This window comes from Centruroides vittatus, unplaced genomic scaffold (assembly GCF_030686945.1).
Source record: "Centruroides vittatus isolate TY-2023 unplaced genomic scaffold, ASM3068694v2 contig_1078, whole genome shotgun sequence".
NCBI classification, from domain to species: domain Eukaryota; kingdom Metazoa; phylum Arthropoda; class Arachnida; order Scorpiones; family Buthidae; genus Centruroides; species Centruroides vittatus.
In genome coordinates, this window is record NW_027120693.1 from 1,164,536 (window position 1) to 1,308,714 (window position 144,179).

Consider the following 144,179-nt stretch of genomic DNA (forward strand, 5'->3'; position numbering starts at 1 on the left):
AAACGCTACGAGGATGATCCATCAATTAAATCCGTGGATCGCCCGTGCATACATCAACCAATTAGGATAAACCAGACAAAATGTCTCCACATTCACGTATTGATGATGATATATGACTCATATTTCTCGTCTATAACAAATACAGTTATAACTATGAAGATGCTTTCGACTCGAACCCGTGTCTCGTCTCCAATAAAATATTCGAGAGGAACAAAGTTGCAAAGGGGAAAAATTGAAAAAATTGAATGGTTTCGAATATAAATATTCATAAAAAACATATATTAATGTCTAAAGTATTGTTCTTTTAGTGTTTAGAAGCTTTGATACGATTAGCAATCGCGCAAGTGGCCATTTTTTTTTTACCATGTCCACATCTAGATTCTGTAGTCTTTATGGGTTTAAGTTCATACATCAAGGCGACGTTTCTGTATAATAACGTGATTATTTCGTGGCTCCATGTCGTAATATTTCTGTCAACGTGTCCGAGATTTTACCCAATGACCTGTCGACGTATCTTATCGATCCACGTTGCTGCTTCTTCAAGGGAATATCCAGGTTTAGACCCCCGGGGCCTACCTCCTCCACAGAATAAAATGCCATTTATGATAATTATATTAGCGTAGAAAATGGAAAATGTCGTCACGTAAAAATAAGAGAAAAATAAATATTCAAGTTGGTTCAATGAAATTGTACACAAACACGTAAAAATCGAAGAAATTCGATAAGAAATCAATCAAAAATGGCGCTCGTTCAATAGGAAATCGTTCATTAATTGAAGAAAGTATATAAATAAATTTATTTTTAAAAAAATACAATAAAACGTAAATAAAAATTAAAGAAAATAAACTATTCGATCGTTATAAACGGGAAAAATATAGTCTTGTAAAGCGTCAATGGATCTAAACCCTATTGTAAGTTGGCAAATTCACTATTTTGTATTTCCCATCTTAACTCGTTCGTACGTCTCATTACTATATAGTCCTATAATATTTATTTGAATGTATAGTTATTTATTATTTATATGAGTATGGCGTTAAATCGAGCATGGCATTAAACCCGGGTAACTTAAACGCCATATTCAATTTAGTGCCAATTTTATTGGCGAACGATTGGCAACGCTAAATCGACGTTTAATTGTAAATTTATTTTTATAATATATGGCATAACTCTTAGATTTGTATAATTATTCATAAAAATAATTGGAGAAACATAGGCGGTTCTCTGTAGAATGTAGAAGACATAACGCAAAACAGATTCGAAAAATATATTGTTTAAAAGTGACGATCAAATTTGACTCCACCTATTATTACTTTTTATCCAATTGTCGTTCAAACAAGCATATCTTTAACCAATAGTCGTTGAGTTTAGGGAAATTTAAAATAATAATTAGTATTTTTTTTCTCATATTTGGCAAAAGACCGCTAATGTTCGTAACTGTTTTTAACTGCATTTTCTCCATGTTTAAAGTTGGTTTATCTTGTAAATTATGTTTTAGGTGCTTATATTATATTATTTTTCTAGAAAAATAGACATTAAAAAGTATATATTTGAACATATTGTGTTTCTCTACACCAGAGGATGAAGATAAATGCGGTATTTTCTATTGAGACAGTATGACGGGTAGGCTTTGTATTCACGCGAAAACCTATTTTACATTTATGTTAAATCCTCTATGAGTAAGCCTGTTATACAGTGCTTAACATAAATATACTCGTGCTGTGTATTTATCAAGCAATCAATATACTAAATTACAGTCTCACCTTTTAAACGTACGTCCTGAAAAATATGCCTCGAGCTACACCGAAATAAATTTCAATTTTCATAAAGTTGTAGCCATTTTATCATAATCAATCAATTTTGATAAATTTTACAAATATTCCAAGTATTTTTCGATCGAAAATTATTCTAAACGTCCGTAATTAACGAAATAAAACATTTAATTTGAGTTCTGTAGAATGACAGTTGAATCTATAGTCACCACTGTGCAGACAGGGAGGATGTGTTGAGGTTCTGGCTCCCCCGATATAAGGGATTAATAGAATAAGACAATGTAACACTTGGACGATCTAACAAGGAAAGAGGGCCTCCCGAGAGGAGTTTTAATGGTGAACTGGCTCCTATTTAGGTGTTAGACAAGTGAAGAAAGCCCAAAAAACTTCACGCGGCCAGCTAGTTGGTGAGGCACGAACCCGCGACCAATTACGACTGTTCTGTGGTTTTAGCCACTCGGCCACTGGTGGGATCAGACCCCCCAACACATAGTGAGGGGTCATAGTGGAGATTCCATTAGGGGTCTTCGTCGTAGATCATAATTTAGGTGGTTATAATCCCGATGAATCGTCTCGACTGAATCCATATTGAAGCACCCGAAAGGCTCAAACAGTTACGATTACGGTCTTTCACAGAGGTTAATTAAAGGTTAAAGGTTAATTAAAAGTTAATCTAAAATATTTTATAATAGAAATGAAATTAAAACGAGGCGTAAACAACTGTTTAAGAAATAGTATACCCGCTATTTAGATCGATTATAACAAGATATATTTTACAAAAGAAACAACTCAGGTTGTCGTGAACCTTATAACCTTGACCTAAATTTTATACAAAGGGGGGAGATAGTATTTTATTCCTTTAAATAAGTGAGACAATACAAAAAATGTATTGTGAAAAACGAATTTTTTTGAACTTTCTGAGTTTAGAAATAATAATATTATTGTAGTGACTTAAAGTTTACTTCTTACTATATCTTATGGCCATGTTATTGTACGTCACAAAGAATTGTTTGCACTTTCATTTATGTTGGTGAGATATCGATAGTAAATCGTGATCCGGATTATCTTCCTCCTCCGCTTCTTTTAATATAATTTCTCATCAAGCGCGATGTCACACACTTTCTCTTCACCTTTCCTCCAATGAAGAAAGGAAAACAAGATTTCTCATCGATCATTTTTATTCAATCTATCAATTTTCTAACATTTTGCTTTCAATTTTCTCAAATTTTTACAATTTTTACAGCATTTTCTGTCTTTTTTTTATTGTGGCTAAACTCACGGACACGTGCCAATATTTTGTTGTTTTATTAAAATATTAATAAAATTAATGAAAATTAATTAAATTTTAATAAAATTATTGCTTTTTATTATCTAAATATTATATATTTTTTAAAATAAAGTCTCAGTTTTTAACCGTTCAAACCAGAAAGGATGGCGATAAACTTGTTAATGAGCATCCTATTTAAATAGGGAATATCTCCATAAAAATTGCGAATTTTAAAAAATATTTTACCAAAATCTTCGCGAATGTTTCTTATTTTTAATTAATACGTGTTTTATTATATATAACTAAAAAAATTATTTATTTATAGCTTTAAATTTCCGAGATATATCCAATTTTTGTATACGGGTAACTGTTTAATTCGCACCTCGACACTCTTAATTTATATAATATACAATAAATTATTGTTTATATAACTTGTATACCTGTTAAAATATGTTTTTTTAATAAAATAAAACTTTATAAAAATGAAAATTAGGTGTATAATTTATGTAATTTTGTATATAATAAAGAAACAAGTTAAAGTATTTTACAGAATTTTAATGATGCATCAGCTGAAAAAATGCCGAAAATTTTAATGATATATACGTTATGAATGACGTTAATGCTTAAAAAAACACTTTAAAGACTGTCTAGGATCGATTTTAGTGATAAATTTAGTAGAATTATCTACTAAATTTGTGCGAAAATGTCGCGTAACCTTAGAATTATCAAGAAGATAATTCCGAGTTGGTCGCTTAAATGGCTTCGGGAGGATAAGATTTCGACTTTGGTTATATTTAAACAACGATTTAATTAGAAATTTATCGAAAGTTTCAACAAATAATTCTATTTTTAGAACCATTTTTTTTTTTAAATTTTGTTTTTCAGATGCAACAGTTACTAAAGAATCGATGAAGAGACATTGAAGTCAATACAAGAGCGCTGAAGAAGATCGATAATTCCGCTTTTCTTTTTTTAGATGTTATTTTAATAAAATAAAAAAATAGTTCTGTAGACAAAAATTAATATTTTATAAGTGACATTTTAATCAAAATTCTGTATAACTGTACAAAACAACCCTTCGATTAAATGCCATCGTTTTATGATTTACAATTAAAAATACATGATACCCCCGTTTTACGACGTAAGCTCAATAACCCCCGCTGTTACGATTAGCATTAATATTCTTTTATAATTGTATACAATAGCGTATTTAAGTGCTGTATGTTTTTGCCATCCATCTTTGATTTTTATATCTAGAACGTAATTTCAATTTATCACATTGAGTCTTTGAGAAATTTGGTATTCGCTTTACGACGTCTCGCTAAACGGGCAGACGTAAGGGCGGGGATTTGTTTTTATTTACGATTTTTTTCTACACCCGATACATTTACACGTTAAATAAGAGTATTTATTTAATAATTTACACGCATTAAAAAATAATTTTTAAACGAATGGCTCGCTTTACGGCGGCAATTTAAGCACAATTTTCCGTCGTAAAACCGGGGTTTACTTTTATTTACAAATTTTTATATGTTAAATATATAAAAATTTAATTGAAAAGTCATTTTTTGTAATGTTTTAATTACGTTTTTACAATTTAACTTTGTGTTTTTCCTTCGTACACATCATTTTCTTGCTGTATTTTTAGTTCAATTCAATTAATTGAAAATATAGTTTTATATATATATATAAATAAAACTATAACTGATATTTTTCAAAATGTTTCTTTTATTTTATTATATTATTTTATTGATTAATGGGCATTTTCCATTATTTTAAAAACCAGTTGATATCAACTGTCAAGTATGATGGGTGAAAGGCAGTTGAAATCATTTGTTTCTTCCTTATCAAAGCTATTTTTTTAATTTGATTGTTTTCTGGAGATTGTTTATGTTTGTATACAAATAAACAAGAGTTTTTATTTAAATACACAGACACACATTAAAAAATAAAAAGAAAAATCGACGATTTCCGCCTTTTCTGGGGATTCCAAAATTGAAGTTACAATCCACACCTCCAATATTTATAAAGTTGATTTATTATTTAAAAATTTATTATTATTTATGTTTTTATACAGTTTCGCACATTTAAAACCGATTTTATACCGTAATTTTGTATCCGTATACAAAACAATCCGACGGATTTTTTTTTAATTGGGCTATATTACGGCTAATTAATAATCAGATACAAAGCAATTTGGCTAGATGTAAGCGGTTAAGCCGCCATCTTACGATAAATTTAATAATTAGAAATAAATTAATTTTAAATTTAAATTATATAGTCACTTGAAAATGCTAAATTTACACACAAACTACAACGAGTATAGTTTAGGGCCTCACGCTACTTTAGAAGCGGAGGCCAGACTCTGATAAACTACACTGTAAGCTACAAGAGTTTAGATTAGAGCCTGGCCTCCATAATTAAATTTAAAATTTATTATTAGAAGGGGAATGGCCTCTTATAGCTTAAGCCACAAGTCTAAATCCATCTACGAATAAAATTATTTAATATTAAATTAAATAAGAAGTGATAATTCCAAGAGTCTTATACAACCTGCGCCACACGTTTAACATATTTTGAACACAAGATTTATGTGAAAACACTAGGGGATGAAATTACACAATCCGATTTATCGTCAAGTAATTTTTTTTTACGGTTAAAATACGTTTTCGGATGTAAAGCGTGACGGACAGACATGTGAGTTTAGTTAATTTAAAAGAGATTTATAAGAGATCTCCGAGGAACAACCCTAAACAAAGGTTAATTATTTAAAGTATATAAATTAAATTAAACTTTATAGTAAACAAACATTATTCCTAATCAAATTTGTAGATTTATTTACGGAATTTGTGTTTACATTTTATTTAGAGTTACGTAAGTTTAGGAAATTGTTCTTCTTTTTCTAGAAACAGAAATTTATTATAAATTCGAAGGCAATTTATCATTTAAAGAACGTCAACTCTTAATTAAAATACACCACCTTTTTTGGGAGATAACTCCTCGTAACGGTGGAGATTTTACAAAAATTAACAAGCCCTATGCAAATTAGTACACTCGGGCCCTTTCTTTGTAAGGTTTTAGTAGTATTAAACGTTAAATTTTAGCTAATTTAGGGCCCTCTAAAGCTACAAAACCTAGGTAGGTGCCTCATTAGCTTAGAGATATAAAAAAGGAGCTTTCTCTTGATACAATCAAGATATAATTAGCCCATATCTTGTGGCTTTATAACTATACCTACAATGCATAATTATTTCGATATTTTTACTGCTTTAAGTAAAAAAAAAAAAAATTGGCATTAAGGATTCAAAATGCAGCGTTTGAACACGCTGCATTTTGAATCCTTAATGCCAATTGGGCATCACAGGAACCTCACGAGAATTTAAATAATGGTTTTATACCCATTATTTAAATCCTCGCGATAAAAGGACTTTAATTAAATGTTTGTAGAGATAATTAACACACAAATTACCGTTTAAAATGATTTTAAAAGTGTTAATTTTACTGGGTTTTACGACTCTAAACAAAGAAGAAACTGGTATTACAGACTGCGGGGGTGCTTGTACTTCAGGAGCACTTAAATATATCCTATATTTGGATGAATTTATCGAGTGTAGTGGATTTTTAGAAGCATTGTAGAAGGATCCAAATTAGAGCAATGCCCCAATTCTCCACATCCGTTCGACAAGAATACGCCAAAGAACCACTACAAGAAGGATGAATAACTTTTTGTAGGAACGAGCTTTATAAATGACAAAATCGCCCGAAGGAAGGACAATTTTTTCCCACAGACACGTTGCTGACTGCAATTCTTAGTCAGCAAGCAGTTTACAAAAAGAAAAAAAAAAGTGACTTTTTCCAACGTTTGTTAACAGCAAACATCGAAACTCCAGCAAATTGGATGCAGAGGATCGACGTTGAAATTCCGTTTTATCATCAAATGAAAGAAATTCGCGCGTTAAAAAAGAAAAAAAAAATATGCAAAGTAGATACAAAAATTGATTGAAATCATTAAATTTTATTTATTTATTTTTAAAATTAATTCCTTTTTTTTGTACAGAAAGTTTTCGGGATTGCCTCGAGATAAACCCATGGATATAATAATAATAAAAAAAAAGAAGTAGAAAGTAAAGCTACGGGATCTTCGAGAAAAATTTAAGGAAAAAATAAATAAATAAATAAAGTTTAGTTACTTGTTATCTGGACTCGACTTTTATTTATTACTTTTAATGAATCATTAAAAGTGAATTAGTTTAGATCATTCGAAAAGGATTTGTTTAAACTGTTTAACATTTTGATAAATGAAGGGCAGAAGGCTTAATGAGAAATTAAAACTTGTACTTTTAAAATGTATTTTGTTAATTTCTTGGTAAATAATTATAAAATAATTTAAAATTTAACTTAATTATAATTATATTTATTAATATATTACCTTTAAAATATAAAATCGTAAAATGACCGAGTGGATAAAAGTACTGGATGACCACGTGGAGTTTTCTGCCTTTGCGTATCTAACATTTAGAGGTCAGCTTCTCGTAGAAAGTCCTTCAGAGAGGCATCCCCTTGGTATATCATTGCCTTTATGACACCTAAATAGAGACCATTTCCCTGTAGAGAAGCATCTCCTTGGTATATCATTGCCTTTATGACACCTAAATAGAGACCATTTCCCTGTAGAAAAGCATCTCCTTAAATTATTCGCGTGTCGCGTTGCTTTATCTCATTAAACACAACCGATAGTTTGTCATGTGTTTGCGCCTAATTAAAGGAATAACCACGTGGACTTTTCCGAGTTTTCTTCACCTGTCTAACACCTAAATAGAGCCAGTTTCTCACAGAAAATCGCCCTTGGTAGATCGTCTATATGTTACGTTGCCGTATCCCATGGAACAAAACCAAAATCTAAAATCGTATATAAAAAAATGTATATAAGGAAACAAGATTTAGGTAAGGAAACAATTGTGTTTAATGTAAACTTCAATCCGGACCCAGGTTCTTAATGAAATTAACGAAATTAAAATATTTACACAAGAACGTTATATCTTGGTTTCGACACAAATCATCAAAATGGTGTCCATCTCGATTATATCTTTCAAGAATCTCGTAATGTAAGACAATACATTAAAATAATAAATAAACAAAAATACGTTTGAAATGAAGTAATTCGTATTATTTACTTTTAATTCTTATTATTAAAGGAAATATTAAAAATAGGAAATGTAACCTATGAGGAAAGGAAAGGGCAATATCCTGCTAACAAATGACTAATAATATCCTATAAAATGCTTTACGTTAAGAATAAAACAATATAAAATGAGCAATTATTTATTGTGACATCGTCATAATGCCAAGCTGCAATTTTTAATCATAGTTTTTAATGTATTTAATTTAAAATATATGCCATTCACCTCCAATTAGTAGTGATTTGCCCCTGTACATCATGCTTTTCCGTTAACAATAGAGTCGTGCCGGTCACCTTTCAGAAAAAGTTTTTAAATCGAAATAACATGACTCCCAATTTGCATCGCAAGTTCTTATATAGTTAATCGAGGCCCCCTATTCCCAAGGTTTACATATTTGATTTCGACGTTTATCTATCTAACCCCCTTCTCGAGATTAAAGAAAGACAGACGGATAGCGGAAAGACGACAGTGGGAATTTATAGGTCTACAATTTTTTCAAATTGCAGCTCAATAAGAAATGAGAAAAAATATTGCATACATTGATTAAATAGCCAGAGACATCAGCATATTAAAGCTATGTAGCCTTAATATTCCTGTTATAAAAGTTAATATTATGATGGATCGGGGTTTGAACCCAATCTAAACACTTAGCCTATTATTTACACTAGTAGTAAGATTTAAAGCGTCGTTTCTCATATCTCTCACATATATTAGTCGACCCCATTGCGGGTCGAACCCTCCCACAGAGAAATTAGTAAGATTTTTTGTGTCACAAAAGCTATAAAGGCCAGGTGATAACTTAAAGAATCAATAATGCAACAATACTAAAATACAAATAGTAATAGATATAGACTATATTATATAAATAATTAACATATAATGATTTAATAACTCTCACAATATTTATGGTTTTTAAAGAGTTCAGGTTTTTGGCTTATTATACTAGACACTAAAATGCTACAGTCTTTTTATATTAAGCACGGCCCTTTCAGTCAAGATTTTGTTTTTATGCTTCAAGCATAATTACGGTACTGACATATTGATCAATCTTCATTCTTCAAAAGATATCGACGAGTCAATCGACTATCCAATTCTTTGTCTAGTAAAAATGACTTTTCACTATACCGCTCGAACGTTCAATTTTCTACACCCGATTTGATTTGGTGCAATTTATTGTAGATCTATTTCATTTTTAATTTGTAACAAACATTTGCTTTTCTTTTTCTTCTCGAAGAATTAACTTTTGTTTAGCTAGGGAAAGGATTAAAAACTTGTGCAGTAACCAAGTTTATAATCTTTCTTGTATGTAAACTACCCTTCGAACATTTTAATCCCCAATTAATCTACATATCAGTAAAGAAATGGTTCTTTGCCGAAGTTGTAATGAAAATTTTAGTTATGCTTGTGGCTCTAGGAAGGTTTTTTATTAGCAAGCCCGTTATGGAATTCGGCCAGGCTCACAATGGGGCTGTCCGGGTGATGAGGAACTGGCCTTACATAGTCAGACGGATCGCCTACCGAAAAATTACTGGGGTTTTTCGATCCGTTCGGATTCGATCTCGAGTCCCTCCGACCGATAGCCTGCCATCTTAACTACTCGGCCATCCTGCCATATGTTATATAATTTTATGCTTGCTGTATTTTTATGAAATATTCGTAAAGATTATTTGTACAAAAAAGGACATGCATACGAAGATTTAGATGTTTATCCTCTACCATTTGAGAAAAATAAAAAGTTAAATGAAATCAAAATATTGATTTTATATTAAATTAGACATACTTTAACTTACATTGAACAAAAGAGTCGGAACGACTTCACTTCGGTCCATAGTTTGAAATTCTAATATGTGCCTCTTCTTCCAACACTACCACCACAAAGAACAAAACTTGCATCACCAAAAGAGCCTTTAGCCCTTCACTGAAAAATAATCATCTTATCCGTGATTTATTAAAGCAATTGTTTTGATCATGGATCGTTAGGTTTTTTGCTTGACACGTTCGGGCTCTTGTTGGCCCCGAGGCATGGTTTGGCACTACCATTTTGCGCCATTATTGTACCGTTTCTAAAGCTCTCAACTTGCCGTTTCGTAATTAAAGAATATGATAGAATATACAATTTATTAACAAAAATAATTATTCACTTGGACATAGGGAGAAAAATTGTAATTTCGAAACTTGACAATATTTTTGTTCGTCCTTTTACAAGCTTTAGTCATTTATAAATTTAACTACAAAGTATTTTGCCAATCTCCCAAATCCAATTAAAATTGCAAACATTTAATTTTGATTAAATTAAATAATATGTAAAACAAAATTTAAAGAGTGACCACCAACTAACAGAGTTCAGTGGATAAACACCACTGAACACTTAGTTGGTCACGGGTTTGCACCTTACTAATGGGCAGGCCGTGTTGAATTTTCTGGGTTTTCTTTACGTGCCTAACATCTAAACTCTAAACAGGGGTTAATTTTCAATAAAAAGTCTTCTGGAAAAGCCCCTCTCATGACTTCTGCACTTCTCATGACTCCAAACATTCAATCACTGCTTTGTCTAACATAAACAAGGACAATGTCTTCTATTACGTGGCTATTTTCAGATGAAACAAAAGATAAAGAAAGAAATATGTTGAAAGTGCCAACAATTCCAAATTTTTTAGCTTATCACACAGTTCCATACTTTGGAACTTTCCTATAAAACTTCTATCGATTCGACAAGAGAAAACTGTGATATCTTAGAAGAAAAAATAGAATTTAAACTAAGCATAAGCGCACCAGTACCCTTATTTTTCATACTAGAATAAAATAGAATTGGAAGGTTTACCACAGATAAATAGTGAAAAATTGGAAACTTGAACAAATATATTTCGAAGGAATTCATTTATCAATTCAATGTTAGAATGATTCGATACCAAGGTGAAAAGAGAGTTTTGTAAAGAGAAACTCACAAATTCCCATCCAATTCGATATTGTAAATGTAAGAAGATCGATCGATCTCGATCTGCGAAACCCAAGTGCGTTATACCCATAGGAGATAGAGTAGAGATACGAAATGAATCGGGCAGAAAATCGAAAATCGACCCGATCTACGGGTATAAGTTACAGAAAATCATTTCTTGCCTATTAATTAATTAAATCAAATAAATTTAGTCCAAAGTTTTGCTTGAAATGATGAAGTACTTGAATAAAATTGAAGAAAAATGGAAACACCCAGCTGCGAAACGGATCGTAAAGCATTTTTAATTAGAAAAAAACAATCATTCTGAACTAATTTGAAGACATGTATTTTGATTCACTTGCATTTTTGTATTCAAAATTTTAAATAATTATATAAGACAGTTAGCAAATTTTAATTTCTTTAATTTCGGAAAAGTTTTAAGATGAATCATACAAATTAATTATTAAACCGCCCTAGAATTTATTAAATTTATATTTGTTTTTTTGTAATGGCGATAAAGAATTAAACCATAGAAAAAAGTTAACATATAACGAGCAATTATTTATTGTGACATGGCCACAATGCCGGATTGCAATTTTCAATCATAGTTTTTATAATTTAAAATATATACTCGTCATCCCAAATTAGTAATGTCTTCCCCCTGTACATCATACTTTTCCTTTTCACCTATCTAACTTCTTTCAGAGGGAAATTTTGTAATTAAAATAACATGACTTTCAGTTTGCATCATAAGTTCGGATATAGTTAATCGGGGCTTTCTGCTCCCAATATTTCCATATCCGGTCTTATTTTTTTATATATCTAACTCCATTCTCGAGATTAAGAAAAGACAGACGGATGACAATCGGAATTTGTCTACATTTTTTTCAAATTGCAGCCCAACGATATAGCAAAGATCAAACTGATATTGTGTATCTCCAAATTTACAATTACTATGGTTAAGATTAATAAACATATTTTTATTTTTGGCAGTAAGAGAGCCTATTTTTGTGCCCATTGCGAGTTTGGTCAGGCCCGCAATGGGGTGAGATGGATGACGATGTACGGGGCCCATCTTATCGAGACCGATCGCTCATGAATATTCTTCGAGAGTTGCTTTCCCGGATACGATGACGGATGACCCAGAGAAGTAAACCGACATTTTAATTACTTGGTCCATCCAGCCGGCATTGGAAACGATTTAAATTACGAAGAAAACTGAAAGTTTGTAAAATTCTCAAATTACCGCACTTCACCAAAAACAAGTAAAAATTTTTTTTAACACAAAATATTTTTATTATAACTTTTTAATAATGAGAAAGAATTTTATATATTAAAAAAATTAAAACAACATTAATATTTACAATTAATAATAAAAATAAAAAATAAAAAACGTAAATTTAATACAGAATAGGCTTAATTCACTGCCGACGGAACGTAAACAAAATACACCGCCCTCTATCCGCGTTCTGGAGAAACCGAGCAATAATTTTTATAAATTTATTTTTTTATTTTTATTTTTTATCGGAGCCGTTCTGGTTAACGTCGGAACAATTATCAAGGTTTATGATTTTTTTACTTCTTTCTCCGGTCTAAAACGTAAAAGTAACTTAAAATTAAAGCGAGGATTAAATACGAAGATGTGAAGGAAAGTGAAATTTTTAATTAACCAGGTTAGTGTGTCGCTGGTAGCGTTTATCGGATCGTCTGGATGCTACGGAATTCTTCCAGAGTGCAAGTCCAACTTTTATTATTATTATTATTTTTTTTATAAGAAAAATATATATGTATATATTAAATGTATTTATAAAGCTTGGCTGTGAGGAATCTGGTATCGTCAATGGCGCAGTTAAGTGTCGAGACGAAGGTCGATGCTAAATTATCCTTCAAAATCCTATTACGAGTACGTAATGAGTCGATTATACTTTTATACGAGTAAGCTCGAGCTTTAATGCATGCTTTTACTTAAAAATATGCTATAAATGGACGTTTATGCATTTTAAACTTGCACAGCTTTCGATTATATTTTGAATAAAAGCCAATTTTAACTTATTTTCGTATCGTCAACATCATTTTTTTTTTAGCTTCGTGTGGGTGCTGCAATTTGCATAAATTACAATGGATGTGACTACAATTACAGTGTTGTTTGTATGCATTTATTCCGGATTGTTTCTTGGATTAAATGCGTATAAATTAATACGTTTGTTAATATCATTGCATTTTTTCTAGGATCTTGCGGGTGCCACTGAACCGGACGGTCGGGATCCGGTCGGAGTCGTAGTCCGGCAAGAAAGCCGGAGGAACCGCACCTCCGCCTGCAACCCTTGGCCGGATACGGCCTACTTTTGGGGGTCGTGTCATTCTGTCCTGCCAAGATCATGGCATTTAACTATTTAGCCGGCTTCGAGCGACCCGCTTGGTCGTCGGCAGAGTTATGCTCGATGTTATGTAGTTTTAGGGAGCGTGGGGATCGTCCCACCTGAGCACTAAGGTGCCGGCTATAGCTTGCACCAAAGTGCATGTCTATGTGTGGAGTGATGCGGAGTGTGGAAAATAGTATACTGGTATCTGGTAAAACCCGACCTTTGGAGGAGAATGTCTTGTTGGGGATTGCATTTAAAGTTGCAGTTTCGTCAACTTTTTTTGTCTATAACTCAGGGGTGACGAATTCGTTCGGAGTTTGTGTCTTACCGTTTTGCAGCCTTCTCTTGTTTTTGCTATATTTGCTAGATTTTGTTTGGGAATTATCGATGTCTGCTTACCTTATCTTTGTTATCTGTTTGTGGAATTAATGCAGTTTGAGTTATCTGTCTTATGCTGTTGAGTTATCTATGCTGTTTCAGAGAGAATAAGTTTTATGGTAAATGAGTAACAATGCTAAGAACTTCTAATCGGTGCCTGATTGTTCTCTTGGCATGTGAGGCATGTGCCTAGTAGCCCAAAGTTTGAAAAAAAAAGGCAATTTTACTGTTGCAATTATATCGCAACTTTATAGATTCCTGGGCTTTCTAAGTACTTCAAGATACGGAAAGATACTAAGTAAGGTACTGAAGACTTTCTAAATACTATTTAATGATACAGAATCTGTATTGCATACTTGAAATGTATATCATAATTTATAGATAATTCTGTAGCTACAATTAAACATTAGTTTACAGTGTGGTAAAATTATGCAAAGGGATTCCCTATCTTCTGAGCTAGGAGTCCTGGAAGACATTAATCCACCACTGCTACTAATGCATTTATTATTAAGTATATTAATATAATATATATATAATGCATATACTGTATACACTATTTCAAGTATAATGAATCCACAATATGTTGCTCCTCTGTGCATAATGATTTAAAAATAACCAAAATATTTTATAGATCAGGTACATTTTATTAAAAACTACAGGTTGAAATGTGTTTTTTTGACCTATATCGGGTGGCAAACCTATGGCATGCGTGCCCAAAGTGGCACGTCGGAGAAATCTGGCACGTAATGTATCATATGATTTCTGTCTTTTTCAATCATCCTTTCTGTTTATCACCTGACCATCCTTTTTTCAATCAGATTTTTTACATTTATTCGAATTAAAGCGTATTCTTTTAATTTCTTTAAATATCATTATTCGAAAGCTAAGACTTTGGCACGTGTTAACATCTTTAAAGCTAAGTATGCTTACAATATGGCACGCGGACTCAAAAAGGTTCGCCATCCCTGACCTATATAAAACCCATTATCAGGCTTTTTATTTGATAACATTATTGTTAAGTTGTTATTGAATAATTAACCAAATTCATTTTAAGTGTGATATTTTTGTGCAATAGTTACATATGATATCAATAATAAACAACTGATTTATTTCAAAGCACTAGTGAGTTTTCAGTGTGTGCTGTTATATTAAAACCACATTGATTATTAATTGCTGATCAGCAGGAATGATAAGTTTTTATATTTTTTTACTCTTCTGGGTATGAATTACTTCACTTATCATGGATGACTTTCATTTTTATATAATAGTGACTAACAGTTTATGAAAATTTGTGGTTAGTGCAATGCTTTAGATGCAATAGAAGAAAATTAACAGGGATTTAGTACTTTTGTCCTGATAAATAAAAATTTTTATTTTATGTACAAAACATAAATATATAAAAACAAATTTCAGGAAATAGACTTTTAGGTTAAATTAAATTACTTGATAGAAGAAATTTTTGTAAATCAATGATTTGTTTATTGATAAATATAGTATTTCTGAGCCATTTGTGGGGATGAATAAGCTATTTTAGAACAAGATTCATGCGTTTATTCATTATAGAACATTGAGGAAGATAAAATACCAATGAAATATAAAAAAATATTATGTTGCATTTTTCATGATTTAGAATTTAATTGGTACTATAGAATGTGAATATTTTATAAATGTTTGATTTATTATAATTATTATTATTATTTTTTTTTTGATTATAATCAGTGTTGAACAGTTTTGATATTTATTTCATTATACAGTACTAGCATGTTATGTAAGTTGTGATATGATAATGATTGTGTAATCTTAACAATTAGTTATTTTTCTGTTTTCATTACAATAAATAGTCTGCATATCACTTAACGAAGTAAAATATAATAACAGCATTATAGATTATATAATTATTAGTATTAATACTAGATAACAAGGAAGTAAAGTGCTAAAATTTCAATTATTTTAATCTGTTACGGAACTACTCCCTAAAATACAATCCAAGTCAAACTACTTTTTTTTTTTTTTTTGAGTTGAGTGAAAGCTTTTTTAGGAAGCAAGCATCATCAGGAGCAACAAGAGAAATAAAGATTAAGAGATAATGCTAAACAAAACTGTAATGTCATTCTTATTGGGACAAGTGTAAATAAATAAAGCGAGGAGGCAGACTACTTCATGACACAAGTGGGAAGTTAACAAGTGCAAGAAACATTATAATAAATATGTCAGCATAAAATGTGACACAGGAGTCGTGCCTGAAAGTGTTTGAGTTTTATACTGTATAAAGTTTGTACTCAGAGAAAAATAGCGGAATTGGATTGTAATCTGTATTTCATTGTGTTTTTAAAAGTTTTATTAATTGTATTTATGAGTATTAAGAGCTTTATACTAAAAAAAAATAATAAAAAAATTTTAGTTTTATTAATAACCCTATAATTTATTTGAAATTTCATTGCAGTATAAAACAAATGTGAAAAGTTGGTTCTCTTTGCATTACATATTATATATTGTATTTGTTTACAGTGAGAGTTCTTGTAGATAGCAGGTCATGTAAACCTCAAGGCCTTAAACAAGAATAATAAGAGTTACATGTATATAGAAAAGTATCTTACTTATTTGGTCAATGTATAAAAGTTTTGCTTGCGTGTTTTGTCTTAGAGAGGGAACATTATAAAACCATTTTGTTGTCTTTGAATTATAAGCAGGCTTCATTTTATGGGTGTGCAAAGTTTAATGCAAGTGATATTATCATTAACCTACATTGTAAATATCTTCAGTTATGTTGGTTTAGTTAATATATAATTGCATTTTCATTCGAGTTATTTTCGGGCACAGAATTTTAACTTGTATTTTAAAGTATTCAGAACTCAAAATTTTGTTATGTAAGTACAATCTTTGATTAAACATTTATAAATTTATAGTAAATCTATTATAGAAATCCTTACAATAGTATCTTCAATAAAAGGCAAAATTCTGATACCTATTAATGAAAGTAATGACATAAATTTAATTATAATGTTTTAATTATTTTGGATTGTATAAGATACTGTTTCTGTCTCTAAAAACTCATTGTGATACTAACGGTCAAAATATAGATAAATAATGTAGTAGACTTGCTTTATAGTTATACTTGATTTAGTAATTTGCCATGATACAACAACCAATAATGTCACGGCCATTCTCCGTAAGCTTTTTTTTAAGGGGTAAAATGTTAGGAAGTGGTGTTTGCAGTTTCTTTTCATGATAGATCATGAAAAGTGGCATTCAAAAACAACTTTTCATTGTAAGATTTGTTACAATTTTCCCTTAGAAAAACACAATTATCAAAATTTTCATAATGATGTTTTACTGTCAATACTACAACCCTGTAAATGATCAGAATCTCATTAGTTACTTTTTGTAACACTGAATTGACAAACTTGGCAGAGAAAACAGACCATATCCTCTTGTTAAAATACATTGTAACATTTTTCAAAATCAAAATAACATTTATTATATACTGTGTAAATAAATGTAATTTCACGAATGAATTAAATGGAAAAAAGTACAGTATGTAAATAAATAAATAGGATGATAAATTGCTGCAGTTTCTACCAAAACACGATGATAGATTCTATAATAATGAAGCTGATGTGCATTTATAGAACCTAGTAACTAATTTAATCATTTGTTTTTTTCATTTTTCTGATTCAACTGTATTTTAATTATTAGAAATGAAGGATGTCATTTCATAAGGAGTTTTATAATATTATGAGAGCAATTTTGACTAAATTGTGGTAAATGATAGAACACTAAAGTGCCTTTAGTACTAGAATATTAGAATTTTTGACACTGGAAATAGAGTAAACAATAAAAAGAGATTTTCTTTAACTCTTGATTAATGTGGTTAATTAATCCCTCGATCCTCCCACGTATATCAAAATTGCATTAATCAAAATATGGTATTTATGTTAAGTAAAGACAACCTGGTAAAACCACATAAATTAAAACTTCTGCCGCATATATAAAGGGATTGCCGCAATTAATTTTACACGTTAATCAAATCCTGCTTAAGCAAGGGATACCTGTATTTTTGTTTTGAGAATTTTTGAAAAATTTTAATACTTGCAATAATTCTCTTATTGAAATTTTTAATGTTGAGGTTCAAGAAATGTCTGATAATAAAGATTCTCTTTAAATGAATTTTTATAATTTGTTACAACTTCTTATTAAAATATATTTCTAATGAAAATCAATTAATGTTAATTCAATTTCCCTCCTATAACATAAAAAGCATTCATTATTTTCAACATTGAAATCACCTTATCCTCTTGCAGGTGTGCATCCTCACCTATCTCAAAAACATCTGCTATAGTCCATGCTGCAAAAGAGTAGACACGAGTCATCCTGAGCAGAAAGGGTCTATGTGAAATGAAAGGAACAGAGGAAGGTATGTGATTAACATGTGAGTAATGTAAGAATTAAATGTAAGTAATAAAATTTGGAAAAAAATAAGTGTTTATATAAAGATGATATAAAAACATTTTAGAAATATGAAAAACAAAACAGCTGAAAGATCAGATCCGTGTCTCAACTCCCAAGGTGGTAGTGACATGTTTCCTTCTATTCCTTCATCTGACATAGACACTTCCAGCTCAGGCTGACTCATGTCTACTCTTTTACTGTGCACACCATAACTGTCTTTATTTCATTAACCAATTTCAATTTTATTATCTAGATTGGAAGGGGTTCAAGTAGATGCTTAAAAGCAAAAATTATTCTCCATAGACATAATGTTAAAGAAAATTACTTGTTATTGTTTTTACTCTATTTTTATCAAGTCAAACTGTAATATTCTACAACTATATACAGCTACCATTAACGATGATTTAGTCAAAATCATCATCATGATGATATAAAAATCCATATGAAATGATGTGCTTTATCTTTACATAGTGATATTCTTCTTGACTAATTAATTTTAAGGCTTATTTTAAATAATATAATTCCGAAAGGTAGTTTTTATAATAATAATTTGATGATATGTCCATTTTTAACAGCTCCCCTAAAGGTCAATATAAAGAGTGTCTACTGTATTTTATGCTTGAGAACTCAGTAGCTAATGTTATTTGAAAATTTAATGAAAAATGGGTATTTATACAGAAAAAATTTAATACATCACATATTGTTTTCAATAAGTTATTACATATTACTATAATTATTTAAGAACAAATTGATGAATTTTTCAAAACAATATATTATCTGTATTCAGTAGACAAAGTTCTGCAAGTATATGAAATTTAGTATTTTATTTGCATAATTTTGTATTCGTAAACAATGTTGCAAGGTCATTTGATCTGTTAGCAAGGTAACAAAAACACCTTATACCAGAGTTTGTTTACAAAAAGTCTTATTAAACTGACACTTGCTAATACTGGATTTACAATTTCATACAATTAGGAAATTTTAATTACAAAAATCATAATGAAGTTAATTGATATTAGATTCTTTTCTCTTAATTCAACTTAATGAGAGAGAGTGGTTGTTGACTGATAATTAAATAATTAAAATTCTCAGTAATTGCAATAAAAAGTAACAAAATATTGTAAATTAGTTGCAGCTGATTAGCATGATTAGTTAGAGCATATATGAGCTTTGCAGTATGCATGCTGACATAACTTATTTACGTAAAATTTTATAACTTAGTTTGTTTACAAAAAGTAGTAAATTACTATTATTTGATTATTATTAAATTCTCAGATATTTTATATTAAAATAATTGCTATTTAAGTCAAAATTTTGTTAGCTTGCAAAATGAACTCCTCATTTAATATCATCTTAACTATGTAAATTAATTACTGAGGTGGAATTGTTAAGAATCATTAAAATACAATGAATCAATCTTGGAACGTAACAAAAGTAAAACATGATGTAAGTAAATTAAATGAACTATAAAATTTATTAATACTAATTTAGAGTTTTATAAATTATTTAAATTTATATATTTTAATTAAAGAATTACTCTACAAGTAATATAACTTCAGAAATGATGTTTCAACAAATTAAGTAAATATTAAGGCACTAGAAAAAGCATTTTAGTACTTTGAATCTTTCAAACTCATCTTTGTGAGGCTAACAAAAATATATTAAATTGAATGTAATTACTGTGGAAGTGGGCAAGCATAATGAATTAGTTACTATAGTTACAAGAAGAAAATGTCTTAATGTACAAAATATTAAATACAGTATTACTCAGTTAAGTTTTATAAGAAACTAATTTAAAAAAGTTAAAACAGAAATGATGATGTAGCTTTTCTTTCATTATTGATTATTTAACAGAGCTTATTTAACAGTGTTCCACTACATTACAGTGGATTAATTATTTAGATATTTGTCTAACAGATGAAACAGACTACATTAGGCTTGCTTTCTCTATTTGTTATCCAAAAAAAAGTACATTTAATGGTTCTCATGAACAAAACAGCATATTTACAAATACCATACTAAAATTCATTGAAGATTTACAGTATTATCCACAAATTTATAGCACTTTTCAGAACTTGTAAACACTGTTGCCAGATGACTATGTAAGAAAATTGTAAAATTTATGTTCAACTTTGAGTTTTTTTTATCATCCTACAGTCTGAATCTGTGTGTGTTATCACCATTTTGACCTCAGAAGTTTGCAGGTCACTGCTTTGAAAGTGATGACAATGTGAAGACAGCAATTCAATCGTGGCCTCACAAGTAACTGGACGCATTCTATGAGAGAGGTATCCAAAAACTTGTGCCACAATTGGAGAAATGTTTGGCCTGTCTTGGAAAATAGGGTAGTAACTGAGGTTTCAATTGTATATTTTAAATTCTGAAGTAACAGTTAGAGATTTTGAGAAAAATGGAGTTGGCAAAGACTTTTCAATTATTTCTCGTCTTGTACATTATGGTTATGATCTTGTAACTATAGCATCCAGTTCATTCTACTCGTCCACACAACATCAATGCTCCATGCAATGTTGTTATTTAATCCAATGCATTTTTGTTAAAATCTGTAAGGACAAGTTGAAAAGACTCAAAAGCATTAAGATAACTCCGTATTTACCTTTTTTGATGCTTATTTTTAAGATTAATATAGATATATACAATAATCCAAAAATCACTTAACTGAAATATATTTCTAAAATTATTTTAAGAATGTTAAAACTTGTTTGGAATAGCTACAAATTATTGTTGGGCTGCAATTTGAAAAAAATTGTAGACTTATAAATTCCCACTGTTGTTTGTCTATGACCTCTAGAATAGTGTTAGATAGATGAAGTCAACACCAGGTATGAAAAGTTTAGGGGCAGGAAGTTCCAATTAACTATATATGACTTCTGTTGGACATTGGAAGTTACGTTATTTCAGTTCAAAAACTTCCCCCGAAAGGAGTTAATAGACGATTGCCATGAGTCTATTGCTAACAAGAGCAGTATGATGTACAGGGAGATGCTACTAATTTGAGGTGGGGAGCATAATATTTTAAATTAAAAAAATTAAAAAATATGATTAAAAATTGCAGCCCGGCATTATGACGATGTCACAATTAATAATTGATCACTCGTAATTCAGTTTTTTCTAATGGGCCAGTTTTAACTGTTTTTAAAAATCTCAGTTAACCGACTTAGACCATCATGTGTATGTATGTTTACCTGAATTTTTTCTCCTGCTCAGAGAGAACTACGAAGTCATCTTGTATATTTAATAAATTTGCTGAAATTAATTTACTTAAAGCAATTTAAAAAAGTTTATGCACTACAAAAATTATAATGCGTGTTTTTTCTATTTTTCTTCATACGTTGTAAACAAATTCTCTCTGTTTAAAGGTTTTACGGAATAATCGCATCTTATCGAAACCTTGTTTTAGTACAAACATCGTATCAAAGTATAATTCTATGTTATATCTATTATGATAGTATATAAATAGATAACTCCACGATAAAACAGATTTTATATAATTTTTAAACTTTAGTGATAAACATGTATGTATATAATTAGTCACATAACATCATGTACTCTTAGATATTCTCTTACAGGTGATTAAAAATATGTATTTGAATATTCTAGTTTTATATAGACATTTTTAGTTTTAGAATAAACTTTTTAGATATTTTATATATAGTATAATTTTCTTTAATTTTGTTTTAGAATAAAAATTAGCTGTATAAGAAAATTAATTTTATGTATACTTTAGACATGTTGGACTTTCTCAACCTGTCAGAAGTTGTGAGGATGAAATATATTACTTAAGTGATGGTTCAAGTATAATATTAAGTGAGCATTTGAGAGAGAAAGGGATGATGGCTAATCTTATTATTACTACGTATAAGGATTGAATCAATGATTTGTACCCTTCATTAGTTTGGCCAGGCTCACAATAGGGGATGCCCGAGCAGTGAGGAACAAGATCCAACATATCTGAATCAAACTGCTCACGAAAATTTGAGTACATGTCACCAAACCCTGAGAAGTATACTGACTTCTTTACCACCTTGTCTTCATTTATAGTTGAGAATAAATGTCGGTTTTCCGATCTATACGATCTATTTTTGTTTCTTACTTGATTATCAAAATTGCAAATATTGATTTCCTTATAATATAACAATGGATCTAGTGTATTTCTTTATTGTAATAAGCATAGAAAGATCTTGAATATCAATAATTTAGAAGTGTCAATGCAATGATTACAATTACATGGAAAAAGAGAAGGTATAAAAAATGATATAAATTATGCTTATATAATACTTGAATGTCTCCTGGTTATATAAATTTTGACAACTTAAATCTGAAAAATCTCAAAAAATTAAACTATAATTAAAATTAACACTTATTCTGCTTTCTTGCTGGATTTTGTGATTCAAGTATGTTTGTTTGTTGATTAGATATTTGTTTTCTATTTGTTGATAGATGTGTCCACTTCTTTAACTACATATACGTTGTTTATAATGTGCATTTTTATTTAAAAATCTCATAAAATTGAAATGTTTTTCTTGTTTTATATATCGGCTAACTCTTTGGGAATATTTTTATTTTTAAAGAAAACAAAAATTCAAGGTTTTCAAATTTATAATAGATTGAGCAATGGAATTTAATTCAAATATATTCCACAATCAACTGGGATTATAATCATTTGAATTTTTATTGTTTTAAATATTAATATGTTTCTAAAAATCTGTGAATAAAACATTAAAAACTTTTAAATTTTGTAAATTTTATAAACTTATAAATGTTAAAGTTCTCACTTTCAAGCCGACACACACACATACTGTTTAGAATATATTTAGCCAAACAATATTTATTCAGCTACCATGCAGTCGGAAAACTTTGTCTGTGTCACTATAGTCTGTTTTATTTAAGTAAAAAGCAGACATAAATAAACAAAGATGCAAACAAGCTGGAAGGACACGTCCTTGTATATCAACACGAATGTACTCCAATGCCAAACGATGAAGTAGCTTTTTAGAAAGGTATCAACAGATAAATCTGTAATTGCTATTAAATGAATGTTTATATTCTGTGTATTTCATTAATGAAACAACAGATTATAGTTAATTAAAATAATTAAACTTTTAAGACGTTGAAAACATTATTTTATTTAAATAATGTGCAATGTTGAAAAAGCAGCTGAAAAATATTATCGTTAGCCCATCTTTAGATTATTGTTATTGGATTTTATTAATTAAATTCTTAAACTCATGGAAGGTAATCTTAATGTATGTAATCTAATTAAAATTTGACCAATTTTCCTCATTTGTTTTTGCATTTTATTACTGTTTTTTGATCATAAAATAAATTAGAACTGCTAAATATTATAAAATCATTCTTTCGTTGAAAAATATATAAATTTATTGTGTAATAATTCAAATCATAAGCTACATTGAACTTATTCTTGCTATAGATATTTTATTTTTTGTGTTTTATGCTTTCATTTTCATTTCACTTGGATTTATCCCAAGAATTCACTAGTTTTGGCATTCTAAATATTCAGATTAACATCATAAATGACCTCGAGGAGCGAGTCGAGCTGACGTAAATGATCTAAAAATGTTTTGGTTAATATTAAATTCTAGTAATTTATTGTGTAACCTGTGCGAGACTATGTAACTTGAAAATTAAAATTAAATTTATTGTTTATAATGCATTTAAAATCTCCTTATGGTGCCATTGTGAATAAATAATATAAAGTTTAATCTTGTCATGAAAAAAATAAATTTATAATACATTTTTGCAATATTTTGAACAACATACAAGAATAGGAACCAATAAAAAGTCATTTTGTTTACTTTTTCTTGATGTAATATATAAGTGGAATGTTTAAAGAGTAGATTAATGTTCAGAAAAGTTTCCAAAAATTAAAGTTTCTGGTTTATATTTTTGTTTTATGTTGAGCATTTATCCATGGAAGTAAGTTTTGTTTATTTGAATTTATTTTTTAAAGTTAGTACAGTTCTTATCAGTTTATTATATGTAAAATACATATAATTAATTTTAATAAGTCATCATTGTCATTATCATCAACCATGCTTATCTACTGCAGGATATAGATTTCTCCAGTACTTTTTTTTGGTCAGTCGTACTTGTTGTTTTTCAAGTTTACTTTGTGAAAGCATCCTGCCATCATCATCATTCTTTCGGCCTCTTTCAAATGATCCAGGTTGAAAGTGTAGCCATGGGATCATATTTAAGCACTGCAGCTAACCGTTTCTAATTGTAGTGACTGTGCAAACGATGTTTTCTATAATTTCAATTAGTAATTCAACAGTCAGTTAACTGGATCAAAAACATTTTTGTTTTCACTAAATTGTACCATCCCTACTTTCCATGTCAAATTACTTAAAAATTCACATCTCAAATTTGGAGTAATTTGAGATGTGAATTTTATTTATTTATAAATGAATAACTTAATTATCTTCCATTTTAATCAAAAGAAAATTTGAGTTTTTCCTCTCTTGCTGGATCTGTAGATGAAACCATTGAACACTGGTAGTTGGTTTTGGGTTTGCACCCCTACCCTCATGCTGGTCATTTGGAGTTTTCCATAGTTCTTCGTGTCTCTAACATTCAAATAGAGCTACTTTATGATAGAAATCCCTTCTGGGAGGCATATCACTCGTGTTGTGTTGCCTTATCCCATCAATCCAATCTAATTCAGTTCTTGCTAGGTGTAGGCACAGCAAAAAAATCATGATGTGTGAATAAGAGTTTATACATACATAGCAATCTTTAATGTATATGGCAAAAAACTGTGGGGCTGCAGAAATATAAAATTTGCCATGTACAGCATTTTGCTGTGACTATCATGTGAAAGGTTTTATAGAAGTCAAATCACACATCAACACCATAAAAATCCTACAAAATAACATTTAATAAATAAATGTTTTCAACCATCTTAACTGGCAATCTTCAGGTTAATTTGAACTCAAATATTCAAATAAAATTAGAACAACTCTTTAAATATAAAAAAAAAATACGGAAATGATTGATTATAGGTTCACGTACAATACATTTAACTAAATGTAAGCTATCAGATTTTGAGTTTTTTAATCAGTTTATAATAATGAGGGCTTTCTGCATTACACCAACATGCTTGACACCATAAGTGAACCTAATTTCATCAGGAAGAGTGCTACAATACAGTTATACCACAAAATTAATAAACTGTGTAATTAGTGCATTTGAAACACCCAGTGCAAATCGAGGGCAGAGAGTGATTAAAAAGAGAGTAACACTAGGATGTAATCCAGTCTTATGTAAATAGGTTGCAGACCAGAACAATCTGAGCCCAGTCTACCATACTGTGTTCATCCTTTCACACAAAGACAGAGTTCTCAGGATTCTTTCAATTGTTGACACTATCGTCATTACTAATCATACATCGGCATTACCATGGGAAACCTCCGCAATAGAGTTAAGGAGCAATAAATATGTGACGAACAAAAGTCCAAGCAACATTGTACTGTTGGCATTCAGTAATGGAAGTCTTCGGACAACACTAGGATTATACCTAAACAATCCGAACAGCATAAAACACATTGAAATCGTCAAAGTTTACAAGGCTAATAGACTCCTTGGGTTCTCGATGTCGACTCACTATCTACGTCGTGGAAATTATTGTACGAATATAGCTTTAAATATTTTGTTGCGTATTGTTTTTTAATGTTAACAACCAATATGTGCTATTGTTTTATTTTGTTTTACCTTTTAAAGTTAAATTTTTATTATTATTATTATGTGTTTTAAAGTTAAATTTAATTTGTGTGTGTTCTATGTAGTTTTAAATTTAATTTTTTTGTTGTGTTCAATTACATCATATGTTCGACAGCTGACAAAGATCCGTTAACCGGGTCGAAAATGTTTGTTTTTCTTTAAATTGTATCTGCTGGAGTAATTTAAGGTGTTAATTTTGTTTATTTATAATAATATAAGTTTATATACATATAAAAATCTCACAATACAACACAATTGAAAGTCATTTAAAAGAAACGACCTCAAATTTTATTTCTCTAAATGCATAAATCAGAACTTTGAATTTTTTTTCACAAACTGTGCCAAAGTTACATTTGTGCCAAATGTAAAGTTTTTAGCTAGTTCGAAAGTAAGAACTAATTTAGGTATGCTAATAAAAGAAATTTTGTAGAGGGAATTAATTACACAAATATTTTTAATATCTGAAAACTTTCTAATATATGTTTGAGTGTGAACTTACACTGATGAAATGTTAATGATAAAAATCAGCCAAGTAATTGTCCTCCCCTTTTTTATTTTTTTCAAAGATGAGTTTTGTCTTTTTTATTGTGTTGTCCTATTTCAGATTTTCTTTATTTGTGATGTAAATTTATTATAATGAACTATCAAGGCAAACCAAATATGGCATGTTTTTTTGTGTGTTTATAATTTGATTCTTTGTTTGTCTAAAATTCATTGAGTACTGACTATAATTTTTTTTATTATACTTAAACTTATATTTACATTTTATTATGTATTATAAAATGATTTAATTTTCTTGTAGTAAGCTATATTTAACATAAGCAAAATTCTGTTATTGAAGTCCGACTTACTAAAACCAGTTATGTGATACTTTCAGACCTTTTCAGTTCATTTTTTAGAGGGTAAAATTCTTGAAAAAATAAAATATGAACAGAATTAAATATGATTAAACTTGAATATTTTTTTGTTTATTTTTTTCTTTTTGTGAATTCTATCTACAGACTATGGACTGAAGAAACCCTAAAGTAGAACTGATGTTTGCTGTTTGCTGTTCTTTGACTCTAATATGGCAGATGTTTCTGTATTAAAGTTTTGGTGTGTTGATGAATATTCTATTATTAAAGTGTAGTTGCCAGTTTTCATCATCATGTCCTGAATATAGTCAGATAATAATCTAATGACAAGACTTGGGCCAGTCTGGTATAGGAGTCACATTATTGAAATTATATTTTATATAACTTATATGTATTCCTGTATATTTAATTACACGAATTAAATATATGAGAGCCATAGTAGGGGGTCTAGAAGAGCTGCACGTAGCTTGTGTGCCACAGTTTGGGCCACTGTGGTTATATACTATCCAAATGTAAGCAAGTTACATATCATTGGCCTAGTTCACAAACCTCTTATCTCCAAATTGTATGTATTTGAGATTATTGTACTAGTATAATAAAGATGATGTGACACATCATCTTTACAGTTGCAAATCTCATGTTTCTGGTGCATATATTTTATAGAGGTAAAAAATTCATTGCCACAAATGTAGTACTTCTCTCAAAAACCAGTTTCTGATGTCTCCTGTAAAGTAGGTATTTTGGTTGATACAAGGTTTGTGAACTAGGCTGACAATATCTGTGCACTGCTGAGGTTTATACCTGCATATACTCTACTGTGCATAACATGTATATTACTTTGAATATATTTAGTTAATATACTGCTACTATGCTACAATAGTAATGTTTATATATATATAATTTCTAATTTGTTACTTCATAAATAAGAATGCAACAGATTAGATACATAAAGAATGGCTTGTTTGCAAATCAATAGGTTTTAAACTTAATTAAAAAATTTTTTATATAACTTGTTTCAGTTAGATGAAATATCTAAAAATTCTGATTATTTTGCTAACAAACTTGAAAAATGTATAAAAGTTTACATAAAGAAAGTATTTATTATGTAAATTAGCTTGATATATACAATATATTTATAGTTTCTAACTTGTAAAACAGGTCTTACCTTCATAAATATGCATCTAGATTTAATGGAACCTCTAACCTACGTTAATGTCATTCAGCCTATCATTAAACAGTAGAGTAAAATTGCTTAATAGTGCATCAGAACTAAAGTTTTGAAATGTTTAGATTTAAAATAAAACTTATTTTGAATAATAATTGTTTTAGTTTGAAAGTTGATGTATTCACAGATTGATTTTTATTTCAAAAGAATATTCGATTAAAGTGATAAGTCTGTTAAAAATACTATTGACTTTGGCATTTCAAACGTCAAAAAGAATCTAATTTATTCTAACCAGTTTAACCTTGAACGATACTACTATTTTTGAATTACTTGATACTCCTTCAATGAAGGAAGTGCAATTTTCTCTTTCAGTTATCATATACAGTAAATTAAACTACGCTATTGTATATTATATAAGAGATCTTTACAATGATTATTAATTGTGTAGAGATAGTGTAGAACAAGGTTAAATTAGTTACTAGCAGAAGAACAGTTAATATTTTAAAATTTAAAACGAGACCTAGTAGCATCATTGTGATTATTTAATATAAGATGAACAAGATATGGTGGTTCTGAAGGAGTTAAAGGTTTTGTTGACTTGGCAACTATGTTCTTTTCATGTAACATTCCTGGAGATGAACGTTATGTACTTAAAAGTGATAGAATGCCAATAGTAAAGCACATTATTGTGACACTTTTCAAAGCTTTAGCTCCATCTTTGGATATAAGATGATTGAATTTAAGCACATCTCTATAAAACATTGTATTGAAAGTGGCATGCATACATTCTGTCTGAAAATGAAGTTAAAGGTGACATTAACATTTGTAAATGTTATTAACACCTGTAAATTCTTTTCTTAGCTTGCATTGTCTTTAATATTTCATAATAAATTGGACTTGTACAGTTTAAAGAGAGATTTTTTGTTATCTTATTTTGACTTTTTAAACTACATAATTATGTCAAATTACCGTAAACATAGCTGGACTTTATATTACATTTAAATATTTAAAGTGGAACGTTTTGGTTGAAAATTTAAGTTAAGAATGAAGAACTTTATGATCTTTTTATGTGAAATTACCTTAAAAGTGCATCCAATAATTTATTTTTATATCGCAGAAAGATTTCTACAAACTTCTCTCTCTTGACTCGCATATAAGTTTGGAAAATTGCAGTAATTGCACTCTTTTATAATTTTTAATAGTGCGTTAAATTGTGTTATTATATAAATCTTTTATAATCTTTAATAAAAGAGTTGCATTTGTATAATTCTTGTTGCTATTTCTGAAGAGTTTGTTTATTTTTTTGATCATTAAAGTATACGAAGCTCGGACATACTTTCATAACATTATTATTGCATAGCAGAGGTTTCGAGTGCCATTTTCGGAAGTAAAACATTTCCAAAAGATTAAATAAATGATAAACTTCTTTAAGTATGACTGAATTTTATTTATGTTTTTGATTGTTAATTTACAGAGTGGCTTAAAAGAATTATTCAGTCATTAAACAATTTTATTAATTTATAATATAAGATACTTTTGTGTTTAATTTGTGTTATATCAAATTGTTTATTACTTGAAAATATTGCGTTTTTTTTTAAATTTCATCTTACAATCTAGATCAGGGACATGCAACTAGAACATTACAGAAGAAAATTGCCAATTAATGTATTGCAATTGAGAGAGTTGCATGCGATTGATATTAAAATTTAGGTGTCAGAAGCATTTCCTTATAATAGATTATGGTCTTTTATTGGAAATGAAAAGTTTTCCAGTGTACCAAGTTCTGCATATCACAGCATTTGGCATTGTCATTCAGTTAGCGTATTGAAGTTTAGCTTATTTTTATGATAAGATTGTTTATTAATATCGTATTTAATAATAGAATTTGTTTTATTTTAAATATAAAGTAGATGAAAGGCCAGTTAACTGAGATACATATAAAAAATTCTAAGAACAACTAAAACTGATTTTAAATATCTGTATGTTTGTATTGCTGATTCAAATTTGAATACGTGAATAATAACAACATAACCCCTAATATAATTCCAAACAAATTTTAACCACTCTTAAAAAAAAATGTATATCTTGGTTAACTGACAATGACATTGAAGAATCAAATATTTATTACTATATTGATATTGATATTTATATTTTTGTGATTGTTTTTCTTTTTAAATTTAAGTTTTTCAATTAATTTATGAACAATCTTTTCAGATATAAATGATTCCGGAAGTGATATAAAGTAATTTCATATAAATCATGTAATTATGAGTGATGCCGACGTAAAATCTGTTTCCAGCCATCATTCTCATTCTCGTTCCAAAATGGATGTGGTGTGCCTGCTTGATTTGGTGAGTTAACGTTTCTGTTAATGACTTGGAACGTAGATAAAATAATTTATTGTTCTTTTGCAAACAAGTCAAACACTTAAGAAACATTTGTAATATTAAATTAAAATGAAGTTCATTTTCTGACCATTCCTCATATTCAAATAGTCAAGTCTAAAGACACTCCTTAAAATAAAGAAGCTGATAGGAAGTGAGTAGATAAACTTTTATGAGACCGATCAAAAAGGAATAATCCTTTAAACTGGCAGGTTTATTTCAAAAACAAATATTTTTGATAAGTTCAAACAGCTGTCTTCAGATTTAAAAACAAAGTTCTCCACCCTTTTGTGCCTGTTTTGAGAAAATATAAAGTGATATAAAAATGAGTTTTTGGGCATCTGTATTTCTTCATTTTTCAGATAAATTAAACTAAAAAATAGTATAGACAATTAATGTAATATTATTTAATGTTTTATTTTTATTATTTGTTATAAAGCACCTTGTGCATATGTGGTGAATGCCCATGCGCACACAAATACATTCACACTCACTCAAGCTGCTTTACATGATTCAAATATTTTTGCCATGGAAGCTATCCTGTATTCGACAATACAGTGCTTCCACTGGGAATATGCATATACGAATTTATATTCGAATATATAATAGCAATCTTATCATTGTTTTTCACTGTAGTATAGAAATTTGTAATAAGGTACATAATGCAGTTATAAAATATTAATTTAAATTAATTCGAAGTATGTTAAAATATGATAATAATCATACAATGTGTATTTATATTTTAGAAAATACAAGGAAAGCAGCGCTTCCACAGCTTTCATGATGGCACACCACTGTTGTATAGAATTGTTTTCAAACCTAACGATAATTATTTAAGATAGTTGAAATAAATCTGCTGGTTTAAAGGTTTACTTACTTTTTAGTTGTTATTTAATCAGTCTTTTATTCCTATTTTATGAGACCAAATCTCATTATCAGATTGTTCATCAAAAAGAACAATTTTTAAAAGTTGAACAAATCCAAAAATTAAAAATGACTTTAAAGGATTATATCTTAAAATTGTAATTTTTGAAGCTTTTAGAAGTAACTTGTACAACTTGCAGGACTCATCTTGTTGTCATTCTTTATTTTAAGGAGTGTGTTTAATTTTAAAATTATCAGAAAAATTTAGATATCTCCATTCATATAGTTATATAATGTAACTAAATCTGATAGAACTAGATGGGATCTTTTCCTCCCAAAATCAAGATAATTAATGTAATATTATCTTAATGAAACAATTTATTAAATAATTAAATAATGAATTATTTAAATGAAACAATTTATTTGACTATTAAATTTTCAAAAAACAAAGATACATCTACATGTAGGGTCAAATTTATATGATTATAAATAAATTTAGTCTAAGTAGTACTGAATTATTCTGTACTCTGGTAATCAGTTTTACATTTTTCATAAAACATTTTTGAGATTTATAGTTTCTTATTTGGTTTCTTTGTATAAAGAATAGAAAATGACAATATATTAGTTTGAGAGTATTCATTTTAACAGTTTTATTCTTTTAAAATTAGTACAAAATCATCAAATTTATAATTAAGGAAAGAATTTTAATTTATTTAACCACTTATGTAAAATTTTACCAATGAAAACAGTAATAGTTGTTGGCAAATTAAAGTTAGCAAGACAAATGTGTGTTATGTTCTTAATTAATAATAAGATATTATGATTTTTTTAAGGTAATTACTGAAAATTTGAAACAACGTCAAGCGGCATATGAAGAAATTCAGAAAGTGTGCCATGCAATTGGAGCTTCATTACAGCATATTCAATATCAAAAATTGGAATTCTGTGAAGGAAATGTGTTAGATTTATTCTATAATGCTGATGTACTGATTGTTGATATTTCAATTACGGTATGTTAAAAAGTTTTAAATTGGGTTTTTTAAAACAATTTTTTATTTAGATAGAAAATAAATTAAATATTAACACAATATTCTGTAAACCTTTTTAGTATGTAGCATTGTATTAATAGTTGATAAAAATACACATATTTTCTGATATATGTATACAAAATCTTGTTTTAAGTTTAGCACATTAGTAAAGGACATTATTTACATATATCTAATTCATACTGCCTTTTTCAGAGCAAAGGCTTTTAAGAAAAGTCACTTTTGTACTAAATGTTTCATCAAAAGTTAAAAAGAGCAATAAAATTGAATGACGATATCAGATTACTAATAACAGATTATATTTGTAGCATACAAATACTAAGAAATAAAATCAAGCTGCATTCTTGTGGCTGTTCCTACTCTGAACAAAGCATAGTTTGAATTTGATTCTTCAAATTTAGATTATACTTCTGAATTGTTTTGATTTCCTTTAAGCATTTCAAAGCTTGAGTTTGAGAAGCAAATAAAGAAAGTTGTATGTGAAAGACTAAATAAGTCTTTTGCGACTTATTTAGTCATAAGATATTAATAATTTATTTTTTTATTGAATATCATAATAAATATATAGTATTTTTAATATATGAGTTGGGAAAGAAAGTCACTTAATACCCCTGCCACAGAATACAGAATGCACCCAAAGAATGTACATTGAGCACGATATGTAACATGCATAACTCTAACTGTTCGAGGTAAGTCAATAAAATCTTCCAACAATCAATTCTGTGTGAAATTTTGACTCTAAATGACTTCACATATGACCCCCTTTCCATTTACAGTTTTGGAGTTGCATTCAATACGGCCACCATATTGATGGTGGTCATGTGTGTAACACACACAAATCTGTTTCTACCTTGGTCTAATGTGTTCCTGACATGAACGAATTAACTTTGGGTACAGTACATTCTATATTCTGTAGCAGGAGTGTTAAGTGACTCTTTCCCATCCTATACGTTAATAGTAATAAAACACTTTAAACTGAAATAGATTTTTCATTTTTAAGTGTTTTATAACTAAAATTTGCTTTGATTTTAGTTACATTTTTACTGTTATCAAGGTATTAAAAATGGCTGACTGTAATTTATATAGTAAAAATTATATTGAAGAATACAAATTTTTTTTATGTAAGACTGAAATAATATATTGTGAAGACAAAAAGTTTTTTGTCTTCACAGTGTTCTTCAATATATTTTTTACTATTGGTATATTTATTATGATATTTTTAATTACATTAAATGAAAGTGTGCTCGGCTTTTTCAAGTAGTTTTTTCAACTGTTAAGGAAATTTAAACCTTATCTACTTTTTCACTCCAGCACTAATTTTTGCTAACATTTTTGGGTTTTATTATAACCCTTCGTCAGACTTAATTTGAATATATCAAATTTAATTCATTCTAGTTTTTTTAAGACTATACTGATGACGTTTTGGATTAATTTGAATCATAGTTGTTGTAACTGTCCAACTAAACACTCTCAAAGCTGAAACAGTTGATTAAAAACACTGCATATCACTTATAATTGCTCCAGCACATTAAAATTTAATGAAATACAAATGCTAAAACAATTTTTGTTTCAATTAAATTTTAATTTGCTGGAGTAGGTATGAGTGGTATGCAATGATTTTAATTTTTCAGTTATAGTTGTCTATGCTGTTACATAATGTATTCTTCAATTAAGTATTTAAAATGTTAAAAATTTATCTATGATTTTTTTTATAATTATATCATATCATTAGATACAATTATATATTGTTGCTTAGAGGAAAGGTGACAACAATAATGAGTTGTTGATGAACACAAATAGATATTTATTAGTCTGCAGAACGTACTAATCTGCAGCATGCAGTACAAGAAAAACTGAACTTCTCTGATAATTTGCGGTTTTATAGCGCGAAGGAGCATTCTTGAAATATGCAAATGATCGTAAATTAATGTATGCAGGCACTTGAACTTTGAAAATGTGAACATAAGAAAGCTGATTCACCATAGAGCAGGTTTGAATCAGAGACCTTCTGATTCATAGACAGAGGTAATAATCACTGCGCCACGGAACTTGACAGTTGGAAACAAGGGAATTGTGGCAATATTAATGTGAGGATAGCCGGAGGTAGAGAGTCTGGGTTAGACTTTCTACTACTTAATTGGCAGTGGGATGGTAAATCCTGTCCAAAGGGTCATAAGACGGCGATTTTATGTGGATGTTAAAGCAATAGAAGAAAAAAAGCGGAGACAAAATGATTGTAAAATCAACATCTCCTGTCAGGATTCTCAACACCAGTTAAACTATTTTTCTGCAGTTTAACTCACAAAAAGTTTAAATAGGTCTAGGAGGACTAATCAATGAGTGGAGAGGATACATAGGTGGAGCGATAAGATTGTATATTGGAGCTGAACTTAGTAACAAGACCATATTTAAACAATAAACAAGATTTAATAAAAGGAAAGGAAAATACAACAATACAATACTGCGAGGATATTATTCCTAATCTACTCTAGTCACGAGAGAGATTTTACAATACTTAAATTATACTATGTCGTCTCATGTAGTATTCGTCGGCTTCTCGGTAGTCGGAGAAATACGGGAGGTGGAGGAAGAATATGGGATGTACTTCTCTTGTATCCATGCACTAAATTATATAGGTCAAAGGAGAGTTGTTATGGCAGCAGACCATCTTCTATGGCACCTTGAGGATGCCTGGAGTTATATGGCAATTACGTCTTGTCGTCAACTGCCTCTTATGGCATTTCAGGGTCTTCCGAGAATCGCTGGCATCTATGTGACAATATCAATTATTATGAACTGCCCAGAATGGTGGAAAAATCTCTCTTTTTAGCCCCTTTTCTGACCAATATCATCACAGGGCTTCACAGGATGCATGATGAGCACAAAGAGGGCAAACAGACATATGGCCATCCAAATTATAGATAAGGCCATGTATAGATAAGGAAAGGAAGTTGATTTCCCTTTTCTCCAAAAACAATGAATGTAACTTCCTTTCTTGCGAATAATAATTAGAGAAATATATTATCTTATACTGTAATAATTAACCTAATAAATCCTGATTCTCACATAAATCTTTATATATTTCTGATTTCAACTGAAATTAACTATGTGCTGTCTATTAATTATGTGTACAGTTTAAGGGGAGGATGGAGTTGTTAAAAGTATATCATTATACACAATAGACAGGAAAGAGATCAAAACATTATCTATATGGACTTTTTTATTGGCGTTAGTGGCATACAGATTTCTTTCATGTAAGCCTACTTACAAATCATGTGAATAAACTATCAGAAAATAGCAGCAGAACATTTTGAAGTCATTTCTTCAATATTGAGACCCATGAACCCATTGTATAAGTAATTAAAGCAGAGGAGATCTTCCAAAAAGTACTTCATTGTACACAATAGGGATGTAAAATGGTTTAAAAACTGTGTACGTAATTAATGAATAACCCCCCTAGTAATTATTTACCTTACATTTAATACATTTAATACCTTACCTTACATTAAATAATAGAATTATATTATAATTAGTTATTAAATAATTAATAATGATGATTCAATAGCTGTATGTAGTGCAGTTCAATTAAATTCACACTTATTAAATTTGGGTTTATTAAATAAATTAATAGTTGGAAAATTAAAATTTTAAAGTGAAATTACTACAATGGTTTATAAATTAATTTCCATTCAATAAGTTTCAATTTAAAAAATTCTTCTTATAGGATCAGAAAAGTTCCTTAATCTATCACTTGGGAGTTCGAGAGAGTTTTAATATGACACAAAATATTTTGCTTTATAACGATATTGATTCAACTTCATCTCTTTCTCTTAAAGTAAGTATTTCTTCTTATAATTTTCAAAAAAATTATACATATAAATTTAAAATTAACTTGATGAAATTGTGAAAAGTTAAAGGATGCAAATATAAACATCCAATAACCCGCTTTTTAGTTTAATGTGAAACGATTGGTGTATGGTTTTATCTGAATTAATATTTGTGGAAGTAAAGATCGGGATGGAGGTTTGGGTAGTGTAACTGGCAACATGTTTGCATGGCATGTGGGAGTTATGTATTCAAGTCCCTCTTTGGGCTGATTATTTTTTCCAAAACCTTGTAAATTAATTATTAAATATTAATTTAATTATAATTATTAAATTTATCAAGTGATGGTGTCTAATGCCTACCTCTAGGCCATATTACTTGACTTTTAAGTAATAATTAGTAGCATTATTATAGCTCAATGTAATCTGGCATTTTATCTTCATTTACAACCTCTTCTAAAGGAATTTAACTCAGCATAAATTGAGGGCTGCTTGTATTTATTATTTTAATCTGAGGTCATTTTATCATATCTTAAACAACACTAAATAATATAAATTGAATACAGTTATTTTTAAAAATTAAACATCTAAGGATAGAAAAACAAATTAATGAAAATTTTAAACTAAGTTTTTTCTATAAATTTAATATAAACATAATGGATATTAATAATTTTTCACAATTAATTGTAATTTCATACTTCTTTTACTATCACCACCATAATGATGGTGATAGTAAAAGAAGTATGAAAGTTTTGGATCAATTACAAAATATTGATGATGAAGCAAAAAAAGATAATTGTAATTTTTCAAGATTTGTTAAAATTGTATATTTTAAAAGCATTATATTTAAAAATTTAAAACATTTAAAAAAAAATTACAATATCTTTTGATGAGCTTATTAAATACTTAAGTAAAATTGTTATATTTAATAATAATTTGAATGAACTGCTTATTCTTTCCAAGAAAATTATTTTTATAATACTTTAATAAATCATTGTTAATTTTGTTTAGCAAAATAAGGTGTCAGCCTACTCCCACGAGGATTACCTATCATAATTTATAATGGGCAGCGTGTAGATAGTATTGTTTCTCTTTTTGAAGGATGGAGAACAATACTGGTCAACTTTCATTGTAGTCAGATCTGCCTGCATTAAGCACAATTATAGCTATCATTTAGACTAAGATGTGTTTGTATTAATTAATCAATTGGACTGTTTATTTTGAAAGAGGTGCAAGTCCATTTATTGTTGTTTTGAGAAAATTAAAGGTTAGCATATTAGTCAGTTTTAAAATATAAATTAATTATGTCAAGTCTGGCAATGTTTCTTCTAATTTAGCAATACGTAATTTGATTATATAAATTTCTTTTAGGCGAATTTAACTAAAATAACATATATTTACGGGCTGTAAATGGATTTACACCGTTTTTGTAATTAGTCAATTGTAAAAATCATTTAATTTCAATTATGAAAAATTAAATATCACTTGAAATACATTGTGTTTTATTCTGATTTTGTTTATAAATAATAACAAGAAATAAAATAGTGTTGTTTATTTTCAACATTAAAGATATTTACTTATTGTTAATGTGTTTTATGATAAGTTTATCATTATTATGAGTTTATTTAGGCTCATTACATGGATTTTTTTTTCATTTCATCTATTTCCATTCTATCAAACTGTGCTTTTGTTGGTAAAATGCAGATGTAATTTATGGACAGCCCATAAGTGCTTAATTAGACTGCAGAAAATGGACTTACACCACTTTCATAATCAATGGTTATGCAATGTCATTTACTGACAAATTTTTAGTTAATCAAAGCATATGGTTATTATAAAATACTAAGTGTGAATTGTTTATAAATAAAAAGTTTACACTAAATTATATGTAAATCATGCAATTTCTCAATATTTTCAAAAATGGACTTAACCACTTTCAAAATAAATGGTTCAATTAATCATTAAATTTGTTTGAGAAAATTATTAATATATATTTTTCATTTTACAGTTGTCATGTCAGAACTATAAACTAATAACATATAAATTGAATGATCTTGGCGTGTGCGTAGAAACTGATCCAGCTGGATTACGATTGGTTCCGGATGATGTACTCGAATCGAAACATTTGAGTTGCAAATTGAAGAAATTATTACAAGAAGTTGAACTACAGTCTAAGTAAGTTATCTGTTTTATTTGCTTCTGTAAGTATATAGTTTCAAATAACATTACATTAAATTGTTTTGTAATAATTGAAATTTTGTAAATAGTGTTGGGACAATGATGAGTCCTTTAACTTAGAACTGAACTTTATTTTAATCTGAGACTATGTGTATTTGTTGATACATCCATAATTTGGCACCAACAGAACAACGGGTTTCTTCCTGGCTCCTGCAGCCTTCATGGGGTATTGCCAGTCCATATACAGTTTACAACATCGATACTCGCTTTAGTTTCGCATTTCCAACAAATAGAAATTCACACACACACACACACACACACACACTAACAAATGCTAAAAAATATAAAACGAATATTTTACTTTCTTGTGAGATTTATATGTAATTATATATTAAACTCTATAAATGAATAGAAAATTAGAAAATAGTGTGATTAACATGAGCTAATATCTAGCATATTTGATAATTATGAAAATTTTTGAGTATAGAAGCTAAATATATCAAGTGGTTACATCATTGCTCACTGCTAAGATGAGAGAACATATTTTGGAATAAGTAATTACAGATTGATATAAACATTTCAGTTTAGAATTTTTGTTTAATATTTAATTTATATTATGAAATTATTAAATTGAAATAAATTTTTAAAAAAATTAAAAATTTAGTAATATAAAATAATTTTTAATTGCAGAAAATAACTGGCAGTTATCATTTCATACCTGTTTTTTTTCACTTTTTAAGGAATGACTAATTAGAATATTTCCTAAATAGAAATAAATCAATAAGTTATTAAATGATTCCTTAATTATTATTAAAAGAATCTTGTATTAAAATTTAGACTTTTACAAATTCTGAAATTGTTAAAAGTATATTGCAAACTGTAATAATGAATTTATAAGTGATTATTTGAATAAAAAGTTGTTTACTTTCTTTTGTCAACAATTTGATTTCATATCATTTGCATTTTGTTAAGCTGCATCTATGTTTACATAAAGTTACATCATATTGAAATTTATATCTTATCTAGCTGTACCTTATCATATATCAGACCATTCCATCAATTTAAAAGTATAATTCACTTACTTGTGTTAAAAACATATAAATATATATAAGAATATTAATGTTACAGTTCGTTTTATTTTATATATTTACAAGAGAAACCTTCCAATTCACACATGAAATTAATGATAATTCAGAGGATGCTGCATTTATTTGTTTCTGAGAAGAATGAATCTTATTTTTGATTTTCTTAGAAGAAAATACATTCAGTAAATCTTGAAAACGTCATTAATTTCCTATATGGGTTGGAAGGTTTCCCTTGTTGGGATTATACTTTATTAAAAAGTATATATATAACATAATAAATTTTTATCTTATTTATTTTAGAGCTCACATGAAAGAAAAGTTTATTTCTGATTTAAGATCTATAAAGAAAAATTTCACTGGAGAAGAATTAGCTCAGGTAAATATGATTGACTTTTTTTACTTTTTAACTTTTCTAAAATTTAAGTTTGTTAATTGTAAAAACTGTGAGTGTTTACTTGTAATGTCTTTTAAAAATTATAAGCTTGCATATAATGTCACAGAAAACACAAATGAATTTTTTATTTTCTATGATGATGTGTATAATTTTAATGGTTACTTAATTCAGTGAAGGCTAACTGTTGACCCAACATAATATAAAAATGAATGAGATTACATTAATTGTAATGTTATAATTAATTAAAGTAAAATTAAGAAGAAAGAAATAATGTGTGATGTCAAAATATGTAGAAATATTTATGAAAATTGATAAAGAAAACAATATAACTTTAACAATTGATAACAGTTTGGAAAAACACAAACATTTTTGATCCAGTTAATGGGCCATTTTCAGACATAACATAATGGAATAATTAGTACAGGATAGGAAATATAAGTGAATAACTGTGGGGAGATGGACTAATTTTTCACATCATGGTATACATCTTGTTGAGTAAGAGGACCTCTTGCTTTATCTCATCCACATTGTCTGCAAATGAGTGTTGGACAGAAGGAGATACAATTAACTGTCTGAAAATTTCATGAAAATGCAATAATTAGGTTCACTTTGGATAAATAAATATTAAAATTTGAAAGTAACAGGGTCAGGGAACCATGAAAACTTTTACTTTCAGAGAATTTGAGTTAAGAAAATTCACATTGGAGACATTAAATTTCTATGTTATTCCATTCAGACCTACTGAGTCCTTCATTTCTTTGAGTTAAATAAATATTCAAGTTCAAGACATTTGAGTTAGAGAAGTTTTACTGTATTTAAATATTGTATTGCATAAACTCAATAAAAACATATATATCTGCAGGAATTACAGAAAATGAGAAAACGACTTGATGATCCCAATATTATCTCTGGAGAAGTTGTAACAAATATGTTGCTGTTATACAGAGATATACAGGTAAAACTTTTTTTTTTTAAGTTAATGTAAACACAATTTATATTTAAAAATATATATTTGAATAAAAAATAAAAATTTGAGATACAAAATTGCATAGTCTGTTGTTTTTATAATTATCTATTTTTGTTATCCTTTAACAATATTCATGTTAAACTGGAGATATTTATTAGTTACAGAGATTAAAAATCAGATATGTATGGAACTATAGTACTTATACAAACAAATAACTAAAAGTAATGTTTTAATGAAGTTTAAACTATATTACATATTATAGTATTGTACTTTTTGGGACGGAAGCCCATTTTTAGAGTTAAGAACGTTTGGATAATAATGTTCTGAAAATATTTGGATGAGATGTTCTGAAAATATGAAGAATGAAATAAATTATAGTGAGTTTATGATACTGTAAAAATCATTTAAAATCTGAAATTATTTTTCAGGACTATGATGCAATGGTTACCCTTGTTGATGAACTGCAAACAATTCCAAATATAAAGTTTACTTTCACATTGCATATACAATTTCATTATGCATTTGCTCTTAACAGGTAAGAAAACCAATATTTCTTTCAAAATTTTTACTAAAAATAATTGTTTAATGGATTATGTAAATGTTTGAATTTCTTTGAAAATTTGATGACCACAAAATTCAGTGTTGAATTGTGGAAAACTTCAAACTTGAAAATACAGCTACAAGTATTTTTGTTCATACAACTGTCACGTTAATAAATATATAAATCAAACCAAATATATAATTGTTAATACAGGTTAATTATCTATGGTTATGTGGCTTTAATTAATATAAATCTGGAAATAGATGAAGATCTGGGTGATGTAACTGATATTGCATCTGCATAGTAAGCAGAAGACATGGGTTTGAGCCTTGGTTGATCATTTCTTTCAGATTATTCTCAATTATTTAAATAATTTAAATTTAATTTCTAATTATTAAAATATGGATAAAAGATGGCAGTCTAATTATATCGCTTTAGACAAATTATATAATTAATTAAATTAATAACCCAAATGTAACTCCATAAATCCAAATTTGATTTAATTAGACTGGATGAGTTCTTATGTATAAATTATTTTATTATGTACTTCACATAGACAATATCTTTAATAAAAGAAGTGTTTTGGTCAATCATTTGATAATTCTCAGCTTATAACAATTGAGGATGGTCAGATGATTTAAAACATTTATTTTTTTTAATTAAAACTGTTGGCTTTCTTAACTAAGCAGTTGTTTGATTTGTTTGTTTATAAACTCTGGTAATTTTTAACAATATACTTTAAGTAACAAGCATCATCTTGATCAAACAAAGTTGCATATGATTATAAAGTTGGGATTTTAAACTGTAGTTAATTCATTTGATCAATATGCATTTTTTATTTTGTGTAGAGAAACAGAAATATTTTTTACAATTAATTACTCACTAAATGTTAATTCTAATTGTATGTAAAATGAGAATGTTTGAGTAAATCTTAGTCCAAAATCACTTTCTTTTAATGTTTTACTTTTCATATTAAACAAATAACACCTAAATGTGAATTCCAGCATTTAATGAACAAATAAACTTTAATGTTCAAATGTTTTCGGCCATCTTTCAGAGGCCCTCATCAGGAAAGAATGCACAAAACAGAAAAACCAGTTCTATCCTTTTTATATTGTTTAAATCTTGCAAATTTGTGTAATATTAATACAGAGGGGTGTTGACAGAAGCAGTATAAAAAATATGAAAAAGTAAAAACCAGTTAATACAAGTACTTTTAATATTTGCTTACTTTTAATTAAGTTTTATGGTAAAAATTTTCTTTTGATAATTGTAGGAGGAAAAAAGAAGGTGATCAAGAAAAAGCTTTAGATGTTATTAATAAAGTATTGACCAAAAAAGAAAATCATCTTCCTGATATCTTATGCCTTTGCGGTCGTATTTATAAAGATAAATTTGTAGATTCAGATTATTCAGATAAAGAAAGCTTGGAAAATGCAATATATTGGTGAGTTAAATATTTTGCTATATATACCTTAATTTTAATTGTCATATTTTATTTATTATTGTGTATGTTTTTCAATTTTATCCAGGTACCGTAAAGGATTCGAAGTCAAACCGAATGAATATGCGGGAGTAAATTTAGCTACATTATTGGTTGTTGCCGGAAATGATCTCTCTAATTCTGTAGAACTGCAACAGATTGGAATGATGTTGAATCATTTGATCGGTCGTAAAGGTAGCTTATCATCTTTACAAGATTACTGGGATGTAGCTACGTTTTTTGAAATCAGTGTATTAGCTGAAGAGTACGTGAAAGCAATTCAAGCTGCAGAGTGCATGTTTAAATTGAAACCACCAAATTGGTAAAATGCTTATTACTAACAAATTTTATTTATTTATCAACAAAATTTTTTTTTTCAGAAAATGTAATTTTCTCTCTTCTATTAGAAGAAAATTTATAAAGATGTACAGTACTTATGTACTTACTTTATAGCAAAATGAACACATTTTATGATTCTGGACAAATACAGGAGTGAAGACATGTTCTTAGGTGAATGAGGTTCAAGAGAAACTAAAACAGTTTCGGGGAAATTGCAATAGAAAATTAATAATATGGCAATATTTACAAAACATCTCAGCTAAGCCTAGGCATTATTTGGGGAAATAGATTTGTTAACGTGCAAAAATCTTGCATTTTAAAAGTGAAATTGAAACATTGTTTACTTTGTTTCTGATCAGTTCAGCCACTTCTTACATAGCAGCCTACTTACATTGATTATGAATTTTCAGTAAGAATGAGTGAGTTTTGGTTGAGTCATGGTGTTGAATTTTATAAAAAAAACTGAGACTAAAACAGAGCTTTAAAAAGAACAAAAAAAAAAAATCTGCTTTTATTTCAAAATGCTGACACTATTTAATGGGTGCAATTTTATGTTGGCTTGAATTAAAATAAAAATTTGAATGAAATTATTTTAAAATAAATTATACCTAAGACACTTCAAGCACTTTCGTGTTGTGCATCTTAATTCATTCAATGATCCAAATAGAGGTAATCTCATAAAACATGGGAGTTTAGCTTCCTGTAAAATCTCATGTAGTCCAAAACTGTGTTATATGGACTAAATACCTGTATTTATCAGGGAATAGCTAACTTTTTGAAATGTTATCCTCTTTTGTCAAATTTAGAGAAATAATAGCAGTTCTAATTAACTGTCCAATCTTCATGGTCTGGATTGTTATTTCATTTAAATTAAATTTTTGGCAACACATAATATCAATACTTTCCACCTTTTTTTGAGGCAATCCAAAATTGTATCTTTTGATTCTAGAAAAAATTCTCTTTTGAGTGTGATTTTTGACTTTCATTAGCATAATTTAAGACTAGAATTTAGTTTATAAAAAGAAATTATTCCAGTATGATTCATAAGAACAAAGTTTAGTATGTAATTCTGCATATAATAAAAACAACTTTCTAAAAAGAATAACTTTTAAAAGTCCCAAACAGTTTGAAACCATGAAATCACATTTCATGGTTCCAACAAGCAGAAGTTCAGAACCCAGAATTTAACATGGAAATGTCTCAAACAAAATAAAGTGCTGAAATTTTCTTATATATATATATATATATATAAATCTACACTGTGATTTGCTAGCCATTATATATATGTAATTGCTAATAAATCAGCAGTCAGCAGCGTGGATTCACATTTCATTCAGCATTCAGCAGTCATTCAGCGTGGATTTTGATATTTCCATTTCAAAATAATAGCAAAATTGTTCTTGCATGTAAATTCAGAAACACTGAGTGCCAGTTCAGAAATAGTACTAGCATGAAACCACGTTGTAGAAGTTTGTATTATATGAGTGTTGCCATTATATGTTAAATTTTAAATTTGAAATAGTTTAATATCCAACTTATTATCATTTATAGGCCTATGTTAAAATGTAACTTTCCTATAATTGAACAATAATAATATACAAATGTCTTCACAGTTTTTTTTTTTAACTTTTAACAATACAAGTATATTTGTAATCTTTTATGATTATTATTGTTGAATTATCTGTATAAACAGTAAAATTGATTCTGATGTGTGGAATAAATGTAATCCAATAAGATTTTTATTAACTGAATTCTTTTCTAGAAACTTAATTAATATAATTTGCATCCATTTTGACTTTTTTTTCAAATAATTTAAATCTATATCTACATTAACAATACATAAGACATCATTTTATGGGAGTGTAAGTAAACCTGTCCTGTTTACATTTGTCATCTTAAACTTATACATCTTCCTTGCCAGTTTGTTATAATTGCCAATTGAATAAGTCATTTTTTAAACAAAATAAAAGCTTAATTTTATAAACATTGATAAATTGAAAGAAAATTAAATAGGTACAAAAATTTGAAACAAATACATTTTTTTTTTAAGAATAATAATCACAATGAAAAGTGTAAAATGTAAATATTAACTGCCTTACAGTGTTATGATGATGAAAGAAAGAAAAAATTACTTATAAATATTACTTTGGAGTTATTTCTTGAACATTTTTGATGATTGAACTTAATGAAAGTGCTTGAAAAATAAATCTATCTAATACTTTTGTCACTGAAACAAAAATGAAATATATTGTTTAATATTTCTTTTATCTCGTAATTTGACTAAGCATTGCTTTGTGAAATTGGAATAATTTGATCAGATTTTGTATCTTGAAGCAAAATTCTATGAATAAAATAAATAGTATTTTATTTTGTTTCCAAATTAACAGCCAGACTTTTACTATGATTGTAAATTACTTTAAAACAAAATAACAAAACTTTCAATTATTAAAATTAATTTTATTAAAAAATATTTATAATTTAATATTTGTTAAAATGAAATTGTAATACTGATTATGAAAAATTAAAAAGTTGGCTGTTGGTTATGAAGTTAAATATTCAATACAATCTCTCTCCCACTCACACTATAATTTTAGAAATCATCATGTAATTCTGATCAAAATTCCTCATTCCTTTTTAAAATACACTGCATTAAATTTATAAATATTCAAATTTTATTTTACTTTTTTTAATACTTAATTGAATTATTTAATGTTTAAATTTATTTCTGTTATAGGTATTTGAAATCAACTATTGGCAATCTTCAGCTAATCAATTTATTCAGGAAAAAGACTGATGCAGCAAAATTGAAGCCTGAAGAACAGGTAATAGTCGAACGATTTAAGTTTTGAATTTGATTTATTATATTTTTCTTTTATTTAAATGTTATATTTTTTAATAACTGAATGACATGCAATTTATCTCTGTAGTATCCAGCTAAGATTATTAAACTACACTAATATACTTCAGTAACATTTTTTTATTTATGAATCTGTAATTTAAAAATTGATTTAAAAAATTGTTTTTTAAAATTTGAATGCAAATTGCAATTATCTTAATATTTTTTTAAGTATTGGTGGTTACAATTACATTTTTTGTTTACTCCGTAGGTAAAAACAAAATGTAATTGTAACTCTGTAGTCGGATCTAATGAATGGACGACAGTAAAATTTGAAAGCTGTCTTCTTGAGAATATTTAAAGAGCAATTTTTCAAACAAAATTTTCTTAATTTGAATGATAGGAAAAAAATAACAGTATTTCTTCCTTCTATAAATACACTATAGACATGATTGACTTCTAGTTTATTTTATTAAAAAATATTCTTATTTCAGTTGGTAAGTATTAAGAAACTTCACTGAATAATTAGATATTATAATCATATTGGCTGTATTTTCTTGGTAGTAAAACTCTGTTATCAGAATGTAACAATGTAGTAGCAACTATTCTTAGTATATCAGTACTTTGGAGAATTACTACTGTTGTAATAATTACTCTGAATTATTGTGGTAAGATATGTTACTTTCATATTATATACTGCTTTTTTAAATCTCTATTACTGAAATTTGGTTTTTTCCCTCTCTTTATAAGATGCTTTTTGCATTTTATAGAGAATAAATATTTAAATTTCATTGTGATCTTATTAGGTCTCATTTCAGTTGTGGTTAAACAATTACGGCCATTCAGTAATTTTTATGTATTTTTATTGGTAATCTCTTTAATTTTGTAAAATCCATAATTATGGTATAGAAAATTTAATTTCTGAATTTCAGAGTATTGTTTTCACTCTTAGTTTAGTATAATATAGTCGTGAACAAAACCAAGTAATCAGATTTGCTATTAATTATTCAATTGAAAGAATCTCTTTAGTTAATTTTTACTTGTAATGCTCTTCAAACAATAAAATAATAATGAGGAGAAAATTAACAATTATACGAATAAAACTGCAATTGCAGTATAAGCATAAATGATTATCACAAGAACAAAAGAAATGCATATGATAATATGTGATTCACTGGCAGTAAAAGCACCAATGGGAATATACAAAATAATATTTACATATGTGCACTACAATTTTCTAAATATCATACAATAGGGTTGTGTTGGAAAAAGTGAAATACTGAATAATCCAAATTTTATTATTATGTTTGTTAAAAGTTGTATACTTTTATATAGAGATAAATTAGGGTACTTTAAATCCCCCAGTAGATGCCAAGTCTTCTATAAACACCAGCTTATTTAGTTTAAGTTGCTAAATAGACACCGGGTTTCCAATAGACACTGGGATTGTTAAATCATATGCACAGCTCAAGAAAATTAAGAGTTGATTGAAATGGGAACCAAGAGGAATATGTAACATATGTATATGCAAAATAACACTCTAGAGAAACAGCAGTGTAGAAATGCAAGCAAATTCATGAATGGAGGAATAAGCATGACACACTTCAAGCTATCGAGAATAACAATGAAGCAAGGAGGATGGCTCAAGAAGATTGACAAAGAATTAAAAGAAAAGGTTCTGCAGTGGATCTATGAGCAGTGTGAGAAAAATAATCATGTCTCCAATGGACAAGGCAAGATAAATCTTCACACAGGTAGATGAAAGTGATAAAATGCAGCGTTCACAGCTAGAAAGAGGATGGCTAGAAAAATTCATAAAACTCGAATACAGTAATATAGTAACGTTCTGTTTTTGGTAGTAATGTTGTTGTGTAGTAGTGTGCTTTTCTATTATATGAAAAGGAAAAGTTTTTGTTTTCATTATTTGGGAGAGAGAATTAGTGGAGGAACATGGAGGTGGTGGTGGAAAGGAGACTAAACCATGTTTCTTTTTTTAGATCACTAATTTGGATACAAAATTCTGTGAGAATGGAATAGATGGCAAGTCTTCAACAAAGGCTGGGTCTTTTATATATGCTTGGGGCTAAGTATATTCAGGCCAATACATGCCTGGGCATCTATTAGAGGATTTATGGTACATTTGTGGAGTCAAACGAGTTAAATGAGAACTATGTCATCATTATTCTAATTTATTCTTATGTTATTTTTACACCAGACATTTTGACCAATTCAGTTATAACAAAATGGTTATTTCTAAAATCAAAGTTGTGAATATTGCTAGTGCAGTCTTATACAAAATATTTTTTCAGATTGCTTCACATGGTTAGTTATTTGCCATGTAGCTTTTAACTCATAATTTATACATTTGAGTGAATTTAGAAACATCAGTATTACCAGATGCCATTTTTTTCATAGTGTAAACTAACTTATTCCTTTGTGAATTTTATTAGAGTTTCATTTGAAATGTCATCAGTTTAGAGCATGTGCATTGAGCTGAATTAGTATTTTATGACTGACTTATTAGTTATTCATTTTACTAGTTTGACTTTACAAACATACCCTCAGGGTCGATTTACACAGGACAGTGACGTGCCGGCACAGTGCAGTAAGCGTCGATAAATATCACACATAGCCAATCAGAATTTTATGTACGACACTTGTATAATTGACAGAATACAGATCGCGTGTCTTAGGTGAAACCCTGATTTGCTCTGTGTGATATTTATCGATGTTTATGCACCAAACGGTCACTGTGCCGGCACGTCACTGTTGTGTGTAAATCGACCCTTAATGTGTAATAAAAATAAAGCTTGCTATCAATCTTAAACTTTCAAATATCACAATTTTGTTAAAGTACTTAATTTTAGTACTTAAAGTACTATGCTTTTTGCTGTAATTGCAAAATAAATGGCATTTAGCAATTATGGTTATAAAATAACTAGAATTTTCTCTTTTGCTCTTTAATTCATACAATTAAAAATTATTTTATTCTAATTCTATTTTAAAAATCATAATCATAATTTTATAATTATCTGAGAAGGTTTTTATAAAGTGTTCTGTTATAACTTCACATTTTTTGTTTAAAAAATTTGTTCTTCCTCCAATTTGTGTTGCATAAATATGAAAAATTATATGGTATGAAGTTATTTGTAATGAATATGCAAAAATTATTATTATTGTGTTTTTGTGAAAGACAAAATAAGTTAAACAAACACTCAACATTATTAAATATATGAAAATATTTGAAATCTTTTCAGCGGCAGAAGAAATAAATTGAATTATTCATATAAGAAATAAATCTTAAAAGAAATTTAAAATGATAATAAATTTCAACACGATTTTTTAATCATTACTTCATATATAATATTTTTTTCAATTGAATAATTTAAAATTATATTTTAAAATATTATAGTTATTCAAGTTATAAATATACTTGTAATGATTTTATATTGTAAAACAAAATGTGAAAGTAAGCAGAATGAATAAACAAAAACACTACTGAAAATGGCCAAAGTTTAGGCCAAAAACATTTAATTTTAAATAAGTTATTTGATAACCTCAAAAAAGTAGTGGCTTTGTTTATTAATTAAGTTATACTGCCAAATTTTGTTTGATTTTTCTGAAAGTAAGCATTAAATAAATATTTTTCAGGTTTTCAATTTTTGGGTAGATTATTTTCAAGATGCAACACTTGATGATGTATCAGACATAATTAGGTTTCCAGTAAGTATTAAACAAAATTATGCTATTATAATATATTAGTTCACAAAACATTTGTGCTTTTCTATTGTAATTCACTAATATAATGAAAAAAATTATGAATATGTGAAAGGAAAACCTGTTGAATTTCAGCAGGTTTTCTTCAAATGAAAAGCTTCTTTGTGTGTTCTGTTTTCACACACATGGATGTGACAGTGTCTTTTCTTTATATTATTGTTATAATTTTTATTATTGAACATAAAGACAAAAACTACCGTATTAGCCCGAATATAACGCGACCCCGAATTTAACGCGACTCCGAAATTTTCATAAAGATATTTAGAAAAAAAATAATAATACTCATAAAAGAATTCAAAGAAAGTAAAATTCAATCAGATAAGCATTTATTTAGGTAATTATAGCTAATAATACAGGCAAAATTCATGTCAATAAAATTAAGTAATGTAAAACAAAATTAATATTACGTAAGTAACAACAAAAAACGGAAATGTTTATTCAGAATCAGAACTGTTTTCAGAATGAGAACTCATTGATGTCACATCGGTATCATCAGTATTTTTATTCTTGTTTTCAGTCTCCCACAAAATGTCATCTTCCGTCCCATTTAAATCATCGGAAATGCAGCATTTCTTGAAACCTTTAACTATCGATTCAGGTTCGATCTTCTGCCAGGCAGTGGCAATCCATTCTCCTAAAAGAGAGACTGAGGTTTTTTTATTTTTCCTGAAGGTGTCAATGGATGATTGCCTGATAATAGCCAATTGTTGTATTCTTTTTGAAAATTCTCTTTAAATGGTTTATTAACCACCACATTCAAGACTTGAAACTGAGAAGTTATACCACCCGGTATTATTACAAGATTGGAATCCAATGCCTCAATTTTTTCCTTAACACTTGTCGTAAGGTGGCCTCGAAATGCATCAAGGACTAGCATGGAGCGGGAGTTTCTCAGAGAACCTGGCCGTTTCCCCCATATCACATTCAACCAGTCTAATACCAACTCCTCTGTCATCTAACCTTTTTCTTGGACCCGAAAAACAATTCCTGGACACAGCTTTTCTTTGGGCATTGTTTTACGTTTCAATATAATGTAAGGTCGAAGCTTTTGTCCGTCAGTAGTAACAGCAAGCATAACAGTAATTCTGGAGTTTTCATAACCAGCTGACTTCAATAAGACCGTTTTTTCACCTTTCTTACTTACCGTAAGGTTGGAAGGCATGTCAAAATAGACTGGTGTTTGGTCTGCATTTCCCATATTTTCAAGACTGTAGTTGTGTTTTTTGCGTAATGATATAACATGGCGCTGATAAGCCAACAATTTTTCATTAAAGTTGTCAGGAAGTTTTTGCGTGAGAGTTGTCCGCCGTTGTAGTGATAAACCGTTCCTTTTCATCATTCTTCTACACCAACTCATACTTGCCTTAAAGTCCTTTCTAGGAATGTTTAAATTAGCAGCCTCTTCTAACGCTTTAAATCTTATGACTTCACGGGATATTGGGCACCCTTCATTTCGCTTTTATATTACAAATTTTAACACTCGCTGCTCAACTTCATTAAACCTTCCTTTTTTAGGTCCACTAAAAGATTTTCTTGAAGAATTTGCATTCTTATATTTTCTTAAATCTTTTCTCCATAGACGGATGTTTACTTCTGGAACTTCGTATTTCCTCGAAGCTCTCAAGTTGTTCGTTCTTTGTCTCATTTGCAACCATAATTTTAAAATTCATATCGTAGGTTCTCCTGGTACCTTTATTTATTTGACTCTTTGAAGAGCCTTTTTCTCAACACTACCTTTATTACTCACACTCATTTTTTATGGGCAATAAAGAAAATAGTAAAGTAACCGTCTCTAGTCACTAGAGCAAAAAACAAATGAAACAAAACAATTGCGTGCGATGTTAACGAGTGGAGACATAGCCTTACTATAGTAGCGCTATGCAAACAAAAGCGCAGGCCTACTAACTAGATCACATGGTTGTTTTCAAGTGGTTGGTAAAGCTAGGAATTGGTTGGACGTTCAGTCGTGTTTCAACCTCTGTAGGAAAATGTCCTTGTTTATATTACATTCCATTACTTAAACCCCGAATTTAGCACGAGTCGACTTTTTAGCGGAAAATAAATGGTCAAAAAATATCGCGTTATATTTGGGCTAATACGGTAATAAAGTTCAGAATTATACAAAATGAACCACAACCATAACTTTACACTTCACTATATTGAAATATGAAGATCAAACTACAGTTTAAACAATCTTCTCTCATATGGCCATCTGCCATTTCTCCCGTGTCCCAATCTATAATAATCCGTATAATGAAGCTGTTATTTAACTTGTCTACATTTAATGTTTTAATATAATTACATATGATTTGTAAGCATAGTTATAAATTCAGTTGTTATCTTAGAAAGCTGTATTAGGGATGCTAACGAATGGCTCGACGTAGACACGCGAGTGTCCACAGAAAATTTTCCAGGGGAACAAAGCTTGGAGGCATATAGTTAAATCAATAAATTTCTATTTAATTAATTTGTTTGTTTTATCCACAGATAGATTATAGATTACAGTATTACATCAGTGCAAAAAGACTGTCCCACGGTCAAGTGTACAAGGTTACACATCTCAATCACTTTTATGATTATGATTTGTGGAATTTTTTACTTGATCTTAGGGAAGGCAAGTAAAAAAAGTATCTTAAGTTGTCCTGTTTACCTCATTTTCCCATGCATAGATATGAGAAACATATCTGTACAGCAAATTCATTATATATGCACAAAGCTTTGATCTATGATGATGCTATGCTGCAAAGAAGTTGTTGCTGCTTGTTTGACAAGTATTTTTTCCGATTTTTGTTGAACATTGTTGAATTTGTTGCTTATTTTTCACATTTTGGACTATTGAGTGAATTAAGTGATATTGTAAATTATAACACAAATGTTGTTTACTACTATATCTTATTGATCTAATTAAGGATGTTTAAACTTGAACCTAATATTTGAGATATTCAAATGTTGTCAAAGTATATTTGAATGAACTTCAATTGAATTCCATTCATTGAATATTCAAAACATTTGAATATTGTCCTTCTATTTCAGTAGATTTGTTTCAAATTTAAACATATTTAAAACAGATTGGCAAATTTGTGAATAATAATAGAATTTGTAGGTAGCCAGCTCAACCTTCCTTGTTCTCTGCATGAGGACCAACAGTTTCACCCATGCTCTTTTGCTTAATTTAATTTCCTGGTTTCTTTGCTCGCTTCACTCAATCTCACTCCAGGGGGCAACCGAGTGTCCTCATTCTTATTGCTCAACTCGGCTTCACTTCCTTCACTCGTCCCTTGTGAAGGACACCCAAACTCTTTTCCTTTCCTTCCTTTGCTCAACCCACTTGCTTGCACTATCTGTGGAATGTGGTGCAATTCCCCATTGATTCAGTTCATTTGCCCCAGGGCTTCACTCAATTGTTTTCAATATAGAGTATTCATAACAAGATTTATTACGCCTAAAGGTTATGGATTTGGAGGAAGACTTTGAATCGTTTTGTTCTTGTTTGATAAAGTCTTGGTAGCTTAATCATGTCAAGGTCATCAATATTCTTATGTATTTAATAATTTTTCTTTGTTTTTTTAAAATAGTGTAATTATGATAAGTATTTTTCAGTTTACTGTAATTTGTTTCACATTGTAATTAAAAATTATGGACAGAACTATATGTTAATTTTAATTAATATCGATCACAAAATTTATAAAAATGATGATAAAAATGCATTAAAATAAAGATTATTGCATGACACATCTATTTAAAAAAAAATAAAGTTTTGACAAATAGTATTTAATTTTTTTTATTAAGTACTAGAAATTCTTAAGAGGTCATGTACTATTGAAAATAGCAGGAATAAAAAATTCTTGTTTGAGCCATTAAAAGGATTAAGGTAGTTAATTTCAAAGATGGATGTACATTGTCAGCAGTTTGGAAGTGGGTATTAGAAAATGAATGTGCAGAAGCAGGAACTGTAGTGGAGAATTGAGTAGCATCCGACATTGAGAATGAGGGGAGGGATTAATTTGGCATGTTAAAAAAAGAAAATTTTTTTGGTTAAAGAAAAACAGCCTGGAAGATGGTGTTAATTTCAGATTTTAATATCAGATCAGAGTTTGTTCATTCCACTGATTTTGGAATTCAATGGAATTTAGAATCAGGAATTTAAAATTTCAGGATTTTTAGGTTTATTTCTTCTGACGGACAGTTTTGTTCGTTTTCCTCTAATGATGAGATAGGAGGCTCAAAAGTATTTGGGATGCTGAGTAGGGTTTTCTGTTTATTTTTTCATTTAAATTGGTATTTAAGGTATTAACAGAATATGCTAAAAGAATTATCATTATCTTTCAGATTTGTTAAAAATAAAAATAGAATAAAATAAGTATATTTTTAAAAATAAGTGAGATATGTTCTTGAACTTAAGATATGAACAAAAATAGATTATATATGAGTTTTTTTATTTATTTATAAATTAATATTACAAATTTAATGATAAATGATATGTATTAATCAATGGTATTATTTCTTCATTAATTTAGATTTTGATATCGGAACCTACAGAAATTTATATGCCAAGCTACGTTACGGTAAATATGGGAGCCGACGTGAAGTCGATACAAATTTATAATATTTGTATCGAAACACTTAAAGGAAAATGTCATAATCTTCATGAATGGATTTTCCAAGCTTCTTCTATTAAAAGTGTCAGGTAAAAGATATTATCATCATTATGATTTTATTAATTACAAAATTTAAATTTCAAGATGAAGATTGTCTTGAAACTTAGTCTTAAATATTTAAGCTTTTGGAGGAAAGCCATTAGATTTATTTATAATAATCTATTTTAAACTAAAAAACTTTAAATGTTTTAAATGCATAAATACTTTTCATCAGACACAAGCAAGTTTTTAACATCTTGTTATTGTATCATTGAATTTGTGAAATTATTAAATTCAAAGGAGAAATATTTGTAATTTTGATTATTCTGTTTTGCTGATGTAATAATCTCATTGATTAAATTAAATATTGCAAATTTAAAATTAAGGTATATTTAAAGTATTATGTAAAGAATAACTTAGACATAACTTATGTTATTTTAATAAATTTTATGTATATTTAATAGTGTTTTGTTTTATCACTTTCCTTATTATCCCCTGCATATTTGACTGTAAGAAATACTATATTTAAAATGTCATGTTATTTTTTGTTTTGCTATCATGTAATATTATATGATTAGGAATGTGTATCCAGGAACTATTTATAAATTTATGAAGTTAAATTTAAAGGAAATTTGACAATTTACTGTACAATTTGCTTAGTGATTGTTTTTCAGAAACTAGAAATGGTCTACTACAGGCCTGGCAAGCTTATAGTGGGGATTGATTAACTTTCACGAGTCAAAAGCACTGATGATCTATTCCATATTTTTGTTCTGTGAAAACTTAATAATCCACCCTAATGAAATTATTCAGCAGAACCATAGTTTAATTACTGTGCAATACATAACTCTATTTCAAGTTAACTCTGTTTATTAAAGACACCAAGGTATAAATTAAATGACATCATTTATTTTTTACTACAACAAAATAATAACAAATCTTTCTGCCACAGAAATTATAAGTTTTGCTTCTCTTTGGCACATTCATTTTGCACTAACTGAATTGTTTATGGTATAATAAAACATTTTCTAAAATAACAACATGCCTGGCTAGCAATGATCACCAACACAAAGGATGCTTTTTCTTGTTTATTTCATAGATCACAGTGTTACCAACCCGTAAAGAATAGTTAAAAGATTTCTCTGTGAAAAGTCTGGATTTAATTTTCTCATTCGGCTGCAATTTGAATTAAATTGTAGACCTATGAATTCCCACTGTTGTCCATTATCTGTGTTTCCCTAATCTCAAGAACAGAGTTAGATAGATGAAAGACGAGACCAGATATGGAAATCTTAGGGGCAGGAGGCCCTGGTTAACTATATACATACTTCTGATGCAAACTCGCAAGTCACATTATTTCAATTAAAAACTTTTCCACAAAAGGTGTTAGATAGATGACTGGCACAATTCTATTGTTAAAGGAAAAGTATGGTGTACAGGGGCAAGCCACTACTAATTTGAGGTGGGGAGCATATATTTTAAGTTAAATAAATGAAAAATATGATTAAAAATTGCAGACTGGCATTGTGACAATGTCTCAATTGCTCGTTAAAATTACAAATGTGTTTTCATGTTTTAATTAACCATATTATCTGCAATTGACCAAAAATCATGTAAACTTGACTGGTCAATTACAATTGACTTGTTGGCCATGCTTGGTTTATTGTGTATTTTTATGTACAGGGTAGTTATAATTAAAGTTGCCCTACTCAGACCTGTATAGAGCCCATTCTCTTTGTTGTATTTTGATGAAACTTGGTATATATGTTATATGGACCATGGGGAAATGGAAAATGCAAAAAAAATAATTAGTTCAAATTTCTACCACTACTACTATCACTGCAATTTCGAAAAAATGGTGCCTGAAGAACAAGAAACACGAAATGGAAACGTGCAAAAGGTTTTTATTTACAACATTTGTTCAATGCGCAATCCATTTGCATTAATCACATGTTCAAAGTGCCTTACAGCGTGTTTGATAGTAGCCCGATAGGTTTCTTGAGAAATTGCAGCAATATGGCATGTTATGTTTGCTTTCGATTCAAGCAGAGTTCATATGCCTCCTCTATAGACACGATCTTTCAGATATCTCTCCAACTATACGGACTCTGCCTGAATTAAAAGCAAGCATAATACACCATATTGCTGCAATTTCTCAAGAAACCTATCGAGCTACTGTCAAACATGCTGTAAGGTGCTTTGAACATGTGATTGATGCAAGTGTGGATTGCACATTGAACAAATGTGAATAAAAACCTTTTGTGTGTTTCAGCTTTGTGTTTCTTGTTCTTCATGTGCCATTTTTTTACCTAGTGGTAGAAATTTGAACTAATTATGTTTTTGCATTTTCCTTTACCCCATGGTCCATATAACATGTATTTTGATGAAACTTGGTATATATCAAAGAGAATGGGCTCTATACAGGTCTCAGTAGGGCAACTTTAATTCTAACCACCCTGTAGAACAAAAATTGACATTGCAAAAGATTGTATTCTTTTTTTTGTGTTTTTGAATACGAGTTGAAAATAGCTAAATTTTTAGCTGAAGAAATGTCACAAATCATCTTACAGAAATAACTATTTTAAGAATTTTTATCTTAAAAATATATATACATAAAAAATAGGTCTGACATCATGTTTTGAATTACTTATTTTATCAAAAATTGAAGTAAGTAATACTGTTTTCATATTTATCACTTGAAAGTTGTTTACATGAATTGAATTCATTTTATTTTAATATAGTCTAAACAGATGTTAATATATATTTTTTCAATATATACATTATCACAGTTTAATTTTGTTTTATTAATTTTTAAAAAGTACATAAATAAACTCAACTGCAACAAATATATTCCGAATAATATATGTAAGGTATAAAATAAATTTTATGTAACAAAGATCTTATTATTATTAATTTAATATTGAAAGTATGAGTATATTCATTAATATACTCTTTAAACTAGGAATTCACAAATGCAGCCACCTTAAATCTTTTGTACATCCACTGAGTCAATTCTGCATGATTGTTTAATCCAGATAGCCAAGTTTATAATTTTTCACTCGGTAACTATTATTAAATCCTAAATGCAAAGGATTGCTGATGCTATTGCAAGAGATCCTTATTATGTTTTGTACAGTTGTGACCAAAAATTATTATTTTTTTGTAGCTTTGTGGATGGCTATGCAAAGTTGTGTTCTGAGAACCCTGCTCTAAACTGCGCTTGTATGTGTATCAAACAGGTGTATACTTTTTATGTATTAGTTACAGTTATATTTATTTGTAATTTCTATTTTCTTAAAAGTGAATATCTCTGGAAAGTTCATTGAATTGCTTTTCATGTAGTGACATTGTGGTCAGTCCTTAAATTAATATGAGAACAAAAGTAAATAATAGTAATTTTAAATTATTCTTCATAAATTATTTTAAGTTACAATGTTTTTTAAAAAAGAAGTCTATATCTTAATTTTTTTTTCAGTTTATACAAAAGAGATGAAAGATGTTTGTTTCTTTATGTTCATCAAAATTCGGATGATTTTCAAATGTTCTTTCCTTCCGAGCTGTTGAGAAATAAATTTCACAAACTTTTATTAGAAATGACGGCTGACCAAGAAGGAATGGTTACAGATTTAGATACGGATATTACCAATGGTCCTATACAGGTAAAATTAAAAATTTTACTCATTAATTGTTCACTTGAAAATTACATTTTTTTATTGATTCATTAGATAAAAATTTGTTTTAAATTTAGCTAATATATGAATAATGAATGAAATGTACATAACTTGTAACTAACATTATATGAATATTAGTTTTGCAATTGAATACAGAAACTGTTAGATAAGTCTAGATTATAGACTCTAGAATTTGTATAATTTTATATAGAGCTTTACACAGTTGCTCATTTTTTAATACATTACATTGGTCTTGGGTGGTCTATATTTAAATAAACCTTATGGTTTACCCACAGTTTTGGAATTGACATCTAAATAAATAAATAATGTACTAAATTTTCATTGTTTTATGAGTTTCTGATACAGATTGAAGTATTGAGTTGATTTAAATCTATATATCAGGCATGGGCAAATGTAGCTCACTTTGAGTTACGTGCGACTCTTGCTGAAAGTGTTAATTTCTGTTTTTTATTAATATTTTTACAATTTTATTTTTATAATTTTGTGAAAATATGTTTATTAAAAAAATTCAATATTTGTTTTATATTATATTTATATTATATAATAAAATCGCGCACTTTACCATACTATCCACCACGACAGTACAGAATTGCGGCTCCCGTGCATTTTGCAAAACCTACATTGCGGCTCCCACTGAACTCTTGCTTGCCCACCCCTGCTATATATGTTATAAAATTTGTAATTTTATAAAAAAAAATGTCTTGATAAATTTGAAATTAAAACATTTTTTCAGAATATAGTATCACAGACATTTTAGTTAATTAATACAGTACAATCTCAATAATCTGACTGTTTGCTAGTTTGACATGTCCAGTAATCTGACACTATTGGACTCTCAAGTGTTACTGGTATCTTTGCCAAGTTTCTATTACCTCAATTTTCAATTCCCACTAAACATTGCATGATATTGTCCTGGAGATTGGGCCACAATATTAAAGATTGTTAGGCATGTCATCTTAAACTGCTTGAAAAAGGTACAGTATTTATAACAAAATACAGTACAAGCAAAAATCATTTCCTTGAAATTTTTTACAAAAAGTATTGTACTTTACACTTAATTTTCCAGAGTCATTTTAATTTCCTATTAAATTTAATGGAAATCCACCAACTTGGTAATGTCAATTATTGGCAATGGCAGCATTTTTGGATATTTTAATCAATGTTCAACTTGTATTTTCTGCATCATGATTCATAGTGAATGAATGTTCTTGGACTCTACTCAAATTTGTTTGTGCCATTGAATTCACCTTGCTTCCAATAATCTGGAATCTTTTTAATTCAACCCTGTTTCAACCCCATATATGTTGGATTATCAATATTGTACTGTATATGCCAAAGCATTAAACATTTGCTTATATAATTTATGTAACTAATTTGTAACTAATACATATATAATTTATTTGTCTATCCTATTTTTGAACTGTAGCAAGAATATGAATACACTGATTAATGTAGTACAGCAGTTCCAAGACTGTTGAGAGTTATGGACTACTTTAAAAATCAAAACATGCATGCGACACAACTATGTATGAACATGTATTAATGCATAAGGCTAGTAGCGTAGCGAGGGGGGGTGCAAGGGGGGGTATCATGCACCGGGCACCATTCACAGAGGGGTGCCCAAATGGTCTCCAAGACAAACTAAACGTGTTTCTGGAAGGGAGAGGAGGCGCCAATAAAGTGTCGGGCGCAAGTTATGTTCACTACGCTACTGCATAAGGCCATAGTGTTCTAGCTATTTTCTGTTAACTGAGAGCATAAGTGATTCATACATGAAAAGTGTAAACACATTAGTGGTGGGGCTGAAGGCATACTGAGGGAAACAACTTGTGGACAAACTAACTATATTAACAATATTTTTCTAAATATATATATACATTCATTCTAACTATTAGGTATTTAATTTTGAAGGTATTTCTTGAATTTCTCTTAATGTGAGTTTTTTTAATGGGATTACTCAGAAAAAATGTATTCATGCATAATAATTTTTCAATAAAATGTTATTCAATAACATATTTTATAAATTCAGATTTTTTATTTAAAATTTTTAGCTTTTAATGTTAATATATTTAATAATAATTAATTTTTAATTGTAAGTATTAGTTTAAAAGAAATGTTAAATTTAATTTCAGTTTGAATATGAGGTAGATGAACAAAATAAGAAGATTTTGTTAGGAAAGGGAACTTACGGTTCCGTTTATGCAGCTCGTGATCTTAATACTCAAATAAAAGTTGCCGTGAAGGAAATTTTAGAGAAAAATATTGGGTGAGTAATATTTTGTACAAAGATTTTAAACTAAACAATTTCTAATCAAAATTGAATAAAGTTGGTGATTGTCTAATATCACATTCAGAGCTACAAAATTTCTTTCACTAAAACTTAAACAAATATAAGATTCAAGTTACATTTAATTGAGATTGAAGAAGTTTTCCAAACTAAAAGAATTTTTAAAAAACGTAGTGAAATTTAAAATAAATCCATATAAAAAGTAATCTTTCTTATTCACTTTGTCCAAGAAACAGTACAATAATGATGGTACGAAGATTGTGGAGTTGGATTTTGGCTAAAATTGGCATAGGTAAAAATGTACAGACTCCAAGAAAACAGTATTTTCTTAATATGTTATAACACTTTAGTGTCATAGTATTGTCTTAGTGTCAAATGTAGAGTTTTTTTTTTTTTAATATTACTATTATAATGAGATGTTGAATTTTCATTATTGTAATGTCACTTATTATTATATTAATAACAACATTATCAAATAATATTATTTTTATGTAAGTAGAATGAAGATGTATAACATTAAAAACCATATGATTAACTGGTCATACATTATAGTTGTTTTGAATTATTCTTGAACCGTTAAAAAATTAAAGTAAAAAATTTTATTTAATTATAGAGTTGTGCAGCCATTACACGAAGAAATAAAGCTTCATTCTCAACTTAGGCATCGAAACATTGTTCAATATTTAGGGTCAGTTAGTGAAGATGGTTACTTTAAGATCTTCATGGAACAAGTTCCAGGAGGTAATAAAATTTTAGTTAATTATATATTCTTTTTATGGTCATATTTGTTTATTATTGAAAATATTATATGCACAGAGTATAAACTTTTCATAACATATTTTTAATTATAACATCATACACAACTATATAAAACAGAAAAATTAATAAACAGAACTTTAATAATCAAAAACTAACGTTTTTGATCATTTTTAATGTTCTTTATTAGATTAACATTGTTTACGACAAAAATGGACTGTATACAAGCACACACAATAATTGCACTATTAAAACAACTTTATTACTTACAACAATCCAAAACACTGCGATAATACTGCCCGGACTCCTCTCGAATCCGTTCCACAGCCAAGATGGCGTCCACGCTCCCAGGAACAACCAAAAAATGCATGAAACAAAAAAGCACCCTCTCACAACATTAAAGTTTTCCAAAATAAATAATAAAAAATAATTTAAACAAACATTCTAATGTCAAATATTTTTAAAATATATAATGGGAATAGAACAAATACATAAAAGCTCATGTATTCCAAGTCATAGGACATTTTATCATCCTTGATAGGTATCGTGAGAATTCTTAACATGTCCATGTTCACTGGGTGTTTGTCATTATGAAATAGTTTGTAGACTGTGGTGTTTCTCTGTAAAATATCCGTCTATCAGTAGAACTCCCTATTTCCTTACAAATATTATGTAGGGAATGGTGTAACTACTCATTTGGTAACCACCAATGGTGTCATTATCTCTATAGTGTTGTGAATAGGGGTGTCCTGATGGTTGTTAATCAAAGATTGAATGATTTTAGAGTTATAGTTTCTGATTAACAATCATTGTGATTATCCTGTTCTAATAGAGCCTTTACTGCATATGCCTTGGATGTCTCAGTCAAGATAACTGAATGAAGTGAAAATTACTAAACCTGTTTTGGTCCTTATAATTAATTGAATACACATCTGTAGATTTATAAATCTCAATATGCTCAATATTGAGATATATAAATCCACACACAAAGAGAATTTGATTAATTACAAGGTCCAAGGCATGATATCGAATGGCATTCCTGGTTTGACATTCTAATTAAGCAGCATGAATATGTATTTATGTGCCATGTTAGATTAATTTAAACCAATCATAATGATGTGGTAATCTTTAAAATTTTAAATTTAAATCTTGTTTGGCTTTTATGTATTTGTTCTATTTCCATTATATATCTTAAAAACATTTGATATTAAAATGTTAACTCAATGAAGGTCATTATTGAAGTTAATTTTTGTTGCTTTATGTGGTTGAATATAGTGTTATGTTACTGAAGCAATTTCTCCCTGTAGTAAATTTCAGCTGTGTGTTCAGTAAAAGACACATATTCCATTGTTTTTATTTGTAAATTAGATCATCACACTAAAATTGTCTTTCTAAAAGTGTCATAAAATTTTTTTTTTATTGAATGTTTATAAAATTTTATTTTTTAAAACTAAACATATTAAATTAAATGAGATAATTCAAAACAATTTGATGAATTTGTGTAAGCTCTTAGTTTTCAGAGAATTGAAAAAGTTAATGAAATCACAAGAAAATGAACAAATGTTTAATTTTGGTAGTTAAAAGCACATTGTTTTGTATCTATTTTCAATCTGTTTGTAAGTAATAAAATAAATCATAAATAAAAAGAGTTTATCCATTATTTTCCTATAAAAAAAAATTATTTGTTTTAACAAAGTTTTATAGTGTTTCAATTTTAAGTAATCATTGCTAAAACAAAACTTTGGTCAAGAACATAACATAATTAATTGAAAATAGCTTTCCATAGATGTTATTTTAAAATTAGAATAAAAAAGAGCCAACAGATGAAAACTAATTTCTAATCACATAAACTAACTATTGTATAAAACAATTACAAATTCTGTTAACCTTAACTCAAGTACATACTTTATTATTATTTTGAGTAATGTGCTGACGAAACTTGAAGTGATGCAAATGGAGGGATTTGTAACTGTCTAAATTACAAACAGAAAACTCACATGTTTATGTAAGAAAATTTATATTGAAATGATGTGATTAATATAACAACAGCAGATTGTTATAGGTATGCAAATATATATATATATATTATTACATTTTATGAAAGTTTTATATATATACTTTGTTCATAATAAATTTTTTTGAGAAAGAGATACATTGTTGCTTGTTATTTAGAGAGAGAAAAATATTCACCATGCAATTAAAATTTCAAAATTTAATCATGTGATGTATTTGCCACGATATTAGTTTTTTTAAATTTTTGACCGTATATTGAGTTGTTTCAGCTAATAGACTTTTAAGATGGCTTTTCAAAGGTTGGTAGTTTGAATCAACTAATCAATCACCTGTTATTCTTTTTGTGATTAAGAAATTTAATTATCATACACATGTATATAATATACTATGTGGAAAATTTATAGACATTAATTTAATAATCAAGATAAAAATTAATTTAGAAGTCATAAGCAATTGTTAATTAATCTTGTTATATATCAGAGTACCGTATTTTACGGACTATAAGACGCACCTTAATTTTTAAGCAATTTTTAAAAAAAATGCCTATAAGACGCAGCTGAATTTTGGAGGCAATTTTTCGAAGAAAAAAGTGCGTCTTATAGTCCGTAAAATATGGTATATATTTTTAAAATATGTAATAAATTATAAGGTTTGTGATTTCTAAAAGTAATAATTTATGTATGTTTACAGGTAGTTTATCCCAATTATTACGTTCAAAGTGGGGGCCATTAAAAGATAACGAAGCTACAATTGCATTCTACACAAAACAGATACTTGAAGGATTAAAATACTTAGTTAGTAAAATGTTTTATTTTTATTTAATAATTTAATGTATTCTGATAATTTTTTAATTTTTTGAGATTTTCCGTGGATAAACAGGAATTTCAATAACATACTTAATATCATATTTTATCTGATTGATATAGCTTGTCATTGTTGAAAGACTAATATTTAATGATTTTGTTTTGATGGAATCAAAATAGCTTTTAGTAAAATTCATCGTTCTTGAGAGCATAAAAACAAAAATTATGATATAAATAAATTTTTGTTTTTTTGAAATATGAAGTTTGTTAATTAGAACTTAATGTCAAAAATTTACTTAACTATTAGATGAATGGTAGATATGTTCAAACTTCTGTATTGCAACACTAATTTTGTATATAGTGAAAAATGGAATGTTGTATATAAATTGTTGGCCATTATGAAACTGGTATTTTACAATAATTTATATTATTCATTGCTTTACAAATAGGTATGATTCATATTTCTCTAGAGATTGGATTCTTGATGATGAATTTTGCTGAAGTTTTATTGTGAAATAAGATCTAGCAAAATCTTGTGTGTTTAAATTAAAAAGTATGAAAATGAAATGAAAATGTTGAATAGAATTTTTGGTGCATCTCTTATATTATTCAAATAAATGGAATTAAAAATCTACATCTCTGAAGGATGGACTGTGTTAACAATTTAGAAATTATGTGTAAACTCTTGTTTATAAGATAATATAGGTTCTCTAAAGTAAGTAATTAAACAATAAAAATGAAAGATATTAAATTTGAAAGTTGTGTTGTCATATTTAAACAAGTTTTCATCAGTAGGAAATTGGAGATCAGTTTTAGTAAAGAGATTGCTGACTTGCTTGATTTTACTAAAGTTATTTTATTTTAATGATTTTAATTACTAATATTGTGTGATCAAATGAAAGTATAACTTGTGAGAAATAGTGCAAAGAATTTAGTGATGCTGTGAGTCGAACATTGTGACATTGGGAGTTGGCAGTGCGTCAAGTTCACCTATTTGTATTATGATATTCATGTGTATCTAACAGAAATGGAAAATTTTCTGTTGTTGAAATGTTATGAATCTATTTTGCAATATTTTAATAATAATAATTTTATTTTTATGTTTATTATGAATCAGTTTAAGATTTTCCAAACATTTTTTGATATGGTTTATTAAAAAAATATTTACATTTTTTTTAGCATGATCAAAAAATAGTTCATCGAGATATTAAAGGTGATAATGTTTTAGTGAATACATATAGTGGAATTGTGAAAATATCAGATTTTGGAACATCAAAACGACTCGTAGGGGTTAACCGGGCAACCGAAACCTTTACAGGTAACTTAAACTATATTTAAGTCTATAATTTTATATTGCAAAATAAATAAATAAAAGAATTTTTACAGTTCTGTAGAACTTACTTATTAATTGGTGTTAAAGATTCATCAAAAAATCTACAAAATGCTGTTTGTGTTAACAGTTAGCTAGCTTATGATTGATTATTTGAAAAATTTTTATTTAACAAGCTTTAAAATGATCAAAAACATTTTAATATCAGTCTTTTAATGTTTGTCTTTTATTAAAATCTCATGTAATAAAACTGCAATGATCTTACTGATTAACTCAATCATTTACTAACACAAAATGTTATAGTAGAAGCAGAATTATAATAGTTGACGAAAGACATTATAGTATACCAGAAGAACTCAAAATCTCAAAAAAACAAAATAATTTGTTCTTTGAGACATCAACGTTTGCCTTCCTACATGACAAAATAACATCCATATGATTGATTTTTAAACACCATTTATTTATTTAAAAAGTTGTAATAACTTTTTAAACACAAAATCGGTCAAAGTCTGCTTAATCCGTTCAAAATGAAATCGGCCAATGGGAAAGTTGTTTGACTGGTTTTTCTATACAATTTCCCTTTGTAGCCTGAGATGTAAAAATTTAGTTTTGAAGAACATGGAAAACAAAATATTTCAGAACTTAAACTGGAAAGAGTTAAAACAATAAATTTGCTCTTCATTGCTTTAAATGATTTTTTTCTTTTTTTCTCAATATTAGTTTTTATTAAAACTTATCTATATATATAATCGAAACGAGTTGATAATAATAATAATAAGTGCAGAGCCCAAACGGTTAGGAGTTGAAAGTTGAAATTTGTTACACAGTTAGGGTACGTCACGAGAACGCACACTAAGAAGGGATTTTTCGAAGTTCCTCCCCGCAGGGGAGAGGGACAGGATTAAGGCTTAACACTTCCATCAACAATGGAAATGTTAGGTAATAATGGAAGTGTTACATAACTATAAGGTTTACTATAACGTAATAATCTTAATTTTCGCTAAAACTGTTAGGAGTTGAAAGTTGAAATTTGGTACACGGTACCAAATTTAAGTACCAAAGTGTTAAGAACAATGGAAGTGTCAACAATGGAAGTGTTAAGTAGCAATGGAAAAGAAGAGAAAGCGATGTGCAAGATTTACGGGCGCTGGAGGAAAAAAAGAAGAAAAGAGAGTAATATGTTAGAACATATTCGATTTTCAAATTTAAACAGATTAGTTCGGTTTTTCTCGACCTTTCTTCTTTAGAACATTCGATGAAAATTGAACGATATAATCAGAGCACATTGTGAAAATCGAACAACATTAGAACATTCGATTTTTAAATTCGACCTGTCTTTAGAAACATTTAGTTTGTTGATGAAATTACTCTTTTTCTTTTTTGACTATAACGTAATAATCTTAATCTTCGCTATTGTTACTTTTGCCCGAGCAACGCCGGGCCTACCTGCTAGTATTACATAGATAAGTGAAATAATATATAAAGTTAATATTGTTTACAAAGAATTGTTTTAAATTATAGAAATGTAGAGGTGGTTTCAGAGTAACTCAAAACTGCCAAAGACAGTCATGTAGATTCACTAACAATAATATAAACTATTAACATTTCAAAAGCAAAAATTATGGAATAACTATTCAAAGCTAAAAACATATTAATGTCAACTAGTTTTTGATCTCATTATTTAATTCATTGGTAAATTCATTTAGTTTTTAGGTAGATTACTCAAATTTGAGAACTAACAATGAACTTACCAATGAATGGAATAATGAAATTAGTTAATTATGTTTAAACTTTTAATGTTTCATTTAGAAAAAGTTAATTTTCTGAATTATAAACATGCAATATTATAATATTTTAGAAACATAGTATCTTAAAAAAGTCATAATTTATATGCAAATAGCTCTAAAGTGTTCTTAAAAAACCAGAAATATTTTACAGTTAATTGAAATGAAATCTTGGGTTGAGTTTGATAAATATAGGATTTCTAAAAGTCCATTTTATTAGGGAATATTATTTTAACAATGCTGATACAATATACCCTATTTTTAATTTGTAGATATTGAGATATGAGTCCCTATACATTGCAAGAGTATCTGCAAATTAAAACTAATATTTAATATTGATGTTGATAACATTATTATTATATTTTAGAAGTGGGTTTTTAAGACATATTCTTATACTTAAAAAAATACAAGCAAATTTTACCGAATGAAAAATGATTTTTGCTTACATTCTATGATTTACAAACGTCGGAAAAAAAATTTCTATTATTAATTAATTGACATTCATTCATTTGATTGATTTTTTGATGATAATGTGATAATGAAAATTTTTTAGGTTTTATTTTATGATCTTTATGTATTTGTTTCATTTTCTACATTTTAATTTTAGGTACCTTACAATACATGGCACCTGAAGTAATAGATAAAGGATTTAGAGGCTATGGAGCACCTGTAAGTATTATTTTATACCAAAATTATGAATTAAATTATTTAGCTAAGCCTTTAATAAATTATCTGAGAACATGATGCTATGTTACTGGTACAAATTACATTGAAATTTTGTTAGTTTGTAAATTACAGCTTTGCATTTAATATCTTTTTATATATATTTATTGTAATTAGATACATTTTAAAAACAAGATGATAAAGAAATTCTAGTAATATTTCAACTTTTCAGAAATCCATATAATAGATGTTAATGGAATCAGAAAACTAATTGCTTCTATTTACAATAACTTCGTAAACACTTTGACTGATTAAATTAATCTTCAGAGGAATATATTAATAAAAAGTAAATAAAAATAAACACTAAAATACAAAACCACAGATTTCAAACATTATTATACATCTGAAAGTTTTGAATATATACACTCGACTCCGCATAAGTTGACACCCCAAGGGGAAGTGGAAATGTGTCGAGTTATCCGATGTGACGACTAAAGCGAAGTTGGAAAAAAAACTACAAAACTACAATTAATAAAATGCAGTAGTGTGTTATACAGTAGTATAGGCTTACAATACATTGTGTCCTCCATTTACAATTACTCTGTAGATGAAAAAGTGAAAAATTCATTTAGTGTTGTTTGTTTTGAGCGCTTAACCGTCTCGACTTTCTTTTTCAACGATCACGAACGCCTTTGAAAACATCATCTTCGCAATTGTCAATTGTTGGCAAGTAACATCTAAGGATTCTTAATGCCTCTGGCATGAGAAAATGAAAAATTGGATTCTGTGTGACGTTGATGTAGATTGTATATTTTCTTTTTGTTTATCTGTTATTATTTTATACATAAAAATATATAAAATGTTAAGGCATTTTTATTAATATGTATATATATATTAATAATAATAATACATTATTAAATATATTAATTATATATTAATAAATAAATCGACTCCCCCTCCTGAAAAAAAAAAGAGTTTTCACCACACGTGCGGAGTGAATTCATTTTTTCAGGAGGGGGTGACGACTTATTGGAGTGTGGGACAGCAAAAGTATGTCGACTTATCCGGTGGTGATGAGTTAAACTGTGTCGAGTAAACCGGAGTTTTTTAACATTAATGCCTATGTAAGTCGGCCGGGACCACAGAAAAGTGACTACTTAACAGATAGTGTCGAGTTATCCGGGTGTCGACTTATGCAGACTCAACTGTATTTTTATTTTTAGCATGTTTTAAAAAGATGAGACAAACTTCTAAATTTAGGAAAACAAAACCAAATTTTTTATTTAGAAGCATTTTTGTTTTTTTAAAAGAACATCATCAGCAGAAAATTGTGAAGAGCTTTAGAATAAATACATTCAAACCTTTTTAAAGATTTGGAGAAGTTGTCTTTGTTCAAGGTCGTATAATTTGGGTAGCCATGAATCTGCACATAACACTATACCATTATAATTAAGTTTTTTTTTTGTTTATTTCCTGTATTTATTTATTTTGATTTCACATTATTTTTATTAATTTTTGTATAATTATAATTTTTTTGTAATTTTAAATTTAAAGAAGTTCAAATGTAGCGATATTCTTTTCAATATATTTTTTTCTAATGCACTTTGTAATTTTCCAGTTGACAATGATCTTTTAAAAGAACAAAAATGTTTCTGAATAAAATATTTGATTTTGGCTTCCTGAGTTTAGCATTTTTGAACATGGTGCCAAGTGCAATGTAATTTCTGTTGATTAGTATATTTCTCTAAAGATAAACTTTATCAATCCGAAAATACTTAGGAAGTTGTTATTTACAGAAATGATTTTCTATTTTATTTTTCTGTTTCTTTTTATTTGTGATGACTGTAATAAAATAACTTTTTATGAAAGTGGCAATGGTCAATTATTCTTAAAAAAAATCTTGAAAAAATATCTCAAATGCTTTTAAAAAAATAATGTCAAGGACTTTGATTGCTGCTTTTTTATTTAGAGAGACATCACGAAACCACTTTTGTTGTAGGCCGTTACAGAAGCCAAAGTATTGCACTCATTGTTACAGATTCTGTCTATCATAATTCAACATATAAAAATTTATAGTGTAGATTGTAAGATTATAAAAATAAAGTGACAGTAATCAATTTTCTTTTAAAATCTGTAATAAAAGGTTTGTTCTAAAAATCTATAATAATAGAAGTTAAGTTTCTGAGAATGATAAATGATTGTGAATTGCTTTATATTATTTTAGGAGTTTTTAAGAAATTTATTGACACATGATTTTTTTATCAATGAAATAAAAGGAGATAAAAGTTTTTTACCTGAATGCAAAGTTTAGAAATTTTTGGAATATTAAATCTTAAATGTACGTACTATAACATAGTAGAAATTTATTTCTGTTATTTGGAAAGAGAAATTTATACCATTTAATACTTATATAAATTATATTATATAGAAATAAATACACAAACACAAATATTTTAAAAAGAAATAAAAAAAAAAATGTTTAACATGAGTGTGTGTTTTACAATTTCAATTATTATTAGAAATATATTGCATTGTTTTTTAAATATTTTTAATGCCTAAATGCTATTTCTGTTTATAAGTGTATAAGTTTTCAAAATTGTATTTTGCAGGCAGACATATGGTCTTTGGGTTGTACTATTGTTGAAATGGCTACGGGTAAACCTCCATTTGTAGAAGTAAGAAATTTTTTATTTTCTAAATGGAAAGAAATTTCTTCTTTTATTAAAGAATTAATTATGATTAACTTTGATATTATATAAATAACTTTAATTGTAGTGTACACATAACTTTGAAAGATTATTTATATTTTATTAAGTTGAAAATATAAATTTTTTCAGATGCGAGATTATAGATAGATAATTTCCATTCAGCATAGTGAGAGATAACTGTAATTTTTATATAATATATTCAATGGACTTTTGATATAATAACCACTGCATATAGTGAACAGTTCTATTTGTCTTGTTTGCTGTATGTAAAGAAAAAATACAAATGGTTGAAAGTTTACTGTGTATGAATATAAACCTGAAAGGAAGTTGTTCGTTTTTCTTCTTAGTTGAATACCTTGGACCAAACTGCATTAAGTAAGAAAAGGAATTTCACTCAAAATAATTGAGTAGTGTTAATTAATAGCATGCTCAGTTTTCATCATGTAATGGTCTAGCAGATTTAGTAATAAAGTTTTGAATCTTCTGTTTGCTTTTCTTTAAGTTATTTTCTGGTCCATACATTAGCACAACTTGTTGTCTTAACTAACCTGGTTTTTGCATCGGAATCCACAGTCCTAACTAACCAAACAATCTGAATGTTGAGATGTACGTTGACTCTTTGACAGTAAACATCAGAAATGATAAACTGTAATATATCGAGAAGTTGTATTTATTTGACATAGACATTTTTGAAGCCAAGAGTCTTCATATTTAGATACTTTTATAGTTCAAATTTAAATAAAATATTTTTATTCACAGTTTATTATCTATATGTGAAATTCTAGAACTTATTTTACTTTTTTTTAATAAGTTTGTCTGTACACATATCAAAATCTTGTTTAATCAAATCCAGATTTTGCTATACATTAATATTAAATATTATGAATTCTTTAGTCTTAAATTTATCTTTCACTACTCAAAGGTTTATGAAATGTAACTTGATCAAAACTGTGTTATACATTTAATTTGAATATATAGATATGCCTTAATTAACATGATTAATTAATCTTACAATGTTTTTCATTATTCAAAATTATGTAAATCAATTATAATAATTAATGGGTAAAAATATAACTGATCCGTCATCATTTGTTACTGAGGCTCAAAAGTTTTAATGTATAATTTAATGTATGATTGCAATTAATCAAAACTACAGTAATCAAGGATATCTGTACAATGCTTTATATAACAAATTGAAGACTTTTCAGCCATAGCTTTTTCCATAGAACAGAAAAGGTTAAAGTGTAAATTTTTGAAAATATTAAATTACCTGTTTATGAATTATGTATTTAAAAATATTGTACATTTGATTAATAATTACTCCATTATAAATAATAGACATATTTAATGTTAAAGGTTTTTAAAAGCTTTTTTATAGTTAAAGCTCTTTATATATGAATATAAGAATATTTTATTTTTATGTTTGTGTTCATAAAAAGAGAATCCTTGCTTTTTATAACCTGATTACTTTTTGGGAAAATCATTATAAAGTGAACCAGCCTATTTCTTATAAACTTATCATAAATTTAGATAACATTCCTGGAAATATTGTTTGAATTATATTATATCACACTGAAATTATAAAATTTGTGGAATTTCATAATTGTAATTTAGGATACCCCAGCTTACTTAACAATGGTTTTTGAAAAATTGTTAAGTGAATCATTGTACTTTAAAATTAAATTTATTGTGGGTCATTGTTATTAAGTCAAAGTTTTGTTTGCAGAAATACAGTTTAAACTGTGTGATATTAGCGAGGTTGAGGCCGAAGTTTTAAACGTGAAATGTGTACGTCAGACATTCAGCGCTGCTTTCCTGTAAAACTAGAAGTTTGACAATGGTGTTTGGAAAGTCAGTGGAATCATGCTCGACATTCCAAATGCTATTGTCAAACTTCTAGGCTTACAGGAAAGCGGTGCTGAACATCCAACATACGCATTTTCACATTTAAAACTTCGGCCTCAACCTTGTTATTATACCATGGTGGTCAGCAATGGACATTGCAATGGAAAATTAATGCTAGTTTTAAAAGCAGGGAATCATGAAGTAAATGATTGTAAAGTGAGAAGTGTATTGTATATTCTTTCAGTATTCATAATAACAATTTTTCAGCTCGGCTCTGCGGAAGCTGCCATGTTTAAAGTCGGTTACTTCAAGCAACATCCAGAAATCCCTGAGAGCATGTCTGACAAGGCAAAGCAGTTCATTCTCCGGTAAAGTTTTATAATTTAATTTAGCCTTAAGGTGCGTTGCAAAAGTTTAGATCCACTCCATTCAGTTAAGCAAACACATCTAAAAAAACCAATATATACATTTATTGTGTAGGTAGCAGAAACATGTAAAATAATACATCATCATTAAACTAGCATTTTATTAGATGACTCTAAATGTATAAATACATAAAGTGAGATAATTCATGTGTTGCAAAAGTTTAGTTCCACCGTTTAAAATTACATATTATCGTCCCAGAAACCCCCGATTTGCACCCCAATGTCAAAAATATGATGATGCATGCTGTCTAAAAGTCACTGGAGCACATCTTGACTTCTCATCCCATACAGAGATAATAGCTGTCTGCAGTTCTGTGACAGTTGAAAACTGACATTTGTTGCCATACATCTTTCTAGCAAGGATTCCCCATAGGTTCTCCATGGGGTTAAGGTTAGGGAAATTAGCATGCCACTCCATTACATGTACACCATTGTCTAAGAACCACTCCCATGTAGTGATGCGTTCTCCTGTTGGAGTGTCCAGAATGGTCCTCCAACCCTCTCTCCAAATGCCATGAGGTGAATTTAAAACTTAAATTGTAATTAATTAATTAGCCATTATATAAATTTTGATGAAGGTCAATTTCTATGGTATAATAATGATGAGGTTCTTAAATTTGATCTTCAGATCTTGTCCTTTAAACAGAAATTTAAGAATAATGATGTTCCTTAGATTTACTTGAGTTTCTTAATTTAAATTTGAAGTGGAGAATATTTAATTTAAGATAATCAACATAAATATACAAGTTTACAATACAGGAACTTAAATATGTTCGTGTTTATATAGATGAGACCTAAGATGTCTCAAATATTGATTCATATCACTTCTTACATATTACTACTACAGTCAATTATTTACTCTTATTTAGTTTTATTCGAACGAAAAGTTTATATTAAAAATTCTTAATAAAATCAAATTTGACAATAGATTATAATTATAATTCACAAATCTTTTCACATAAAATAAAATGTGCTTACCAGAGAATTAATTTGATCCTAAAATCATACATAAGAAAGTTGAACAACCATGCCTTATTAGTTTCCTGCAGCAATGTAAGACAATTTTTCATTTGCCTATCATTTTTATAGGAATTAAACTTTTTGACAAATTAATTGAATATAATTTATTTTATCTAAATTTAAATAAATAAAAGATATCATACTTGTTTCTTGTAAGACATTTGATTTATGAATCTTATTGATTAATAAATATCTAATCGATACGTGTTATCGATTAGATATTTATAATTATATTGATTTATTTTGATGAAATGATTGATTAATTTAATTTAAATCTTAATAATATAATTCGTTAATTTAACTCGTACAGGTGTTTTGAACCAGATCCCGACAAGAGAGCGACTGCAGCGGAATTATTAGAAGAACCATTTTTAGTAGAGTAAGATATTTTGATTTTATTTAAACGTTAATAACTTTTTAATAAGATGTTTACAAATAATCTTTATAATATAAATTTTATACTATTATAAAAATATCAGTAAAGATGTTAATTTTTCACCAACATATTACAATTGGTTATGATAAGATAAGTTAATGAAATCAAACGTAGATTGATAACCTGTTTATACATTGACAAATATTTATTCCTAATTAAAGTGACTTTTTAATATTACCAAATTATAATTATATTGTTAATGAAACCCTTCACTTTACATAAAAAGTTAAATGATGTAATGAAAGTATTATTTGAGTTTTGTTCATTTTCCAAAAGTATTATCAATCAAATGACTGATGATTTGCCTTTCCAAGGTAAATCATGAGTCATTTGATCGATTCATGATGATTCAATTAACAGATTTTACCAGAAGAGTTTCTAAAATTATAATTGGGGGTGAAAGGTTTAAAAATTATGATTTTTGAAGATTTTCTAGTAAAAATTTGTCAATTTAATTGATTTAATCATTGCGAATTGATCATATGACTGATGATTGAATTAATTGATTCATTGTAGTTAAAGACAAGTTTTTCTAATTATCTGTATAACATGGAGTTGTCTTTAGTTTAACACAAACATATTTAATACAGTGAATATAATATTCTGAAGTCTGATAAAAGCTTAATTTAGTTCTGATTAAATTTATTTATTTTGTATTTTATGAATAATCTATTGTTTTCACGGATAAACATTCTTATTAATAACTTCAAATTAGTAAATGGAACTGAATGCTTTATATTAAAGTCTTATAAAAATGCAAGTTACATATTTTCTATAAAAATTCACTTCTGTTTTGCTAGAGAAGATGTGGATAATATAAAATTAATATAAATATTGTGAAAATAATTCTTAAAATGTTCATATTAATGGTACAAAAGTGCAATTATAATTAGAGTAATTAAGGTTTAATTGCATAATTGCAACTTTTTCTTTTTTTAGGACTTTTCTTATCAGAAAATTTCTTAATATTAATCAACTAGTTATATAGAATCATAGAAAAAATCAAATTAATTGATCTGATTATAAAATTTTCTAAAATATAACAAATATAAAGGATTTATATAGTATGATTGAAACATAATGTTAACTGAATGGAACATTATTTATATTTATTATTTATAAACAACTTATAATACAAAAAAGTTCTGTACAGTGTACATGATCATAATAAATATATGATTTTCTGCAGTAATGCAATCTTTAACTTTATTTTGCATTGCATTGTGCTTGTATGTTGAGTGATTTTGGGTTTGTCGTTTGCCACGAGTTCCGCAAGAGCTCAAGGCCGGCATGAAGCTGAAGTTGCTAATGTTACAGATGCTTCAATGCTAAACAAAGTGGGTTTTTCTTGTATATTATTCCTTTAGATATGCCAAAGAAATATTTGAATTAAATGACACTTGTTACTAATTTTTTGGTATTGTGACTAGAATCACCTTGTAATCAAAGATATAAATAACTGAAAATAGAAGGAATTAAAGTTTGGTTTTTAAAGATATTCCTTTTGTAGAAACAGATAGATTTGTATTTATTTTGAAAGAGAAATTTATATTGTGAAATTAATAATAAATTTATTTTGTAATTAATTTCTTGATGTAGAATTTGCTGCAAATGTGTAATTTTCTGATATGATCCTCAATTTTTTTTGTTTTTGCAGTGTGGGAAGGAAAAAGAAAGCTCATCGTCCTCTAGGACCGGATTTTCCAAGAAGCATTTCAGGTACATAAACCAAACTGTTTATCGATGATTGTAATTAGTTTGTTATGAATTTATCTCCAATTTCAGTACCTGCAGAAAGAAATTTCCGACTGGAGAAACCCGATCGGGTCGGGAGATTTGCCAGTACGGGAGACGAAGGGTAAAACCTCCTACTTTCAATTTTATTATTAATTCATTGCTTTAATTTTATGAGAATATTGTGCACTGAATTATTTCTAAATTTATTAATTAAAATAAAATTTAAACATATTTAGGTATTGACATAAAAATTATAAATATCGCATCAAATGTGTACAAAGAATTAAATCTTTAATGTTTCGAATGTAATCTATTTACATTGCTTGAATTAATTAAAGCAAAATCAGAAAAAATTGGAAGTCTCGTAAATTATGTTAACTAAAAGAACAAGTACATTCTTTAAATGCACATAAATACCTTATTCTGTCTAAAATATGCAAAAGAATATGAAATTGAATTGTCTTTTCAATAGTTTGTTTATAATATCTTTAAAAATGGGTTGTTGTTTAGTGGCCAAGATAATATGATATCAGCTGAACACTCTTGGGACCTGAATTTAAGTCAAATTCATAACTACATTTGTGAGTAGTTTGACTCAGATGTGTTGGGATCTTGTTTCTGGAGCTGCTGTCCCCACTGTGGTCTGGCTGCACCTGTGATACATATGAGAAAAAGTCCTTTTAGTGTTCATAAAGTGGAAAGTTTTTAAAAAAATGCACTTGGATTGTAAATTGTCTATGAAAATCAGTGCAATGTCTGATCTTTTATGAACTGTCCTGACCACAAAAATTGCTCTCTTCTGATTTAGTTTACTTTACATAACTATATTTTAAATTATTTTCTGTTTGAGCTGGACTTATGCAAATGCATTAGGTGAAATTTCTTCAAATTATTTTGCTATCTGAATTAGAAATAATTATATTTATTAAAAATATATTTTGCAGTTTTTCTATTCATTTATTTTACAAGCCACGAAACTTAAAATTTTACTTATACATAATTTGTACATTGCCGAATGCTATCATTACGTGGTATTCTTGTTACACTAATTTTAAAACCAATATTCTTGCGACTAAAATAGAATTAATTTGATTTGTTAGCATTTATTACTGCCATTTTCATTAGATAAAGTTTTTCATTGTATCAGAATTATTAAAATTTATCTACCAATTCATAAATTTGAGTTTAAATTATCCTTTAAAAACAATAAAAAAATTTTCAGAATTTGTTAAAATTTGCTAATAAATTAGATTAAAATTACATTTAATTGTTTAATTTCGGTACCATTTAGTATCAAATTTTAGTAATGTTAATTAGAAGAGAATATTTCTGTAATTTTATGGAATTTTTTTCTGTGTTTTGCCGAACGATTTAAAAGAAAGATAATGTCCAAACACACAACTTGAGGTAAATTGTTTAAAGCTACTATTACTGTACACAAAAAGACTTCATAGATTAAAAATTAAAAAAAATATTTACTTTAATGGAGTCTAAAGAACAAAATAAGACATGAAAACACAAGTTCTAACACTTTTGGATTTAATCAGGAATGCTTAAAGATTCTTAGAATGTACTAAGATAACAGTGTTTTATAATCCATTAAATGGCATTTATTTTGAAGAAATTATGAAATTCGCGATCACAAATTTATTTATTCAGTTATTGCTTAAATTGATGAGCATAAATCTGTAAGAATTAGCATGTGTGTTTTTGTGTTCTGTTTTGTTTTCTAAATCCATTAAAGCAAGTGCTTTTTTTGCTTTATGAATTTTGTGTCTTTACAAAATTTTTCTTACTACAATTTTTACAGGGTCGGGCACTAAAATTTTTATAATTTCTTACAAAAAGAATTTCATTATTTTTGCAAAAAAATTTAGAGAACAAACTGATTATTTTTCTTACAAGTAATTGGACATCAAATTAAGAACATATAATAAACACTGAATAAATGAACGGATGCAAAAACATTTACAAATGAAGTCCACATATTTTTACTGAGATGGAATCAGATAATTATGCTAAAATATATACTTCTAATCTTAATACTTTTATTACATTAGTTACCGTTGTTCTGGAGATATTTTTTTATCTTTTTATTGTCATTTACAAAAAGATTTGGTTTAATTTCATTAGTGTTTTTACCACAAAGTTAAAGACTTGTGAAAATTTTGTCAATACAATGAGCTGTCTTACTATCAACCATTTGGCCAACATCGAGCTATTTCTGTCGAGATTGTTTCAAATTTGATCGACACCTTTCTAATTTATTGTAAGTAGTTTGGATGAAAATATCTTTTCTATCCCTCGCTCATTCTGATTGCTCCGTGGTAATTTTAAATTTGGCACAAGGAATAACCATTCTGTTGAGTTTGACATACATATTTTGATATTATAAAATGTTTTTAGCCTATATTGGTAAAGTGTTTGGCTTCTAACAGCAAATTATACAAGAAATTATGATTTATTTATTTTTTTGTCTGCGACAGACATTCCGGTTGACATTCCGAAACTTAAAGATTTAATGATGATAAAAGTTCCAACAAATTTTGAATTGTATTTTGAATAATAATTAATCATTTTATAACACTATTTTATTTAATTTAAGTTTGGCTAATAATAATTTCATGATGTAATGCTTGGAATGTTGTCGAATGTTTCTGTTGTTGTTGTGTTTGTTTGCGGATGCATGCAGCTTTATTGTTAAAATGCTTGCCGCCGGCCCAATTTTGAAACCTAATCTGTTATTTCTCTTCCTTTTATTAAGCTCATCACTGTTCATGTGTAAGACGAGTCCGTCCGATTCTCTCCCACGAACCCCGACTTCGTTCTCTTTCAGGTAGGGGGCGCCAAAGTTAAAATTTTCTTACTTTCGATTACATTATATATTAAACCATTCATCGACGATTGTAAACTTTTCCGCGACGACGGGCGCTCCTACCGACTCGATAAACGTTGCCTGTTTAAACATCAGTCTCGAGTAACCGAAACAAATATGATTACTAACTTGTCGAAGTGTGTTGAATTTAAATTCTATGTGCATGACAAATAACTAATTTAAGTAAGTTGAATAACCCATTAATAATCATGAAACTGTTTAAAAAAAGGTGAGAAGTAACAATTAATTTAAATTCTATGTGCATAACAAAAAACTTATTATTTTGCAGAGTTAATTGAATTTTAATGAATATAAAATGAAGCTTTTTATCCAATAATACTTTGCCATTAACAAAAGATAAAATTCTTAGTCTGTAATTAAAGTATAATGTAATTTTAAATGACTATCTTTTTAAGAGAAAACAAACGAGTAAAATCTTAAATGAAAGTTGAATGAGTTACATGAGAAATACTGACAAGTCATATATAGCAATTTCTTCATTCTAAGATGTGCTCCTACTTAAGAATGTAAAAATGGGTAGAATTGAGAAAATTTAGCAATTCTAAATAAATAAATATTTAAAGCAATAGATTTCTATACAAACAAACATTTTTGACTGCCTTAAATATTTGTCTTTGTATCCAAATCTAAAGTTTTAACTTGTAAATATTATATACCAGAATGTATGAAATTTAAAAATTAGCAAATATAACACAGAAAAAATAGTTTTTTAGATCAATCTAGGCCAGAAATGTAACCAAAATTGTTTATTAAAGTTGAATATTACAATTAATTTTAGTTATAACTGCATCTTCAAGATATCTTTGAATAGATTAACAAATAATTGGATTTGGATATTTATTATTCTCCTTCTATCTTGAGGAAACCGTGTTTTGTATTTTCGTTTCTTTTCTTTTCTTTCGAAGACACAATGTAGTGACGTAAACTTAAACACTGGGCGAATTTTTCATCCTTTTTATTCGGTTGGAACGCTTTTTTATTACATAACGCGTTTCGGGCCGATGCCCCTCTTCAGCCAACTAAACATTAAAAAGTGAGAGATGACTATATACAAATATTTAAAATAAATATCGTGACAGTATACATAATTAGTTTTTTAGAGGTTGTTACCTTCTAAATCCTGGTAAGAGCTTGTATACCGTTAAAAGCTGGTCCGTACCTCATTCGGTAGTTTAGACGGATGTAATAGTCCAAGGGTACGAATCTTGATAAAAATTCCATAAAAAAGGAAGGTTTAGTATCAGTCAGTCTAGACAACACACCGGAAGACGAATCTCAGGTATGGTTTCACGAATATGATTTGTGAAAGAATAACCCCGTATACTTCTACAGACTGATACTAAACCTTCCTTTTTTATGGAATTTTTATCAAGATTCGTACCCTTGGACTATTACATCCGTCTAAACTACCGAATGAGGTACGGACCAGCTTTTAACGGTATACAAGCTCTTACCAGGATTTAGAAGGTAACAACCTCTAAAAACTAATTATGTATACTGTCACGATATTTATTTTAAATATTTGTATATAGTCATCTCTCACTTTTTAATGTTTAGTTGGCTGAAGAGGGGCATCGGCCCGAAACGCGTTATGTAATAAAAAAGCGTTCCAACCGAATAAAAAGGATGAAAAATTCGCCCAGTGTTTAAGTTTACGTCACTACATTGTGTCTTCGAAAGAAAAGAAAAGAAAAGAGATTTATTATTCTGTTTAGTGACCGATTACTTTGTTGTTACCGTATTTACTTGAATGTAACATGCTGTCGAATCTAAGATGTGGCTTAATTTCTGTGCGCTTATCCACAGATTTTATTTTTAATAGAGAACTTGAGACAAATTTATGTTCACAGAATTGCTTGGTATTTATTGCAAGTAAAGTAAGTTATAAATCATTTCCTGTCGTATTGAAATTGGAAACCTCTTTGCTTGTCATGTTAGGCTCATCTGAATCAACATTAATGTTGTTTTAGTCACATTCCCAAATATTAGTTTGAGTTTTAGTAAACTAAAACTATGCTAATCAGTGCCTAGATTTGATGTTCAATTCTACCCAATGCCGTTTAAATCACTGGAAATGAAACATTTCTCGAAAGAGTGCTGCATGACTTTTTCTGGGACTTCCGTCCAAGTACTTACAATATTACTATGCCAATAGATTAACAAGACTGAGCTAAGTTCATCTCTTAAATATTTTATATTACAAATATTAGTCTAACAAAATTATTAAAATGATGCCATAGAATTAGTGACAAAAGTAAGACATACAATACTAAAGGTGACTAATTATGATGTATTGCATTGAATCTAAGACACACCCTATTTTCAAAGACACTAAAACCTGAATAAAAGTATATCATACATTTGAGTAAATATGATACTTTTAAGGTCTTCAGAATAACTAAGCACTCGACTTCAGAACTTATTTTGGTTACAGTATTTATGGTGTATACCAGTGGTGCTCAAACCCGGGCCAAATCCAATCCATGAACATATTTGACACACCACTTATAAATGATAGAAATAGGCCTACTTTTCATGTGTGTGGAATATACAAATTATGTGGCTTTCCTACTTATGAAATAGGTGTAATTTAGCCTGCCAATCTAAATGTTTAGGTACAAAAGTCATAAGTAGGTGAACCATATATTTATAGTATATAATATACCTATATAGTATACCTACAGTATATATCAGACATGGGCAAATGCGGCTCTTGCTGAAAGTGTTAATTTCTGTTTTTTATTATTATTTTTACAATTTTATATTTATAATTTTGTGAAAATATGTTTATTAAAAAAATTCAATATTTGTTTTTATATTATATAATAAAATTGCGCGCCTTACCATACTATCCACCACAACAGTACACCTGCATAACACCACAACAGCGGCTCCCATGCATTTTGCAAAACCTACATTTCGGCTCCCACGAACTCTTGCTTGCCCACCCCTAGTATATATCAAGTACAATTTTTCGAGAATTCAATTAATGTGTTAGAATGATGTGTGTGTGATATACAGGGTGGGCCAGCGAAAACGAAACGGCAGAGTGTTCGTGTTCATCCAAGCAAAGTGCTCGGACAGGTCGATTTTACTCTCGAGGGGACATCTTTTGCAATAAAGTTTTTGCGATTCTGAATACAACAGACAACAAAAAAATTTTAAAAACTCATTTATTTTGTATTAACTAAACAAACATTTATTTCGAAAAAATGTTTGTTAGTTAATATTCAGAATCGCAAAAACTTTATTGCAAAAGATGTCCCCTCGAGAGTAAAATCGACCTGTCCGAGCGCTTTGCTTGGACGAACACGAACACTCTGCCGTTTCGTTTTTGCTGGCCCACCCTGTATATACAAAGAAGTTATCATATACATCTTTAAAACTACAATAAGAAAGTTCTATCCAGTATAAAAACAAATTTTTTTATTATTGTTTTTATAGACAAAAATTAATAAAAAATATACTTAAAAGCACGCATGATAACATGAACAACCCAGGATATCTTCAATTAAGCTGGGTATAATTCGATTTTAATTGAAGATATCCTGGGTTGTTCACGTTATCATGTGTGCTTTTATGCAAATGAACTTTATGATTACCCAAAACACCACCAGAGGACCTGAACCAGTAAAATATTGTGCTAAAGGACAAGGTAGATGTGATCAAAAATTGTAACCATTGTTTTTAGTTTTAAAGGATGCCGAATCCTCAAATAAAAGGTCGGCGTTTCGATCAATTTTAACTTTGCGTGAAGATTTTTTATAATTTACCATTTGATCTAATGAAGTTTATTCAAGCCAATACACTGTTACTTCTGTGGTGGAGTAAAAACGGATGTAAGATAGACTCGAAAATTTTATATTTTTGTAAATAGTCATAATTCAATTTTAATTCAAAAATATACTGTTTTTAATTTTCAAATTATCCAATATATTAAAAATGTAGAATAATAGCATACCTTAAATACCAGTAACTTTACTATTAAAATACAGAGAAATGTTTTCAGATGTTTGACCCCAACCTTCATCAAATCCTTTGATATTCAAATGCTAACCGAACCAACGTTTTGATCTTTGGAGTTAATGTCTCTTTGTTGAATTTTTATAAAAGTTTGAACAAACTTAAATTCTATACATTCTAAAGAATCTATGCCACAATTTATGCTTAATGCAGCATGATAATAGGAAACATAAATTACGATAAAGATTGATTTATGTACAAGAATAAAAATGGAATTAATGTTGTAACTGAAATGCAATTTGAAAATATGTTTACAGAATAGCAAAATGATACCATTTTCTACCAGTAGCAACAAAAACTGCATCGAACGTTAATATTGCAAACACTTAAATTTGAAATTAATTATTTTCTGAATGCATTTTTTCACTTTTAATATCATAGATCCTAGTCCATTTCAGTTTTAAAGTAGATTACGACTTCGTGAAATTCCTATACCGTGTGTCGTCTGTAAATAAATTTATTGTCTGTAACTTCAACTCTAATCAAGTTAAATTATAGAGTAAACTATTTCAATATAAAATTATAAGCTTAAATTGAAATTTGTTTGCTTTCTATATTTTTCTTCTAGTATTTCTTAGTTCTGGATTCTACATGTATTAAAAAGCCAAAATTGAAAGGAAAACTATTGTAATTGAGGAAGTGTAGCACTTTCAAGCAAAAGAAAACCAGTAAAATCTTTGCCAGAAAATTAACGACAATAATACATTTTTTAAATTAAATAATTAAACAGTCATTTAAAACTTGCATCAAACATAAACAGTGATGATTAAAAAATATGTTTAATCTAGCAAATTGGCATTAATTTCTTAACAAATAGATGCATTGGTTATTGCAGACAAATGCCGACGCCCTATGTTAATAAGTTTAACGATTAAACTTATTAACACAGGGTATATTTATACATTTAATAATAATATAGAATTGTACGGAAATTAACTAACTTCAGTCCAAATCTTGACATTTTTTGAGAGGTTACATAATCAGATATTGATGAAACAAAATTTTTGATTTGTTTTTATCAAAAGGGCCATGATTGGATGATGCAAACTTTTCTACATGATGCATTTTGATAAAGCGGCAATGAATTCATTATGAATATTAGCAAATCCTTCAATATCTGTAAATTATTAAATACAGTAGAGCGCCGATAAGTGGAATGTCGGTAAGTGGAATGGCCGGAAAGTGGAACGATTTTCAGTCGGACTGTGTCGTGCTGAATCGAATGTTTTTGATACTAAATTTACTTCTAAAGTATAATTTTCATGTTTTTTATATTCTTTAATATATTTATTTTGTTTGTACAAAATGAAGAAATAATTTTTAACGATACGATAGCCTCGATGATTATTATAAAAATTTTCGTTAGGCTTAAAATCGACGAAAATTCAACACGAAGCGACACGCAACGGAGAAAAATTCAACAGGAAGCGATACGCAACGGAGAAAAATTTGAACATCGGACAGGTGTATTTTTTCGTACAAAGTCGGAAACTGGAACAAATCATTAACTGGAAGGACCCCAGTCCCCAATTGGTTCCACTTATCGACGCTCTACTGTACACGATTTTGCATTGCGTACAATTGTTACTAGTAAATCTCGTGACTCAAATTCTCAAACTCGTGCATTGATCTCCTTATCGTGTAAAATTCTTGCCAATTGAGTTATTGTGGTTTAATATTGTTCGTGATTTAGTGGCAGTTTCGGAAGCAAACAATGATTCTAAATTGAGGTTTGACCGTAGTTTTTGATGGCTTAATGATGCAATGTTAGAATTTAGTGCCAAATTATGTGACAAATTGAATTATAGTGCAAAAATAGCCCATAACCTCTGTTCACTTAATCATTGTTTATAATCATAAAAAGTTTGTGGTAAACCAGAATGTGATTTTAAGTAGCCAAATCTACAAAAGCCAGAAATTATTTTTTGTTCTAGAATTAAGCTAATTATTAATTAATTAAATTATAGAATTTGACCCAAAGGTAGAAGACTAAGCTGCAATATCATGCTAATGTAAATAATTGGAAATTAATTTTGAATTTTAATTAAATAATATAGAAAATTCTGAAAGATTAGTCAAACTCTAATTCTCAACTTTTGATTGTTGCGCAGACGTGACACCAATTAAGTCACCCGGACCTCCGTCCACTCTTTAGTTTCAGATTATACTAAGTTAATCATTTAAAACCGTATTTGCTAATTGTCACTGAACCAACTGGGAATGTCTTGCTTGCATGACCTTAAATCGTTATCGGCTAACACTTAGCCAATCCGTGCTATAAGAGTCTCATAAATCATAGTGTAAATTTTTAATAGTCAAAGGTCAAGATAGTATTTAAAAGTACCTTAATTAACCATCTACCTTTAGGTTAAATTCTGCTGTTAAATTCTATAAATATAAACATTCAATTCAATTACTAGTCAAATTACTTTATAATCAATTATTAAAATTAGCCTTAAAATAGTCTGGTAAGCAGATTGATTGTCTTTAGTTAAGTTCTAGCTGGAAAGTAATTTGGAGTTTAGATGTATTCGGCAATTAAAGAAGTAAGCTTGGTTGCATATTACGTTTCTAGATCAAGATTTTGAGAATTTTTTTTTTTGGCAGAATCTCGTATTGCATTTTTATAGAAGTTAAGAAATCGAGTTTAATAATATGCGAACCTTACCACTCCGATCGCACTCTTTTGTGATTAATAATTATATGAAATAGTTGGATGTTATGCAGAATGTTAACTCTATTCTAGTCCTGATTCTTATGATTTTTTATTGATTGTTTAGGTATTATGTATAAAGTATTTTACACTTGAAACAGTCAAATCTGTTGGCAATTTACAAAATCGAGACTGCTTATACATATACCATATTGGATTTGTGTTTTACACACTAAGCAATCTTTGAACATGAAAAGAAAGCATTATTTGGCTTTTAATGTCAATGCATGTTGTAATATTTGTGTACTTGGATGTCAAGAATAATGTGTGTTTATAAAATACAGTGTCTTCCAAAAAGAATGCCATATTATACATAAATGTGCAATTTAATTGGGATTTTGACTTTATTTTTACCTTTATAAAATTACAGAAATTGAAAAATTTAAGGCGTAATAAAAAAGAAACACTTTTAGCCATTACGCCTTACTGTGTAACTTCTCAAGATAGTTTGTATTGTGTATATTTTCTGAAGTGCTTCATACTTAAAATGTCACATCATCATCATTTAAAAGATAAGTCTACAAGTCAATAAGTCTGTGTAAAAAAAAACTCTAAAGACAGCTGTTTTGTAATAGAAATGTGCAAAATGAGCAATAGTTTTAAGTTCAGAGTACTTTCAGATTTTGGTTATGTCCAAAGTCTGAAAGTAAGCGAACATCCCAGAGATTAAACAGTCAAGGATTTTGCATATATCCGAGAAAGCGGAGCGGTGGATGACCACGAGAGTCGAAGTCAGTTTCAGTTATGATTTTGCTCATAGTAGAATGCATTAGCAGAGTATTAGTTCAAAATTACGATAAAGAATTTGCGAATCCTTTTGAGGTTATACTTGATTTTGGGCAAGTTGGTTTGAATAATGGTTCTATGGCAATCTATATCTTTTTTATTCAAATAAACTTGTCCACGATCAATGTAAGCTGAAGAGTTCTAGCAAAGTTTTTAACTATAATTTCTGACAGATGCTCCACTAAACAATTTTACGTTGAGTTTATATTGTTGAGTGCAATTTGCGGTACGTATTTTTAAGATTATGCTTACCATTTAAGACATTTGAAAATGTAACAAAGAAAAACCTTGAATGATTTTAAGCACTTCAAAAATATAAAAAATCATTATTAGGAAGGCAGCATCATTGTAGATACAGTCATCAGACAGCTGGCTCTCCTGACAGTCAGTTCATTTAATATTCAAAAGCTCTCAAAGGACAGATTATTACTTTGTGTGTTTTTATACTTTTTAACTCCGTTAATGTATATTTTTTGTCTTAAGTAAACTTTCCTTCTTTATACACAACTGTATAATATGTATAAAATTCTTCCTGTTTAATCGTATCAACATATATTCGCTAAGGGCCCTTTTGTGAAAACATCTTCATACTGAATACTGGTATTTATTTGATTCTAAGCCACACTTCAATTTCTCAAATGGGTTTTCACGAAGAAATAAAAAATACTGGTAGTGAGATTTATTTACAAAGTTTCAAAAAATGAGAAGTAACAAGGAGTGATGAATTAATTTAAAAAAAAAAATCTTAATATATACTTTAAATATGTAGTTAATTGCTCTCACTATTACTATCATATTGGGAAGATGATTCATTGGTCACATAATCACAGCTGACTTTGGAACTGGTGTCGGCATCATCATTTTCCTAAACTAAGTTGTCTTGTGTGCCATTCACTGCACTTGTAATGCAGAATTTTTTAAAGGAATAAATTATTTTATTTCACTGGAAACTTCCCCCTGTGACGTGTACTTGTCCACCATTTTTGAAGCACTTGCCGCCTTTCTTTTCCACAAAGCAGTTAAAGCATGATTTTGCGATAGTAACCAATTTTTATATTCTTTTCTTATGTAATCCGTAAAAGACTTGTTGTTGCAAATGTCGAGTGGCTGAAGTCGGCTCGCAATATTATTCTATGGCAGATTGATAGATCGTTTCCGAAAAAGGATTTGGACTAAAAACTACTGGTCGGATGACGATGAAATTAGGTCGGGGGATAGTAGACTTGGAATAGAATAGATTTACTTTAAAAAATTGTCTTTTTAAGTAAAATTTAGTAAGCAGCACCTGATTTTTGGGGACATTAAAAAAGGCAAGAAAAGTGTGGCTTAGGATCCAATAAATATGATATATTTTTAGTCTGTATGTTTACTTTATCTAAATATACATGTTATTTAATATTTTTAATGCTAATGTAATTTTTGTCAACCTTACACAGTTCCGAAGGTTCTGACTGTACAATCAACGGAAGCATGAGGAGATCCAGCTCCGGGATGCTCAGTCCTCCCGTCGATGGGCCGCAGACGGAGCAGGACCAGGGTGGTTTCTACATGTTGAAAAAGGACTCTCAACGTAGAATTACGCTCATAAAAGTCTTGACAGACCACGTGGAAAGGGTAAATGCATTTGTTGTTTTGCATGTCAGTTAAACAAATGGTCTTTGTTATTTTAATATTTTGTCTGTTACACAAACAGGATTGTGATAAAATAAATTAGGTCTAAAAATAGTTGATTTATACATTGTCTTAAGCCCAAGTTTAATAAATTAACTGCTAGTTCTACCATTTAATCAATGCCAGATGGCAACTTAACTAGCTGGATTGATTAAATTAGGCAAAATTTGATAATTTAATCAATCAATAATTAACTAATAGATTCTTTTTGTGTTCTAGTTTGTTAGACACACTTAGTTTTAAAGACTGATTGTGGCTCACATTTAAGCCGGTTAAATTGTAAAACATTACACCAGACCTAAATGTTTTTATGAAAACTTGTAAAGCTATACCGTATTTTACGGACTATAAGACGCACCTGAACTTTCGAGGCAATTTTTCGAAGAAAAAAGTGCGTCTTATAGTTCGTAAAATACGGTAATATAATGATATTTAAATTCGAAACTGTATATACATTAGGAGACAAAAATAGAATTGGGGGTATGATTGATGTAATTGCATATGCAAGTCAAAGGTTATTGACTTCGGTCTTGTTCTGGATCAATTTGTTTTTCTTCCAGACAATTGTAAATTATTTTTAAATTTCTTTATAAGATAGTTAATGTGCCAATTTCATATCTTTTAATTGGATTTAGTCTATAAATAGTTTATAAAAAATAATGTGGATGTTTGACTTAACTGTAGTCCAAATTACGCATTATTATGCAAAATTGTTTTAGTAATCTTGAAACCGTGTCAGTAATTGTTTTGGTCTCTTAAACAATATATAGTGCAAACACACGAACACTTGGCAATCTTCACCTTAAGTTTATTCAATTTAGTTGATACATGTACCTGTTTTCTTGTACAGGTTTCGGACTTTTGTAAGGCCCCTCCTCAGCCAACTTGCACTTTGTTTATGTATCTGTTGTCTTCATTTTTGGTCGTATGCATCTTCTCTCGACGAATGTTGCCATTTCTGTTTTATGACTTGTCAACTAAATCGAATAAACTTAATGTGAAAATTGCGAAGTGTTCGTGCGTTTGCACTATATAGTGTTTAAGAGACCATGTAAAATTGTGTCAAAAGTTAGACGGTGCACAAATATTTTGACATTTTCTTGTATTTTGACACTTAAGTGTTAAATTAAAGGATTTATAATGCTTTATTACCAGTATATTATAAAATTTTTTAAACTAAAAATGTGATATTTTAAGTTAACACACAAAATATGGGCCACAATTTATGTTTTTTCCAAATAAAAATTAAATCATAGGCATTCAAAACATTCCTCACTATTTTGCAAGCTGTTAGTTTATAAGATATAACGTAATGAATATTACAAGTATTATTTTATATGTAATTGTAATAGTAATTAGACGGCAAATGCAGTTTTTTAATATAGAAATCATTATTACAATATTTCAGATTTGCGATATTTGGATGAAATCATTAGTTTCGCACATCCCAAACGTATCTCTGACAGTAGTAAGTGAAAATTTGTATATTTATTAGTTTAATACATTCGTAATATCGGTTCTGAGTGGTGATTATTTTGTTGAAGCAAACTGATCAACTTATGTGTATGTTTATCTTTAAATTGCGTATTTAACTTAATAAGAAATCGATTTTTAATTACTTTAATATATAAATTAGGCTTTGTTGCAACTTAATTAAAAGAATCCAAGAAATAAAAAAACATCATAAACACAATTTTGCAATGTTTAATTTAGTAAAAGTAAATTAAATAACCAGTTATTTTTGATTTTCTGCCTTACATTAATATATATATTTATACACATTAATGTAAAATGTAATAATATATGTATTTCATTCTTTACATTTTGCATGAATAAAAAAAAATTTTCTGTATCTCCTGATTTTGTATTTATGAATACTTTTGTAGTTCAAACTCTACAGTAAACTCCATAAGTTATTTTTATTTTATTATTTCCGATCTCTCCAGAATTATTCTGTCTCGAGATGTAATTGTTTTTCTTCCATCAAATTTGTCTAATAATATCACGATACTTATGCGTAATGACAATTTAATCACAGGTATTTTTGTTGTTAACGCTGAAGACTGTTATGAGAAAAATAAACTGTGGGTCTGCAGTATCTTTAATTTATCTCTGTCTTGGGAAATTTTTGTTTTTAAAGTGCATTTTAGAACCAAGGAAATTAAGAATGAAACAAAAGAAAAATGTTTAATCTACATAAAGAAGTTGAAAGTTACATTCAGAAGCAAGTAATCTATTGTAAAACAAACGTTTTTAATCACATCAAGTGATCATTTTTAGGTTTTTAAATGATAAATTTGACACGGATCACTTTGCGATTGAAGATGTTTGCTTTAACAATAAATTATTTGCTTATTTAAATATAATTTTTTGCTTTGAATTATTCCTAAATTGGTTAACAACATGACACATCAACCATTATAATATTTTGAGACAAGAAATATGAATTGGCTCTGATCAGATTCGATTGAAGTATTTTTTCCTAAGGTCAAGCTACCGATCGAGATACCGCAGTCGGGCCTTTGGGGAATCAGATCCGACTGCATCTTTAAAATACTTATTGAATAATTTTTACACATTCTTTTAGTATGTACAGAAGAGTTGAAAGAGTTTAAAAAATTTATGTCGAGATAATGCTTATTAATATTATATTTAACGTATTATTTAACATGTTTATTTTATTTATATGAAAATTATTTGATAGAAGAGACTTGTAATGAATTTCTTTAAATATTGAATACAGGACAATCTTCACGTATTAATTAATGGACTAAGAGATTTTATTCCGGAACAGAATAAAGCATCGATACAACAAGCCATTAGTAAGTTGTTTTATGTATACTATGTAATCTATTTTAAAATTTATGAAAATATAAGATATTAATGATATCTTTAATTCATAAAATATTTACTTTTTATTTATTCTGAAGCTTCATTAGTATTTTCACTTTTTTAAAATACAAATCAACTATTGGAATTTAATTTGACTTCACAAAAATAATTCTTTGCATTTTTTGTTATTGCTTTTAGTTTTAAATTATTCTTATGAAGTTAGCTACATCTATAGTTAAAAAAATCACAGTAAAAACAGTAAAGGAGTCAGTTTTTAATGTAATAAAGTTATTTTTGGGATCCATAAATTCCATCATTGGATAGAATTTGGATTTTTAATGGTTTAACATTTGAATTAGAAGAACATTTCGTTCTTCTTATGTATGTGGATAACAACAGCTGCGCAATTTTTAAGTTTGAATGTAAAAATTTGAACTGAAATGTGTTTTAGAAAGAAAATAATAATGTAAAGGTAATATTAACAAGAATATAAAATAAACAAGATGAAAATGACACACTTATAAACAGGAACTGTATGATCAAATAACCAACACCTAGATACATTTGTAACCCACCGTTTTCGGAAACAAAAAGAGGTTACATAATAATGGGGTAAGTACCAGGCCTGGACTTTATTTAAACCAATAATTTCCACAAACCACAACCAGTCCTGAACAATAAAAATAAACTTTAATTCTATTAACAACCAAAATGATAATGGGGTAATTGACCCGAACAAAAGTTATCTAATTGTAAAGTAATAACCACGTCAATAAGCAGAATCTTGTACGTCTTTCTAATAATACAGAAAACGTTTTATCTCTTACTCAAACTATAAACAGTGTATAGCCAAACGATACAATCTCCTCGATCTTATCACCCACAACGTTTACCACCCTGGTCACCTGAAGCTCTCTCTCCTCTTGGTCCTGGCTGTTCCGCTTTTAATTGTTCATCCAGTGTAGCTCCGCACTGTCTAATTTACATAGGATGATGTTCCAGGATCGGGCACCGATGCAAACTAAGTTAAAAATTTTCGTTTTTTGTTCTTTTGGTCATTGGTGCTTGGGAGTTTGTCCGTAACAACAAAAAAAAAGGAACCAAGAAAAAGAAAAGAATAAAATAAAAATAATGCCCCAAAACAAAAATTAACGATCGGACATTGACTCCTCTACACCCCTCCCCTCTTAAAAAAAAGAAATACTGGATATTTCTTTTATAGGGCTTGAAAAATATTATATACCAGTAAGGGTGCCCGTCCTGGTACCGTAATATTGGTAATAAAGCTGTGGTTGTAGATATTTGTCGATGAGGAGGAGATTTACAGTTTCCTAACATCGATGATTGACAATAAATTGTAACCATTATCGGTGCTATTGTTTTCTTTATTCATTTCTTAGACCTCCGTTTGGCAGTCTGTCGGTAGTCTATTTTCTTTCGGGGTCGAAGTCGTCGGGGTGCTGGTGACGTCTGATCAAGAGGAACTGGTGATACGGTTGGAAACAAGTTGTATTTCTTAAGGTTTGATATATGATGTCGTCCATGTTTGGCTCCTGTAGCGGGGTCCTGTAGTTCGTAGACTAATGGCGATATCACCTTGGAAATTTCATAAGGTCCAGACCATTTCGGGGCAAATTTTGCACTAAAACGTTTGGGAGAACAAGAAATTGGATGAGTTTTTAATAATACAGGTGTACCCACCTTATATGAGAGTGGCTGCCGTCTTAGATTATACGTTCTTTCTTGTTGGCGTTGAGCCTTTCTTATGTTTCTCTGTGCTTGTTCTAGAATCTTTTGAAGTTCGTCATATTTTTCTTCTACACTTTGAGGTTGGTTAGGCAGATTTATGAGACGATCCCAAGGAAGTGTTATGTCTCTGCCGAGGTGTAATTTCGAGGGTGTAAATTTCGTAGAATCTTGTACACTGGTACGTACAGCAAGGGCTAACTTCTGGAGGTGTAGATCCCAATCCCTATGGTTTTTCTTTACGTATGCTGCGATCATTCTGCCTAAGGTTCTATTCACTCGCTCCGTGAAGTTTGACTGTGGGTGATAAGGGGTAGTTAATATGTGGTTTATAGCTAGTTTCTCACATACCTCACTCATAAGTCTTGAGATGAATTGGGGTCCGTTGTCGGATACTAGATTTTTCGGCATGCCGTATCGGCAACAAAATTCATTAACAAAACAATTTACAACAGTAGGTGCTGTAATGTCTTTTAGTGGGAATAATTCCACCCATTTGCTAAAGTAATCAACTATTACGAGCATATAGGCATTACCTCTTTTAGATCTAGGATACGGTCCTACTATGTCAATACCTACTTTCTCCCCTGGTTCTGACGTTTTCGTACTTTGCAGGAACCCTGCAGGTTTTTGTTGTATCCATTTAGTAGTTTGGCAGGTGTGGCAGCTGGATACATATCGTTTAATCTCCTTATTCATACCGGGCCAATAACATCTTTGCCCGATTTTTTTGACCGTTTTTCTCGATCCGAGGTGCCCTGCCGTCGGATGATCGTGTAATTCATTTAATACTGCTGGCCTGAGTGCCTTTGGAATTACGGGTCGCGGGCATCCTCTGTCGTTTTTCCTACGATGGTAATGTAATAAATCATCAATAATTTCATAGTGTCGTGACTTACCAATTAATTCGGATGCCATTTTTGGATCTGAGGGTAAATCCCCCTCCTGTAAGTATTTATACAACTCCTTCCATTCGGCGTCGTTTCGCTGTGCCTGGATTATTTCCTCTCTATTAGTGATACTTACGATGGTTAGTAACTTCGTAGAAAGATCCGTTTCCTTTACGTTGTCCACTTCGAGTGGTAAGCGAGATAAAGCATCCGGAAGCTGGTTATCTTTGCCACCCCTGTGTCTAATAGAAAAGTTAAATTCTTGTAGGCGTAATGCCCACCTCATTAGCCTACCTGAAAGGTTTTTCGAACTCTGTAGCCATCGCAGAGCTGCGTGATCGGTAACTACCGTGAAGTCCGTCCCATCAAGGTATTCGCGGAACTTTTCCACAGCCCACACGATGGCGAGGCATTCCAATTCAGTCGTTGTATAATTTCTCTCAGCTTTCTGAAGGGTTCGGCTTGCATAGGCTATGGGGCGGTCTTGACAGAGGACAGCTCCAAGTCCTACGGTGCTGGCATCGGTGTAGAGTACAAATGGGACGTTGGGTTCAGGTAGCTGCAAAACAGGAGCAGTTATAAGGTGCTTTTTTAATAGTTGAAAGGATTTCTCACAGTCAGGACTCCAATTCCATTTGATACGTTTTCGTCGCAGACAGTACAGTGGTTCGGCTATAGTTGCATAATGCGGAATAAAGCGGCTGTACCAACTACACATACCTAAAAACGTGCTTAGCTGCTTCGTGTTGTTAGGTTGTGGAAATTTTCTGACTGCTTCTACCTTACCTTGGTCGGTGGACAAACCTTTTTCAGTTACATGGAACCCTAAGTAATGTACATCGGGTCGGCAAAAATGACTTTTGGTTAGTTTGATGGTCAGGCCTGCCTCTGACAGTCGCCGCAAAACGTTCTCAAGGTGTTGAAGGTGATCTGAAAAGTTAGAAGAGTAGATAATTATGTCATCTAAATATACCTCGCAATAGCGGGACCTTATTCCATTCAGGACTCTATTCATCAGGCGTTGAAAGGTTGCCGGTGCATTTTTTAATCCGAATGGCATTACTAAAAACTCGTAGAGTCCTTCGCTAGTAATGAAGCTTGTCTTGGCTCTATCGCTCTCTTTTACCGGGACTTGCCAGTACCCTGACGACAAATCCAGTGTAGTAATGTATTTGGCCTTTTTTAGCGAATTCAATAAATCGGAAATGATAGGTAAAGGAAATCTATCTGTTACTGTTATACTATTTAACTTACGATAATCTACACACAGTCTCCAGTCTCCCGTCTTCTTCTTCACCATCACTACAGGAGAGGCCCATGGGGCATTGGAAGGTCTGATTATCCCTTCTTTTAGCATTTCTGCTATTTGCCTTTGCATTTCTTTTTGCTTTACAGGCGAATACCTATACGGTCTGCTCGAAACTGGTGGGGCATCCCCCGTCTCGATGGCATGTTCTACGTAGTTGGTGAGTCCAGGATGGTCACTAAAAATATGTAAGAATTTATTCAAAACAGTTTTTAGTTTTGTTAACTTTTCTCCTTTCAATGGCGTCTGCAATTCCTTTAGGTTGCATCTAATACCTACCCCTGTCTCGGGGATAGCAATTTCCATTTCTAAGTCACCAAAATCCAACAATACCTTATATTTTTGTAGGAAGTCTCTTCCGAGCAGGCATGGAAGTAAAAGTCCGTCAATCACAACGAGTTCATGGGACAATAAGGTGCCATTTAATCGAAGGTTGGCCACAAATCTACCCTTTGTTTTATAGTACCTGCCCTTTATGGCTAATTTAATGTCAGGGCCTGGGCGAAGAATTATCCCCGGGGATTTTCGAATAATTTGGCGCCATATGTCCACACTTATTAACGAATGGTCTGCACCAGTGTCAATTCTAGCATTAGTCATTATATCGTTAATAATCAATGTTAGTTCTGGTAAGTTTGTTTTAGTTTTTAGTATTAGCCCCAGATGAGAGGATTTTTCATACCTCGAGGACCAAGCCCCCCTTCTTGGCCTCGGTATTAGTTTAACTTCCGGGTTCCCCTCTTACCTTGGTCCCGTATAGGGTCAGACGTTTTCGGAACTGTTTGGTATCCGGCTCGCTTATTTTGGGGGCAGTTCCTTGAATAATGCCCAGTAATTCCACAAGTATAACATCGTACCGGAACTCTATGGGTCGTCTGATGCTTTCTTTCCGCACTAAGAGGTTGAGTTAGTGCGCGTTCAGGTAAACTTTCTCTCGAATCATCGGTTCGTTCCGCAGATCGGCGACTGGTCGGCTTTCTCCGAAATTCGTACTCCTTGGCAGTTCGCACTAAGTCATTAATAGAATAACAATGTCTAATTTCTAGATACTCACGTAAATTTAAAGGCATTTGAGTCGTTATGCATTGGACGATTTCTTCGTCCCTGGCGTAGGGTTTCCACGCACGGTACAGCTGAACAGTGTCCCAAATGTACTGTTCGACACCAGACATACCATCATACGTTTGGCTGAATAATTTCTTTGCTAGTGCGACTTCGTCTGTAAGAGGAGAATACAATTCTTTAAGTAAAGGGGAAAAGAGAGGCCAGCTATTACCTACTCTTTTCCGTCCATCGTTTCTCCACCATTTAGCTGGAGAACCCTCTAATAAGAAGGCGGCTGTATCAACCCAACGATTAGTTGAGACTTGATTAACGAAAAAATATTGTTCCATATCTTGGATAAAGTCGGCCGCCGGATACTCAGATGTCCCGTTAAATGTTCTAGATGGCGTAGGTTGAGCATTGACAATCACCACAGAGGTATTTGGTGTCACTGGTGGGAGGGGAGTAGATGTATCTGTTGGCGGCCTATTGGGTATGCTTCCCCCCGGACTGGTTTGGCTCACTTCCCTGGGATCGGGTCGGCTCTCGGCTGGCGGCTCCACCGGCTTAAAAGATAAGGCAGAAGCGATACTTGCCATGCTTTGCGTCAGTGCAGCGACTTGCTGCGATAACGTTGTCAGCTGGTTTTGTAAAGTCCTGAACTCTGCACGAGTAATGGAATCTTCCTCAGACATTATTTTCTCGTCCACACAAAACAATTACACTAGCGGTTCGATCTGAAATAAACTCAAAAAAACTTTCTTATGACCAATAAAGGTCCCTGTTCAGGCGCCAGTTATGTAACCCACCGTTTTCGGAAACAAAAAGAGGTTACATAATAATGGGGTAAGTACCAGGCCTGGACTTTATTTAAACCAATAATTTCCACAAACCACAACCAGTCCTGAACAATAAAAATAAACTTTAATTCTATTAACAACCAAAATGATAATGGGGTAATTGACCCGAACAAAAGTTATCTAATTGTAAAGTAATAACCACGTCAATAAGCAGAATCTTGTACGTCTTTCTAATAATACAGAAAACGTTTTATCTCTTACTCAAACTATAAACAGTGTATAGCCAAACGATACAATCTCCTCGATCTTATCACCCACAACGTTTACCACCCTGGTCACCTGAAGCTCTCTCTCCTCTTGGTCCTGGCTGTTCCGCTTTTAATTGTTCATCCAGTGTAGCTCCGCACTGTCTAATTTACATAGGATGATGTTCCAGGATCGGGCACCGATGCAAACTAAGTTAAAAATTTTCGTTTTTTGTTCTTTTGGTCATTGGTGCTTGGGAGTTTGTCCGTAACAACAAAAAAAAAGGAACCAAGAAAAAGAAAAGAATAAAATAAAAATAATGCCCCAAAACAAAAATTAACGATCGGACATTGACTCCTTTACACATTTCCAGCAAACAATAAACAAAAAATTTACTGCTCAAATGTTTTTGGCCATTGTTTAGAGGCCCTCATTAGAAATGATTTCTAATAAGGGCCTCAATGTGGATGGAAAATGTATAAGTGGAATTTTTTTGTCTTTTGCAAAAAAGTTTTATATTTACCTGAAGAGGTGTGTCAAAAAAGAAATTGCACCCGAAATACATAGTAAAAGTAATTACTAACGTTTGAAAACCTTAGTATTTTTATATCTGATCAAATGCAATTACAGATGGATAAAAACAATTGTTATCTATTTAGTTTTTAACCTTTAACATTTAAAAATTATTAAAAAGGTTTAAAAAAAATTTTTTTAAATAAGTATATTGAACAAGGTTAACATATACTTTTATTTATAAGAAAAAATGAAATATAATATATAATTTAAGATGTAATTTTGTTAAAATCTGTGCAAAAGTTCTGCTTAGTAATATAAACAGACTGAATCTCAGACATTTAACTCTTTCATACCTTTTAGTATATAAAGAGCAATTTAATTTACACTTGTGGACATTTTTGGCCAACAAAGATTTTGTGATTTTGCGCAATGGCTTTTCTGCCAGTTTTGGTTTGGGTAACAGCAAAATAATTTTTAGTTTTGTTTAATTTATGGTTTAAATAATTTTTTGTGCATTGTAACAACATTCACGGTAAAAAGTAAAACTTTACTAACTTACTCTTAAAGAAAAAAAATTATAAAATCTCTTATCTTATTGTGAACGGAACTTCCTTTATAGCATGTGACTTTATTGTATGACTTTTGGACATTTGACTTACTTATTTAGTTTCAGCAATATATAACATCCAAAATTTTGGGACTATTTAATGAGTTAACCAATAAATATCAGTGAATGTATAAATTTTCTAATAAATAGAAGACTGAAATAAAAATTTGTGTGTGTTGATCAATATAATTAGTATCAAACTTGGCTACAAAGATTGAATTTGATTTAATTTAATTTTATCGTACAGATCATTTGAAAGACATTTTGGAATTTGATAAAAACACAATTCATCAGATTCAACTCTCTCTCTATCTGTTTAACGAAGCAGTGAGTATTTGGTAACATTTTAAAATTTTGTTGATTTGTAACAAACTTCATGTTTGGTCATTTTATCTTTCAGGTTAATAATGTACTCAGAGATCAAAGCATAAAACCTCATTGGATATTTGCTTTAGACAGTTTAATAAGGACGGCAGTTAAGACGGCAATTATTGTTCTCTCGCCCGGTGAGTTGTTGTTTTGTATAGTTATAGTTTTAGATTAAGGAAGTAAATGTGGCTTAACACTTATTATATAATAGTATAAATTGGTGTTTTTCAACTGCTGGTCTGTGGAATAATATTTGATCATACTGATGCAGTTGATTACAGATGACATTTAAATAGTAATCTAGATAAGCGTATATAAGTGTAATAAATAAGCATATGTTACAGTCACTAGTAATTACTGATCCATGTAAAATTATCTATAATTTTACTGGTTGCAATGAGAGAGAGGTTGAGAAACACTGATATAGATTTACAAAATTTAAGGAAATTCTTAAAAAAGACAATACAAAAATGTGTCTTCTCACTTGTTATCTCACACACACATGAGGAAACTGTTATTTTCCTCATGTGCATGTCAGAGGACAAGTGAGAAGACACATTTTTGTATTGTCTTATTTAAAAATTCTTTGTCCTGGCAATCTATATCAGTTGATAAACTGATATAACATGTTTTTCTGAAAGATCAAACTATAAGAGATTAGTAGAAAACTATAGATTTTTGCATGAATTTCATGACAAAATAATCATATCATATCATAATATAAATAAATAAATAAATAATATATCATATCATAAATTTTGGAGTTGATTTGGTTGTGTCGGGTGGATTAGAGAGAGAAATAGGTTTGAGAAAGTCAAACTGTGACACCAAAAATTTATTGATTAATTTCTGGAACATTCATGACAAAATAATGTAAAATGATGAATTATTTGAACTGATAGCTGAAGCTGTAGTCCTTTGTCTGTTTTTGTTCTATTTTTCTGAGAGGATGTGTAAAATATGCATTTCTCTATTACTTTAATTTACCTAATGCTGCAAAAGTTTTATTGATATCCTCACTTACACAATCCAGAAATGGAAAATGTTATGAATAGGCAGTTCGAAATTAAATTTTTTTTATCAGGAAAAAATTATAAAACTAATATCTATTAATAGATGAAGATAAATAAATTAATCAATAAATTGGAATAATGGTTTGAAATAAATTTCTAACTTTTGGTTGAATTTTTACACTGGAAAGAATGTTTTTGCAAAGTCTATTGCTTTATACTTTGTTAGACGTTTTTGCTAAAGAAAAAAAAATATTAAATCATGATTCTTAATTCTTTCCATATTCCCATGCATACAAGAGCATGCTCTTATAAATGGAGAAAAATGCCTAAAAAAAACTGTTTTTAAAAAAAGCTCTATATTTTGGCTTTTTATTTTTTATAATGATTACCACAGAGATGTCACTGAATAGTTACTATATCAATACATTTATGTTGACACAGCAGTGCTGCAATCAAAGCCAAAACAGTCTAGAATACACGAGCATGGTTTTTTTGCGAGGTATGCACTTACAAGTGAAGCAGGACACATTTCAAAAACACGAAAACAAATGATTTTCACATAAGAGCACTCTATTTTCACTCTTATTTGCATGGAAATATAGTAAAAATTCATTTTATTGCAACATATTATTCAATAGATGCATTTTTTCTGTAGAATTAGGTCAGGATTTTGACGATCACGAACATGACGATCCGGAACACGAGGAAGGTTCTACTTCAGGAGTTTCCTCTACTATTAATTCTGTAAGATCTCAGCATGGAGCTCAAGCATTTAATTGTTCCAGATATGTACAACTGCAACAGCAATTAAGCATTCTTGAAGAAGAAAATATGAAGTATGTATATAAGTTTATGTGAAAATAAATTTTTAAGTTTGTGAGGGTGTGTGCTCTCACACATACTCATTCATACACTAACTCTTACAGTTGAACCTTCATATAGTAAACTCCTAAATGAATCCTCCTCATAAACAACAAATAGAAAACCTTTGGGATAAATCATCTCACAAAACTGCTACATGTCATTACTTTGTGACTTTCAAACTCTCAAGCACAGACTTGTATATAGACCATCTTATTATATATAATTTTTCAGTTTAATCTCATACTTGATGACGTGTCAATTTTACAGACAAACAAATGATGGCATTACACTCAAACCTGTTTTTGTGTGGTATACCAATTTGATTGAAATTCATATACTGTACAAAAAAAATTGCACAAATAAAAAATCGCACAAAAACAGGCTTTGAGTGTAAATTAAAGCATGACTGTGTTGTGTATGTATTTATAAATATATATAAAAACATAGAAAATATACTTTACAATATTAAATTCACAGAAGCAATCACAAAATCTTTGTGTCTTCTTTTAACGTCCTTTTAATTATAATTATATTTTTTATAGAAAATATAGCTAAAATTGTATTTAAGTAAGATATTTTGATTCGAAATTTGTTAGAAATAATAGTTCTCTTTCAACAATAAAAATGAATATGATAGCCAAGGACTTAGTAATTTAAGTATTAAATTAGCCATACTAAAAAAAGTTTAATTAAAATTTTGTTTCATGCAAATGGAATGATATAATCAATTGTCCGGTGACATTTTCGATTATATTTATAAAACAAATAAATAAATAAATATTTAAATTGATAGATTATGGATTAAAATGGACTGATACCAATACACAAAAATATTTATAGATATCTATCTGTCTATCTATCTACAGTAATAATTAGTTTAAAAGAGAATTTTACTCTTTTTTGCCCGACTTCAAAGAAACTCAAGACAGAGAAATGGAAAAAATCGAAGTTAATAATCACTTCTTACTTTATTTAAACTTTTTTTTTATCATTATCATATTAACATATGTTCACAGATTATAAGAATTTATACTCTATTGTATAAGATGACAATGGATAAAAATATGTGATACTATTCCCTAGCTTAGTTTGACAATGGGTAGTTTATTCTATTCTGGAAATTGCATTGCCTAAGACACACAGTTCTATAGGAAGGAGCAATCTTATAATTATGTAAATATCTGCCTTTTTATTATCAGTATTTGGCACTGATGTTACATAAATATAGAAATTAAGTTCAGACTTTACAGAAATGCAGTATCTAGTAGCAGTATTATTTTTATCTGCATTTAAAAAATGTACTTTATTTTAAAATGCTTAATTTAATTTAAAATAATTTTAAAATCCTTAAATATATACATCCAGTTTCATTATTAAATAGTTTGTAGTAAGTTTGCAAACATTTTGATGATGATATATATAAATTTCAATTCCTTTCTGTTTTTGTTTTTATTTTTTGACAGATTGATGCAAGAATTAGTTGAGAGTCAAGTAGCTTATCAAGATTTGTTAAAACATACTTTAAATGACAAAAAAAATCAAATGATGTTATTACAGAAGAGGTACGCATTCTATATTATTTCTTCACTAATTAACATGCAAAGAAATTTAATTGTTTTCTTCTTTATAGGATATATCCTAATGAAGTTGATACGGCAGCTTGTCTCGCTGATAGGCAATTAATACCTTCGGGTAATAATTTTTTCTCTTTCTTGTAAATATCAAGTTGAATTTTCATTATTGTATAAAAACTAGTAAAGAAATTATCGTATAAATTATTAAATTCATTGTATTAACAATATGATCTTCCTTAATACATTCAGAAATGTAAATATTAACAGAAATTAAAATGCTTTGTTTTTCTTTAAGCCTGATTAACTGAATAATTTTGAGAATTTATAACAACGATTCAACTGATAAATTTAGTCTTAAAAATAAAGAGTAACATCACCATCTGAAGTAAATAATGCAAAAATTCTGAATTGTTTCAATAACATCTCAATCTATCAGTTATAACACTGATAATATATTAGTGGGTGAAAACATGATACAAGTATTCCTGTCAGAAGTTTGAGGAGATTCTAAAGAATGTGCGAGTCCATTACATCTCGCAAATCACATGTAAATTTACAGAAATAGGATTTGTCTCTCAAAATCCAAGCATTACAGTATTTAGGTTTTGTTTTTGAATTACCATTCATTAACAATTATCTAGCATAGATTTTTCTAGGTTAAATAATGACAAACTATTTACAAATACAAAATAAACATAATTGTTAGTTGGTAGATGACTCGATATAAGATTGGTGTGTGATCCTCATAGACTTTTACATATTGTACTGTACATAAGCATACTCTGAAGTTCATATTATTTCATTATCCTTGAACATAAATTATTCATATTGAATTAATTCAAATAAGTAACATTTAGCATAATTATGTATTTAAATGCACGCTTTTCTAATTTCAGTCACCGTGAGTGGGGAAAATTCCGGAGACGAGGAACTGACAGACTGGTTACGCAGCTTATCTTTAGACGAAGACAGTATTAAAAAGGTTAGTTTCTATTTTATTTAGAAACGAATAAACAACAACTCTGACCAATTACGTTCTCGGTTACAGTTCATAGAAGAAGATTACACAAAAGACGATGTTCTGAACTTAATGAGTAGAGAAGATTTAAGGAGATTGGGCTTGAAGTATGTATTTATTTTTAAATGTTTAGAATATTAAGTATTGTTTGTTTACTGAGAGGAATTTCTTTGGTTTCAGAGGTGGGATGGAACTGAGGGTATGGAAAGCCATTTCTAATCATCGCGAAGGAAAGACCTAGCACGATGCTGCCTTTGTAATTTTGCCTTACTACTATTGCTAACGATAAAGAGTGACACATATAGAAAAAATTAATTAACCCTTTTCCAAAAAATGTAAAAAAAAGGACAGCGAGGCAGCTCCACGTTCGTTTGCTCATTACATTTCTACGGGACAGACTATTTTCCGCAGATAATCCGAAAGGAAACATTATATATCCAAAGAGTGTGCGTTTTCCCGGATGTAAATTTTAAAAACAGATTCCGCACCACACAATGACACCTTTTGTTTTAATAGAGTTTAATCGCTTGGCAAGATCTCCAGATTGAAATACCAAAGGAACTACTGCCAGAAAAGTTTGAAAATCCTTAACGATTAACACATTCTTCCCACACAAATTGGAGTTTGTAAGCTCAAATAATATATGCAAGCGATTAGACGAGTACAAAAGGAGTTCACGGTTTTTTTCTCTTGCTAACTACTTTGCCGGATGCAAAATGATGCCCAAACTGTTGGAGTGGAGAGAAAACGAGGCAAATTTCCACAAGTAATCCATTTTTAACTGTAAAAATTCAATTTAAGAACACAAACAAGATCATTTTATGTTTTACATTTCTTGGAATAGTAGTATTAATTAATTAAGAGGAAACAAACACAACAAAACCTAATTTTTCAACATGCATCCTGTTTTATAACTTATAATTTTAGTAAATTTGTGCACAGAAATAAAATTTTGCCCCGTTTTCTTCTACAATTCGAGACAGATATTTAAAGAATGCAATTTTTTTTTTGTCGAAAATGTCAAGAAATCTTAAGTACAAATACATAAACAATGACTTAAAATTCATTAAAAAGTATTTCCGTACTTTGCCTAAGAGATTTCTGGAGAAAATTGGCGATTTGGACTCACTGTCTCGTGAAGCTGCGACACTTGAAAATTCGTCTTAAGAACGTAACGAAATTTTGTCGTCTGCGCTAAAAGTCGGCTGTCTCCTACACAATATACACACGCCCGTAGTCGAAATTTGGGGATTGTAGATAACGTGTCGGTTGGCCCAACGTTCTATGCAACAAACGATGCAATTGGCTTAAAAGTGTGCTACTTAACCGATTCCCATTTATATTTTCTACGAAGAACCGTTACCGGGACAATTATCGCGAATTATACTAATGCCTAGTGTACAGATAACTAATATCTCTTGTATTTTGAATCAAAATGATGCGCGTGTAAACCCGAAATAACAAAATAAACGGCTTTGTTTCTTTATTCTGTCTCATTTTTTCAATAATAAACGGAGTTCGGATCGAACCGAATCGGGTCATTTGACTCACAACGTGCTCGCAGCCTCATTGGGCTGTATTTTACCATAGCTCGGTTTTCTATTGGGATTTTACACCCCATACTATTCGAACACTAGAAGAAAAATGCCATTGGAAATAACTTTGGGCTAATGTTATCCCAAAGATACACTACGAGTGAAACCACTTCGAGTTTTTGTATACTCGGGACGCGCTACGATTCAAATAGATATCAATATTACGCGAATCTGACGACATTCGCGTAATATTGCGCAAGGTAAGCATGGGGTAGCGTCGCAGCTCCGATACTCTCTACTTGATATATGCCCGATCTGTGGAACATCCCGCCGAATGTAACGGGATTCTATACGTAGAAGACCTTAATAACGACGAGCCCTCATCAACAGACTGCAGCAACCAGAGTAGAAAAGCCTCTCGACTCTATGGAACACCGGGCTTCAACGTGGAGCCTCCATTTCTGGGCACAAAAAAGCCCCGGAGTCACCGTCCTCCCCTTGTTTTGATTCTAACCACAGGTACCAACTCCAGAACCTGAGGATCTTGGATATGCACTTCCACCATAACTTCACCTGGAACACGCGCCTGACCTTCATACATACGAAATTGGCCCGAGTGACCTTTTTTCTGATATATTTTGCAACACAGGAATGGAACCCGGACCAAAGATCTGCCGAAACTAGTGAAATCGGCACTAAGCCCGATGGCTTCTTTCGACTCCCCCAAGAAAACAATGATTCGTCATTTATGATCTGTACAGACAATGAACAACAGATAATTTGGAGGCTCCGATTATACTACGTGTTAGTGTTTTACAGCACGTACAGTACAAAGAAAAACTAAAACCGAGGTAACACATTACATTTAATACTAATTAGCGTTACTGTATTTTATAATAATATAAAACTATATTGTACGAAATAATACTTTTTTTCCGTGTTTTCTCACGATTTACACTAGCTGCGCGTAGCTTTAAATACAAAATTTAACTCGATTTAACATGTAAGAAAATTACTAACCGCTGTTAAAATTAATCGATAGAACAGCGCAGAAAACTACAACGACGCATTTAAAGCAGAACTTACTCCACGATAGACTTGCTCCTCGCAAAGAAATCTCAAGATGGCGTCCGATTTACCATCGATTTCGAAGGCAAGATCCACGCAAGTGTAAATCATGTCGGCGGCCTGAAACAATATACGTGTAAGAAAACATTTGACGTATTTTCCCGTGGAAGTGTGTCGACGGTACTTACTTTCTTGAAGACTTCTGGACTGCCATTAATGGTGCATTCCAGGAAACGAAGGGAGTAGTTTTCTGGAATGGCTGAAAGTAAGTTAAGAATGGATTTAATTTCGTGTTGTTTTGGAATGGAAACGAAGAAATAACCTTACAGCCTGTACGTATTCTTCTTCGTGAAATCCTCGAACCCCAAAGACAAGGCCAAAAGAAACAGTACTGCCAGTGCCTTCATGATGCTCCTATCTTCGATTCTACTTCTAAATTAAATTCTCCTCTTACAAAAAATAAGTTTTTTTTAAAAAAAAGGAAACAGAGGATGTAATTAATGATTTGCTCTTCCTAATCTTAAAAAAATGTAGGAAGGAAGGAGATATAATCATTGGGAACGAAACTTCTTACATAAGACTATAAAAAATATTTGGAGTTAAAAAATAAATAACACTGTACACCAATTTACCTCAATTATTTACGATAAAATTACCAGCGGGGATAAAATGACCCCCCAAATTTTAACATTTTTGGACTCAGGACATCTTGAGACATCGAGAAATGTAAAAATTTCGGGTGGGGGGATTTGTGTGTGTATGGATGTTAGTGTGTTTGGGGGAAACGAATTTGTTTACCTTGTTTAAAGTTTAATAACTCCCGTGTTTTTTGTCATAAATCTCTGGACTTTTGCAGAGAGGTTTATTTATTAGGGGAATCGATGCTATTAAATTTTGGTGGTTTTGGTCGAGAGGGTGGGAAATAAAGGGGGTCGCGTCTATCTTCCGTAGGGTCGGACTGTTAGTGACGATTTTACTCGTTATTAGCGTTTACAATTTTTTTATGAAACCCATCCCTACCCTCAAGCTTTTAGCCGTTTTATAATAGTAAAAAATATGAAAAGTCTTTTTTTATTATGTGACAACAGATGACGCCACCAAAATTTTAAATGTTGCCAGGAAAGTTTAGCAACTCGTTGCTGGTTTATTTTGATAATTTATTACAATTAATTTGTTTTGCTTTTTTTGGTGTATTTCATTAAATTTCAAATAATTATTCGAGAGAAGCGTGCAGTTTCACCTGAGGCAAAAGAACAAATTTTCGTTCCTATTGTATAATAAATTTTATTTATTTATTTGATATTTATTAGAAGTAAAAAAAAAAACTATTTTCCTCTCAAAATCATTATTATTAAAAACATTTAACAACGAGTTGCATAACTTTTTCCGCTTTTATGAAATTTTATTTTGAAAATAATATTTGTATTATTTATTAATCAAAATAAACAACAAAAGTTGTATGTGGCGCCATCTGTTATAAAAATTTTATAACAAAATTTCGTATGTTTTTAATTATAAAATAATTAAAGACTTAATTTTAAGGGTAGAAATGAGTTTTATAAAACACTGGTAATTGCTAACAACAAGTAAAATCTTTATTAAATCGATTCATTGCGAGATACGACACGTTACCACTCCCAATCTCTCCATCCTCTGGACCTTCACAACCAAAATTTAATAGCATCAATTTTCAGTCGAATGGGATGCTTTTAAGTTAATTCGCATTTGCTGTACTTTAGAGCTACGGTAAAATCTTAATTAAAAACGCGATAAAAAAAAAAGGCAAGACGTGATACAAGTCAGCCTGTAAGGCAATTTAATTCAATAGCTTTATTGAATTAGATGTGTATCTCCACTTTACAAGAAGGTGGTTTCTTTGCAATCAATACAGACAGTGACGAGTATATGGCACTCAGAATCTGTAAAATTATCTATTTACTACGATTCTTCCAATAAAATACATTTGTAAACTATAAAGGCAATTATAAATGATGTTCTTACAAGTTTATTAAAGTCCAACAGAATATATTGAAGGAACTTACTCGAATGAAGAAGTCCTTTTTAATATAAAACAATCCGCCGATGCTTACTCCAAATGGAGTCTTACCAAATCTTTTCATAAAGTTCAGCATCTTTAAAAAAGAAAAAGAAAGTTTAATAATAATAAATTTACAGACCGATAGGAAGAATTTGAATGTATTTCTATTACCTTCATTTTGGTATCTAACAGAACACAATTTATGGATTTCAATGAAATTTCCGTAATCTTAAAGAATTAAAATAATTATCTATTGTATAACGTGATAAACATTTTTTTTTTTCATTACGGGAAATTGGGCACTTGTTAATTATGTTGGAAACATCTTTTCAGTCGTTTATCACGTTAATCCACTTATAAATTAGAATATTTACTGAATAACACACGATAGGTTAAGATTTAACTTACCAAAGATGTGAAACGAGACAATTGAAAAGATACAAACATAATTACAACCAGAAGTGTCAAAGTAATAGAAAGTGCAAGACGCATTACACCATCGAGTCCAAAGAAAACAACTGCGCAGAAGAAGAAACTCGTCTGAGACACTGCATAACAATACAGAGCGGGAAAGCATATTTCAAAAACTAAGTTCACTTCTTGAATATAAGTCCATAAATCCCCATGAATCCCAATCAATCGTTCAATTTTATTCTTTAGAAAACTTTCCTCTTTTTTTAACTCGTCGACTGCATCAGATAAATTCTTGAATTTCTTTGACGCCACCACGCCACCTATAACAAGTATACAACAATCTAATTGTCCGTTTGCATAAATGCATGCTAATGTGATATTCAGATTACAGAATGCCAGTTCAAACTCGGAATTAGTCATTTCTTCTAAAGTAGGATACAGAAATAAGTTAACTACAGTAACAAATGGAATCGTTGAAATAAATAAAAGGGCAAGTCCGGCTACAAAAATTATTTGAATACCATCGGCCATTTTTTCCTCTCCTTCGTAGTCGCTAGGAAAATAAAGCCTCTTCCTTTTAAAGAAACTGAATTGAAAAGATACAAAAATATAATACGTAATTAAAATAAATTTTATGAGTATTTTTGTTGGGGAGCATTCGGATCTATTCGATACACACCAAATTGTCTGTTACTTCTTGACTAGTTAGTATTATGTTATCCCACATAAACATCTCTATAGCTGTTTGGTACAAAGGATGTAACTTTGACAGATATTTCCATTTTTTTTTCTTTTGGCAGACTTCTTACAATCGCAATACATCATTGTAATCCCAAATATTTCTAGTGATCAGAGGACCGGTCGTAGAAAGCAGACAATGCACAAACTACCATTTCGTGTGACTCGAATACACGTTTTGATCTTATCTAACGAATGACCTAATGTAAATGCGAGAAATGTTAGATCAGGATGCGGTTTTAGTACAGCGGTTGTATTGCATCGTATCTCGCTAAATATAACAAATGTAGGTTTTACTTAAAGAGAAAATGTTTTTGAATAAGATATTACACAAACGATTGACTTTAGTTACGTATTACACTCAGCCGATCGAGACTAGTAACATTTACTAGTAAATGTATTGTAATGTAAACTTTGGTTTCAACTTGTTAAAATATTTCTAAGAGGTAATAAGGATTAATTATTTGAAGACAAAGTCCTTCCTAAAATAAGGAACCACCATTTATTGTGTTCTGGACATTACATTTTTGGCGACTGACCTTTCCTTTGAGGCTACTGGCCGCCAAACATTCCTTTAAAAAACACAAATATAAAGTGATTAAAAATATAAACATTTTTAAAAAGCAGTTACTGGTGATATGCGGACGTCTTCTATTCTCCCATCATACCTTCTTGGGGTCGTTTCGGCTTTTATCTACAACGAAATAGGCGCTGGTAAAATGTAGATGAGAAAAGCTACCCCCTGGTGACGATACTTTAGAAATATTTTTGTAAATCTTCGTCCGATGGCGATACACAGGTAATAAGGAGTTAATAATGGTCGGAAACGAAAGAAGCGTCGCATTTTCCCAACAAAAGTAGACAAGGAAAACCTGGCAGTAAGTGCAAGAGACTGATATGTAGTAACAGGGCCGGCGTGACCTTTTGCGGGGCCCGGTTCAAAAATTGTGCGGGACCGGAATACATTCAAATCCTATACTTAAATTTCACAATAAGAAATTATTAATTATAAGTACAAAGGATGTTACATATATTTTTGTAAAATGAATATTACATGATTTTTCTGGCTATTTTCGCCGCAAAATCTTTGATTACGTCTTCAAAATTGATTAAGTTTGCTACTTCGCTTTCTATTGAAAAAATAGACAGAGTTGTAAATCGGTCTTGGCTTATCGACGACCGACGATAATTTTTGATTAGTCCAACGTTGAAGACGGTAACAATGGGATAGCCAGATGCGCCTTTATTTAAGATATTCACGCCCAAAATAAGACTACGTGTGAAAATTGTTTTTAAATATTATTTATTACTACATACTAGACTAAATAAAAAGTAAAAATAAAAATAAAAAATGTTTACCTTTAAATTTTAGCTTCCAGGATATAAAGACTTTATGGACATACACTGAACTTTGATTTTTGTCACGCCTTCAAACTGAATCATCGCTACTAAAAAAATGTTTTCCATCTGTTTACGGTATTATAATTCTGTTAAAAGTTAATCAAAATTGGCGTTTTCTAATTAGGTAATTACCTTAACACTTAATGTCCTCCGCACCCGTGTTGCAGTCGTGCCAACGTTTGATGACAACATTTAAAAGCGAGGTTGAGGCCGAAGTTTTAAACGCGAAAACGTGTACGTCGGACGTTCGGCGCCGCTTTCCTGTAAGCCTAGAAGTTTGACATGATATTCAGAAAGTCAGTGGAATCGTGCTCGACATTCCAAACGCCATTGTCAAACTTCTAGGCTTACAGGAAAGCGGCCCTCAACGTCCGACGTACACGTTTTCGCGTTTAAAACTTCGGCCTCAACCTCGCTAATGTCAACGTCTGTAATACGCTGCAACGAAATATTTCAATGCAATGAAAATCTTGCACTCGTGTCAGTGTGCAGCAAGTTGTCATCGATTAGTGGATTATGCGATTGCATTTTCCACACACACTCGAATATTCAATCTACTATACAGAGGGTCCTGCAAAATGTCTGATGAGTTTTTGTACACCGCGGGGCCGGGTTCCGGCGAACGCGCTGAACCTCCCTCGCGCCGGCCCTGTGTAGTAAATATAGCATTAGAATGTGTACAAATTGTGCACTATATGCATCATTGTGGACAACAAAGGCATATCAAGACGAATTAACCTTTTGTCAGTTATGTTGTAGACAACAATTTTAGACACCGAAGCGGTGAGCCCGAAGAGGAATTGGAGAATTACTAATTCGAAAGGCATAGCTGAAATAAAGAGAACTGTTTTAGTCTCGGTCTTTGTTAATTGTGCATAATCAAGAAAGACGTGACAGATATTACTAGTCTCACTATTGGAAGAAGAAGCCTTTAAGCATCGTTCACGACTGTTCTATACTAACGCTCTCCAGCCTGACGAAATAGAGTCTGTCTCCTCCATGTTAACTACCGTCCTTCTCCCGAAGGCTTTGTACATTTCTAACCTTTTGAGTTGTTTCTGCCGAGGCACTATTTTCTCTCGATGATGTCTTTTTTCATTAGTAAGAAGTGCGGAAATTGTAGGGTTCTTCTAAAACCCTACAATTTTCCCACTCCTTAGAATTTTGTGCTTACTACATCGGCCTAAACTTCGAAAATTTCATTCGGAAAACTTTGAACTAAAAGAAGGAAAATATAGGGGAGCGCCCGAATGTTGTCGAGGTAGAAAAGTTGCGGGAAATACCTAGTCAAAATCGACAAATGAACTTGCAAGAAATCTCGGGTCGACCTGTTCTGTCGAAACACTCGGAATGGTTTAAACCCACGATGGTTGTTGTCAGCACGCTTTAAGTGAAGAATCAAACTGTATGGTGTATAATATCTTCTGACGTAGGTAAGCAGCTCTAATGTTATTAACCGAAAATTTATTCAAGCGGGTCGTTATTGTTCGGCTTTACACCTGTGAAAGTGTGAACTCTTAATGAAAGGGTTCCCCAGAATTGTAGACCCTCTCTGTACAAATAAAAAGTTAAAAATGAACCAAACCCGTATATTCAACTCTTCACAAGACATTGCCTCCAAAGATGCACCAGTACTACATCTGAGAAGTGTTCCCAAGCTGTATTGTATTTTCGCGTAGTTCCTTCGGGAATTATTTGTCTCGGTTGCCGTGCGGTTGCATTCTAGCAGGCCAATTTGCTTGATATGTAAGATGCTGAGTAAGATCGAATAAGAGAATTGCGCGATTGGTTTTAACGTGAAACTGATGCAAATGGCACATAAGTAACCTCTATGTTTATCAGCTAAACAGGATTCTTAAATTAAAAATGCCCTTTCTTCGTTACCGCAATGCCTCCAACAGGTGGCCTTCTATTATCGGGTGACCGATATGAATATCCTAATTTATCCGTAATTACTAAGATTGTCAACCATTCGATTTGATACCGAAACGTTTGGATCTTGTCCAGTGCCTAATTGAGAGTTCCTTTGATAAGACCTATACAAATGTTTTGTGATAATTTTATAATAATTTAGTTTACACTGATAATTATTATTGTATTATCTCTAAGTTTCTTGACATTGATCCAAGAGAAGGTTTCGTTACCTTTGTTAGTACATTTTTGATGATTCTATGTCGATGTCATTCTGAGCAAGTAGGCACATCTGTCAGTTACATTTTCCCATTGTTAATCAGTCAGGTGCGATATTTAGCTAATAATAAGATTGAAGCGTAGAAGTTAAATAATATCTCTCTCTAATTTTAATGATATCATCGTAGAAGATTTCAATTTGAATAGAAATTCAGACTGAAAACAGATACAAAATCTGATTTCTAGCAGTACTGATGTGTGTTGGCATGATCATCAATGACTATAATTCGGGATAAAGACATAATTTCTTTAAACATAACTTCTTTTAATGTTTATTACTTTTCAAATAAAAAATGATTAAATTTCTCCTTCTGATGGAATGATTATTCACTGATTACTCTGATGAATAGAGAATTAATTGTCACTGAAAGATTAATTAGTGGAGGAGCCAATTAGTACGATTAATGATTAGTACACAATTAATCAGTGTATAAAATTGATTAAAATTTGATCGATATTTTAATGTGTGTCCATATAGAGTGAAGTTAATATACATTTTCTTCGTATTAACAGATCGATTAATTATTTTATTAACAAGTAAGCGCAATTTTCACATACCCGTGTTTCTAAGGGCAACAAACAAGTTTGATTAAAATATCAATTGCCATTGAATTTCTTTATCAATCTATCATCTCAAGTACTCCAGAAATCCTCACTGCAAGATTATAATCTCAAACAAAAAGGAAATTAATATCTTAATGAAGGCATTTTCGCTCTGTTGTGTAGAAACTACAGATTTTAAACTAACATATTTTACTGTGTAAATGTTTTAATAATTTAATTTGTTTAACTGTGATCAATGTGTAAAGATCCTACAACGGCAATATCGTTTTCTTTATCACATTCGAGATAAGATCAATTCAATGACCTACTATCAATGTGTTAATGGTTTGTTTATTATCTGTCGTCGTATTTTCGCGCACACCCACCAAGTAACAGAGTTACGGAAAAGGCAATTCCGAATCTCCAGTAGGCCGAGAAGACCACGTCCCGTTTGAAGGTAAAAAAATAATAAATTCTTAATTAATGTTTTAACAATTTAGTTCACTTGTATAACACCTAAATAGTAGTTGGTTTCTAATTGACACTTATCGTGGAAAACACCCGGAGTGTAGGCGGATCGCCTGAATATTGCGTGGTCTTATTTCGTCAGTCCGATTAAGGAGGACACGGGTTCGAGTCCCGTTCAATAATTTTTCATGCCTTATCCATTCCGGTACGTTTCGATATAACTCTGTTTTTACTTTCAGATAAATATGGAAGGAACAGCCAAAGATTACGATACATTGTGTGGGATTAAGCACTATCCTTACACGCAATCAGCTTTAGATTCGCACTTTCCCAGCATGGAATGGTCCGACGAAGATGTTATTCTGGATATTGGGTGCGGTCCGGGTAGAATCACCAAAAACATTCTCTTACCAAAATGTCCAAAATTAAAGAAAATCGTTGCCATCGACATAGATCCTAATTACATCGAGTATGCCGGAAAGACTTATTTCCACGAGAAAATTGAATATAAGACACAGAATATCCTGGAAAAGTAAGTTAACTTTGTTTTACGTTACAGAAGAAACAATGGAATTGGACAGAATCAACAATTGTATATATGATTTGTTTGCAGACTGGACCCCGAAGAAGTCGGAAAATACGATAAAGTTGTATCCTTCCACGCGTTTCATCTTATACCCGATTACGAAAAACTCTTTAGTGTTATATCTTCGCTTTTGAAGCCCGGAGGACACTTCTTTTTCATTATAATTTCTAACTTTCGAATATTCTCGATAATTCGCGACTTGAGTACCGATAAAGAATGGACAAAACACATAAAGGTATCGAGATTTCCATTTAAATTATTGTAACATGACTTAAATTCTATTCAAAAATAATATTTAATTGCAGGCCGAAGACTTGCTCGCCTTGTTGCCACCGACTGTATTTTGGGAGGACGTAGAAACTGAATTTAAAAATTTTGTTTCCAAGTTTGATTTGCGAGTGACAAATATTAAGTGCCATACTTTAAAGTCGTCATATCCAAACAAGAAACATTGTCTGGGTAAACCTTTTTCTTATTGTTCTTAATAAAAGAAAAAAATTATTCAAATATTACATCTTTTAATACTAGATTAAATTATAGAATATAAGTTCGTCCTGGGTTCGAGAAGTTAAATTAAACTTAAAATTTTCTCAATTTATTTTCTCTTTTAGATATGACATTAGCGCTGTTTCCTAGAACAATCTTCGAAAACTTGGAACCAGAGGTCAAAGATTACCTTTGGAAACAGGCGCAACCCACAGTTTTCAAACATTCTACTCAAGAAGAAAATGGCGAAATTTCCGTTTCATTTGAAGTTTTACAGGTCTCGGGAAAAAAGGAAACATAATTACATTTATAATCTCTACTTGTTTAGAATGGGTTCGGCGACAGGATATATTAAAATTGAATCACTAAAGCAAAACAGATGGAAGATTATTTGTTTTGTAATTAAAAGTAATACAACTTTAACATTGTTTTTTAAGAGTTAACGCCAGGGAATTGAATATTTCATTTACTAATTGTGTAAAATTGTTGCGAATAACTAGCTCAAATCATTTTAAAAATACGAATAATAGGAACTAGTCAAGAATAATTGGTTTTAGTTCCATTTTCCTATAAAATCTACTCGCCCTGGCAGATTGTCCTTGTGTTGCTGTGCTTCGTTCCATCGATCCAATCGACCAAAACAGAATTCCCAGGATGCTTCAAAAATATATTCATATTAATATGAAATTAACTTGTTTTGACGGACTTTTAGTGACAAGTTGTCTTCTACGTACTGTACCATCACGTGCGACAAATTCACGATCCGAATGTAGTTTTCCAGAAAACTCTTCTCTCTGCTGCTGTGACTGGGCATCTTTCTCCATATAAATGTAAACATTTTTTTTTCATAACCGTGTGTAAAAATTGTTTGAAAATAAAACATAAAAGTTGAAATAAAAAACTATTTTACTGCAGAAATGAATAATGTAAATCGAATTATCGTAATTCGCGTTTATTGTACGCATGTAATACACGTGTACAATAATTGATGCAAATGGATTGCACATTGAACAAATGTTGTGAATAAAAACCTTTTGCGTGTTTTCGTTTTGTTTTTCTTGTTCTTAATTCGCCATTTTTTCACCTAGTGGTAAAAATTCGAACTAAATATTGTTTTTGCATTTTTCTTTTCCCCATGGTTCATATAACATATATACCAAGTTTCATCAAAATACGTCCACGAGAATGGGCTCTAGACAGGTCTGAGTAGGGCAACTTCAATTATAACCACCCTGTATAATGTACAGTAGAACCTGCGTAAATCAGAATCGCACCGTACCGAATATTTTATATATGCATATTCGTAAAGCTTCTATGGGATTCACATGTAGTGCTATAACCTTCAAACAAGACTTCTTGTGTTATTACTGAATTATACTCTTTTATCCAATTACAAGATTATATGTTCCAGACAATGAAAGATATTTTGGCTAATTATTTATGTAATGTAATGAATTATTTGTTGTACTTATGTTTAGTGATTCGCTTTTAAAATGATTTTTTTTTATTTTTTGATTATTTCACCCCAATGGGAACAATGGAAGGTTCTTTGCCCACGTCTGATCATACTTATGGCAAACTTCACTGAGGGAAGAATCGAATGGTGAGAGTCGGAGCCAGCCATTTTCCGGACAGACAGCTGTACTGATTTACCGTAAAGTATTAAATACGAAGATGTATTAAATATTGGGCTGCAATTTGAAAAAAAAATTGTAGACTTACAAATTCCAACTGTGTGTCTGTCCTTCCTTAATCTCGAGAACTCAGTTAGATAAGTGAAAGTGGAGATCAGATATGGAAATATTAGGGATAGGAGGGCCAAATTAACAATATATACACTTCCGGCTCAAACCGAAAGTCACATTACTTCAATTCAAAATTTTCTCCAGAACAGAGTTAGATAGATGACCGGCACGACTCTATTGTTAACGGGAACATATGATATACAGGGTCAAAACACTACTAAAATTGAAAGAATATATTTTAAATTAAAAAACTTTAAAAAATATGATTAAAAATCGCAGCCAGGCATTGTAACCGTGTCACAATAAAATAATTGTTGGTTTATTTTAAAAAGTGGAAATCTTTCGAAACTTTTTTATTTAAAAATATTTTTATTAAAAATAAAATACAGAATATACATAACAGCAGTTTTTAAGTAAAATATCGGGATAAAAAAATACGACAAACAATTTTTTGGGTTCTCTCGGATTATTTAAATCACGTTGATGAACCACGCTGCGGTCAGCTCCAATCTAAATATAATTGTGGCTGGCAATATAAGCTTGACAATGCTTTTGCTTTATTCTAGTGATTATTCAAGTGCGTTTTCATATTTAACCAATTCTAGAATTTATTCTAAAATGATTAAAGTCGTTTTTATTCATTAAATGTCTTTCATTCCCGATATTTGCATAACTTTATAAGTAAATAACATGCCACCCTTTTCATCTCGGGGGCAATATTTGAGAACTGTTTGTTCAGCCTGATTCCAAAGGCAATTTTTCGCATCTGGATCCAAGTTTTTTGTAGTCGCTTTGGGCAATATCGTCAAAAGTGAATCTAAAATAACAAATAAAGTATATTTTCTTTTAATTAAAATTAAAAATTATATAAATGCACTAGAAAGAAAAAAACTACACATATCCCTTAATTTTCTTCCTTTTCAACTGGGATAAGGCAACGTAACATAAGGGCACTGTGCCAAGGAGAAGGTTCCTTGCGCCAGAGCTTTCTATGGAAAACTGGCCCCTATTTAAGCGTTTAAATACGTGAAAAAAATCCCAAAACTTCTCCCTCATCGACCGAATGAGGGGGAAACCCGCGATCAACTACCAGTGTTCAGTTTAGTTTATTGTTAAGAGGCGATATCTGAATCTTTTGCGATATAATTGCCAACGAAAAAACCACTATAAAATAATACATTGAAACCTATTTGAAACGGACACTACAAAACGAAAGATTAAATGCCAAACTCAGAGTAGAAAGATTTCCTACATTAAATGCCATTAGAAGCCGGAAAGCTGTCTAGCGCGGAAACAGATAATGACAAAGATCAATTACAAGTTGTTATTGATGTGTAATGGAAGAATTAAGGGCATAGATCTTGATCGATGTCTCTGTGAGAAAAGTTGAAGTCTGTCACAGGTTTCTGCTTTGTTGATTAACATTATACCTTTATGCATCGACCAGTGGCAGAGTGGATAAAACTACGAACACTGGTTGTTAGACAATGGACTGTCCGCGTGGACGTTTGCAGGGGGTTTCTTCACGTTTGTAACATTTAAATAGGGTAGAGTTTATCATTTAAAGAGCGTTCAGTCTTAAACAGGTTTAAATCTTAAACAGATCTACTTATGTATTTCCGAAGTAGTAAAGTAATTTACCCAAGAAATGCTGTTTATCGGAAACAGATGTACTCAAATCGTCACATTGACTTTTAGTCACTTGCAAACCAAACTTGGAAACAAATTCTTTGAATTCGCTTTCTGCATCTTTCCAGTTCTCTGTCGGTGGAATTACGGCAAGAATATCTTCTTTCTGAAATCAAAAGTTAATTTACATCTTGTAAAACTATTAAATAATTACAAACATGTGTAATACCTTTATGTGCTTCGTCCATTCTTCGTTGGTACTCAAATCGCGCAAGATGGAAAAAGCCGGGTTCTTAACAATACTAATGAATAGAAAATATCCTCCAGGCTTCAAAACAGAAGATACAACGGAAAACAATTTTTCGAAGTCGGGTATGTGATGTAAGGCGTAGAAAGATACAACTTTATCATACGAGTATTTTCCAACTTCCGTATCCAATCTGAAAGTCATACGATATATCAGAGCATCCGTATCGCTTACTAATAAAATTTCTTGCCAGGTGAGATATCTTAAAATAGTTTTGCATCAATCACCCCAATACATAAAAGGAAACCAGAAATAATCGTAGTATCTCTGTTTCAACTTAGAAAGTGTTGTACGATCTGGCAATGCAAGATATGACAACCTGAAGCCTCCGGGTGAATTTCCTATGGGAAACTGGCTACTATTTAGGTGTTAAATGTTTAAAACATTGCCTATGTCAGGTGTTCCACGTTTTATGAATTTCAAACTTTCTTACCTCTGGAGGATATCTTGCGTCATAAATTCAAGTTTTTCATCGAAATATGTTTTTCTGGCATACTCGATGGAAGTAGGATTTATATCAATGGCAACGATTTTCTTGAACTTTGGACATTTAGGTAGGAGGACAGTTTTGGTCGTTCTTCCACGACCGCAGCCGATTTCCAAAATGACGTCCTGCTCAGACCATTTCATGGCCGAGAAATGCGCATCTATAACAGAATCCACGTACGAAAGAGCAAAGTTCTCGTGTGAACTTTCATGATGGTCGGTTACTTTTTCCATAGTCTCTAAAAGTAAAACAATAGCAAATGAAATAAGTCAAAATAATGCGAATAAACTATATCAAATATGATAATAAAACATAAATTTATTAAGAATCTTACTAATGACGTTTAGAAAAGAAACCTCTATTAAAATTTCTCTATACTATCTAAAAATAAAAGAAAATACGCGGTGATTTTGAAGTCTCGATCCATTTTTGTGAAATGGAAACAAAATAATTTGTTTGCAAGTCGCGTGAAACATGATGACCCAAGAAAAGACGACTGGTGTGGTTAGCGCATGTTTGAGTGGATTAACATACACGGAAGTATAATCAAATCTTCCTGTTCCATAGCCTTCCGAGATCGTGACACTGCTTGATGGTTACATAGTCCACTTCCTCTTCCTACACGTTGCAGTTTCGTCCTTTATGGTGGATTTCCGGAAACGGTGTGCATCGTGTACAGCACATTACCCATTCGCCCGAATTTGGTAACCAAGTCTGATAGGACTGATAGGAACGGACTTTCCGAATTTCTGGGATAAGTTTGTGTGCACTTCCGTTTATGTTAAATCATTGAAACATACCCAAACAACATCGATTCTCTCTTCCTGGATCAGCATGTTTCACACGACCAGCATACAAAAGATTTTGTTACTACAGACTATAATAAACGTACAGTACATAAATAAATAATAGTAAAGAAGTTTTCACACCAAATAATGCTAAATTTAAGCGTCGAATACGATACATAAAAGTTTAAACTCTCAAAAATTTTAATGTCAAAGCCTTTCAGACATCAAATACCAGTACCTTTAACAAAAATAATGTTGAAAACGGTGAAAATAACTCTTATACAGCTTAAACCTGGTAATGTACCAATGGCCGGCGGGTGACTTATACGGTCAATCTCTACCTTCTGGCTGCCCGATATGAAGTACAAAATTCCTGATCTCTGAGAACTTTGTACTTGATTTCATTCGATCAATTAAAATAAAATTTGTTGTATATCTAAAACAATAAATTCGTGTAAAAATTTCCCAACATTTATTAATATAAAATTTTCGGAAATCTGAATAAAAATAATTCCCTAAGATGTTTAATGATATAATATACGGTGGGTGAAAAGTAACTCGGTGTAGAAAAATCGCTATGATATTTGTGAGATTAATGCAATCATAATAAGATTTACATGTCTATGTAAGATACACATATCAATAAATCTTTATATTTCCCGCATCAGTGGTGTCAATGACTGCGGCAGAAATGATGGACGACTGCTTTTCTGTTCAGGAGGGAGCCCGGATTTCCACACGCTGAGGTGTGGAAATCAGTGGTTGCCGTCTTCAGATGGCGGAGTACGGCGAACGGAAGTCGTGTTATAATCCGTCTGAAAACAATCAGGAATTGTCGTTCGAAGCTAATGACAACAGATTTGGTTAAGGACACAGAAAAGTGACGCCGTCCATCTGTATCACGATCCCAGGTGGTTTGAAACTGGTGTCCAGATTAAATAATAAAATAAAAATCCGTATTCCATTTAATAAGGTACAGGCTGAAAAATAGTTGCCAGGTTTGCGTAAGAAATGTAGAAATTATAGCAATTTCTCAATGCCTAGTTACTTTCCACCCATCCTATACGAACAGAGGCAAGATAACACCGCTACATATATTAATATATTGGCAAAGTGCCAAGTGCAGTGACACAACATTATCTAAACCTTACGATCAATACACCTAGATAAAATGAAAAATTATATACTAATTTTAATAAAAGACGCATCGAAAGACTCCTGACAACTAACAATACCCAAATGTAACAAAAACGAAACAAAACAGGCACTTACAATTACAGGAATTCCCGTTCTAAGAGAGCCTGCACTAATGCGTTACGTCACTCTTCGAACACTTAAAAGTTGTGATGTTAATTATGAAAATATAAAATCTGTTTGTGAAGGAAACAATTATAATATCTAATTATGTAAAATAAAGTATAGACATAATAAAAATATTCGATAAAACAGCCTTGATGGATACTTGCTTAACAACGGTGAAATATAGCTATCTAAACGAACCATCGAACACCCTCTAGCGGTTATGATTATTTTAACCTATTTGAACGTAACCTGGAAAAGTATATTTTCTTTAAATAGTGAGTTCGGACAACTTTCTCAGGTATTCGTCACAAGTATTTCTTACGAAACGAGACAGGTGTGCCTTACAACAATGCCATCATAACACGATTGTTCGTCTTTATAAGTGAAGCGTGCAATGCCATAGAGTTGTAATTGCCATTTTTCTCGAAATACGTTTTATTGAAGAAATGAATTTTAAAACGCAATGTTCTCTTCTACAAAAAAATATTGTGACGATAGTGGCACTCTGAGTGGCTATATTTTGAAGATGAATTTATGTGCAAAAAAACGTTTTAAGCGCGAAAGTGCATGCCACGCGACTTTTGGTGCCTAAAACGTTACTTTTACATTTACGTCATTTTCTTATTCCAAATAATTTATAACGCAGTGAGTTTTTACGATTTTATTCTAAAATGGAAATGAATTTTTTGAAGTATGAAATACTCGCACCTAAAAGAAAAAGGAAATGTGCAGAAAAGTGGAAAAAGAACATTCGAAAGAAAGAAAAAAAATAGTGGCTTAAAATACATTTCCGCCATATCACAGAAAGTTAATCTGAGAAAGGATCCACCAACAGGCGTAAGTAAAAGACTTATTAGAGAGGTTGAGGCCGAAGTTCAAACGATAAACTTGTACGGCAAGCAGAAGTACACGTTTGACGTTTGAATTCCAAGTAAAACACGTTGCGCCACACGTTCACGTCACGCCCTGACTCATGGAATATTGTTAAAAAATGGCGTGACACGTTTAACAATGACGAATGTTATCAGCGAAGGTAAATAAACAAATTAAACAATTTTAAAGTATTTATAGGATGTTTAATAACACTAAATAATTATTTTAAATTAGCGTCGTGTCGTAGCGTTAGGTAGTCCTATCGTCCTATCGTACGGTAGGACTACCTCATTCTTTTGTCGAGGGAAGTAGTGGCTTATGTAAATCCGAAAGCAGCTCGGGAAATTATTTTTAGAAAATTTACAAACCTATTACGCTGTTGATGGTAATAGATGCTGTGAAAGAACAAACCTACACTTACAGAATTATGATAAGCTATTATAAACACAAATACGAGTACATGTAAATTCTATAGGCACTTCACATCACATGCAAAAGAAGGCATCTTTTGTACACTTAGAAACGTTCTGTAAAATTTGCAGAATTTTACGGAACGTTTCTAAAATATAAAATGTAAATGAAAAATGAATTTGAAAAATGTAATTTCATTTGTTTTGAAATCTGAACTTATTGAAGACTTAAAAGATAAAAGGTATGTAATTATGTAATGTGGAATACCCAATGAGAGTGAGCTTTTTTGGCAAAAAATATTACCAAATCCCCAATTCAAAGAACTCGCGACTTATGCCCTCAATTGCCCAATAACACCCATTAGCAATGCTACAGTTGAGAGGGTGTTTTCACTTTTAACTCATTTTAAGAATAAGGCAAGGAATAGAATGCAACTTTCTCTTCTAGATGCAATTATTACGATTAGGTCACAACTTTTGTTCTCAAATATATGTTGCAAAGAATTTCTCTCTTCACATAAAATGTTAGAGTATTTTACTTTTGAGAAATTGTATTCCTCTGATTCAATTTCTTCCCTTAATCATTGCGATATGCCTTTTTGGGGAAGAAGCATTAATATAATAAAATAGCATTCGAGTATAATTAAAGTATAATGTACAGTATATAAAATATTTAATAAATTTTGGCTTTATTCTGGCTTTTATTTTTTCCCTTAGTTGGGTTTTTTTAAAATTTAAATCTGGCAACGTTGGTTGGGTCTTCGTAAGGTCGTAGTCATCGGGCCCATTCGTCGAGAGGGATCGTTTGGTGTGTCGTTTTTGGAGTCTGCCCAAAATAGACGAAGATTTGACGATTTGAAAAATCTTTAGTTATTGTAGCAGAGACAGCATAGTCGTTTTGACCATTGTGACGGTCGTTGATCTCTATAACGGTCATCTCTAACGGTCGTAACGGTCTTTTGGATTAAATTTAACGCCGTTGTTTGGGATTAACAACGTTTTGCTTCGGAATTTTGTAATTTGTGCCTTTGTGGCTTACAAGTTTTGAATACAAGGGAGTATTAAAATGTTTTTTTGAAGCCATTTCGTGGATTACAAGTTCAAAACGCCGAGGGAAGGCAACAGTTCTTGGGTGAGCGTACTTATTTTGACTCTAATCTACGGGCTAACTATTAATTAATATGAATCTAATGTTCTACTCTAATCTATTTTGACTCTAATTCCATCTAATAATTTCCTAAAAACTTACATTTTTCTAGTATTTATGCTTTATATTTCCGTTTTTTTTTAATTTATATGTTATAAAAGTAAAATTATCAAGGTTATTCATTATAGTTATATCTAAGTAATTAATTTGTCCATTTTTCTCCTTTTCTATATCAAACTGAATATTTTCGTTGATGTTGTTTGCGATATTAAGGATAATATTTCCATCTGTTATCTTTTTATTGTATATTAGTAAATAATCATCAGCATACCTCATTACTAGATTTATACCTGGGATAGTTATTTTTTCATCTATATTTTTCTGATAATTTTGTCCCCATCTTTGACCCCATACTGATACCGTCAAACTGTCTACAGATATTTTCATCGACTTTGAAGTAATTCTTATTATATGCAAATTGTATTAGGTCAATTAAAGCCGTGTCCTTAATTATAATGTTTTTTCGGACAGCACTGAAGAGGGGATGGAAACTTAAACCAACCCGAAATGCATTTGTAGTTCAATTTGTAAAATAAAGTCGTAATTTTCTAAGCAGAAAGCTGTGAGATCGTCTACCAAACAAGTTTTATTTTGGATTAAAGGGACGTTATATATAGAAAAAGGAACCTTATATCTGTTTACTGCAGGTCAAGTTGGGGAGAGGAATTGCTGCCTTTTCCCTTCTCTCTACCAAGGTCCATAAATATGACTTCATTCTAGAGCAAGAACCATATTGCCTACAAGGCGTTCCAGCAGCCTTACCATCTTACTGTACTGTGATTAAAGCCTTACAGCGTAATCCATGGGCGATAATTCTCGCTACACATAGTAAAATTGTCATACTCCAACACACCTTTGTCCAATGATCTGGTGGTGTGCATCGAAATCAGTGATCAGGGTAGAAAGTGTATAATAGTCAACATATATTGTCCATACCATGATAACATAAACTTAATTCTGAGTGACATGCAACGAATTGTTGAAAGTTTACCTAACGACCAGATTCCCATCGCTTGGCACATTAATGCCCACTTCCCAGCTTGGGGGGATAAACTAGACAGCAGATGAGAAGCATTTGAGAAGTTTGTACTCCGTAATAACCTTTTTATCTATCATAAATAACAATCGCTCTCCCCTAACCGATGTTACCAGCAGATCATTTAGTTGGATTGACATCATTATCTCGTCTAGCAACTGCTACCTCAAATTACCAACTAAATGATCAAATTACCAAGATTTGGGAGGATATATCACTTTCAACTTTGATGGATTCTCTTCTACCGACAGGATCATTGGGCCTAAACGTCGTTATAAATATAGAGCGTCTAATTGGGACTCGCTCTCATAGTTCCTAATGAGATATCCTGCGAAGAAATGAATAAATAATAAAATCGGTTAAAGTGTACTGAGGTAACCCCAATGACGGCACTTCCGGTCGCCATCTTGTTCTACAGTGCGACTGCGTGGTTACGAAAATGCGAATTACAAAATTCGCAAAATATTGATTTAATTAGTAAAAATTTTTACTGTATATAAATAATTATTTACAAAATAAAAAAATTCAATACTCACTAATTAGGGGTAATTAATCCTTTTTCCTTCTTTTCCCTCTGCGACTCCATGTGGATACAGTCTCAGACGTATTCTTGCTTTTGATTGTTGTTTGGACAATCCGACTTTCTTTTGCACTAACTTTTTCCTTTTTGTTTTTTCCAGTCTTGTTTATAGATGATTCTGGTGCTGCAGGCACTTTTTCCGGTTCTATCCATTTTGCTTTTTTTCCTGAACCTGGATATATCCAACTCAAATGTTGGACGAACATTTTAAAACGATCTCCTGGCGATTTTAGGTGCCATTTCACAAACTTTTTGTACATAAATACGAATCTGACATTTCCCCAGTATAATGTAAAGGTAGTTTTTTTCTATTTTTTAACGAGCCCCATAATCTTTCTACTTTCTGGGTATGCGCCCCCGTTGTTGGATCTAAGAAATTTTCCGTATGATTTACAGTCCTGTTCTATTTCAATACCTTCTAGGTCATTTATATTATTGTATCCTTTCCACGAGTCAGTCATTACAATACTTTCAGATTTTACAAAATTAGAAATTACCCAGTTGAGAGTATATTTAACTTCTGCCGTTGATCTTACAGACGAAGCAAGAATCGTCCTCTCTGCAAATACCGCCAACTAACCATCTCGGGCCCATCAATTTCTGTCTCTTTTCGTATTCCCTTTTCGCAATAACCGTTTTGTCAATTTCTACGGTTTTATTGGGACCACCAATTTTGAAATATGACATACTATGGACAGCAACCATCATTAGAAACCTTAGGTAATTAGCCCAATCGATATCCGTTTTTTTTAGTTATGCCAACGCCCAAAGCAATCGTAGTTATCGTACATTCTAAACAAAGATGATGCCAAACAAATGATAAAATATCGCCCCAACTAATGCGTCCACATTTTTAACATTTAAAAGTTTCCTCATAAGCGGAATAGTTCTTATTACAATTATTACATCTCATCATTACAGAATTTCTATCAGACCTATAGATTAGTTTCTGACGTTTCGAACAATTAACACAAATGTCTTCAGTATGTTGCAAACCCAACCAAACAGCAAATTTAACATCCGAACTAATCTTTTTGTCCAACCCTAGTTTGTCAAAATCTGATTCCATTAGACAGATAAACTTTCTGGTATTTGTTTCCAAAACTCGTCAGAATTATATTCACTTCCAGACATAATATTGTTAAACAATAAGTCCCAAGGAGCTACGGTAGCAAAGAACACGTGGGGCTTAAATTCTGCTGCAATGCAGATCATATATTAAAGTATGTTTTTACCAATTGTGCTGCCACCCAGAAGAAGGCACTCCTTATATCCCAACTACAGCAAATGTTAACCTCCAGGTCATCGCCCGCTGCCCTCTAATTGACAAACTTATTCTTCATCAGCAACTGTGGAATTTCAAGTGGAGGAACAACATTGTATCTCAAGGTGAGATCATTCCAATGGATATACTAGGACTTCAAATTCCATTCAGCCAATCTCAGAATCTCAGCATTCCGCTTCCAATAGGGGAAAAAAGTGATCACGTGACATAGGTGTCGCGCATATCGATACGGTTGTAAACAAGCTGTTCCGTTCGAAGGATAGCTTACTTTATAATAATGGAAGAACGAAAATATTTTTTAGGAAGGTTAACAACGGTACAATTAAAGGAAGAATTAAAAAAGTACAATGCCAAGTTAGCTGGTAGAAAAGCCGATTTAATAGAAAGGTAAGTTAAAATAATCTACATCTATATTTTTATCGTTAATTATTACATTTATAATTTCAAGTCCTTATAACTATTACATGATAAGGTAACTTACCAGTAGATGAAAGTTTTAAGGATAAGATTTCACAAAATGCACATTTTTCGTCGATAAAAACATTTAAAGATCAGTAAAGTTGTCATTGATTCCTTTCACATTTGTCTAACCAATACATAAGGTCAAAACTTTAATTAAAATAAATTTTTTTTCCTTTGGAATATGGTCATGTACCGAGCCTGATATATTATAACCAATTTATACCAGTATCTGAAATGTTAACTGTACCAATAGGTTATCACTGTAATTTAGAACAATCAACACAAACAAAACTATGTTCTATGAAGTTCTAAGACAATATAAGAGATATATATCTTAATCTTTTACCAAGAGAAAACAATATTTGGAGTATTTAAAATAAATATAATCAAAATGTCTTTTTTATTGGTCACAAGTCTTCTTGTTTCAATAATTTAATGCAATAAGACTAATTTCTTCACCAATAAACTTTTTGTACAAGTGAATTTTTTCCCATTTTCTTTTACTAAATTTGACATACACTATATATATGCCATATTTAGGTGGTTGTCAATACTGTTCAGTTACCTTATACTGTTTATTTTTATATTATATATAATATATTAAGGTAAGAATATAATATATAATAATAATTTTTGCCTTTCCTGTCAATGAGACAGAAAAAACTGAATAAAATATTGGTGATCATATGTTAACTAGTTATTAAACTTGTTTACAATAATTTTCAGGTTACTGGCATATGAGAGGAATCAGGAAACTCATAATTTTTCTATATCCTGTGATAGCTCTCCTGAACTCAAACTTCCTGATTCATCTGAATATAAGGATCTCTCTCCAAGTTTACAAATACCAGTTTTGACTATAGATACAATTGATGCCTACGTGGAGATGTCAGATCAAAGAATGCCACTGTCTGCTGTGCAGATGTATTTTAATGAATTCTTATTAACAATAAGAGGAACAAAAGAAAAAAAATTTTCATATTTTAAAGGTAATGTAAAATCTGAATTAACCAAGGGGAACACATATTATACAGATTTAGTAATTACAGATGATGGGGATATAGAAAATGCAATATGTGAATGTACAGCAAGTAAAGGGCCTAAAGCATATTGCAAACATGTATGTGTAACACTATTGACAATAGAAGAATACGGAAGAACAGGCAATTATAAGTGTCACAAAACATGCACTCAGGTTCTGCAAACATTCCATCAGCCTACCCGCCAACATAAAGGTTCCCCAATTAAGGCTAGTGAGCTTCCATTTCATTTATTTAAGAAGAGAGGAATGAAAAGGAAACGATTGGAAGACATAAAATTTGACCCCAGACCATATGGCAGTTCAATCTCTGATTATACAAACTTTGTTATTAATTTGGCAATGAACATTCAAAGTGGTTGTGCAATACCGATATTGCAATTAAGGCAACCAGCAAGCATGAGGGCTTTAGAGTCAGATCATGATTATTGCAAAAGCACAATGTCCGAAATGTTTTTAAAAGCTTTACATGTAACTGAAGCAAGTAGGGAGTACATAGAACATTTGGAAAAAGAGACCCGATTACAACGAAAAAGTGCAGTTTGGAAGAAGGAACATTTGTTGCGTTTGACATCTTCAAACTTTGGAAAAGTCTGTAAATTAAAATCAGCAGACAGACTAAAATTGTGTGACTCGTTACTGTCAAGTAGGCCAATAAAAAGTAAGGCAATTTCTCATGGCTTAAGGTATGAAAAAGAAGCAATTGAAGCATATTCTTCTTTTGAAAATACTCCTGTGAAAGAATGTGGCATGTTTCTTCATCCAAAATACCTATTCTTAGCTGCAAGTCCAGATGATAAAATATTAGAAGTTAAATGTCCTTACTCCAGTTTTAAACTTCCTGTGAATGTGCAAAATGTACCATATTTGGAATGTACTGATGACAAAATTACTTTAAAACGGAATCATGATTATTTTTATCAAATCCAAGGTCAATTAGCAGTGACAAATAGACAAGTTGCTCACCTGTTTATTTACACAAAAAGTGACTTCAAAGTTTGTATCATTCCAAGAGATGATAAATTTATTGCAGACATGACTGAAACACTAATTATGTTTTTCCATGAGCATTTTAAGCCAGCTCTTTTAAAAAAGATGTTCTATAAACATTAAGTTTATAAAATAATTGAGCTAATTGTTATTTTTATTTTACAATTTGAGTTTATGTAAAATTTTTCTAGATGGTGAATTTTTTAAATAATAAAAAGAGATTTTGTTTTAAAGATTAAAATTTTTTATTTACTTACAAATTTACAAACATTTATTCAACTATAGTACAAATTTTAAAACCACTATATTACTTTGAATTGAAGTTCCATAATGAAGACCTTACTGTGTATGCTAGTATACATTCTTAATCTTAGAATTTATAAGCAGACAAAAATTTAAAAATACTATAAATGGAAAACTTAAATTAGGCTAGGGTCTAGAATGAAAAAAACATTATATACAGAATTAATAGAGAGCTAGACTAACAGTGAAACAAATTAAGCATCTCTGCCAACAATGCATGGTCTAAAATTGCATAACATAAAACATATAAATATAATTTCACTGCCAAGTTTGGTTACTGTCGGATGCATGTGTTGCCTCAAAATCTTATATGTACGAGCCATTCCTATAATACGTTCAATATGTATTCTTTTACTAGATATTTTTCTGTCTCGAGATAACAAACTGCTGCTCAGCTGTGCTTTTCCTCTCATAAAAGTGGGTGTATTTACCACAACATCTTTAGTAATTAGCAAGTCCTGAATGTTAAAACCTCTATCAGCCATTACACAGTCTTTTGCCTCTGTTATTTTACATAGTGAAGACCTTTCTGCAATCTGTCGATCACTTGCAGAACCACCATAGGCTTCTGAAACAAAACTTACTAGACCACCTGGTGTGCAACCTACAACTGCTTTTAATGTGTTGTCATTTTTATATGATGACCATGTAGCCTGCTGTGCAACAGGATTTTTTGGTTTGCTTATTTTGCATTCTAGAGAATCAATGATAACTCTAGTATTTGGAAATTTCATTTTAAAATCTCTAGGCATGTATATATCAACAAGAGATCTTTCACTCCATATATCCAACTCTCGCCATTGTAAATACATGAAATTGATCCAAGTAATGAAAACGTTTCGTACTGTTTCTTCAGATACACTAAACATCCTACTCAACTCAAAATTTGCTGTATTCAATTTTAATTTTATTAACCCTTCGTCACGCGCGCGCTCAGTCAAATCGAAATCACGCGCGCTCGGTCAATTCGGCACCAATTTAAAAAATTAATTAATAAAAATTTAACATCGGAAAACGGATATTTTTACTTTAATCCAGTTTACTAATATGTTTGTAATCGAATTCAGTCAAAAAAGTTTTAATTTCATCATAATTTATTGATGATTTTAATTTTTTAATATTAGAAGGTAATTAGCATAAATTACAAAGTGTCGTGTTTCATCTTCGCTCCCGTTCAAGTTTATTGCTCTAGGCACGCGCCGATGTTTGTTTTTAGTTCTACTGGTGATTAGGCTTTTATTTCAACCTCGTCCGTTTTGGTTACAGAAGATGGGGAGACGGGCGTCACGTGATCGCTTACCTCACATTTTACCACAGAAATTACCTTACCTTGAAAGTTTTATTTTTTTTCTCAATTTTAATTATTATTAACTATCTTTTTTTGATGGATTCTCATACTTATATGTGTTATGAAGTTGTAGATATTTTTTTAATTAAGTTTTACAAATTTATGTTTTTTTCTTCGATTTTTATATATAAAATATACGAAAATTCAGATATTTATTAAAATTTATCAGAAATGCTAAACTATAAGTACAGTGTGTTTTACAATACTATTACGAACAGATATCGTCAATTATTTTATAAACATATTTATAATTTTAATTTTTATAAATTATTTAAATTGATGCAACGCGAAGCGCTCAGAATCAATTAATTACTGTCGCGCGTTATTAAAGATGGCGATGGGACTCGATTCAATTACTTCTTCATTTCAGATGTTAATTAAAAAGTGTTATTTTCATATAATATTAAATAGTGTATGTTTATTATAATTAATAAATCTATATAGGAATAATATATATTAATTACTGAGTGTATTTAAAAAATAAAAAAAACGGAACAAAAATATAATAGAAAAAAATGTTTATACTATACCAAAATGTTTTTTACATCTATTCTATTAGATCTATAATAATCCTAACGATGGTGGACTTCACGCCGATCTCTGAATAAGCAAGAGACGAGAAAATTGACATCCAGGCGACACTTAACGCCTAGATGTCAATTATCTCGTCTCTTGCTTACATCTATTCTACTTTCAATACAAGAGTTATATAAATAATAATTAAGTTTATTTACATTCTTAGAACAATAATACATATTTGAAAAGACGGCAAACAAAAAAAAACCCTCATAAAACCCATATGATCTATAAGTATTAAACCAACAGCAATAAAAGAATATTCCAATTCATGAAAGACAAAATATAGGGGAAAAAATGTATTTTATAAAACTTAACATTTTCGATGCTACATTTTTATGTGCATAGTTCATATGTATTTTACAAGCGATTTTTTATATCGTCTATTGAAATGTGTACTATTGTACATGTGAGATTCCAGACAGGGTCCAAATACCTCGCAAAACGTAAGAGAAATAGAAAAATTTCTCTAGAAAAAGGACTATGTAACATCAATATGTCGTGAAGGTACGAAATAAACAACGTAAGTCGCAGGTGTGACTTGATCATAGGTGTTAAATGTCAAACAAAAAGATTGAACTTCGACTTGGACGCTTGTATCAACGACAAAATTTATATAAAACGCAAAAACAGCATGGCCGGGGAGAAGAAAAAACAATCGCGTGATGGTCATAAAAATGTCATTACATCCTCGATTTCTCTACTATCTAACAGAATAAAATACTCGTTGGTGTAATAAAAAATGAAATTTTTATTATATTTTCTGTAATTTGATTTGTAAATGCAAAAATTAAACTTAAAAAACATCAACTCACTATAAATAATTTTATTTATTGACATCAGATTTATTAAATTTCACGAAATTGTATTATTTTTAACCTCAGAGTAGTAAAGCTTGTTTTTTCTAGCAAAAATAATAGACTCGCTAGTCCTCAACTGTCAAAAAGAAGAAACTACTAATCGCTTTATTACTTTGTTTTCAAAAACTCCCCTTTCTATCAGCTGATAGTAAAATGGCTAACAAATTGTTTACTTTCACTTAGAAAAATGTGATGATGTCATAAAACTTTATAAAAACATTTAAAAATACCAATGGAAAAATTTAAATTATTTCTGATCAAATTTCAGTTTATTAGAAGTAATTCACTTTAAAATAACGCCATTATAAACAAAGAAGCGCGCGCGCGCGCCACCGCTGCGGCTATTTTTAGTAACAACAACTGGCGGGAAATTTGAAAATTGAAATCCGAGATAACGCGCGCCATAGTGCCGATTTGGCACCAATAATTAATTAAAAATAACGGAACGCTTTAAGCAAAAAATGAATAGCGCATCATAAAATTGAAGAAAAATTAGACAGGTAATAATTTTTTCAGATTTTTCGGACAATTAGAATTTTTACACGAACTAATTAAAAATCGATTGGTGCCGAATCGGCACTAGGCACGTGACGAAGGGTTAAAGTCAAGAACAACTGGTTTAGCACTGCAAGTGTTACAACCTGAAACTTGTAATATCTTAAGCTGTATGCTGCTGGTCCCAAACTTTGTAGTACAAAATTGAAAGAATTGTAGTTTAGAGAACTACAAATCTTTCAACGGACATTGGGACTTCAAAAGTATGGGTCTGTGTAAGTTACACAGACCATATTGCTTGCCACATTATTTTCAATAAGACAAGTAGCCTTTTCCTCTTCCTCATCTATTATTACTTCTCCTCCTATTTCTAATGTACCAGTATCCATTATATAGCATGCATCATGATTATCTTGAACTTTGCGTTCACGGCTTTCTTTTCTTGCTCGTCTGCTCGCAACCGAAGGTGCCTCTTTTTTAGACCAAAAAATACATTTGGTACAGCATCAGCCTTCAGTTGTCTCTTTGCTGGGATGTTTCCTAATAAAGTAAAATAAATCCATTTATTTTTCATTCAGCATAAAGAATTAACAATTAAATCCATGGTACTATATATATTTTTTATCCTTTGTTAACTTAGCATTAATGCTATGTAAGTGCTCAAAACTAGCCTCTACTGTTAGGGCTTATCACGCCTTGATATTAAAACTAAACAGAGACTTTTGATGTAAACATCAAGTATTTTTCAAGCGAGGTGTTTGAAGCTTCTTAATTGCTAATAGCTTGAAAAAAATATTGTACAGTTATTGTAATTCTTTAAATAATGTGCTTACCAAAAGATATTAATCTCCTTATACTGATCAGGTGTGAAGTGATTTTTACACACGAGACTGGATGAAGTTGGTTTCCAATTTGCTCTTTTAACGGCGTGAATCCATTTCTTTCGCAATGCTGGATTTTTTGGAAACTTGTGACCACCACTATTAGAACAATGTGGTACACAGCACCACGTACTTGGCATTTTTGAAACTTAAAATATTTATTAGATTTTCGTTTAAAGAAAAAACAAATGGTACTTTACAACCGACAACGTATCGCTTAGTCTGTTTACGACCTCATCGATACTAGCGCCGCGTGCGGAGTAGATTTCACTTTTTTCCCCTATAGCAGAAAACCTCATAGAAACTGATCCATCCCTCACCATCTACACTGATGGATCAGGCATTGATGAGGATATAGGCTGCAGTTTCATTTGTTACAAGAATAACAGCGAGGTGTGCAGTAAACAATATCGTCTCGACTCTGTATTCCGTTTTCTGGCAGAACTTTTTGCCATCACAAAAGCAATCGAATGGTGCAATAATAATTATACAAGGAATTACATCACAATCATCTCGGACAGTGCCTTTGCGTTGGTCCTCATCAACAGTAACAGCATCATTTCATGATAGATGATGTGCACGACAAATAAATAACTATGAAAACTGCTACTCACTTATGTGGATGGAAGCACATACTGGGACCATTTAGAATGAAAGGGCAGATTCCCTCGCTGAGGATGCTGCCAGGAATGCTACTTCACCTATGTCCTACAACCAGATTCCCCTTAAAAGGGTAAAAGAAATATTATTTAAATATCTTCTGAATGAATGGAAGCAGGAATGGGACAAACATAACTAATTTAAAAACTAGCTTTTTTTCAGACATTGAAAAGTATATTTTTAACAAGTGGATTAAAAACAACCACCTTAGTGTTCAATTTTATATGAAGCATAATAAGTTAAACGCATACAAATACAAGTACAGCATCAGGGATAGCAACTGCCCGTACTGTGACAACTACCACTATATTTTTGAATGCCTCATGACAGGTAGAAGGGCATGAAGTTAAACTGACTGCTATCAAAAATGGTGGTAATTGGCCGTGCCAGAACTGGGAGCTACTCAACAAACAAGACACATACGACCTTCTCCAATGGCTCATTAAGAAAAATTTTAAAGTAACAACTGTCAGCTAAGCACAGTGGCAACTATGCAGGTAGCTGCGCTAACTTCATGTACAATCAGCATGTAAATTATTATTTAGCTAACTCTCCTTGGCGGTTTCGTATGTTTACTCTAAATCACACAAGTAGATGTGAAAAGTACTTATGCGGATCTCAAGGCATTCTTCATATATGTCAACATGTATTTATTAAGCTTTACTTTATTTTCTTGGCCTCGCGTTCGGTCTTACATGGAAACTTTTGTTAAGTTACAGAAATAAATGTGATTCCTCTATTCGTGTATTCATTGGATGTATTATTACCTCTGGTCTCTGCTTCATTATGTATTGCGGGACCAGAACATGTATCTATTATACATTAATAAAAGTTAATTAATGAATGAGGATCTTTAGTTTTTTTAATCTTTTGTTTGTATTTTCTGGTTTCATGTCGGGTAAGACAATATATATTATCTTTTTTTCCACAGGTCCCGATGTATACTCGTGGATGAAGAGAGAGCCGGGCACCATCGCCGCTCTCGAAACCTTTGAGGCCACTCACACATCGGTAAACCGGTACGAATTCTGCCAGCAATTTGCAGAAGTTTTTGTCGTCCATCAGCGAAACATCCTGTTTACCGGTAAAGGTACACTCATCCAGGTTATGCTCCTTTTGTCTGTTTTTGTGGAGGCGCATTATCCTTATTTTACTGTCACTGAAATTTCTGCTTTTTTTATTTTTAGATTGACGAAATCTTCAACAGAAGAGACTTTTTTTCAGATTCTGAACGAAGCTGTAGTTTCGGGTGGAAAATTTGCAAGAAAAATTTTAAAACTTATTAGTTTAATGTTAAAATATTTACTTTGATTTAGAAAATAATGATTGACGTCATTCTCGTATTTTATGTCACAGAGAACTTTTTATTTGTAGATTCACTCTCCACCAATGGTGAGAATTTCTGCGTAAACCGAAGAATTGTTTTCGAAAAAACACAAGAAGAGTCGAAGAATGTGTTTGAATTCTCTTGTTTATGGAATACTAAAATTGAAGCCGGTGTTAGGAAATTATACAAGAATATATGAAGAAAACGTATCATGTAAATGAAGGGAAAAGAAAAAAAATCAATGAAGATATTTTAAATTATTTTCTAAATGTTTTTTTTTACAAAAAAACTTTGTATAATTTGTTTTTAGAAGTAAGTGTGTAAATTGCATTCATTTGTGATAGTATTTGTGAAAAGATTGATGTAACAAGTTGTGTGTATGCTGTGATGATATCATTCGAGTTGTTTGTATACTCTGAATTTTAGTTCAAAGAAACTTACCAGAAAAAGAAAAATTTTTTTCTATCTGCACCCAAAGCTTTAACAATACTTTAAAATTAAATACTATAATATATATATATATATATATATATATATATATATATACATTAATATACATTTTTGTATATTTGATTCACATTAATTGGAAGGAGTTTCGATGTTTAGACTGCTTAATGTTTAATAAAAATATTAAATATTTTTATTTATTGTATTTTATAGGTTTAAACAATCAGAAGAGAAAAAATGGAAAATATGAATGACAGTTGTAAAAAAGAATTCACTTCGAAGTACAGTTTAAAATGTCATCAAAGGGTTCACACTGGAGAAGGACTCTTGTCTTGCAAATTCTGTACTCGTCAGTTCACCCATTCCAGCAGTCTACAGTACCACGTCAAGACTCACACCGGAGAGAAACCCTTTACGTGTGATCATTGCAAACGAAGTTTTACACAAAAAAGTCATCTGATAGATCATGTTCGTACTCACACCGGAGAGAAACCGTTTACCTGTGATCATTGCAAACGAAGTTTTGCACTGAAACAAAATCTGATATGTCATCTGCAAACTCACACAGGGGAGAAGCCTTTCACTTGTGATCATTGCAAACGAAATTTTACACAAAAAAGTCATCTGATAGATCATGTTCGTACTCACACCGGAGAGAAACCCTTTACCTGTGATCATTGCAAACGAAGTTTTGCACTGAAACAAAATCTGATACGTCATCTGCGAACTCACACAGGGGAGAAGCCTTTCTCGTGTGCTTATTGCTTGCAAAAGTTCAGTTTTAAATCTGGTTTAAATTATCATATAATTAAACATCATAACAATAATGTTGAATAATGATATTTTCTATGGATGAAAGTTTGAAGAAAAAAAGTTAATCAAAATGATTGACTCTTTGTATTTCTTTGAAAAATATTTAATACTTGTGTTTAGATTTTGTCGCTTCTGTAGACAAGAAATATAAGTTTTATTTTCTTTATTTTGTAATTTTTACGTTTTACATAAAGCAATTGATTTTATGAACCGAAACAAAATGGCTTGTAGAATTTGGAATAAACAAAGGTTTCATTAAAATAGTAAAAACACATCATTCTATATATGTGTATCATTTATTTAGGAAGGATGTATTTATTTTATAATATAATCGAGATGGGTTGATGATAATAATAATAATTACGCAGAGCCTAAACGGTTAAGAGTTGAAAGTTGAAATTTGGTACACGGTACGTCACGAGAATGTACACTATGAAGGCAGTTTTCGAAATTTCTCTCTGCGGGGGAGAGGGAAAATATTAAGGCTTATCATAAAGAACTCAGCTTCTACTGTACTATTTTAAATGCAATTTTTTGTTTTTAACTGCGTTTTAGTAGGGTACCACGTGGGGATGAAAGAAGTGTATTCCTTAACCATGGAAGTGTTAAGAGTAAGCGACGTGGAAGATTTACAGGCGCAGATGCGGTCTTTTGCGGGAAATCAAACATATTTTATACCCATCTAAAAATTTTCTAATTAGTCTGGAAACGGGGGGGGGCTAATTTTTGCATTCTGTGAAAACAGGTAAATTGGCTAAAATGTAATAATCTTAATCTTCGCTATTGTATTTTTGTCCGAACAACGCCGGGCTTATCTGCTAGTTTCTAATAATCACCTGTAAATTCAAATATATGTTCCGTCCTCAAATTTGTATTTGAGGAGGGAACATGTATTTGAAAATAATTATCTTGAAAACGAAGAAAATTACAATACGCGGACAGATTGTATGAATATGGGCAGTGTTATTGGAACGAAATTAAAAAAACAAAAGGTATAGTGTATTATACACGTCATATTGATGTCATTAATATTGTATAATAGGAATATAATAGATGGTAATATATTAGAAAAAGATTGTAATATAGATAAAACTACGAATTACCATCGATATTTTCCAATATATATTACGATAAACTTATTGTAGAACAACGTCGACAACAGACAGAGATAAGAATATTAATAAACTTTGTATAAAATATTTAATGAATGATTACCCGAAATATTTATTAGATAAATGGCAAAAAGAATTACGAAGAAAACAGATTCTGGGTTAAAAACTTAAAAAAAAACAAGAATTTCATAGCTTGTTTTATATAAAACGACTGTTTGAGAAGCAAAAGAATATACTAAAACAGATAGTGAATGAAGTAAATTGATGCCTAACTAATGAACTAAACATTATAGGAATAAAAAAGAATTAATTAAGCGAAGAAAAAATTAAATAAAACAGACGTAATAAACGTGAGGTTAATTAATTAACGGACTCGAACAGATAAATATATTCACACGTTAATTAACAAGGATTTAACTAACATTCGTGAGTCTGCCCTCCATCCAGATTTACTCTCTGACGATGCTTTCATTCTTTTTTTTCTTCCTCGGAAAGACATTGAAATGGGCATTAATACAATACAGGAAAGAAGAGAATCAATAAATACTCTATAAAATGTCTATGGCATGCCTTTTATTCGTGTTACTATATTTTGATTTATCTCATCAACAGCCAGCTGATTATCAACTGATAAACGGTCTGCTACTAACAATAGCCAAGCACTGTTCTTGCCGAATTGTACCGATTACAAAATCATATATAGTTGGAACGCTGTAAAAAAGTTTATAAACATTTGAAAAAGTACAAACAATTTAAATATTCTATGAAAAGCTTGAATTGTGTTTAATTTTTTACGTTAATTGTTCTTTCTCTATGTCTGTTATGGTGTGTTTTTATTTTGTTTTTGACACTTGATAAAAGCTAATGGCTTATGTCGTAAATAAACGACTATTTTCAAACAGTACAGAGATAAAATGGCTAGAAATGTTCAATTCGTTAAATAAAAATTTATTGAATTAAAATTTATCTTTTAAAAACTTTAAATTAAAATCCGAGTAAAAAGCTACTCTTTAAAATCCGACTTCGAGTGAGTTAAGAAGACAAAAAAAGGACGAAAAGATGCTATACTTTCATAATTTTATTAATTCCATTTCCCAAATGCATTTCGCAACGCCTCATCAGTAGGTAGTTGAGTTTTGGTAACCTCCGTTCCTTTTATGCTGGATGATGTTTTCCCAGCATGCATCTATCTGCATACCGTCATTCAGATTGATTAAATTTGCATATTCTTTTATACAAAAAGGTTCTATTATTCTACGTTTTAAACAATCTTCTTCTTTATAAAGTATTTTTATATTATTTCTGTCTATTTTATATTTTTTTAAATTTTTTGAATAAAATTTATCTATTAAACATGCACAAAAAAATTCAGTGTCTTGTCGACTTTTAGATCATTTTGTTTTCGTGAAAATATAAATGTGTGATAACACTCGTACCTTAAAACTTTGTCTCGTTCAAATATTATAAACTTTTTGTCAAAAATTATCACTATAAATTAAATTAGATGTACAATTTCTACGACGATTTCACATTTAATGTGAACTGTAACTGCAGTTTTCGTGCTGAATCTTGCTTTTGTTATTAAATATCGAAAAATTAATAATCTGACGTTTTTTTTAAATTACTTGTGCAGAATTAATTAATCAGATGGATGAAATTTTCTTTCGTGCTCTCTTAGTGAAACGTCGTCTAAAAATTGTTCCCGGCAGAACAGACATTCCAAGTGACTTTCTTCAACGTTCATTTCTGGAAAGAGTTCCGCTTGTGAGGATCTTTCAATTCGTTTAGTTTCTAAATCGACGCTAACATTTTCAAGAAATTCTTCACATTTTTTTGAAGCAAAAAGAATCTCTTGTGAAGAAACTTTTTCAATTTCCATGGACTCTGCTCTTCGAGAACTTGTCGACTGTTGTTCGAACGATTCTTGCTGCTCTTGTTGGACATCTTGTTTACTTTTCTGAAACTAAATAACATAACCGTACACAATGTACCGAAATGTGAATTGCATAAAAATATGTAATTTCAGATAATTTTTTACTGTATTATATGTACAGTACATGTAATGCTTTAAAAGTTAACAGATTTTAAAGCTAATTAAGATGAAATATTTCACAGTTATCAATTACTCTAAAAATAATCGGTTAACAAATATAAATGCTCTACAGTAATGTTATCGAAGCAAATTATATCAGAAAATAAAGTAAAATCGCAATTTATTTGATTATATAGTACCAAAACGTATCTGTATGGTACTTGGCACGTTCGGGTGTGGAATCATTTTAGTAAGTATCATAATTGTTATTTTTTATACTAATAATCGAATATTTATTTAAATTTCATTTGTAAAACACTTACCTACAAGCAAGTTTCTGTTTCCTCTCGCGGATGTAACTTTTTCTGGTGTTTCTTTAATTGAATTTTGAGTGTAAATGTTACGTTGCAAATATTACATGAGTATAGCCGCTCTCCGGTGTGAATTCTCATGTGACGTCTTGAAGCACTGGGAGAGTAAAAAGCTAAACGACGACGGCTTGTGACTCTCGGGTCATCTAGTGAAATCTAATTTCATAATAATTTATGAAATAATTATTAACAATACATTAAAGCACGCAACTCTTTGTATGTTATAAATATGTTAACTCTATAGTTGTTATGTATGGCTTATGGGTAGTGTCTGTCCGACTTTATAAAGGTTTTCAATTTATGAATTGGCGCGCAGTGAACTAAGGGAATGGTTTTTACGAAAAATGCAAGCAAATAAATCAAATCATAATTTTTAAAAAGTTTTGTAGCTTTAAAATATAATAATAATTACGATTGTTTATTACTGTTGTTATACAGTAATTATGTTTCAATTAATTTCAGAAAAATATACAGTTTCATTAATCGTTGTTTCTAAAATTAATGAAATACAATATAATTATATCTAAAAATATAAAGTATGTGTTTATTTTATAAGTTTATCTCCTTAACTGTCGAAATTTCACAATACGTCAAAATACAAAACGTAACTTTTTAATGCAAATACTCGATTTCAATTATTTATAAAAGAGTTGTGAATCGTTGATTTCAACGGTTTATTTCATAGCGATGATGTCGGAATTAACAGATTTTGTTCATGTTTTATTAAACTGTGTGTAGAGAAAATTATTTATAAAAATACAGCTAATGAGTTGTTGCGGGGTAATTTGCATAGATCTTATTATTGACATTAGAAATTGCGCACAGTCGTACAACTGTTTTTGGAAGTCTTTTCGACTGTAATTTGAACTTATTTTTAAATGATAATGTAATTCGTAGTTTTAACAAAAATAAAAAATAAATAAATAAAATAAAAATGAAAAACATGAACTAATTAATAACACCTTAAACAATAAAGATGACGTTTCCAGTGTTTGTACTTTAAGAAATGCAAATACAAAATTAGAAAATAACAACGGGTGGAAGATGTATCTCTTCTTGATGAATGGGAATATCAATTGTAAGAATAATAATTGCCAAGGATGATTCTCTCTATAATTTAAATTCGTTGTAATTCGAATTTTATATTATTCACGATTATCATAGATTATTAATTACACTGACGAATTTATTACAGGTAACGTCTCTACCATTTTTTAAATGTTTTTAAACGATAAATTAACGGGTTTTTTATTCACAATTCACAAAAGAACAATAATGATGATTACAGTTATTTATTTATATTATTATTATTTTAATATTTGTTTCTGTAAATTAACGCAGTTACATCGAATATTGTTTGAAAAATAAATTAAATATTCTATATAATCCTATAAAACTGTATTGTGTTTGTTTCTTGCATAACTTATCGCTTTGGGAATCGAAATATTAAAATGAAAATATAAAAATTTATCGTAATATTTACTTTAGATAAAATCTCTTCGGGATGCCACGCGAACGTGTGTACTTCTAGCTCATTTTTTTCTTTAAAGCTCCATTCACAGCCTTTGTAATTGCACTTGTAAGGCTTTCCATCCGAATGCGATGTCAGGTGCCGTCTTAAAATGCTCTCATTCGAAAAACGACTTTCGCAAAATTCGCATTTAAACGGTTCCTCATCCGCATGAGTCCGTATGTGAGCGCGTAAATTTTCTTTTGTCTGGAATGTTTTACCGCATCTGGTGCATTGGTGTTTTCCTTCCTTTTAAAAAATTCCGATAAGTAAAAATAAGTAATTAGTGATTAATTTAAACAAAAATTATTTATAGAAATTTAAATAATTATTGCATTTTAAAATATTATGGTAAAATCTATAATACGTACTCTAGGCACGATGCGAGAATGAGATGAAAGTGTCCTGTCGGGAATTTTGAAAAAAACATGACCAAATTAAAAGTGTTTGACAAAAGAAAGGTTTTACTTACCATTTAGGATTTCAAATAATTTAATTTAAATAGTAAATGATGTAAATTTAGTGTTTAAATTTAATGTAATAACTTGGACAAAAATGAAAACAACAATGCACAAAAATAACGGTATAAAAGTTTATTGTTGTCCGAGAGTGATTAATTAAATGCTCGTGATTTAAACACAAGAATCGGAAACACAGAGATTTAATTGCATTTTATTTTTGATTTCAGATATTTTAGCTGTCACATTTATATTATTCGTCATATTCTAAAAAGCATAATAAGTATCATATTTTATGCATTTTGGCATTTTACTCTCTTTATGTAGCAAAAAAATATTGTTTTATCATTTCTGGATTTTTGTAGACCAAAGGTCGCCAAACGCTTTTAACCATCGACCCCCAACAATTTTCCGTAACCTCATATTGACCCCCTCCGAAAAGTTTTATTACAAGTGCAAGTGTATGAGAAAAAAGAAAAAATGGAGAGAGAGAAAAACGATCTTACTACGCATTTCCTTTAATTTTACATACTTTACATTTATATGTAACTCAAAATCAGTGAGACGGGTGAGGTTGTTGTTCCTCCTCAAGATTAGCAATATTTGGGTCAAAATTTAGTCTTAAATTGCCTCGAAGTGTCACATTTAACTTATTTCTCTGTTTGGTTAAGATGGAATTAACATGGCTAAAACCAGCTTGGACCATATATGAACTTGGAAATTCCAACAAAAGAGGATTTACAATATCACAAAGTTTGGTGTAGTTTTTTTGTTATGTTTACATTCGTCCAGAAATTGCTTAAAATTAAACTTTTAAAAAGCGTTTTTGCTTCAATGTCTGATAATCATTCTGGTTAATGTTACCTTAGGTGCCAAGATGGCCGCTCGTCTCTGATTCCAGCAAGGAAACAGTGGGAACGCACGTTCTAACCTAACCTAACCTAACCTAACCTATTCTGATAATTTGGTTGCTAATAATTATGGTAATTTATTAGGTTAGGTTAGGTTAGGTTAGTTAAGGTTAGAACGTGCATCCCACTGTTTCCTTGCTGGAATCAGAGACGAACCGCCATCTTGGCACCTAAGATGACATTAACCATAATTCTACAAGTTCATCTTGCAGGTTGATGTCGACGTTTTCGATCTGAGCGGAAAATGGCGCCATAATCCATTCTGGGATATCGATATTTTCTAAATCTGTAAAACGCATTTTAAAATCATCACTCAATTTTTGAAGATGATTTGTATATATTTCCAAGTCTTCATCTATTATTTGAAATTGTCTTAGATTTGGAAAGTACTGAAAATCTTTACGTAACAATAAAGATTTAAACAAGTTTAATTTAACTTGGAAGCCTAAAAGAATTGTCCGAGCTTGAATAATTGTGACATCTTCACCTTGGAGCCTTGTTTAAACGTCATTGAATTTTACAAATAAGTCCGCTAAGTAAAAAATGTGGCTCTTATGTTTTTGCTGTTCATCATTCAGAATAGAATTTATTTCGGTAAGGAATTCTATCGTAGAATCAAATAACCCAACGAGCCTTTGTAACACGCACCTCTAGACAACCACCATCTGACTTCGGTGTGTAAAGTAACTGGTTTGTTAATTCGTCATTTTTCTCACAAAGTTTGGAAAACAAATTCGATTTAAGAGGGTGGGTTCTAATTTGATTAATAGATTTAATACAAAACTGTAAAGCGTTATGCATGGTGGTTTCTACGCAACACGCAGTACGTATTCCAGGGACTTTTTCTTTAAGAAAAGTTGCAAAACCTCAGTAACAGCCTACCATAGCAGGTGCGCCATCTGTGGCTACTGCTGTTATATTGTTAATTGGAATATCGTATTTATTCAAATATTCTTCTAAATTCCGATATATTGTCAGACCTTTTCCATCACATTCAAGATATTTAGCAAATAAAAATTCGTCAATGATTTGACATTTATTTTTACGAAAATATCTGCCGTAAGCCATAAGAAGAGAAGAAACACCAAAACAGACTCATCGTGTTGAATAGAAAATTTGCAATTTTTGAGCTCTGAAACTACTATATTTTCGACGTTTTCGGCCATTTCGTCAATACGCCGTTTTACTGAATTCGCATTTAAAGATAAGAACTATAAAACATCAACCGAGACTTTTTTCATTACATTTTCAATGACATTGCAGGTACAACTATATCTTCTGAAGTTGTGTGTAATTTTCTCTTTTTTTGCTATATTGAGCGAAATTTTGTACGAAGCGATTAAGTCTTTTTCAATATCATTTATAGAAGAAGCAGACGGCTTCATAAAACTTTTTATATTTAGTCGTTTTGTAAATTTTCTTTTAAGTGTTTTAAAAAAATCAAGGTCTCTATACTTTTTACCAGAATGAACTCTCTCAAGATGGTCTTTTATTTTTGCTGGTTTTATTGCATCACTTATAAAAGTTTTCTCACAAAGAAGACACATAGGTATCGTTTCATTTGTTGGAGAAGGAATAAATC

At 30.2% G+C, this 144,179-nt stretch overlaps 3 protein-coding genes across 6 annotated transcripts; 2 read left to right on the forward strand and 1 right to left on the reverse strand.

Annotated features, from left to right (window-relative positions):
• Positions 1-12,609: 12,609 nt before the first annotated feature.
• Positions 12,610-104,372, forward strand: Ask1 (apoptotic signal-regulating kinase 1). 4 transcript variants are annotated; one of them, XM_067268929.1, is made up of 37 exons: positions 12,610-12,824; positions 18,194-18,321; positions 30,333-30,469; positions 32,200-32,376; positions 36,137-36,247; positions 38,245-38,411; positions 39,800-39,875; positions 40,756-40,848; positions 41,289-41,395; positions 42,678-42,848; positions 42,934-43,206; positions 45,958-46,045; positions 49,711-49,782; positions 54,354-54,523; positions 57,949-58,132; positions 60,298-60,431; positions 61,066-61,193; positions 63,912-64,015; positions 65,204-65,342; positions 67,746-67,807; positions 70,411-70,476; positions 72,622-72,722; positions 74,110-74,178; positions 75,893-75,954; positions 76,021-76,093; positions 78,737-78,808; positions 87,827-88,004; positions 89,470-89,529; positions 90,805-90,883; positions 98,296-98,375; positions 98,449-98,554; positions 100,086-100,266; positions 101,758-101,856; positions 101,925-101,986; positions 102,765-102,850; positions 102,917-102,993; positions 103,067-104,372. In XM_067268929.1, the coding sequence occupies exons 3-37, from the start codon at positions 30,386-30,388 to the stop codon at positions 103,125-103,127; spliced, it is 3,852 nt and encodes a 1,283-aa protein (XP_067125030.1). In that variant the 5' UTR covers positions 12,610-12,824; positions 18,194-18,321; positions 30,333-30,385; the 3' UTR covers positions 103,128-104,372. The 4 variants fall into 4 exon arrangements, with proteins under 4 accessions (XP_067125030.1, XP_067125027.1, XP_067125042.1 ...); XM_067268926.1 differs by lacking the exon at positions 18,194-18,321; XM_067268934.1 differs by lacking the exons at positions 12,610-12,824; positions 18,194-18,321 and adding an exon at positions 12,884-13,054.
• An 8,804-nt stretch (positions 104,373-113,176) lies between these two features.
• LOC136974208 (juvenile hormone acid O-methyltransferase-like) lies at positions 113,177-114,864 on the forward strand. The gene is made up of 5 exons (XM_067269034.1): positions 113,177-113,270; positions 113,521-113,813; positions 113,895-114,102; positions 114,173-114,326; positions 114,479-114,864. The coding sequence occupies exons 2-5, from the start codon at positions 113,527-113,529 to the stop codon at positions 114,652-114,654; spliced, it is 825 nt and encodes a 274-aa protein (XP_067125135.1). The 5' UTR covers positions 113,177-113,270; positions 113,521-113,526; the 3' UTR covers positions 114,655-114,864.
• A 1,583-nt stretch (positions 114,865-116,447) lies between these two features.
• On the reverse strand, positions 116,448-120,809 carry LOC136974201 (juvenile hormone acid O-methyltransferase-like). The gene is made up of 6 exons (XM_067269022.1): positions 120,776-120,809; positions 120,582-120,679; positions 118,468-118,759; positions 117,957-118,167; positions 117,740-117,893; positions 116,448-116,915 (listed from the first exon to the last, which is right to left on the reverse strand). The coding sequence occupies exons 3-6, from the start codon at positions 118,752-118,754 to the stop codon at positions 116,740-116,742; spliced, it is 828 nt and encodes a 275-aa protein (XP_067125123.1). The 5' UTR covers positions 118,755-118,759; positions 120,582-120,679; positions 120,776-120,809; the 3' UTR covers positions 116,448-116,739.
• Between the last annotated feature and the right edge of the window lie 23,370 nt (positions 120,810-144,179).

Coding starts and splice junctions, on each gene's coding strand:
- Ask1 (XM_067268929.1), top strand. CDS start 30,386: ATGAGTGATGCCGACGTAAAATCTGTTTCCAGCCATCATTCTCATTCT. Junction 90,884..98,295: donor ATCGATACAACAAGCCATTA/GTAAGTTGTTTT, acceptor TTTATCGTACAG/ATCATTTGAAAGACATTTTG. Junction 100,267..101,757: donor CTTGAAGAAGAAAATATGAA/GTATGTATATAA, acceptor ATTTTTTGACAG/ATTGATGCAAGAATTAGTTG.
- LOC136974208 (XM_067269034.1), top strand. CDS start 113,527: ATGGAAGGAACAGCCAAAGATTACGATACATTGTGTGGGATTAAGCAC. Junction 113,814..113,894: donor ACACAGAATATCCTGGAAAA/GTAAGTTAACTT, acceptor ATTTGTTTGCAG/ACTGGACCCCGAAGAAGTCG. Junction 114,103..114,172: donor AATGGACAAAACACATAAAG/GTATCGAGATTT, acceptor ATTTAATTGCAG/GCCGAAGACTTGCTCGCCTT.
- LOC136974201 (XM_067269022.1), bottom strand. CDS start 118,754: ATGGAAAAAGTAACCGACCATCATGAAAGTTCACACGAGAACTTTGCT. Junction 118,168..118,467: donor ACGCAAGATATCCTCCAGAG/GTAAGAAAGTTT, acceptor TATGACTTTCAG/ATTGGATACGGAAGTTGGAA. Junction 116,916..117,739: donor CGATAAACAGCATTTCTTGG/GTAAATTACTTT, acceptor TTGTTATTTTAG/ATTCACTTTTGACGATATTG.